Source organism: Salmo salar, chromosome ssa20, assembly GCF_905237065.1.
Source record: "Salmo salar chromosome ssa20, Ssal_v3.1, whole genome shotgun sequence".
In the NCBI taxonomy this organism is placed as follows: domain Eukaryota; kingdom Metazoa; phylum Chordata; class Actinopteri; order Salmoniformes; family Salmonidae; genus Salmo; species Salmo salar.
In genome coordinates this window covers 9,195,683-9,339,861 of record NC_059461.1, presented here as the reverse complement: position 1 = coordinate 9,339,861, position 144,179 = coordinate 9,195,683, and the positions used below count along the sequence as shown (strand labels likewise).

The window sequence follows — 144,179 nt, the reverse complement described above, 5'->3', positions numbered from 1 at the left end:
TTTAGTAAGTGAAAGGAGAATGAAAGCCAAGGCCACGTCGGGCCACTGTAAAGTTCACGTCAGATATCCTCATCATGCTTCTCTTTCGCCCTTCACCTACACGTCTGTTTCACTTTCCTGACCGAACCTCCATCTCTTTGTCACATTGTAAAAGTGATCTGTTCTAGATGTGGTTTCTACGAGCTACGACCTCCGAGTTCCAGAGCACAGAGGAAGTGAGAAGAAGAGAGGGATTGTGATAGATGTCTTTTAAAAGTCTCTGGGCTCTCTCTAAGGGCTGTGTCATGATGCGGCTCTTTAAAGCAAAGCCTAAATGAAAGGCCAGAACACTCCTCAATGACAGGTGGGATTCCTTATCTAACAGAGGAGGAGTTACAGGACAGGGCCGAAGAGGAGAGCCAGAACACACACACACACACACACACACACACACACACACACACACACACACACACACACACACACACACACACACACACACACACACACACACACACACAGAGAGAGAGACACACACACACACACACACACACACACACACACACACAATCGTAAAGAGGGTTTCCTACCTTGTGAAGCAGAAGAGCTGAAATAGAGAAACAGCAGATCCCATAAAGGTGATTTATAGTATTTAAAAAGATGTGCGTTCTGGGCTCGCCATGAAGGATATTAAGTGCTGAAAGGGAGGGCTTGGACACACAACTATCCACAAACCTTTCATCTCTACCGGGGGGGGGGGGGGGAGAAGAGATGGACGGGGGTGGAGGAGTAGGGAGTGCGATGCGTATGTGTGTGTGTGGTGTGTGTGTGTGTGTGTGGTGTGTGTGGTGTGTGTTGAGGTGGGGGTGAGCAGGGGTTGGGGTCCAACGATGTTTTTTCTCTGCCTCTCTTGGCAGGGCTGAAAGTGATTTTTTTTTGAGGGGGGGGGCTCACCTCTTGCCCCATCTCCCAGGAGTACACATTCCTACCATCTGAAAAAAAGGATTGAGAGGGAAAGAAAAGGGGAGGAAGAGCAAAAAAAATAAATGAGTTTATGCACAATTCAAGTGGGCAACAAACACAAGACTGAGGTTAAAATAAGGAAAGAAAAAAAGAGGGGAAGGGGAAATGCTCCTGACAAAAATGGCTCAAGTATCATACATCAAACACTTGTTACCTCTCCTGGTGCTTGTGATTGCACATGACTGCAAACAAGTCAGTGATAAAAATCTGAAGAAAGATGAGAGCCATCGGGCCGGCTTTAAAGATCATCCATCATGCCCAGTAAGCTCTGATATTATTAGTTCAAGTAAAGGTGCACTCTACCATTTTATGTACATCATAAAACGCACGAGGAGGAGAGATCCCTCAGTGTTTTAACTAGCACAGCGATGGATGGATGGATGGATGGATGGATGAATGGATGGATCGATGGATATATTGGTGTGGTTGGAGAAAAACAATGTGGATGGATAGGCCTAAAAAAGTTACAGTTGTGGCCAAATGCACTACCGGTCAAAAGTTTTAGAACACCTACTCATTCAAGGGTTTTTCTTTATTTTTTTAAACGATTTTCTACAATGTAAAATAATAGTGAAGACATCAAAACTATTAAATTACATTTACATTTTTACATTTAAGTCATTTAGCAGACGCTCTTATCCAGAGCGACTTACAAATTACACATATGGAATCACGTAATAAGCAAAAAAGTGTTAAACAAATCAAAATATATTTTATATTTGAGATTATTCCAATAGCCTTGATGACAGCTTTGCACACTCTAAGAATTGTAAATAAGAATTTGTTCTTAACAAAGGTTCAATAATTTTTTAAATAAAAAACATACTCTGGGGTGCCAATAATTTTGAATCTGCCATTTGTCTTTACTTCTAAATAAAATAATAAAATAAAAAATTGGTACTGCAATCCAAAAACAAGGTGCAGTTACCAAATATTTAGTATTTATTTGTTCAACTTATTTTAGAAGAAATCTCGGCTCCCCTGTGTAGTAGTGTGTGACTAGATGCTTTGAAACCTCACTTACAATAGTGTTGGTTATAAGTAAATCCTTGTGGTAAAGTGTTTAAAGACGCATTGTTTAATATCTATTTCAGCAGGTCACTGTGGCACTTCAGGACGTATTCATTGAAAACTGCTGACTGGGAGTAACAAAATGAACTTATTCAAGCTTTGTAAGAATGAATGTGTACAAATGTCTGTTTTTACTGCTTCATTGGTGCTCTGCCTTGATTGAACAGGGCCCTAACACTGTGTGTGTGTGTGTGTGTGTGTGTGTCAGGCCGTGCCTTGAGACCACCTGGGAGCATGGATACGGCATGTTGCTAATAGCCTCCATCTTCGTCTGACAAAGCAGCCTTTAATTACACACTCTGCTCCTAGTGTCAGGTAGTGTTTCAGTCACAGCCCACACAACGAGGCTCTCTCTCCCTCTCTCGCTCTCTCTGTCTTTATCTCTCTCCCTCTCTCTCTCTGTCTTTATCTCTCTCTCTCTCTCTGTCTTTATCTCTCTCTCTCTCTCTCTCTCTCTCTCTCTGTCTTTATCTCTCTCTCTCTCTCTCTCTCTCTCTCTCTGTCTTTATCTCTCTCTCTCTCTCTCTCTCTCTCTCTCTCTCTCTGTCTTTATCTCTCTCTCTCTCTCTCTCTGTCTTTATCTCTCTCTCTCTCTCTCTCTCTCTCTCTCTCTCTCTCTCTTTTTTTTTTTTCTCTCTCTCTCTCTAGCGCTCTCTCTCTCTATCGCTCTCTCTCTCTCTCTATCGCTCTGTGTCTTTATCTCTCTCTCTCTCTATGTCTTTATCTCTCTCTCTCAGTCATTATCCCTCTCTCTGTCTTTATCTCTCTCTCCCTCTCTCTGTCTTTCTCTCTCTCTCTCTCTCTCTGTCGTTATTCCTCTCTTCCTCTCAATTCAATTCAATTCAATTCGCTTTATTGGCATGACGTAACAATGTACATATTGCCAAAGCTTATTTTGGATATTTACAATATAAAAATAAATAAAAATGAGAATCCAAATTGTCAACGGGACAACAGTAACAACAATAACCAAGGGTCAAAATAACCATACATTGAACAATAACAATAGCCATACATTAGAGGACATGTGCAGGTTGATTGGTCTGTCAGACACTGTCCCTCAACTTATGGCAGGCAGCAATGTAGTGCGCTGCCAACCCACAGCTCTCTGCGTCCTCCCCCAACAGAACGGGTAGCCTATCCTCATCAGAGAGGTCTTTGAAACCTTGAATAAGGGTTTCAAATTTGGGGAAATGACACTCTCTAATTGTTTTATATTTTTGACATTTTGTCAGGAAATGCAGCTCCGTCTCAGGTTCTGCTGTGGTGCAGTGGTTGCACAGCCTTTCCTCTACAGGGAGCCAGGTTTTCCTGTGTCCACCCTTCTCAATAGCAAGGCTGTGCTCACTGAGCCTGTACTATGTCAAGGTTTTGATCAGTAACCATGGTCAAATAGTTAGCCACGATGTACTGTCGATTTAGGGCCAGATAGCACTGCATTTTGCTTTGTGTTTGTGCTTGTGTTTCCCAATAAGCAATGTAGTTTTGTTTTGACTTTGACTGTGTTGTAATTTGGTTTAATTCTGATTGATTGGATGTTCTGGTCCTGTGTTAGCAGAACAGGTTTGTGAACTCAGCCCCAGGACCAGCTGGATGAGGGTCCTGTGGCTTCAGTGTGTTAGCAGAACAGGTTTGTGAACTCAGCCCCAGGACCAGCTGGATGAGGGTCCTGTGGCTTCAGTGTGTTAGCAGAACAGGTTTGTGAACTCAGCCCCAGGACCAGCTGGATGAGCCCTTGTGGGAGAGTTTTAAAGCCCCAGGACCAGCTGGATGAGGGTCCTGTGGCTTCAGTGTGTTAGCAGAACAGGTTTGTGAACTCAGCCCCAGGACCAGCTGGATGAGGGTCCTGTTGCTTCAGTGTGTTAGTAGAACAGGTTTGTGAACTCAGCCCCAGGACCAGCTGGATGAGGGTCCTGTTGCTTCAGTGTGTTAGCAGAACAGGTTTGTGAACTCAGCCCCAGGACCAGCTGGATGAGGGGACTCTTTTCTTTGCTCAGCTCTTGGCATTGCAGGGCTTGGTAATGATATGAGAGGGGGGATCACTGTATTTTAGATGTTTCCAAAACTTAATTGCTCTTTTTTGAGTTTTTATTATTAGTGGATATTGGCCTAATTCTGCCCTGCATGCATTGTTTGTAGTTTTCCTCTGGACATGTAGGAGAATCTTACAGAACTCTGCATGCAGGGTTTCAATGGGGTGTTTGTCCCATTTGATGAAATCTTGTTTTGCAAGTGGAACCCACACCTCACTGCCATGAAGTGCAATTGGTTCAATGACATATTCATTTTAGTTAAATTTTAATAGGTATTTCAATTTTAATTTGCTTTTTAATGGCGTAGAATGCCCTGTGTGCTTTCTCTCTCAGTTCATTCACTGCCTCATTAAGGTGTCCAGTTGAGCTTATTTTTAAACCTAAGTAATTGTAGTGTGTACAGTACTCTATATATTTTGTACCAATTGAGAACTTCCCTGAGTTCTGGATCTTCTCTGGAAAATCATTATTTTAGTCTTTTTATGGTTTACTGCCAGGGCCCAGGTCTGGCAGTACTGCTCTAGCAGGTCCAGGCTCTGCTGTAGGCCATGTGCTGTGGGTGACAGCAGGCATAGGTCATCTGCGAAGAGTAGGCATTTAACTTCTGAATTGTGGAGACTAACACCAGGGGCTCAGGATTTTTCTAGAATAGTGGCCAATTCGTTAATGTAAATATTGAAGAGTGCAGGGCTCAGATTGCAACCCCCCCCCCCCCTCTCTCTCTCTCTCTCTCTCTCTCTCTCTCTCTCTCTCTCTCTCTCTCTCAATTAAATTCAAAGGGGCTTTATTGGCATGGGGAAACATATATTTACATTGCCAAAGCAAGTGAAATAGACAATAAACCAAAATTAAATAAACAATTAGAAATGAGCAAAAGAATCGAGACATTTCAAATGTTATATTATTGGCTTCGTACAGTGTTATAACAATGTGCAAATAGTTGAAGTACAATAGGGAATTTAAATAAACCAATAAATATGGGTTGTATTTACAATGGTGTTTGTGCTTCACTAGTTGCCCCTTTCTTGTGGCAACAGGTCACAAATCGTGCTGCTGTGATGGCACACTGTGGTATTTAACCCAGTAGATATGGGAGTTTATGAATAGCAAGGCTATGGTCACTGAGTCTGTACATAGTCAAAGCTTTTCTTAATGTTGTCTAAGTCACAGTGGTCAGGTATTCTGCTACTGTGTACTCTCTGTTTAGGGACAGATAGCATTCAAGTTTGCTCTGTTTTTTGTTTGATTCTTTCCAATTTTTGTCTAATCGTGTTAATGTCCTGGGGCTCTGGGGAGTCTGTTTGAGTTTATGAACAGAGCCCAGAACCAACTGGCTGAGGGGACTCTTCTCTAGGTTCATCTCTCTCAAGGTGATGGCTTTCTTATAAGCTTTGTGAGTCACTTCCTTTTAGGTACCTGTTGAATCTATTTTCAGGATTTTGATAATTAGCCGGTATCGCCCTAATTCTGTACTAAATGCATTATTTGGTGTTTTGCGTTGTACATGGAGGATGTTCTTGCAGATTTCTGCATGCAGAGTCTCAATTTTGGGAGTGGATCCCAGACCTCACAACCACTGATTCAATTATTCTTTGCCAGATCCTAATTGGGATGTCAAATTTAATGATCCATTTTGGTGGCGTAGAAGGCCCTTCTTGCCTTGTCTCTCAGATCATTCACAGCTTTGTGGAAGTTACCTGTGGTGCTGATGTTAAGGCTGAGGTAGGTGTCTAGATGGAATTTTTAAGAACACCATTATTTTTGTCTGATTGAGATTCATGGTCAAGGCCCAGGTCTGACAGAATCTGTGCAGAAGATCTAAGTGCTGCTGTAGGCCCTCCTTGGTTGGTGACAGAGGCACCAGATCATCAGCAAACAGTAGACATTTGACTTCAGAGTCTAGTAGCGTGAGGCCGGGTGCTGCGGACCGTTGTAGTGCCCTCGCCAATTCATTGATATGTGTATGATGAAGAGGGTGGGGCTCAATCTTTCTCTCTCTCCCTCCCTCCCTTTCTCTTAATATTTTTTGGGTATTTTTACTTGGCCTTTCCATTTAATGATGCATTTGCATGGGCTATGCAATCATACTCAACAATGTCCAACAATGTCTGGGGGGAGGTGGGCATGCCCTAATGTCATGCCCTAATGGCTGACTGTGTCCAGCAAGTAGCTGTTTGATCAGAAACCAGGATCCAGGACGGGGAAACCAGACTCCAGCTTCGTTGAAGATATAATTGACATCCCTGTCTTAGAGAGTTGCAGTAAGACGTTGAAAATGTAATAGTCAATCCCAGAGTGAGGGATTGCTGAGACTAGGAAGCTCTTTTCCCCGTGGTCAATAAAATAGAGTAGTTTGCGATGATTATTACTAAGGCAGAAGCTTCAAGTGTTCTGAATGAGAACTGTGTTTGTGTGTGTGTGTGCACACCTGCGTGCGTTCGTGCGTGCGTCCATGCGTATGTGTGTTGGTCGTAGTTTCTAATCTACAATGACACTGAGTAAACATTGCTTTGGTGAGTTCAATCTAATTGCATGCTAACACTGTCAGTGTAAGACCAAAAGCAGACTACACACAGCTAGTGTGTTAAGGTATGCTGGGACCTGCTATGGTGCTTTGACAGAATTCTGTTTTGTGGAGTGAGGCACACAGGGAGGCCAAGGGAGAGCTAAAGGTCACTCCCAGCCACAGGGACTATGCACTGTTACTCCTCCACCATCTTCATTCCCTTCATCACAAACACAACCTTTTTTTAAGCAGCATCGTTCCTTCTCCCATGCTCCATTCGTCTCTCTCTCTCTCTCTCTCTCTCTCTCTCTCTCTCTCTCTCTCTCTCTCTCTCTCTCTTTCCCCTTTTGATGTGACTCCCTTAGTCCCTTACTCTCTAAGCACCTCCTCTTTCCCATTTTCTACCTCCCTCTATTGCTGAGTAGCCCCCCTCTCTCTCCTTCTATCTCCCCCCTCACACTCTCTCTCTCTCTCTCTCTCTCTCTCTCTCTCTCTCTCCGTCTCTCTTTCTCCACCTGTCCTGCCTGCCTGCCAGTTGGGGATATAAAGGACAGTGTGAAGTCCGTCAGTGCTGGTGAATAGCTGCCCTTTGTGCTTCAGAACTTAATTCATGGGCTGAAAGGGCCTAGGCCTCTGCCATAGCACCTCAGCGGGCTGCCTGTTTAAAAGCCCACGGACCCATCTTAGCCTAAATGCTGCCTGCCCACTGCCCCCGACAACACCCACCACTGCAAAACAAGGATTTGTTACAGCCTGCACCAAGTAACAATTTCATCTGGGATAAACATCATTTATTACATCCTTGCTTGCTTTTTCTCCCCCCAGTGTGTGCAGTGGTCAGTGAAAGCTGCTACTGCACTGGGTACTCCTCTCAGAGTGGAGCGGAGTGCTACGTTCGGCTTGTCAGGCCTGACAACGGCGCTTCACTGAACAAAAGGCCGGGGGCGGCTATGTCTGCCCTGGAATGTCAGAGGGTTCACATTTCACATGCAGATGTGTGACCCCTGAGCCCTTTAGCGAGAAGGTGCGCTCCAACCCTGCCGAGTAGGGGGAGGGAGCACTGGGGGGGCACACAATCAGGGGAGTCAGGACTGAAGGTTGGGGGTGAGAAAACATTCCCCCCATGTTTTTTTAGGCTGCATTGGTTTTCCGTCTGTGGAGGACAGGGTAGCAGACATGAGAAGCCCCTCTTCTTTGGATATACTGTAGATACTGTCATGTGTTTGATGTACAGGAAAGTAAAATAACATGCATATAACCTGAGCTGTGTGAGTGTTTATGCGTTTTGTTTATTTTGTGGAGATAGACAGTCGTCCATACTTTTTCCATGAGAGTGTGTTTCAGAGAGCAAGAGAGATGTTGATGATAGGGTTGCTTGTCACAATCTGACAACCCCATTGTAAAAAAATGTACCCCCCTTTTGGCAAATCAGATCAAAACTCTATACTCCTACCTCCAAAAGCTCAAGCAGGAAGTACCTGTGACGTGTGTGATAGAAAAATGGTCCGTTGAAGCAGAGGGTACAAGAGTGCTTTGCTAGCGTGGACTGTAATATCTTCTGGGACTCAGCTGAAAACATTGACGGGCTTAAAATCTCAGTCACTAGCTTCATAACAAAGTGCATCGATGATGTTGTACCCACAGTGAAAAGTGGCTGCTTTCCCAATCCAAAACCCTGGATTAACACTGAGGTACGCGCCAAGCTAAAAGACAAGGCAGACACACATAAGGCTATAATAGCTAACCTTGAGGCTTTATTCAAGACTTTATTCAACGCATACAAGAAGTCTCGCTACAATTTCCGCAGAGCCAACAAACATGTGAAAAGACAATACAGGATTGAGGTGCAATCCTACTTCACCAGCTCCCGTGCTCTTTGCATGTGGCAAGGACTACAGTTTAATACGGTTTATAAACGAGTGCCTAGTCGTGAGCTACCCAACGATGTCTCTCTACCAGACGTTTTGAATCCTTTTTATGCACGCTTGGACCAAAACAACACAGAGCCTTCCATGAGGGCCCCCGCTGATCCGGAAGAATGGGTGATCTCTCTCTCTTCGAGGCTGACTTGAGTAAGGTTTTTAAGTTGGTCAATACTCATTAGGCCGCAAGACCTTAGGCCGCAAGGCAATCATGAAGTGATCTGTAATCATGAAGTGCCTAGAAAGGCTTGTCATGGCACAAATCAACTTCATCATCCCAGACACCATGGACCCACATCAATGTGCGTACCGCCCCAACAGATCCAAAGACAACGCGATCTCATTTGCACTCCACACTGCCCTCTCCCACATAGAAAAGAGGAATACCTATGCGAGAATGTTGATCATTGACTACAGCTCATCATTCAACACCATAGTGCCCTCCAAGATCGTCACCAAGCTCGGGACCCTGGGACTGAACACCTCCCTCTGCAACTGGACCCTGGCCTTCCTGACGGGCTGACCCCAGGTGGTGAGGGTAGGTAACAACACCTCCGCCACACTGACCCTCAACGTGGGGACCCCCAGGGGTGTGTGTTTAGCCCCCTTTTTGTAATCCTATTTACCCATGGCCACGTACAACTCCGACTCCATCATAAAGTTTGCTGATGACACGATGGTGGTTGGCCTAATCGCTGATGTTGAAGAGGCAGCCTACAGGGAGGAAGTCAGAGACCTGGCAGTGTAGTGTCAGAGCAATACTCTCTCCCTTAATGTCAGCAAAACTAAGAAGGTGATCATGGACTACAGGAAACAGGAGTGGGGGGGTTGAGAGTTTCTCAGCGTACACATCACTGAGGACTTAGCATGGCTTAAGAAGGTATGATAGCGCCTCTTCCCCCTCAGGAGAAGGAAGAAATTTGGCATGGCCCCTCAGATCCTTGGGAACTTTTACAGGTGTACCATCGAATGTATCCTGACTGGTTGTATCACCGTCTGGTAAGGCAACTGCTCCGCCCAAACAGCCCTGAAAAATGGCCAAGGACTCCAGCCACCTGAGCCATGGACAGTGTTTAAACAGCCCTGAAAAATGGCCAAGAACTCCAGCCACCTGAGCCATGGACAGTTTTCTCTGCTCCCATCTGGCAGGCGGTACCGGAGCATAGGGTCTAGAACCAACAAGCTCCGAAATAGTTTTTTTCCTCAATGGCATAAGGCTGTTGAATAGCATAAAACGTTTGAATAGCTAACTATCCCTGCCCTCCCTCTCTCCCATGGACTATCCACACTGACTACCTGCACAGACTCTATGCCCATCCTCAGATCTCTATCACTCATCCATACACACCTTCACTGGTGCTCTTCACATTCACGCATACGTACATACACACACACACACACACACACACACGCATGCTCACACACTCACTACTGGCACCTCACACATACACTCACACATTACCATGCACACACCATATACGCTGCTGACATAATTGATTGATTACAGTGATTAATATTAGCATTCAATGTTAATTTATTGCTTATTACGATAATTATGACCATTAGTATTTATCCCGCTACCAGTCACTTTAATTCCAATATACTGTACATGTACATTCCTTCCTCATTCACTCCAGTACCTCTGCACAACGTAATCACGGTAGCTTCATTCTAGTTTATTTTCTTTCTATTCACTTATCTACAGTTGATTGTACCTTCATTGTGCATTGTTTGGAAAGAGCTCGCAAGTTAAGTATTTCACTGTACTGTTTTACACCAGCTGTATCCTGTGCATGTGACAATACAACTTGAAACTGAAAAAAAACTATGTACCCAGTAAGCTAAATTACGTTGAAAAGATGCTTGGAAGACTTGTTTTCCGGATGTTGAAAAGACGTCTGTGTTTTACAAACTTGTCAAACATAGACGTCTATGAGTGGTTCAGATTTGATCCGGACCTGCTTGTCAAAACGGAGTCATGTGACTCTGACTCAGCAACACGTAAGACACGAAAGACACACAAGACAGACACACACACACACACACACACACACACACACACACACACACACACACACACACACACACACACACACACACACACACACACACACACACACACACACACACACACACACACACACACACACACACACACACACACACACACACACGGACACAAGCACACACACACTTGTTCCTATTTAAAAAACATTCCTTGTTTTCAACAAATAAAAATGTATTCAACGCAAATGTATAGAGCTTTACTTTTTTTCGCTTTATCAAAATATTTTATTTTCATCCAAATATCAGATGGCTAAGGTAGCTTGTTTTTAAGTATTGAGTAAGAACTACAATCTCAAAGCAAATATTAAACTATGTTGAATTTATTTTTACTTATTTCATTACGTTAGATAGAAATACTGTTCAATAAATATACTTTTTCTTAAACGTTGTAAATTGAATCAATTGTTGCTGAAAAACAAATGTCCAACACTGTGACAACCAACCTCATACTGTGTGACAACCAACCCCAGGATGGGGCTGGTTGTCACAAGTGGACAGAGTGTGTTTAATGGCTTATACTGTAACTCCATGTTGGAGTAAGATATGAGAATAAAAAGGGTCACATTTCAACCCACGACCTTGGTCTTTCTCCTAATATTGAAAATTGTCTTGTAACATACTGGTGCTGAGAAATACATTAAGTAGTAAAAAGTGTGACAACCAACCCCTGTCTCCCCTAGACAGTCAGTATTCCACATTTCTGCCTTGTTCAACTATGATCACCCCTCTCTCTCTCCATTTCCCCGAGTTTGGAACACATGAAGGCATTAACTTTTAAAGTGAATACTGCATATTTCTCCCCAAATAATTGAAAAGCACAGTAGGGTGTTCTTATTTAAGGCTAGAGTGCTGAGAGCTCCACGCAGAAACCAAAGCTACTGTCATCCACCCCCAGTAGGCCAGCCAAGGCAGAGATTCAACTCAGGGGCTTCTAACTTCTAACTCTCTCTCTCTCTCTCTCTCTCTCTAGTTGTCTCATTCTCTCACTCGCTCTTTCTCTCTCTTAAAAGTCAAAACATAAAAGACAGAGATATTCTGCAAAAGCACAAGAACTTTAAGCGTCTGTTTGTTAGCTTTAACACTGCAGTCCCCTGCCCTAACCTTACTTCAAGTGGAGCAAAATACATTAGGGAGACAAACCAAACCCAGTGATGTTCTGTCCTCCTCCACAAATGTAGAAGCCTGTATTCCTCATTCCCCCTGTTGTGTAACTCCATTGTGGCTACAGCTTCCCTGCCTCCACACGTTAAAGCAGCTGGAAGGCCGGCCTCTCTAACTGTTATGTCAAACTAAGTGAATGTCATTTCAAAGTGACGTTTGTTTGTTTATGATGCTGATGTGTTATTTGATGCCCTTTATACTGAATCTTAATGATTTATTCAAAGAAAAATGTACACAACGTAGAAATGGGTAATTCTCCATCCATATGAATTTAGATTATGAATGTGTGTGCCCTAAGCAAAAATATGTACGTACTGTACATACAGTGGCTTGCGAAAGTATTCACCCCCTAGGCGTTTTTCCTATTTTATTGCCTTACAACCTGGAATTAAAATGGATTTTTTGGGGGTTTGTATCATTTGATTTACACAACATGCCGACCACTTTGAAGATGCAAAATTTTTTTTTTATTGTGAAACAAACAAGAAATAAGATCATCTCCCCCCGGCACAGCCAGAAGAGGACTGGCCACCCCTCATAGCCTGGTTCCTCTCTAGGTTTCTTCCTAGGTCCTGACCTTTCTAGGGAGTTTTTCCTAGCCACCGTGCTTCTACACATGCATTGCTTGCTGTTTGGGGTTTTAGGCTGGGTTTCTGTACAGAACTTTGTGACATCAGCTGATGTAAGAAGGGCTTTATAAATACATTTGATTGATTGAAGACAAAACGTGAGCGTGCGTAGCTATTCACCCCCCCATATTGGATTGAGGTCTGGGCTTTGACTAGGCCATTCTAAGACATATTAAATGTTTCCCCTTAAACCACTCAAGTGTTGCTTTAGCAGTATGCTTAGGGTCATTGTCCTGCTGGAAGGTGAACCTCCGTCCCAGTCTCAAATCTCTGGAAGCCTGAAACAGGTTTCCCACAAGAATTTCCCTGTATTTAGCGCCATTCATCATTCCTTCAATTTTGACCAGTTTCCCAGTCCCTGCCGATGAAAAACATCCCCACAGCATGATGCTGCCACCACCCTGCTTCACTGTGGAGATGGTGTTCTCGGGATGATGAGAGGTGTTGGGTTTGCGCCAGACATAACGTTTTCCTTGATGGTCAAAAAGCATCCATTTTTGTCTCATCTGACCAGAGTACCTTCTTCCACATGTTTGGGAAGTCTCCCACTTGCCTTTTGGCGAAAACCAAACTTGCTTATTTTTTACTTTAAGCTTTTTTTCTGGCCACTCTTCCCAGCTCTGTGGAGTGTACGGCTTAAAGTGGTCCTATGGACAGATACTCCAATCTCTGCTGTGGAGCTTTGCAGCTCCTTCAGGGTTATCTTTGATCTATTTGTTGCCTCTTTGATTAATGCCCTCATTTTTTTATAACCCAACTCTGATCTGTACTTCTCCACAACTTTGTCCCTGACCTGTTTGGAGAGCTCCTTGGTCTTCATGGTGCCCCTTGCTTGGTGGTGCCTTTCAGAACAGGTGTATTTATACTGACATCATGTGACAGATCATGTGACACTTAGATTGCACACAGGTGAACTTTATTTAACAAATTATGTGACTTCTGAAGGTAATTAGTTGCACCAGATCTTATTTAGGGGCTTCATAGCAAAGTTGGTGAATACATATGCACGCACCACTTTTCCGTTTTTCTTTTTTAGAATTTTTTTAAACAAGTTATTTTTTTCATTTCACTTCACCAATTTGGACTATTTTGTGTATGTCCATTACCTGAAATCCAAATAAAAATATATTTAAATGACAGGTTGTAATGCAACAAAATAGGAAAAACGCCAAGAGGGATGAGTACTTTTGCAAGTCACTGTACCCCCCTGCCAAACATACACTCCCTGAACCGTATCATCTGCTTTCTCCAGGTACTCTAGCGCCTACACACATTTCTATTCTCCCATATAGCACTAGCTACATCTTCAGCAGTGCTGGTGCTGTGTGCTCCGATAGAAGGAGGGGAATTATGATTTCTTTTTTTGGGACAACAAAAGCACCTCATTTATCAGAGGGGCTGTCTGCAGCCAGGCCTGCCATTGTCATAACAGAGCCATCCAGGCCATAAACCCAGGTGAAAAATATAGCGCCGCACTATGGACCACAAGAAGTTATTATTTCCCCATCCACTGACAATAAAAACAAAATCAAAAGAGATATAAACAAGGGTTCCTGCTCTTTTTTCTCCTCCAGGAGAATTTCATTCGCTCACGTATCGTTGACCTTGGGAGCACACTGCGTTCTATTACACTGACATGGCTACAGGGAGCACGGAGTGTGGCCTTCATTATACCTCACTGTCGCAGGAAGATGACATCACACCCTACTGTGGAGTTGTATTGTGGAAATCATTATTCAAGGTAATGTTAATAACAATTAGGTTAATATATATTTAACGTCTCACAGCCATATTGATAAAAAATTGGAACCACTTATTTCACATTTTGTTTGTTATGAGATTTTCACTTGTTTCACCGACGTAAATAATGAATAAAACAAAAAAATTTAAACATAAAATTGTTATATAACACTAGCACTATCTTACGCAACACTATCCTAGGTCCGTGCATCAGAATCAGTGCATTTGAGAGGATAATAAAAATGCTCTATTAGTGATAAATAATATATATTCCCCCTCAGAGAGAGATAATGAAATGCATTTGTTTGCCGAGCCAGCATCCAACAGGTGACATCAATGGCATTAGATAGCAAGGCCAGGGAGCAAGGGAGCTATCCTTAGGGCTCTGTATCCATGGCAACAAACAAGGAGTAGGCTAGATGTCAGGGCAGCATCACTAAATTACCCATTAAAGAAGGCAGGAGAGGGAGAGAGGGGATACTGGTCAGGGCACCAGAGGCTAATAGGGAGATATGGCAAACGCACACACACACATACTAATGTACACACGCGTACACTCACGCAAATACACACGCATACATATACGCGCACGCACACACGCATGCTCACAAACATACATAGACGTGCACACACACACACACACACACACACACACACACACACACACACACACACACACACACACACACACACACACACACACACACACACACACACACACAACGGGAAGAGTAAATGGCTTAATAAAGGTGCCCTTTCACAGAGGTTACTCGTGAATGTGAGGAGATGTATTTATAGCATCCCCCCTATGAGATCCTCTCACACATTCATGCCATTTCAGAGCGAGAGAGCGAAAAAGAGAGAGAGAGAAACACACCGAGATCAGGAAGGAGCGAGAGTGACCGAGATAGCTAGCGCGAAATAAAAGAAAGAACAGGTCATGCTATTAGCCGTCACTTTTATCCAGACCCCTCGGCCGTGCTTCTTAGCCTGTGTTAATGAATGAAATAATACATCCACATGTAAATATATGAATAATCCTGCATGGCGTAGGCCTCCTGCCCTCCTCCTGTCTGCCTCTAAGACGGCGGTACATTTGCATTACACATGAGTGTGAGGCACATTGGTCCTGGGGGACGCCTCTGATAACCACTTCGCCTTCTATTAGGCTTTCATTGCAGAGTGTCAGCTATCTACATCACGTCTTCATTCTGGCTGGCCCGCCGATATGCTCCCTGGATCCACCACTGCTGCTGTGTGTTTGAGAGGGAAAGAGAAGGAGAGAGAGAGAGAGAGAGAGAGAGAAAGGGGGAGGAGGAAGAGGGAGAGGGAGGGAAGAGGAAGAGGAAGAGGGAGGGAGGAGGATGCATGCAGCAGACGGACAGAGAGACAGACGAACTGGACAGACACAGAGATGCAGTGAATGCAGTTATTAAATAGTTTCAGCTCCAAAAGAGGCCTATTCTAGTGCCATTATAAAGGGAACAATTTCTCCCCACTGATCGGCCTGTCTCCTTTCTCCTCTCTTACTTTGATCTGGCAGCATATTGCCGTAATGTGTCCTATTCAATAGCAGAATCTGGGGCAATGTTAATGCTTTTGTACCTCACCACTGCTCCACTTCTCCCTCACTGTTTAAAAATAGCTGTTAATTATAAGTGCCGTTTAAATGTCTCCAGTGACCCAGAAAGGCAGGTTGGAGTGAGAGGGACTGTACATCTCCCGTTCAAAAGAGCCGAAACACTTTTTTCCTCCCCTTCAATCTCTCTTTCTCCCTCCCTCTTTGTCTTCGTCTTCCTGCTCTCCTCTCTTTTCTCTCCTTTCTTCGTGTCTTCCCCCATGTCTCTTTCTCCGCGGCAGTTCTTTGCCTCAGTGGGAGAGGAGGGGAGGAGGATTCAAGTGTTTCTCGCTCCAGCGGAGAGAGAGAAGTAGAAGACGTCGGAGACTGGTGTGAAAGGCGCTGCTGGTGTCTGTAGATTGGGTGTGTCATACAATGGCTTTCTATCTACTCCTCTTCTCTCCCAGAGTCAGTGGGGTGTTGAGATGAAGGCTTGTGACGGTAGGTAGAGTGGAGCAGAGCAGGGCAGTACAGTGCATGGTACCTGTGGGGAGGTGTGCTCAGGGACCTGAGGTTTGCACCTGGGGGTGCTGGCTGTGTTATAAAGAAAGCATGCATCAGGCCTGTGATGTGAGGCTTATGTGATCTGGTGTCTCCCTCTCTCTAACTCTGTCTAACTGCTCACCTGGAGGCATGTACAGGCATGCAATTCATCCCTTAGGAGGCACACAAAACACTACTCAGGTGCAACCCGAGAAGCCCCTACTGTCAAAATCTGTGCTCCTGCATATCGAGCATGGCCCCACACTCCCCTAGCACCTCCCTCCTCCCCCCTTCGCCCCATCTACCCCCTAAACCTACTGCATCGCCCTAGGCTCCAGATCCCCCTCCTAGTCCCACTCTTTAATTGTCAGTGAACGACTGGCTCATTTACCCTGTGCCACCAGTGTGTTAACCATGCCATATAAGGATGGGAGGTGTCTTCCAGGGAGAAAAGCTCACTAAAGTACAGAACAGTCAGTATAGCACCAGGGTTGAGCGGAGTAAAGTTAGGGTAGAACAGAATAGAATATAAGACCATAGAGTGGAATAGTATAGAATCGAAGACAATAGAGTAGAATAGTATAGAACCAAAGACAATAAAGTAGAATACAGTATTCGAAAAAAGGGTTCCATAATGGTTCTTTGGCTGTCCCCATAGGAGAACCCTTTTGGCTCCATATAGAACCCTTTTGGGTTCCAGGTAAAACCATTTTGGGTTCTATTTAGAAACCCTCTGTGGAAAGGGTTCTACTTGGAACCAAAAGGGATTTACCTAAAACCAAATAGAGTTCTTCAAAGCGTTCTCCTATGGGGACAGCTGAATATACATTTTAGGATCTAGATAGCACCTTTTTTTATAAGATTGTAGTAGAGAAACAAAGACAATAGAATATGAAAGAGAAGGTGAACTTAGAAGGATGGTCAAGTAGAGACATGAATATGGTTAGTTCACTGGGCAGTCAATCAGACTAGCTAAAGTCAGCGAGGTACAGCTCTAGTGTGACATGGCTGAGCAGCCGGACCTGTTTTCTTGTGTTAATGTGACACGTGCGTCACTGAGCCGAGGCCCACACTGCTGGCCACGGGGTCAGGGCGGCACAGTCAGACGGTATGTCTACATGGCTGCAGAACGAGGCTAACTTAGAAACATCTGAAGTGGTGGTGGCTCGTAAGTAAAGCTGTGCTGTGGCCCTGCACTGCTTATTTAGCCTGGGGGTCAGAGTTGAAGCCCTAACTCAGCCACTGGCCAATAGACAGAGACATCTCAGTTCCTAGGGCATGACGGTACTAATATCGCAACAGAACAGGAAATGTACATACATTATTGATAAGTTAGTTACTTAGTAAGTAAAGTATTATAAGTTATCACACTAATAACTTATCATACTTATGTTATATGTAAACTAAAACACAGCGGAATTCTTCATTGTGCGGGCCAACTGACTCATTGTAGCTCTGCACCATCAGAACCATCCAAGCTCATATTTTAGCTATTCTTCTATTCTCTATCGGTAGCCTTTCTCTCCTTATCACCAACTCTCCAAATCCTGCAAAGAATGACATGTAAATGATTAGCAACACTGGGGAGAGAATATGGAAATATTTAGCATAGCATGATAATTATTCAAAGCCAATTAGCTATTCTGCACCTCACCACTAATACCCTTATCGCCTGCTCTCTCTCTCTCTAAATCTAAAGGTGTACTTTTCTGAACCTGCCTCTATCCATTTGACACGCTTTCCAGCTGTGTACCCTCCATGATAACTGTGAAAGATAAGGTACATCTCACTGCTTTAATATCATTATACTCCTACGCATGGTTGTTAAGTTGATTTAGTCTTTCCATGTATTCTCTCTCTTTCTGCTCTCAGTCCTGATGTGTGCTTGTGGTACTTTTACATTGTGACAAGTGAACACATATATATATATATATATATATATATATATATATATATTTGGGTGTACACACAGTGCCTTCGGAAAGTATTCAGACCCATTGACTTCTTCCACAATTTGTTACGTTACAGCCTTATTCTAAAATTGATTAAATCCCCCAAAAATCCTCAGCAATCTACAAACAATACCCCATAATGAAAAAGCGATAAACAGGTCTTTACATTTTTTTGGGGTTTATTTTTTTTTTTTTTTTAATAAACATATTTACATAAGTATTGAGAACCTTTGCTATGAGACTCCAAATTGAACTCAGGTGCATCCTGTTTCCATTGATCATCCATGAGATGCTTCTACAACTTGATTGGAGTCCACCTGTGGTAAATTAAATTGATTGGACATGATTTGGAAAGGCACACACCTGTCTATATAAGGTCCCACAATTGACAGTGCATGAGAGAGCAAAAACCAAGACATGAGGTTGAAGGAATTGTCCGTAGAGTTCCGAGACAGGATTTTGTTGAGGCACAGATCTGGGGAAGGGTACCAAAAAATTTCTTGAAGGTCCCCAAGAACACAGTGGCCTCCATCATTCTTAAATGGAAGAAGTTTGGAACTACCAAGACAATTCCTAGAGCTGGGCACTTGGCCAAACTGAGCAATCAAGGAAGAAGGGTGTTGGTCAGGGAGGTGACCAAGAACCCAATGATCACTCTGACAGAGCTCCAGAGTTCATCTGTGGAGATGGTAGAAACCTCCAGAAGGACAACCATCTCTGCAGCACTCCACCAATCAGGCCTTGATGGTAGAGTGGCCAGACGGAAGCCACTCCTCAGTAAAAGGCACGTTACAGCCCACTTGGAGTTTGCCAAAAGGTACCGATAGACTCTCAGACCATGAGAAACAATGTCCTTGAGTGGCCCAGCCAGAGCCCGGACTTGAACCCAATCGAACATTTCTGGAGAGACCTGAAAATAGCTGTGCAGCAACACTCCCCGTCCAACCTGATGAAGCTTGAGAAGATCTGCAGAGAGGAATGGAATAAACTCCCCAAATAAAGGTGTGCCAAGCTTGTAGCGTCATACCCAAGAAGACTTGAGGCTGTCATCACTGCCAAAGCTGCTTCAACAAGTACCAATTAAAGGGTCTGAATACTTATGTAAATGTGATATTCCTTTACGAAGATGTAAAAAAAACAGTTTTTCTTTGTCATTATGGGGTATTCTGTGTAGATTGATGAGGGTAAACAATATTTTTTTAGGTTGCTGATAATGGGCCTCTGTACGCCTACGTAGATATTCCATTAAAAATCAGCTGTTTCCAGCTACAATAGTCAGTTACAACATTAACAATCTCTACACTGTATTTCTGATCAATTTATCAATTTGAGGTTATTTTAATGGACAAAAAATGTGATTTTCTTTCAAAAACAAGAACATTTGTAAGTGACCCCAAATTTTTGAATGGTAGTATATATATATATATATATACAATGAACACGTCCTAGTTTCTGCACAGGCCTACAAACTGCATGGAATGAATGGTGACATCTCTTTGGTCAACTAAACCTTGACTGAATATAATGATAAACCCCCCAAAAATATGATACATTTAATTACAAAAACTACTAAAGATAAAAAAAATAACTGAATAAATATATTGACAGAAAAATATTTATTTTAGCGTGCTTGTGGGCCATTGACAAAACAGTCTTTGGTGAGTAGCATAAGCCTTGTCTTGTGTATATGATAAGCACCTTGCAACAAACTCTAGGAGCCAGGTTGTTACTCTAGATTGATGTCCTGTCTGAACCTGTGATCTCTCTATGGTATCTGTGTCTATCGTCTGCCCTCTAATGATATTATGTACAAGGAAGAGGAGAGTCAAGTGTTGATCCAGCTACGTAATGTGGTCCCATTCAATGTGGGACAGGCCTCTCTCTCACTGAGAAATAAGGTGGATGTATTGGTTTGTCCACGGGTGAGGCGGTATTGACAGAAGTGAGAGGCAAGAGTTGTCTTCGGTAGCATAGTCCTGACAGTATATCCAGTGGCTTGCGAAAGTATTCACCCCTCTTGGCATTTTTCCAATTTTGTTGCCTTACAACCTGGAATTAAAATAGATTTTTGAGGGTTTGTATCATTTCATATACACAACATGCCTACCACTTTGAAGATGCAAAATATTTTTTATTGTGAAACAAACAACAAATAAGACAAAAAAACAGAAAACTTGAGTGTGCATAACTATTCACTCCCCCAAAGTCAATACTTTGTAGAGCCACCTTTGCAGCAATTACAGCTGCAAGTATCTTGGGGTATGTCTATACGCTTGGCACATCTAGCCACTGGGATTTTTGCACATTCTTCAAGGCAAAACTTCTCCAGCTCCTTCAAGTTGGATGGGTTCCACTGGTGTACAGCAATCTTTAACCTCTATGGGCTAGGCGGGACGAATTCGTCCCACCTACGTAACAGCCACTTGAAGCCTGTGGCGCGATTTTCAAAACCTTAAAAATCCTATTACTTCAATTTCTCAAACATATGACTATTTTACAGCTATTTAAAGACAAGACTCTCGTTAATCTAACCACACTGTCCGATTTCAAAAAGGCTTTACAACGAAAGCAAAACATTAGATTATGTCAGCAGAGTACCAAGCCAGAAATAATCAGACACCCATTTTTCAAGCCAGCATATAATGTCACCAAAACCCAGAAGACAGCTAAATGCAGCACTCACCTTTGATGATCTTCATCAGATGACAACCCTAGGACATTATGTTATACAATACATGCATGTTTTGTTCAATCAAGTTCATATTTATATCAAAAACCAGCTTTTTACATTAGCATGTGACGTTCAGAACTAGCATACCCCCCGCAAACTTCCGGGGAATTCGCTAACATTTTACTAAATTACTCACGATAAACGTTCACAAAAAGCATAACAATTATTTTAAGAATTATAGATACAGACCTCCTCTATGCACTCGATATGTCCGATTTTAAAATAGCTTTTTGGTGAAAGCACATTTTGCAATATTCTAAGTACATAGCCCAGGCATCACGGGCTAGCTATTTAGACACCCGGCAAGTTTAGCACTCACCATAATCATATTTACTATTATAAAAGTTTGATTACCTTTTGTTGTCTTCGTCAGAATGCACTCCCAGGACTGCTACTTCAATAACAAATGTTGGTTTGGTCCACAATAATCCATCGTTATATCCGAATAGCGTTTTGTTCGTGCGTTCCAGACACTATCCGAAATGGTAAAGAAGGGTCGCGCGCATGGCGCAATTCGTGACAAAAAAATTCTAAATATTCCATTACCGTATTTCGAAGCATGTCAACCGCTGTTTAAAATCAATTTTTATGCAATTTTTCTTGTAGAAAAGCGATAATATTCCGACAGGGAATCTCCTTTTCGGCAAACAGAGGAAAAAATCACAAAGGCGGGGGCGGTCGGGTCACGCGCCTAAGCCCAGTGTCCCTTGATCGGCCACTTGAGAAAGGCGATAATGTGTTTCAGCCTGGGGCTGGGATGACGACATTCTGTTTTTTCCCGGGCTCTGAGCGCCTATGGACGACGTAGGAAGTGTCACGTTAGAGCAGAGATCCTTAGTAAAAGATAGAGATGGAAAAGAAGTTCAAGAAATGGTCAGACAGGCCACTTCCTGTAAAGGAATCTCTCAGGTTTTGACCTGCCATTTGAGTTCTGTTATACTCACAGACACCATTCAAACAGTTTTAGAAACTTTAGGGTGTTTTCTATCCATATGTAATAAGTATATGCATATTCTAGTTACTGGGTAGAAGTGGTAACCAGATTAAATCGGGTATGTTTTTTATCCAGCCGTGTCAATACTGCCCCCTAGCCCCCACAGATTCTCAATTGGATTGAGGTCTGGGCTTTGACTAGGCCATTCCAAGACATTTAAATGTTTCCCCTTAAACCACTCGAGTGTTACTTTAGCAGTATGCTTAGGGTCATTGTCTTGCTGGAAGGTGAACCTCTGTCCCAGTCTCAAATCTCTGGAAGCCTGAAACAGGTTTCCCTCTAGAATTTTCCTGTATTTAGCGCCATTCATCATTCCTTCAATACTGACCAGTTTCCCAGTCCCCGCTGACCACAGCATGATGCTGCCACCACCCTGCTTCACTGTGGGGATGTGGTTCTCGGGATGACGAGAGGTGTTGGGTTTGCGCCAGACCTACCGTTTTCCTTGATGGCCAAAAAGCTCAATTTTAGTCTCACCTGACCAGAGAACCTTCTTCCATATCTTTGGGAAGTCTCCCACATGCCTTTTGGTGAAAACCAAACTTGCTTATTTTTTACTTTAAGCTTTTTTCTGGACACTCTTCCGTAAAGCTCAGCTCTGTAAAGTGTACGGCTTAAAGTGGTCCTATGGACAGATACTCCAATCTCCGCTGTGGAGCTTTGCAGCTCCTTCAGGGTTGTCTTTGGTCTCTTTGTTGCCTCTCTGATTAATGCCCTCCTTGCGTGGTCTGTGAGTTTTGGTGGGCGGCCCTCTATTGGCAGGTTTGTTCTGGTGCCATATTCTTTCCATTTTTTAATAATGGATTTAATGGTTCTCCATGGGATGTTCAAAGTTTCAGATATTTTTTTATAACCCAACCCTGATCTGTACTTCTCCACAACTTTGTCCCTGACCTGTTTGGAGAGCTCTGTGGTCTTCATGGTGCCGCTTGCTTGGTGGTGCCCCTTGCTTAGTGGTGTTGCAGACTCTGGAGCCTTTCAGAACAGGTGTATATATATTGAGATCATGTGACAGATCATGTGACACTTAGATTGCACACACGTGGACTTTATTTAACAAATTATGTGACTTCTGAAGGTAATTAGTTGCACCAGATCTTATTTAAGGGCTTCATAGCAAAGAGGGTGAATACATATGCACAAACCACTTTTCCATTTTTGATTTTTTTGAATTTTTTAAAACAAGTTATTTTTTTCATTTTACTTCACCAATTTGGAGTAGTTTGTGTATGTCCATTACATGAAATCCAAATAAAAATCTATTTAAATTACAGGTTGTAATGCAACAAAATAGGAAAAATACGCCAAACGGGATGAGTACTTTTGTAAGGCACTGTAAAGTCCTAGATGCTTATCTTGGGTCAGTTTTGCCTTTTTCCTACTATTGGTTAAGGTTATGGTTGTGGGGGGCTGATACTAGAGTGGGTCACTTAATGATAATGACAACCCTCCTGGTTCCTCCACACCTCATCCTGTCTGCTGGGAAATTATGAATCAGAGTGTGCACCTTGCTTTGTTCCCCCCTTCCCTGCACCAGTACACCCACCCAGTCATACCCCTTCAACCCTCAGACAGTGGCCTCTCAGGGGGGGGGGACATGAGTCAGCAGACCAGGCGAGCAGACCAGCAGGCTGGGACACAGGGCTGCTCTGTTCTCCTCTAAGACACACATTAGGATGGACTACAGGCAACCAGGGTACCCATGTGTGTGTGTGTGTGTGTGTGTGTGTGTGTGTGTGTGTGTGTGTGTGTGTGTGTGTGTGTGTGTGTGTGTGTGTGTGTGTGTGTGTGTGTGTGTGTGTGTGTGTGTGTGTGTGTGCGTGCGTGTGCTCGCGTGCGCGTGTGTGTGTGTGTGTGTGTGCCTCCATTTTCAACAATACGACATCTGAGGAATCCTGCTTCCCATAAAATACTGTCAGTTATTATGCTATACTGGTCCGGTATCAATATGGATGTGTCATTATTGATTCATCAAATAGACAAACAAATAATAAATCCATTAGGTGGCTAATTGATGCCAGAGAGTTGATGACCAGGGGTTACTGCGTTAGCTATACTATGAATGCCTATGACATTTCCATTGATGGCTAAATATTTTAGTGTGCTATCCACCAGCTGGAAAAAAAGCATGGAACTAAAGTAAATAAATATCATCCCTTGGTCTTCAGGATACATTTCATGGAAGATTGATGGTGTATCTATGCCATTTCCGTGTAATGAGTTCAATATGTGTGACGTCCACCAATACATAAGGTCAGATGGTATCGTATGCATCACATGTCGTCTGCCAATGTACAATCGTCGCCAACGGCACCAGCTCTGTATTAAATGCAGTTCCTCACGAAAGCAATTATGCTTTGACATGATCAGATTTGGTTTAAATGTGATTAGATTATATACTGATCCCCAATGTTTTGGCAACTTGATGATCAGTCCAATACAACCGTCATGGCAGGCCCTTCATCATACAACACAATGGTCATCATACAACACAGCACAGCACAGCGCGATATGGCCCTATTACATATGATTACATTCCTCACATAGAGAAGGTGAATTAATGGGGAGGTTTTGTAACTACCTCTGATAGCGTAACATAACAAAGCATAGCATCAGATACTTGGACAGAGCCAGCCAGCCAGCCAGATATCCATGCAGATAGCAGAGAATTGAATCTATGCCCTGCAACTCCCTTTCTACCGGGATAGACAGATGAGATGAAAGGGTGCAGATGAGATGAAAGAGAGAGATGCTGTTTAATGACCTTGATAAGACCAGGGACATGAACAGCCTTGGGAACAGACCCAGATGATGTGTCGCCGTGACAACAGCAACGACGTGTTGGTGACACGAGCTGAGAAGCCTCAAGTTCTTGACTAGCGAGCTCCTCGCATTAGTGTTGTTGTTTGCCTGTGGCATAAGGGGTGATGGTGTGTGTGTGTGTGTGTGTGTGTGTGTGTGTGTGTGTGTGTGTGTGTGTGTGTGTGTGTGTGTGTGTGTGTGTGTGTGTGTGTGTGTGTGTGTGTGTGTGTGTGTGTGTGTGTGTGTGTGTGTGTGTGTGTGCGGGTGCACAGGGTAAAGTGCGAAGACGTCCCAGTCGAGGCCTTGCTCAGTGACAGAATGTGATATGAATCTAATGAGAGATAACCAACATGCAGATGAGGCAGCATGGCCACAGTGAACTTTAATCAGCTTAACGGTGCTGATAGTTATCAGCTGTTTGAGGCAAACATCAAACACACCCAGACACACACTGAAAACGGAGAGGGATCAATGAGCATGCACAAACACAGGGAGACATATAGGCCTGCACACACTGGCATATGTGCTCATACTCATTCACACACTTACTCACTCATTCCCTCACATCAATACTAGCATAGCCTACTATGCCCAATACAATGGTTCATGCCTCATTCTAGGTGGCATGCTTGAGTGAGATAAACAGCGAGGATAGAAGAAGGAGAGAGAGGTGTGCAGGCCAGGAGGAGCAGTGAAGTTCAGAGGGTAATGTGTCAGCAGGGTAAACACTGTAGTGCTGCGGAGCAGGGTCTTTGGCAGGCAGGGGCGGTCAGTGAGGTAAGGGAGAAGTGGTTGCCTCTCTCGGAGCTCCCCACAGGGCTGCACTTGGACTATTATTATCTCTAGGAATCCAGAGCATTCAAAAGGGCCCAGGAGCCAACTGGTGGGTCACAGTAAAAGGCAGGCCTTGGAATAACACAGCTGCCCTTCAGACATCTTGCGAAGTGCCCTTGTCTCAAACACACACATCAATTCACTGACCTTTCATGGGGGGCTGTACATTTTGTATCCCAAATGACACCCTATTTCCTTAGAAGTGCACTACTTTTGATAGGGCTCTGGTTAAAAGTAGTGCACCATATAGGGAATAGGGTGCAATTTGGGATTTAGACATATCCCCCTATAGGAAGAAGTCAATATTAGGGTGTAACTGTATCTATTGTATAGAATAGAATACAAGTGTGATTTTATGGTAACACTTTACTTTACACCCAGTGTCATAACACAATATGACATGGCCATAACCATGTCATAATATGTCATAATTGCTGACTTAACTTGTCATAACCTGTCATAATATGGTCCTAACACTGTAATGACCCATATATTTGCACCTGTTGTGACATATTTAAGCAATAAGGTACGAGGGTGTGTGGTATATTGCCAATATACCAAACGGCTGTTCTTAGGCACAACGCAACACGGAGTACCTGGATACAGTCCTTAGCCATGGTATATTGGCCATATTCCTCAAATCCCAGAGGTGTCTTATTGCTATTATAAACTGGTTACCAACGTAATTAGAGCAGTAAAAATACATTTTTGTTATATCCGTGATATACGGTCTGATATACCACGGCTTTCAGCAAATCAGCATTCAGGGATCGATATTTTATGTCATAAATAAAAATAAAAACAAACTAAAAATTCCCTGCGAAGAAGTTTCTTCAATCCTTTGATGCTGTTGCAATGAATTATTTACAGTCATGTTACTTTCCTCATATTTTAAATAACTTGTAGAAAATGCACTTCGTGATACCGTCATGAAGTATTCTGAGCATCCTCTGTCACTTTACTTGGACTAAGAAAAGACACTGCATGACACTGTCAAGAAGCATTATGACCATCATTATCATATAAGCAAGATAGGCCTATCACGCACATGTCTTTATGTCAGTCATCAGTCAAAAAGAGGGTGTCTTGTCCTGCTCCTGAAATCTGGTCCTGCATGTCTGACGTCAACGTGTGGGTAATTACAATGAGAATTTAACATGGTCAATAAAACAATTAAATTATAACATAACAATACTGTTCACATGTAGGCTATGGTGTAATGGAATGTTTTGCCTTGTGTGGTAGATTTTGTGGGTTATGACACTTTTATGTATGGGTCATAACCAGCCATAAAATAACACAATATATGTCACAACAGGTCTAAATATGTGTCATGACAGTGTTATGACCATATTATGACAGGTTATGACAAGTTATGTCAGCGGTTATGACATATTATGACATGGTTGTGACCGATTATCGATCTATCCATTCATATTTATTTAGCGACTTATACATTGTTGGTCTTATTTTTATTCTATTTGTATTCTAGCAGAGTAGATCATTCATGTGGACAATAGGAGTTGAACGTCAGTCAGCCTGTGCACTTTTCGTGTCCTCTTCATTGCTCTCTGTCTCTGTCTCTGTCTCTCACTCTGTCTCCCTCCCTGGTATCCCATGACCCTTCACAGACCACATCACACCCTGACATTTAACCACTAAGCCACCTATTTCAGTCGACTTATTCTTAAGCAAAGCTGTGTCAAGCCATCTTTATGGAAATCACCAGTCTGTATGTGTGCTCATTTGAATTAGGGCACGATGGGGGCTGCCAGTCAGGCCTAGTATTAGCCTTATGTCTCCTCTAGGTGAGCTAGAGGCTGGAGCACCCTGTTCTCATATTGGTGGCTCCAGCTTCGGCGCACATATTCCCTGGCCCTCGTCCCAAATTGCGCTCATCCAATGAAAACCTGGTTGTGTGTCTCATCAGGAGCTGTTTTCGGACATTTCCCTGCATCAAAGTCACACTACTTTGATATAGCTATTATCAATGGTAAAATAAATGAGAATAACTGCATGGGGGGGGGGGTGAAAGAGATCTTTGCAAGACATCTGAAGGCAAAACAAGGTATAGATTGGTAAAGAAAGTAAAGCCTTTGAGCAACGAGAAGAGAGAGAGATATAAAACAGATAGAAGCAAAGAGTGCATGTTTAGTAGCACCTTCACTGTCCCCTTTCTGTCCCCTCAGAGAGCTCTCTAGTGTGTCTTGGCTCTAGGTTGGTAATAGTGCCCTGAGGTCTTCCTGACCATGTGACCTGTTCCTGTAAAAATCCCATATAGTCAATGGCTGAAGTGTCTGTCTGTCTGTCTGTCTGTCTGTCTGTCTGTCTGTCTGTCTGTCTGTCTGTCTGTCTGTCTGTCTGTCTGTCTGTCTGTCTGTCTGTCTGTCTGTCTGTCTGTCTGTCTGTCTGTCTGTCTGTCTGTCTGTCTGTCTGTCTGTCTGTCTGTCTGTCTGTCTGTGCCGGTGTCCATGGGAGCACAGCTGACAAGCTCTCTCACTCCAACGATCTGACTCAGCATCCTGATCAAAAGATTGGCCAGCAGGGCACTCACTCCTCTGTCCTCTCATCCCCTTCTCATCTCCCATAGCCCCTGACCGTGAGTGTGACTCTCACCCCTACATCTCCCCTCTCTCGCCTCCCGTTTCTCACTCACCAATCTCTCACCCTTCTCCCTGCCCTCACTCACCCCTCCCTCTCTGGCTGCTTTACAAAGCACAGAGTCACAATTTCCATTACTGGTAAAATATTTGTATTTTTAGAGAGGAACTCAGCTTAAGACTCCCTTGGAGGATGATGAATGCTATGAACAATCACCACAGCAGTTTTTCACATGGGGACCAGCGAGGGGTGGTCTGTCGGGGGCTGTTGGTGACTGCACGGGCCGGGTGTCCCCCCTCCCTCACTCTTAGATCCCCTGACATGAGAACACAGATTGGGAATGGGCCCATGCCAGAACACTCTGGGATGGACTCCAAGAACATATTTGTAGAGGGGAGAAGAGAGAGAGGAAACGGCCTGGTGTTGGTGAGAGGCAGAGGGGGAGAGGTAGGGGGAGTCAAAAGGGGGTGAGGTGAGGTTGAAGCGTAAAGCAGGGGTAATGGAGAGGTAACGCTTGGGGTTCAAAAGCTCTGAGGGTGAGGTGTAAGTGTCTGGACCCCCCACAGGGAGTAAAGAGAGGCAAAGGGTGAGGGTGAGCACTTCTTTGAGTAGAAATGCATAATTAGTAGTATCACTCAATATACCGTAGGACAACCTGGCTGGGTTTACTGAGGATTAGAGTGCAGTAATAGCAGCATATTAACCATCCCTAGGGATATGAATCCTTCCTCTGAAATCTGTTCTGTGGACTACCCTGGAGGCTGGAGACCAGAGGTCGCATCTATAGAAATAGTGCAAGGACCCAACGTGTGCATGTGCACTGTGTTTGACGTGACATATGTGTGTGTGTGTGTGCGCGCGTGTGTGTATGTGTGTGTGTGTGTGTATATACGTTGAGTATACAAAACCTTATTAAGAACACCATGACACAGAGTGTCCAGGTGAGTCCAGGTGAGTCCTGGTGAGTCCAGGTGAAAGCTATGATCCCTTATTGATGTCACTTGTTAAATCCACTTCAAGTCAGTGTAGAAGGGGAGGAGACAGGTTGAAGAAGGATTGTTAAGCCTCGAGACAATTGAGACATGGATTGTGTATGTGTGCCATTCAGAGGGTGAACGGGCAAGACAAAAGGTTGAAGTGCCTTCGAACGGGGTATGGTAGTAGGTGCCAGGTGCACCGGTTTGAATGTGTCAAGCACAGTTTCCCGTGCGAATCAAGAATGGTCCACCACCCAAAGGACATCCAGCTATGTGACACAACTGTTGATAATTGGAGTCACAGTGGGCCAGCATCCCTGTGGAACGCTCGACACCCTGTATTGAGTCTGTTCTGAGGGCAAAAGGGGGTGCAACTCGATATCAGGAAGGTGTTCCTAATGTTTGGCATACTCAGTGTATATGGTGTTCAGGTGTTTGCAGTGAGTAAGGTACATCTCGGTATGTTCGTTCATGCATGTGTGTGTGTTTACCGGGTAATGTAGCTGTTTGTGAGCAACAGTAGCCACCTGTTTTGCTGTTGTCCTGCGGTCCTGTATTTTAGGGCAGGTCTGTGACATGCCATACTGAAGTGCCATGGGTTTCAACGGGTCACTGGTATTTCACGGAAAATGAATGACCTAAGAACATAGTAGGCCAGCAGAGAGGCATTAACTTGCCCCGGTCAGAGACTCTTTAACACAGTCAGTGAATAGTTAGTTACCTTAATGTTTCAATCCATTTTGTTTTGGTTTAGTCTCAGAGTGGTAAAAATGTATGTTTAGTTTGTTTGGCTTAAGCACCTCGTTAAGAATTTAGTTGTGTTGTGTGACACTAGTTTACAGTATCACACACACACACACACACACACACACACACACACACACACACACACACACACACACACACACACACACACACACACACACACACACACGCAAATATCACAGTACTTACTTAAGAATTTAGTTGTGTTGTGTGACACTAGTTTACAGTATCACACACGCACACACACACACACACACACACACACACACACACACACACACACACACACACACACACGCACACACACACACACGCACGCACGCACGCACGCACGCGCGCACGCACACACACACACACACACGCAAATATCACAGTACTTACTTATGTTCAAACATAGAGCAGATTACAGTACTTCATGGATGGTTTTGGATCATTTTGAAAAGGGAAAATAACAGAGCTCAAATGTAAAGCTGTTACCATAATGTTATAAAGGGGTGATGGAGAGAAGCCTACACAGTGACCTCCAAGGATGACAGTGAAATAGCTAGCCTTCTTGACAAAATGCTGTCATGTGAAAGGTAAGTTTAAACTCCTTACACGCTCTCGCCATGCTCTGAACAGGATTCAGTTTCACACACCTCGCAAGGTCAGGAAAGCAACATCAAACGACTTGGAGTCCTTGTGGGATCAGGCTTTCCACGGCTGGCTATTGGTCACACACACATTCTCACTTATATACACACGAATGCACGCAGGCACACACACACATACACACATTCTTGTACAGCTATCGTTGTGGGTACACACAATTCAGTCTCATTCAAAATCCTATTTCCCTAACCCCTACCCCTAAACCTATCTCTAACCCTAACCTGTACTCCTACCCTAACCCTAACCTTAACCCTAACCCTAACCCTAACCTTAGCCCAAAAACCTAACCTTAACCCTAACCTTAAAACTATCCCTAGCTCCTAACCCTGACCCTTAACATAATTCTAACCCTAATTCTAACCTTAATCCTAAACCCCTAGAAATACTGTAGCAATCGACCATGTGAGGACCAACAAAATGTCCCCAGTTGGTCCAATATTTGTTAGTTTACTATTCTTGTGGGAACTTCTGCTCTCCACAAGAATATTTAAACACGTCCACACACACACACACACACACACACACACACACACACACACACACACACACACACACACACACACACACACACACACACACACACACACACACACACACACACACACACACACTTACATATACCTGCTGTGGCTGGCATTTGGGGGTCATACACAGCACATAAACTGCAGGCGGCTGGCTCATGTAAATTCTCTCTCTTGACAACTGAGTTTTCTCATAAGCTCCAGTAGTCAGCTGTCTACTGCATTCCTCAGAGGGCAGCCGTGACTATGGTAATGTGAGTGTCAGTGTTGCTCGGTGTGCGTGTGAGTTCGAAGTGTGTTTTTGAAAGAGAGCTTTTGGTGTGTGTGCTTGCATGTAAGTCTGCTGCTGTATCAATGAACGCAAGTGTATATGCAGTGCATTTATGGTGACGTGCATGTGGTGTGTGTGTGTGTTTATGTGTGTGTGTGTGTGTGTGTGCGAGTATGTGTTTGTGCATGTGCGTGCGTGTGCCTCTATGTGCCTGCACGCCCGTGTGTGTGCGTGCGTGTCAATAACACGTTGGAGAGAAGGGAAGATGAGGCCCCACTGAGTAGCTACAAATAGAAGTGCAAAGTGGCTCAATCCCTGCTGAATGTTTGTCCAGAGAGGTGGGTTTTGGGGAGCCGGCATCTCTGTGCCAGTCTGTTGGGCCCCGATACCCCTTAAGCCTGGCGTTTCCTGCCCCGGGAGAGCCTTAATTAAGAGGGTATTGGGCGACATCGGAGGCCTCTGAATCCCCCAGACCTTTCCAGGGGCTTTTGTGAAGGCGGGAAGAGGGTTAGAGAGGGATAACAGCTTGCAGCTTCTGTCCTTTCCTGTCACGCACGCCACAGCACGGTATGCATACAACCAGGCTCAAAATGATTGGCACCCTTGGTAAAGATGAACAAAAGAGAATACAAAATAAGTTATACAAATACAGGCACCCCTGTTTTCAATACTCGCAATGATAAAGACACAGACCACATTGGGAGGGATCTTAGACCATTCTTACATACAGAATCTTTCCAGATCCTTGATATGCTTTGTCTGCTCTTATGGACTTCCCTCTTGGCCCTTGCATTGGAACCAGTGCTATGGTCAAATTACATGAAAACAGAGCTCTCTGGCCACGCACACAGGTGGTGGATTTGGCATCTCAAAATGGAAGCAGATGCAGAAATATAACATCATACCTACTGTAAAATATGGTGGTGGATCTTTGATGTTATGGGGTTATTTATCTTCCACTGGTCCCGGGGCCCTTGTTAAGGTCAACGGCACCATGAACTTTACCAAAACCTGGTTGATCAAGGGAAATACACCACTGCTCTGTGTCAGGCAACCCCTGGGCCCTCTCCTTCTCAGCCAGCCAGGCAGGCCTTCAGCTCTCAGCCTTGAGTTAGGACATAATAACCCTTCCAGAGGAGAGAGCAGAAGAGAGGAGAGCTACAATGACTCAGTCAGCTAACAAGTCAGGGGACTGAGAGGTGCATATCCCCGCCCCAGTGCTTACAGGACTCCTCCCAACCCAGGAGGGATGCTTTGTTAGCCTGATGTCAGACCACTTGAATGCCACTTGACTGATAGTACAGAGAAAGAGAACCTCTGTGTTCTGTTAAAGCCTCACCTCTCATTATCACAGAGCTGATATGCCCTAACTACTAGTCACGTGTACACTGAGTGTACAAAACATTAGGAACACCTTCCTAATATTGAGTTGCACCCCCTTTTGCCCTCGGAACAGCCTCAATTCGTCGGGGCATGGACTCTACAAGGTGTTAAAAGCGTTCCACTGGGATGCTGGCCCATGTTGACTCCAGAGTATATGACTGGTAAGCAGCTCCTCGTTGAGATGAGGAAACGTGTCTGGCAGGTAGAGAGATGAGGAGAGAGGCAGAAAGGGAGAGGACAAAGGCCATTTCAATCAGCGGACCCCTATGTTTTTCATCTCCTTCTTTTGTGTAGCTGTCATCTTGGCCAGGAGCGGGTGGAGGTGGCGTGGAGGGAGCGGCGGGTGCTTGGGGTAGCGTAAGGTAATCCTTTAAGTGGGAGACTTTAACTCTCTCGCAGAGTAAACAGGAGGGAGGTGGAAGGGGCATTGTTGATGGCTAATGTTACAGAACTGCAGGAGCACCCCAGGGCATTGTGTGGGTGCGTTAGACAAGCAGTGTGTGCATGTGTGTGTGTGAGGGGTGGGTGTGGGGTGGGTGTGGGGGGGGGGGTTCGTGTATGTGTGTGTGTTTATGTGTGTGTGAGGGCCACTAAAGCCTTGTGACAGAATGCTAGTCTAGTGGCACAGAAAGGGGAACAGATGCCTCTCTACTAGGGCGAGTCAGGCCACTGCATTGGAAATATCACTGATCGCCTCCAAATTAAATTATGGACCTCCAACCGTCAATTTAGGGAATGTGTATTTGTGTGTGTGTGTGTGTGTGTGTGTGTGTGTGTGTGTGTGTGTGTGTGTGTGTGTGTGTGTGTGTGTGTGTGTGTGCGTGCGTGCGTGCGTGTGTGTGTGTGTGTGTGTGAGTATCCGGGTTAGGGGCACAGGGGTGAGCCCTCCAGCTGACGGTCAGTGAAGCAGGACAGGACAACACAATAACAGTCTTGTTAACGAGGCCACGCCATACCTCCCACCTGTTACCCAAAAACCTTCCCTGCACCCCCCCCTGCCCTCGACTCTGGAGAGTGGTTCAAACCCCGCACCGACCGGGTGTTTCCCTGTGACGCCTCATTTGAGGCCCTCCTTCCTTCATTTAGCCCAGCGTACATTTATCTCTCTCCCTGTCAGGGAGGTTCACATCGTTTGCAAAGCTTCCTGTCTGCACACTGTAAACAGCACTCTCCCAGGATGATGTTTAGTCTGGTCTAGACTAACTCTGTCTGGAGAGGACAGGAGAGGCTGCCCCACTGCTGCTGCCTGTGCTGGTGGGGCTGAATGACAATAAGGAGACTGAATCCTGTATATACTTGTATTTTTCTTAGATTTCAAATAGAAAGAACAAAAAACACATACTGATACACACACACACACACACACACACACACACACACACACACACACACACACACACACACACACACACACACACACACACACACACACACACACACACACACACACACAATACAACATATTCAGTTATCATCTCAATCATAGCATTAGGTTTTCAGTGATAAAGATATCACAGTGAAATGTACTACATAGCCGAGGGCTTGGGAAAATACTATTTGTCCACCTGTAGAACAAATCTATTCAAATAATCTTGCTACCCTCAGGCCCTTTGAGATGGTTGCTGTCTGTCTTATAAACAGTGAGAAGAGATAGTATTGACAAGAGTTATTGTTTCGATTTTTTAACAATGCTGTACAAAAATACCATTCAAATCTCGAGCCATGTGAATACAAATACAGTATAAAACATTTTGAAGCGCTAACCAGCATTGGCCGACATCCGCATTCTGCATCATTTTACGACTGGAGACTTTGACTGAATCTTTTTTAATACCGCACAAATGATCGAAGTGACAGGCTACTTTGACCAGCCATGTCACCTGTGATACAAGTCAGTATTAGATGCCCATCCATATCTGAGGACGTCGGAAAATGACATGGAAACCGGCCACTAGGGGCAACAGCGAGCACTGTTACCTTCAAATAGGTTTCGGGTTTCGCTAAGGTGTTGTGGACGAGGATGGGCGTAACATCTGCCTCTGGTGCCGAAGGTTGCATGTTGAAATGGAGTGATAGAAAGTTGTTTTCAGCCCAAGCTATGTCTTCCAATGGTGTGACTGCTGTCGGCATCCAAAGATGATCCAACTTGAATAAACACTTGGAGGTAAGGATGACAGTAGTGGTGTAGTCTACGGCGATACAGATATCACTTATTATTGATATCTACGTAGCGCGTTGATGTGAATCACACTGCTGCGCTCTCGTTTAGCTATTTGCACCGTATGGATTGTGGCTGTTGTGGATGGCTGATCACAAATTTAAATGTGTATTTCAAACCAGTAATGGTTGAATTCAAGATGTTTACCCTGCCTATCAATCATTGTTTTTTAACCAGTGGACGGCCAGTGAATGATACATTCTTGCAACAGCTGCATAGTGTGGATCCCAGCCTATGGAATAAAAATGGGGCTTTTATTGCTCAATCTAATTAATGCTGATAAAATAAATCCATAGGCCTAATGGACACATGCACAAACTCGTACACGTTTGGTAGACTTAAAGGGGCAATCTGTAGTTACTACATACATTTGTGGATTTATAAATGATGTACAGTACCAATCAAAAATGTGGACACACATACTCATTCAAGGGCTTTACTTTTTTTGACAGTTTTCTACATTGTAGAATAATAGTGAAGACATCAAAACTATGAAATAACACAAATGGAATCATGTAGCAACCAAAAAAGTGTTAAAGAAATCAAAATATATTTTATATTTTATATTCTTCAAAGCAGCCACCCTTTGCCTTGATGACAGCTTTGCACACTCTTGGCAGTCTCTCAACAAGCTTCACCTGGAATACTTTTCAAACAGTCTTGGAGTTCCCACTGCTGAGCACTTGTTGGCTGCTTTTCCAACTCATCCCAAACCATCTCAATTGGGTTGAGGTCGGGTGATTGTTGATGCCAGGTCATCTGATGCAGCACTCCATCACACTCCTTCTTGGTCAAATAGCCCTTACCCAGCCTGGAGGTATGTTGGGTCATTGTATAGTTGAAAAACAAATTGTAGTCCTGCTAAGCGCAAACTAGATGGGATGGCGTATCACTGCAGAATGCTGTGATTCACGCAGTCTCCTTGAACAGTTGATGTTGAGATGTGTCTGTTACTTGAACTCTGTGAAGCATTTATTTGGGCTTCAAATTCTGAGGCTGGTAACTCTACTGAACTTATCCCCCGTAGCAGAGGTAACTCTGGGTCTTCCTTTCCTGTGGCAGTCCTCATGAGAGCAGTTTCATCATAGCTCTTGATAGCTTTTTGCTTCTTTACTTGAAGAAGTTCTTGAACTATTCCGCATTGACTGACCTTAATGTCTTAAAGTAACGATGGAATGTCGTTTCTCTTTGCTTATTTGAGCTGTTCTTGCCATAATATGTACTTGGTCTTTTACCAAATAGGGCTGTCTTCTGTACACCACCCTTTCCTTATCTAAACACAACTGATTGTCTCATATGCATTAAGAAGGAAAGAAATTCCACAAATTCACTTTGAACAAGTCACACCTGTTAATTGAAATGCATTCCAGGTGACTACTTCATGAAGCTGGTTGAGAGAATTCCAAGCGTGGCAAAGGGTGGCAACTTTGAAAAATCTCAAAAATATATTTGTTTAACAGTTTTTTGGTTGCTACATGATTCCATATGGGTTATTTCATAGTTTTGATGTCTTCACTATTATTCTAAAATGTCGAAAATAGTAAAAATAAAGAAAAACCCTTGAATGAGTAGGTGTGTCCAAACTTTTGACTGGTACTTTATATTAATGTAAATATATAATTTAATGTAGTAGAAAGTGATGGGTTAGAAGAAGCCCACATAACCAACCCATAATGTAAAATGTAACATCCATATATGGCCAGCTATGTAAACTTTAACACTGATTTATCCTGCAATAGATGTCGTTCAATTGGTAACATACATTTTTGTCTTCTTCTAATGCCTCTTAAGGGGAAAGTAATCTAAAAGTAACTGAATGTAATCAGATTAAGTTACTGAGTTTGGGTAATCCAAAAATTATATAACTGATTACAATTTTGGACAGGTAACTAGTAACTGGAACGGATTACATTTAGAAAGTAACCTACCTAATCTTACCCTTAGCTTAACCATTCGGAGTTAATGCCTAACCTTAAGATTTCGGAGTTAATGCCTAAACTTAACCCTAACCTTCAAAATTCGAAGTTAATGCCTCAACCTAACCTTAAACACGTCAACATTTGACGTTTAAGAAACAAGGATGAACGTCTAATTCTGACATGAGACTGTGAGAGCTTTTTGGCTTTGACAGTGACAAACTGAATCTGACATCAATAAAAATTGACCTTGTCTTGAATCCATCAATAGCCTAGGCCTAAGTGTGTGAAGACACACATATTGTAGGCTACAATATGAGGAGGAAATAATAGTCCTAACAATGCTTTCCAGTTTCACTGACTCCCCCAATGATGCACATTTTACTCACAGTGTTGGCTGATGCGTTTGTGCCAAAAGCCTATATCTCTCTCTTGTTTTACTTTGTAATAATATTTGGAAGTTGATCAAATATTTTGGTAGCCTACAGCAGACAGATTAGTCTTCTCTTTTCAGCAGGAGCCATTTGCTTTCTAACCTGTGTTTTCCCGTGATTGTATTTAAAATATTGGGAAAGGCCTGTTTTGTCTGCATTGACAGATTTTGCCAGACTGTAGTCCTTGGTATTGGGCTACACACAATCCACAGCTAGGCATTTTATTTTAGGAAGCTGTTGATCCTCTGTAGCCTTCTCGTGGTTTAGTAGGCTACTGTGAATTATTGAATTTCTTTCTGAACAGACAGAGGTAATTCTATAACTTTGGCAAATTGATTTCAATTCATCAGGGGCGCTGCAGCTCTTTCCGAACACTTCGCGCAGCTACGATTCTATAAGGAAATAAACGATGAAGTGCAACGCTGGTGAGATGAGAGTTGCAGGCTCATGTCTATCAGAGCAGAGAGAAGGAGAGAGATCATAGAAAGTGAATCTCATTCTAGTTCTGTGAGAGATACAGGCGCGCTTCTCACACAGCCACGGCCACGCGTTGGTCTCACACACACAGGCAAAAATGATACGCGAACCATAAGCCCAGGCCAGCCCAACCTCAATCAACTTTTTCATATAACTTTTTATGGGGGGGAATTAACAAAGAGTGAACTCGAATGAACTTTGAACACTTTTATTATAATTTTTACACTGCTAAATAAATGCTCAATTTACCAGAGGTACCAGATCCGGCCAAATAGGTCCCGTAATGAAAAAGTTCAAACTGGAAAGGTGCGGGATCCTGTTCCGGCAGGATCCGGCTCAAATTAAGCACTGAATGAGCTGACATTTCGGTGAGCGGCTTCTCATGTGTGTTACAAACCACACCCTTCCTTATTATCCCTACCGCGCTAGAAGTTCAAAACGTTGCTAGGGACTGTAGGCTCTATCGATGTTCAAAATAATGACTCTCAAATGTCAAACCATTGATGTTGGGCTAATGCACGTTTTCACGGCAATTCGGATGGGGGGATTTATGGCCTATCAATCTAATTAGAGTGTTTGAACTTGTAAAGCGGCTGCGTGGGATTTGTTGGATTATCGTCAGGTGTGGTTTCGTTGCATCCGATGACAGTGTCCGCGATAAGGCAACGCAATGAGCCGCTTGTGGATGTGACGGGTTTAAATGCAGTTCCACCTCCAACACCGCCAAAACAACCGCAATGCGGATGTTAATCCGATTGAATCTAGTCCGAAATATCTATAATTCAAAGATGAACAAATAGATATTTCACGTCTTATCCACTCAGTATTCAAAACATTAAGAGTGTATTTAAACATTTCCGTGACCTAGACTGACCAGTTGAATCCAGGTGAGAGCTATGATCCCTTATTGATGTGACTTGTTAAAATCCACTTCAATCAGTGTAGATGAAGGGGGGCAGACAGTTTTAATAAGGATTTATAAACCTTGAACAATTGAGACATGAATTGTGTCTGTGTGCCATTCAGAGGGTGAATAGGCAAGACAAAAGCTTGATGTGCCTTTGAACGGGGCATGGCAATAGGTGCCAGGGCATCGGTTTGTGTAAAGAACTGCAACGCTGCTGGGTTTTTCCACACTCAACAGTTTCCTGTGTGTATCAAGAATGGTCCACCACCCAAAGGACATCCGGCCAACTTGACACAACTGTAGGAAGCATTGGCGCCAACATGGGCCAGCATCCCTGTGGAACACCTTCGACACCTTGTAGAGTCCATGCCCCGACGAAGTGAGGCTGTTCTGAGGGTAAAAGGGGGTGCAACTCAATATTAGGAAGGTGTTCTTAATGTTTTGTACACTCGTATGTCTTATTACACAAATCACATCATTGGGAGCCCCCTCCGCACCTCTCGGATTCAGACACATTTCCGTTGAATGCATTCAGTTGTGCAATTTACTAGGTACGTATCACTACTCGTGTGTCATTCTGTAGATTATATTCACACAATCTATGTGAATTTATGGCATTGTTTATTGAACAAATGGCTGTTTAGATTAGAGGTCTTTAATGAGAAAACCTCTAACTAGACTGGTAAAACACTGGACGGGGAGTTGAGAGGAAAAGAGTGAATGAGTGAGAGAAAGAAAGAGCAAAACTGAGAAGAAGCAGTGGAGAGAGAGAGAGAGAGAGAGAGAGAGAGAGAGAGAGAGAGAGAGAGAGAGAGGGGAATGGATAAAACAATAGAGAGACAGAGAGAGAAAGAGAAAGCCTTATTTTGAGTGAGAAAGAGAGAGAGACAGAGAGAGATTCATGCGCTTAGCTATGTCTGCTAAGAGAATAGTCTTCCCCATTCATTTTTAAATGTCCTCCACAGTCCCCTGCACACAGTTCATTACAGCCAGCCTGGCCATTCCCCAGCCTATCAGACCCAGGCTCCTCACACATAACAGAACAGAAGAACCGACCCAGACTACAGTCACAGCAGAGCCACCACTGGAATATGCCTCCATCAGGACCAATTATGGCCCTAAAATGGACCTATATCTGTTTACCGAATGAAAGGTTTTGTGGAGAGGTAGGGGGTGTTAGGGGAGTAAGGGGGAAGGCAGTAAAGGGAGGGATATTTTTTGAACTTACTCATAACACCCATTTATCACTATGTGTTTCTCTCCATTTAATTTATATTTATTCTTAGGCAGATTAAGGCGTGCTCCTGTAAGCCAACCCACTTGTTCGGCACGCACACACACAAACACACACACGCGCACACACAGACACACGCACGCACACAGGCACTGAGGTATTTAACCAAAGGGATTTCCTCCCTCTGCCCTCACAACACACAGGGTTGTTTTCTGGGGCAGTGGTGCCGGGAAGGGACACCTCCACCTCCAGCCCACCAGGATCAACAACACAGGATGAGGAGGAGGGAGAAGGGGAGGGGGTGATGGGGCCAGGACCCATATTTTTCACTTTGCTGGCTCTGGGTTTAACCGCTAGGCTACCTGCCACCCAATCTGTCTAGTGTTTCAGATTTATTTATGAAATATTACCTACAACGAATTACAATATGAATGAAAAAAAAAAAAGATTGGACAGCTCAGTCAATGAGACTTGCACATACACTTGGATATTCAAATGAGCTCCTACATGTGGACAGTGGGGCAGACTGCCCGAGCCCATCTGCACCAAGTCAAATAGTATGGATGGATCCAGGATTGGAAACGCACAATGGAACTACTAGGGCACTTTAGTATAACAGAAATAAATGCAGTCATTTCTGTCCTTTGCTTTGTTACTATATTCCTGCTATTTTTGTTGTTAGCTACCTAACAAGCTAGCTAGTTACTGCTGCTACCTATATCAATCAACAACAGCTATTCGTTTTCCTCTTGACGTAAACATTTCAGCTACAAACCACAGAATTTAAAATAGAAGGGAATGGCGAGATGATTGCTTTGTGGAGCATCTGCTTTGGCTTGCTTTCTTGTTGGCTAGCCTGCTAGCTAAGTTAGCCTCGATAGCTAATGCATGCTAACCTTAGCATACTACTTCTAAACAGCCAGCAGGCCAACTCTTACAAACCACAGAATTTGAAATAGAAGTGACTGGCAAAATAGTTTTTGCATAGGCGTTGTCCTTTTTTGCTAACACCAGCTGTGGATTGCTTGACATGCTAGCTAGCTTCCTTGTGTGTATTCCTGAGCTCATATCTCCACTATTCTTTGAGAAGGATCCTCCCCACCGGAGAATTTGGAAGAAATTTAAAAGCTGCTGGACCAATCACAAACGTGTATGTCTCGGCCAAAGAGGATGATGTCATTATCCAAGCAAACACGTTTGAGAGGAGGTTTAACTGAGTTTTTTTCTCTCAAATTTATGCTTTGGCAACAACTACAAGTAAAGGATGAGTCAACAACATTATTTGGGTATGAGCAAACAGAATATGAGCTTTTAAAAGTTCAATGGACAGTTACTTTAAAAAGGCCAGACACAAGGGGACACGTTTCTGTTTCACAAGAGCAGGTGAGAACACAGCCCACCACAAACTTAAATGCATATACACACACTTGTGCATGCTTGCACGCACGCATGCACACAAACGCACTCACTAGCAGGCCCAAGATCAGCCAATTCCCTCAACACATTCAAACACCAACTCAAAGCAGTGCTTCAAAAAGCCATTAGAGTGCTCATATAAGCAGGCGTGCTGATGAAAGCTCATAAAGCCAGCTATGTAAATAAAATAAATGAAAACCCAGTAGACGGAGCTGAGAAGAAAGAGACCCCTTGGGATTTATTGTTTGTGAAGGGCTGCTCCATTAACTTCCAACTCAGAGCTGGCTGCTGCGGGTCCTCTTATTGATGTGTCTCCTATAGCACCTTCCACTGCCTGAAAAAACCCCAACCTGCCAGCACTGTCTTGCAGTTCGCTGACCTGAAATAACTGAGGAAGAAGAAAAGGAGGTGAGAAACACACACACAGAGGCTGACCCTTTCACACACACTACACACACATGCTACTACATAAGAAAGTGCATGACACAAACACAAGTGCACATGTACACAGCAACTAACACTCTGATGTCATAACGGCGACCACACTAATCAAGAGGATTTTCCGCATGAGGCGGCGAATGACAGCGGTAGAAGGTCAAAGGCAGCTCACGTCTTGTCGCCGGGTGGAAGCTGCTGGCTAGTAATGAACAGGTTCAGGGCTAACGGTGGAGAGTGTGACCTCGCTGTAAACAGAACACAACTCTAAACAACCTGCTCAAATTGTCCAATTCTCTCTCCCTGTTACTTTTAACACAAACAAACTACCGCACACACACACGTGCACACACACACACACACACACACATAAGCACACACACAGAAGCACATAAACACACACATACGCATGCAAACACACACACACACACAAACATGCACACACACAGAGGAGTCCTTTGAAGACAGGAGTCTAATGGCAGTTAGACATACGGTGCCTGCGGGAATAGTATTCAGACCCCTTGACTTTTCCACATTTTGTTATGTTACAGCCTTATTCTAAAATGTATTCAATTGTTTTGTTTCCCTCATCAATCTACTCACAATAAACCATAATGACAAAGCACATTTATGAAAAAGGAAAAAAAAAAGAAAGAAATATTACATTACAAGTATTCAGACCCTTTACTTAGTACTCTGTTGAAGCACCTTTGGCAGCGACAACAGCCTTGAGTCCTCTTGGGTATAATGTTACAAGCTTGGCACACCTGTATTTGAAGGAGTTTCTCCCATTCTTCTCTGCAGATTCTCTCAAGCTCTGTCAGGTTGGATGGGGAGCGTAGCTGCACAGCTATTTTCAGATCTATCCAGATATGTTTGATCGGGTTCATTTCCGGGCTCTGGCTGGGCCACTCAAGGACATTCAGAGACTTGTCCCAAGGTGCGTTGTCTTGGCTGTGTGCTTAGGGTTGTTGTTCTGTTGGAGGGGGAACCTTCACCCCAGTCTGAGGTCCTGAGCGCTCTGGAGCAGGTTTTCATCAAGGATCTCTCTGTACTTTGCTCCATTCATCTTTCCCTCAATCGTGACTAGTCTCCCAGTACCTGCCGCTGAAAAACATCCCCACAGTGTGATGCTGCCACCACCATGCTTCACTCTAAGCGGGCTGTCATGTGCCTTTTTAATGAGGAGTGGCTTCTGTCTGGCCACTCTAACATAAAGGCCTGAGTGGTGGAGTGCTGCAGAGATGGTTGTCCTTCTGGAAGGTTCTCCCATCTCCTCAGAGGAACTCTGGAGGTCTGTCAGAATGACCATTGGGTTGTTGGTCACCTCCCTGACCAAGGTCCTTCTCCACCGATTGCTCAGTTTGGACGGGCACCCAACTTTAGGAAGAGTCTTGGTGGTTCCAAACTTCTTCCATTTAAGAATGATGGAGCCCACTGTGTTCTTGGGGATCTTCAATACTGCAGAAATATTTTGGTACCCTTCCCCGGATCTGTGTCTCGACACAATCCTTTCTCGGGGCTCTACGGACAATTCCTTCGACCTCATGGCTTGGTTTTTGCTCTGACATGCACTGTCAACTGTGGGACCTCATATAGACAGGTGTGTGCCTTTCGAAATCATGTCCAATCAATTGAATTTACCACAGGTGGACTCCAATCAAGTTGCAGAAACATCTGAAGAATGATCAATGGAAACAGGATGCACCTGAGCTCACTTTCGAGTCTCATAGCAAAGGGTCTGAATACTTATGTAAATATGATATTTATGTTTTTTTAAAAAGCTGTTTTAGTTTTGTCATTATGGGGTATTGTGTATAGATTAATTTAGAAAATGATTGAATCCATTTTAGAATAAGGCCGTAACGTAACAAAATGTGGAAAAAGTCAAGGGGGTCTGAAATCTTTCCGAATGCACTGTAGTTCCCTGTACATTTACCTGAGATGTCAAAATAGGTGCATTTACTATCTCTCAGGGAGGAAATTGCAGTGAGAATGCAGGGCTGAGTGTAACTGAATTTCCTAATGCTGGGGTGGATTGAAGGCTCTTGTATTGTGTATCCTACTATTTGGCTGATGGAAGTGGTGTGTGTTTGTATGACTAAGAGCCAATTTATGTTTGATCTGAAAATGTGGTCGGTAGGCTCCGTATGGAGGGTGTGACGCAATTGCGGAGCCTCAGGAGGCACGCGGAGGCAAAACTGAGCTCCGTATCGCATCGCCGTGCGCCTCCCACATTTTGTAACAATGCGTAGGGCTCCGCATAAGTGAGGGAGGGAGGTCCTGTATGAACACAAACTCACTTCCTTGACAACTTCCTTCACAACAGATCTGCTCAACAACCCTGTGCAGCTCCGCGAAGAAGTATGAATGCCATGACTTCTGCAGAGGTGATATCACCGTAAATGCTGCACGGCCAATGCAAACATCGGATTAACTGTGTGCTCAAAAGAGTATATCAAACCACAAATCTCAAAGGTTTTTCTTTCCCCAGAATATGTTGGCGTGAATCATTCACAGTATATGTCACAAGGTCAAACCTTACCTAAACATCAGGTAGGACCAAAACCGGACCATATAGCCACACCATACACCACAGTATTACCATAACAGGCACTCGATGGCATGTTATTTATACATTGAGAGGATTACATTTCCCAGAGTCACGACTTTTACCCAATTTGTGTGCATAAAAGCGAGTTAAGGAAAGGGCTAAATGTTTTCTGTAGCGCTGGGTTTTGTGCGTCTATGGTTACCACGCCTGAAAATCAATCAGTCATGTTTAAGTGGGTGCTGAGAGAGAGGACGGCCATTACTTTATGACTTCATGTTAGGATAGGGGCCAGTAGGAGGCCTGGAACATTTCCTTCTCCACAAGTCAACCTCATTTACTATAAATGGACTCACGGGCTTAACCTAAATGGTTAATTTTACCTGGAAAACATTTCCTGATAACATTCAGTTCCAAAGAAATGCATGAGTGCATGTAGAAAAGGGCAACAAAGGATAATCTCCAATCAATCTGCAGTGTATCAGCAGCAGACAATTGGTAGCACTGAATGTCTGATGTCTGTGGCTCTGGTAAAGTGGGACATTCAGCAGGACCAGGTCTTAGTGTATAGGGCTGATATGTGAATTAAATAGACTGTGATAAGAGCGTCCTAGCAGACAGAAAAGGGACCCCACTCCCCCCGTGATACGGGGCTTCCCATGGCGTGGCATTTATTTTAATCTGGGTCCTGGACAACACACCTGCCTCATTCTGCTAAATAAATAAGCCTTGACACCCCCCCAATAAGCCTTGTGCCCCCCCCCCCCATTACCCCCAATCCCATTTCCACCTCACCTTCCGTCCCACAACTCCCAGCCAGTCCCCCATCGCTTCAGTGCCCTGATTTATTTCTTCTCCCCATCAGGCGGAGAGATGGAGAGAGGGAGAACAGGGAGAGAGGGGGGAAAAATAGAAAAGTCTCATATCATCGGTGGGCCAAAGGTGACTACCCTGGGGAGAGAGTGGGAATGAAATTCTCCCAGTCCCATTTTACCAGCCATTCAAACCGCATTACTCCCAAGAAGGGAAACTTATAAAGCCTCTGCACTTGAACACATTTCTGTGTGTTTACGGGAGGGAGAGAGGGCCTGCTGTACTAACGCCTCAGTAATAGATTCCCAATTTCTTTCTCTTTTTCTCTCCCTCTTTTCTACTTCCCTCCTTCCCTCTCTCTCTCTCCCTAGGTCCCTGCCCTCCCCTCTGGCTAGCCTAGCTGCGGAGGAAGTGGTAGTAGGGAAACTGTTTGTTTGTGTCTGGCCCTGACAGCACAAGCGGTTTCACTGATTAGTGCTGATGGAGTTGAAGTTATAACTGTCATCTCCATAACATGATGGTCGCGTATGATGCACACTAATGTGTCTGACTTGGACTACACAGCACTACCATCGCTAGAGCGCCACCTCTGTGACAGATATAAACTTGTACCAGACTGCTCTACCACAACTCTAATAGTGTGTTTTATAAATTGGCTAATCCGTAAAGACTCTCGACGATCAAACTAAAGTTGACATGTCAATGTGAAATTCCTATACGCTATGATGATGCCATTCTAATTGGGTTATTTTGACACCATCCTGGTATGAAAAGGGGTCTGGAACAGTCATATTATGGACCTATGTTTTGATATGTATAATATAATTAAGCAATAAGGCCCGAGGAGGGATGGTATATGGCCAATATACCAAGGCTAACAGCTGTTCTTAGGCACGACACAAATCCCCGAGGAGCCTTACTGCTATTATAAACTGGTTACCAACGTAATTAGGGCAGTAAAACAAAATGTTTTGTCATACCCATAGTACGGTCTGATATACCATGGCTTTCAGCCAAACAGAATTCAGGGCTTGAACCACCCAGTTTATAATACAGTATACAGTTTACATACAGTCGGAAGTTTACATACACTTAGGTTGGAGTCATTAAAACTCGTTTTTCAACCACTCCACAAATTTCTTGTTAAGAAACTATAGTTTTGGCAAGTTGGTTAGGACATCTACTTTGTGCATGGCACAAGTAATATTTCCAACAATTGTTTACAGACAGATTATTTCACATATAATTCACTGTATCACAATTCCAGTGGGTCAGAAGTTTACATACACTAAGTTGACTGTGCCTTTAAACAGCTTGGAAAATTCCAGAAAATGATGTCATGGCTTTAGAAGCTTCTGATAGGCTAATTGACATCATTTGAGTCAATTGGAGGTGTACCTGTGGATGTATTTCAAGGCCTACCAAACTCAGTGCCTCTTTGCTTGACATCATGGGAAAATCAAAAGAAATCAGCCAAGACCTCAAAAAAAAAAATTGTAGACCTCCACAAGTCTGGTTCATCCTTGGGAGCAATTTCCAAACGCCTGAAGGTACCACGTTCATCTGTACAAACAATAGTACGCAAGTACGCAACACCATGGGACCACGCAGCCGTCATACCGTTCAGGAAGGAGACGCGTTCTGTCTCCTAGAGATTAACGTACTTTGGTGCGAAAAGTGCAAATCAATCCCAGAACAACAGCAAAGGACCTTGTGAAGATGCTGGAGGAAACAGGTACAAAAGTATCTATATCCACAGTAAAATGAGTCCTATATCGACATAACCTGAAAGGTCGCTCAGCAAGGAAGAAGCCACTGCTCCAAAACCACCATAAAAAAACAGACTACGGTTTGCAACTGCACATGGGGACAAAGATCATACTTTTTGGAGAAATGTCCTCTGGTCGGAAGAAACAAAAATAGAACTGTTTGGCCATAATGACCATCATTGTGTTTGGAGGAGAAAGGGGGAGGCTTGCAAGCTGAAGAACACCATCCCAACCATGAAACACGGGGGTGGCAGCATCATGTTGTGGGGGTGCTTTGCTGCAGGAGGGACTGGTGCACTTCATAAAATAGATGGCATCATGAGGGGGGGAAATTATGTGGATATATTGAAGCAACATCTCAAGACGTCAGTCAGGAAGTTAAAGCTTGGTCGCAAATGGGTCTTCCAACTGGACAATGACCCCAAGCATACTTCCAAAGTTGTGGCAAAATGGCTTAAGGACAACAAAGTCAAGGTATTGGAGTGGTCATCACAAAGCTCTGACCTCAATCCCATAGAAATGTATGGGCAGAACTGAAAAAGTGTTTGCGAGCAAGGAGGCCTACAAACCTGACTCAGTTACACCAGCTCTTTTTTTCTTCTTTTTTTTAACCTTTATTTAACTAGGCATGTCAGTTAAGAACAAATTCTTATTTTCAATGACAGCCTAGTAACAGTGGGTTAACTGCCTTGTTCAGGGGCAGAATTACAGATTTTTCCTTGTTAGTTCAGGGATTCGATCTTGCAACGCTCTAACCACTTGGCTACTAGGCTACCTGTCAGGAGGAATGGGCCAAAATTCACCCAACTTATTGTGGGAAGGCTACCTGAAACGTTTGACCCAAGTTAAACAATTTAAAGGCAATGCTACCAAATACTAATTAAGTCTATGTAAACTTCTGACCCACTGGGAATGTGATGAAAGAAATAAACGCTGAAATAAATCATTCTCTCTACTATTATTCTGACACATTCTTAAAATAAAGTGGTGATCCAAACTGACCTAAGACAGGGAATTTTTACTAGGTTTAAATGTCAGGAATTGTGAAAAACTGAGTTGAAATGTATTTGGCTAAGGTGGACGTGAACTTCCGACTTCAACTGCATACATTTTGACAAAGCATAGGTCTATAATATGAATTTTCCTGACACCTTTTTATGTATTAGTTGATTAGGCCGACCGTGTGCAATATATTTTTTATCGACACGGATACGTTTGAGTAAAAGTTAACTAATTATAATATTATGAGTAAATTCCACGAGACTGCTCACAGGCTATGATTAACTTGTGGACCTCTCCTATTTTAACGACTAAGTGGTCATTAGATATGATAGAAACTACTTTTAATTAGGTTACTATGTTACCTTTTGCTTGCAGGTCATTGGCTGCTTGAGGATACCAGTATACCGTGCGTGTTTTTTTCGATGGTTATACATTTCACTGTGCCAATTCCATGCATTTGAGTTAAAGATGTCATAACACACTGACCATGATAGCAGAGGCCAACTCATCATCATCACCGCTAGTCTGTATTGTTGTGTGTTTGTTTGCGCGTGTGCGCGCCAGCTTGAAGCTGCGAGTGGTGTAACATGAACGTCAGCTAAATAATGTCCAAGGCCTTACAGAAAGCCACGTCTATGCCAGACTGATGATGTGGCATAGAGGGAATCACTGCAGGAGATTTTCTCTGAATACCTATTGGTCCTCAGAGACAAAGTCGAACACACACAGATAACCTCTACTGTTTCTGTAGTATAATTATAAACCAATCACATTGTCTGTCCGTTGGAATTCAACAGATGAATAATTGTTTTATGTTATGCATTTTTTTTTATTGTTAACAGGTATACACACAGCAAATATACAGTCATTCATATTTATAGCATTCATAATGATAGTATTGTTTTTGTAGCCAGAAATGCCACCGGCTTTGCACGCTTAAATCAATGACTTTGTAACACAGAGGCAGATCTGACTAGGTATCTCAATGTCCATGACCTTTTGTATATGCTAGTAGTGTCAACACAATTTTTGAAATACATGTATTATCCATTGACAGTAAAGTATATGAGTATGCAGTAGATGAATACATGACCGCATTTCAATAAACAGAGTTGTTTTCTCTATGCATCTATTCTCCACTTCAAGCCATTTCTGAACACTCTCAGTAGGTCGGATCCATATAGGTCTCTATAAGCATTTACAGTGAATTCCAACATTAAAAAAACAGAACCCCAAACAAAGTCAAACTCTGAGGTGTGCCATGTCAGATCAGAGAGACCTGGAGGCAGACAGAGGGCTGTTGGTGCTGCTGCTGAGTGTGAATGGCTTTGGAAGCGAGGCGTTTAGAGTGGACCCCAGGCGACCGGCAGGGCCGTACGTACATCAGTGACAATAACAGGCCCCAGGCCAGTGTACAGCGCTCTGTGCCAACAGGAGGTGGCAGGTGAGACCTCGCCTGGAGTCAGAAAACACAGCACAGCTGGGACTAACACACCGTAGCAGCAACACCCAGACAGACCACTGCCACTCAGGTGCTGTGACATAGACACAAATCCAACCTGCCAGTGACGAACACTGAGTGAAGCAGTCAAAATGTGAATTTCTCTTCTGAACAGCCGTGGAGAAAAACTAACAGGAACAAACAATAGGATTTCAGATAAGTTGGGAACTGATTGTGAGTAAGTATGAATAATACAACGTGGGCTGGGCTTTTCGACGAGATCATCCTTTCAATGTACTTTTCACACCTATATGTTTTCAATATAAGCCTACAAAGGAAACACTAGATCTGCCCTTTGCTTTGTCTCATGCCCACAGCTTCAAAGTAAAACCAGGAAAGGCCTCTCCATCATCTTCTCCATCGGCACATCTCACATTCGTTCCTTTTGTTCTTCTTCTGAACAGAGGGTACACGAACGGCCTGTCCCCTCTTTTCTTGAGACCATAAGGGGGTATTTTAATCAGCCTCGTGTGCAAATGAAATGTCACGCCCTTTAATGTGAGAGCACTCAGGGAAATGTCGATTAAAATGTCAAGTGGTTGCGGGGATGTGGGACTGGGAGGGTTAATGTCATCTATGGTACAGTAAGCTGGATCGGGAGCCAGTGGGCATCCCCAACCTTCTACACAGACATACACACACAGTACAGTGGAGACACTGAGACCGGGTCACAAATTCTGCGCTACCCACCGCTCAATGACCTGCCACTTGCCCAGTTTGGTACACACACATTTTCTACTTTTGTACATACACACGTGTATGCACGCACATGCACGTACACAGAAACTCAGAGACTCACACAAAAGCCGAACCCAGAGATGGACATTTAAGCGCTTGTGCTTAAAATATAGTCATTATTTTTAGGAGTGGATTCATTATTCCGTGCAGGTTTCAGGTATGAGCTTGAAGTTGGGCGACTAGCAACTGAGAATGTTCATTTCTTGAAAGGTGATCTTCAGAAGAGAGGGATTATTTTCCTCTCTTCATATAATGGCCCACCTGTCAGGGACAGTTAGGGATGACGCAGCGGGGCGTCCAATCACTGACAGGTACAGTATCACCCAGTGAACAGCCTAGGAAAAACCTAGGAAAATAAGAACACAATAAGAACACAGTGTGCAATGCATCAGGATAAACACTCATAGCCCTATCCATGTCTTAGTGATGACTGATCATGTGACTGACAGAAAGAGAGAAAGGGAGAGAAACAGGCTGGAGGAGAGAGAGGGGGAGACAGGAGGGAAAAAGGGATGGAGAGAGAAATAAAGAACGAGAGAGAGGAGAGAGGAGAGAGAAAAGAGGTGAGAAAGAGAGAGAAAAGAAGAGAGAACAAGAGAGAGGTGAGAGCTTCACAATCAATTTGACATACTTTTGAATCATTTGGACATGATGAATGAAAAATACTAATATCGGTCCCATGACTTGAATGGGATTTATGCCACAAATGCTAAAACATTAGCATGTGGAAAGGAAACATAGACAGCTTACAGTGTAACCAACCATTAAGGAAACCACTCATTTGGGTGAACTATCCCTTTAACTGTATGGCAGACTGGACTGTCAGCTGCAATTATGCGCCTCACACTTCCTGGACCATCTTGGTAACTTATTTCCCCTCTCCCTCTCTCCCTCCTTCTGGTCCCCGCTCCAAATATTCCCGGCGAACGTAAACAGGCCACCGCCATCTCTTTGTCAGCTTAGACATCCATATAATGGGAGTCTTGCCTTCCACATTTGGAGGCTATTTTCGGCAAAGAGATGGGCCAGCCTGAACCTCTCTCCCTTGCTCCCTCTCTTATTCCATCCCCCTCTCCCCGTCTCCTGCCCTCTTGACCACATTACGGGACAATTATCTCAGTCTAGTCGGAGAGGGCAAGGAGGGTTAAATTGAATAGCCATTGGCTGTCACTGATTGCTTTTTTAGATTTATTAGATTACAAATTAGATTGGAGGACTTGGCGGTGGTCTTGTGTACGCTGGTTTCTCCAATGTGAACTGTCCTTCCTCCCAGCAGTGTGCTTTGGGTGACCTTCCCTGACTGGGCCATGTCAGACAGAGTGAGTGGCTCGTTAGGGCTTATCAGAGAGGAGCTTAACGATGGCAGGCCCATTCAGTACTAAACATGGACACACACACACAGACAACCAGACACTGCTGCTGCTCCTCATCAACGTGTCTCGGACTCACACGCACACGTGCACACACACACACGCACACGTGCACACACACACACACACACGCACATCAGTGTCCGCCTTGTTGCGGCATCAGTTTCCTCCTGTATAAGTGGGGACTGATGTAGAGAAACATATTGATTAGCATCATGAGGCCAGGGCAATTGTTCCTCTGTCCCCCTGTTCTCTAGAGTCCAGAAGAATAACAGGGGCACACAAGCGTGTGTTAACCTCTACTGCTATACTGTAGTGAAGGGCCCTCTGCTCCCCCAGCCGCTGCACAGCCAGGAGGGGAGGGGAAGAGAGGAGAGAGGAGCTTTAAGGGCAACACAACCCTTAGGACTCTAATCTAGCCCTGCCTGTAGTGTGGTGGGTAGAATCTGATCCCGTAGCGGCACCCTGGGGGAAAAACAAACATTTAGCCATGATGGAAAAACACATATGGGGAGCCAATCCCAGCTAAAGTGCATTTATGCATATTAGCACAGCCCTAGCCTGGTCTCTCTCCAATTGAATCATATAATCTTCTAACTAGCCAACTGTGGAGGCAGGCAGGCCATCCTCTGGGCCATGGCCAGATGTAACAGGGACTATTATTATCTCCAGGTCCCAGTGTGTCAGCTCTCCTCTCCCACTCCATACGGATGATACCGGGGACAGGATACTGGCTCTCAGCTATATGGGCACTCATATCTGGGCCTGCATGCACTCTCCCCTCGCCTCCCTACATTAGGTTACATTATCAGCTGATTCACAGAGATTTCACGGATGAATGAAGCTGTTTGGCTGCATCGGCAACATTAGACTTTCTCTTTCTCACTCTCTCTCTCTCTCTCCATCTCTCTCTCTCTCTCTCTCTCACTCTCTCCCTCTCCCTCCCTCTCTCTCTCTCTCCAGCTCGCTCTCTCTTCTCTCTCTCTCCATCTCATCCCCCCACTCTCTCTCTCTCCTTTCTCTCTCTCTCTTTCTCCATTTTCATGGATCCAAATTCTGGGCATGGGAGTGGTGAAGGGATAGATTATTCCCCCTCTCCTCTCCTCTGCCCTTCTAATGAAAATATCATTGGGAGCAAGCAGGCCCTCACCTCACAGAACATTCTCCAGGCGATTTAAGAGTGAGAGAGAGAGAGATGGAGGGATTGATGGGGAGAAAAAGAGAGATACAGAAAGGGAAGGGTAACAAGGATAGAGTGAGAGAGTGAAAGATAGAGAGAGAGAGAGAGAGAGAGAGAGAGAGAGAGAGAGAGGGGGAAACCAGACCCGGGTACAGTGTTCGTTCCACTCTATTTTGAGCCTACTGTCAAAATGAATTTCACATCTTAATATGGAGAAAGTGCTTACTCTCTGAAATAACAAAAAAAAGAGGAGGTGGGTATGGGAGGGGGAAGAGGGTGGAAGGGGGTTGGGGTTGGTGAGGGGGATAACAATGTGAGGGTATAATGCTGACAGTAAAATAAAGAGGAGTGAAAACTCAATTAAAGGCTGAGAGCTGACAGGGCTGGTGGTAGCCTGCAGGTGGAGAGAGAGGGGGACAGATAGTGGGGATGTGAACGGGGACTCTCCTGCCTTAATGAGGCTTGCCTCAAGGCCTGACTCACTGCAAGACTGCATGACTGCATGGCTGACGGGATGACTGGCTGACTGACTGACTGACTGCATGGCTGACTGCTGACTGGCTGCGTGGCTGACTGGCTGATGGTAATCCACTGCTAGGGAAACTCTGGACCAGTGTTGGGGGTAGCATGGTACAAAAGTAACACATTAAGTAATCAGATGACTTATTATGAGTAACTGGTAATGTAACCCATAACTTTAAAAAAAATGGGTAATATCATAGTTATTTTGTCAAGTAACGCGTGAATCATATCACTACAGGGTGAGTGTTTTCATGATCCGATCTCGACTTGTTTCCTCATTTAGTTCTCGAGTGATCAGAGAAAGGCTGTTTGGAGAAATGTCATGACAGCTGCTTACCATAAAAATGGATAGAGGGTGCACATCTGATCTTGGCCACTGATCGCTTCTGTGATAGGAAAGCAAATAGAGGGCTTCACTGTCTTCTTGATAGTAACTCAAAGCAATATAACAAGTAATATAACATGTTACTTTCCACGCCAAGTAATATTGTAACTTAAAGCATTACTTTTGTGACGTAACAAGTAATATGTAATACATTACTCTTTCAAGTAACTCTTCCTAACTGCTCTGGACCCACCCTGGCCTACACTTTAGCCATTGAGGAGATCAGATACACTTTAATAGTAGAACTAGAATGATTATATATCACCAAATAAAGCTACAACTATGCCGTTAATATACATATGCCTAATAATTAAATCATTAAAATAATAGTGTGTGTCAAATAAAATAAAATTGTATTGGTCACATACACATATTTAGCAGATGTTATTGTGGGTGTTGTGAAATGCTTGTGTTCCTAGCTCCAACAGTGCAGTAATATCTAATTACACACAACAATACACGCAAATCTAAAAAGTAAAATAATGGAATTAAGAGATATAGAAATATTAGGACAGCAACGTCAGAGTCCGGAGTATAAATATATATAGTGCATTCGGAAAGTATTCAGAACCTTTCACATTTCCACATTTTGTTACGTTACAGCCTTATTCTAAGATGGAAAAAAATGATGTTTTCCTCATCAATCAACACACAATACCCCATAATGGGAAAACAGGTTTTTCAACATTTTTGCAAATTAAAAACAGAAATGCCTTATATACATCACTATTCAGATCTTTTGCTATGAGATTAGAAATTGAGCTCCGGTGATTCCGGCTTCCATTGAGATGTCTCCACAACTTGATTGGAGTCCACCTGTGGTAAATTCAATTGATTGGACATGATTTGGAAAGGCACACACCTTTCTATGTAAGGACCCACAGTTGACAGTGCATGTCAGAGCAAAAACCAATCCGTGAGGTTGAAGGAATTGTCCGTAGAGCTCTGAGACAGGATTATGTTGAGGCACAGATTTGGGGAAGGGTACCAAAACATTTCCCCAGCATTGATGGTCCTCAAGAACACAATGGCCTCAAAGATTCTTAAATGGAAGACATTTGTAACCACCAAGATTCTTCCTAGATCTGGCCGCCCGGCCAAACTGAGCAATCGGGGGAGAGGGGCCTTGGTCAGGGTGATGATCAAGAACCCAATGGTCACTCTGACAGAGCTCCAGAGGTCTTCTATGGAGATGGGAGAACCTTCCAGAAGGACAACCATCTCTGCAGTACTCCACCAATCAGATCTTTATGGTAAAGTGGCCAGATGGAAGCCACTCCTCAGTAAAAGGCACAAGACAGCCTGCTTGGAGTTTGCCAAAAGGCACCTAAAGGACTCTCCGACCATGAGAAACAAGATTCTCTGGTCTGTGAAACCAAGATTGAACTCTATGGCCTGAATGCCAAGCGTCATGTCTGGAGGAAACCAGGCACCGCTCATCACCAGGCCAATACCATCCCTACGGTGAAGCATGGTGGTCGTAGCATCATGCTATGGGGATGTTTTTCAGCGGCAGGGACTGGGAGACCAGTCAGGATCGAGGGAAAGATGAACAGAGGAAAGTACAAAGAGATCCTTGATGAAAACCTGCTCCAGAGCACTCAGGGCCTCAGACTGGGGTGAAGTTTTACTTCCCAACAGGACAACGACCCTAAAAGCACAGCCAAGACAACGCAGGAGTGGCTTCGGGACAAGTCTCTAAATGTCCTTGATTCTGGACTTGAACCTGATTGATCATCTCTGGAGAGACCTGAAAATAGCTGTGCAGCGACACTCCCCATCCAACCTGACAGAGCTTGAGAGGATCTGCAGAGAAGAATGGGAGAAATTCCCTAAATACAGGTGTGCCAAGCTTGTAGTGTCATACCCAAGAAGACTCAAGGCTGTAATCGCTGCCAAAGGTGCTTCAACAAAGTACTGAGTAAAGGGTCCAAATAATTATGTAAATGTTTTTTGTTATATACATTTGCAAACATTTCTAAAAAACTGTTTTTGCTCTGCCATTATGGGGTATTGTGTGTAGATGGATAAGGAAAATAAACAATTTAATCAATTTTAGAATAAGTCTGTAATGTAACAACATTTGAAAAAAGTGAAAGGGTCTGAATGTGTGATGGTGTGATGGGATGTATAGACAATATGGACAGTACATGAATAGAATAAGTAGTATAACTGAAGAATACTATATGTACAGAAATAGTTAAATAGAATAGGCCTTGACTAGAATACAGTATATACATGAAGTGGGTAAAACAGTATGTAAACATTACTAAAGTGACCAGTGTTCCATCGTTAAAGTGACCAGTGTTCAATGTCTATGTACATTGGGCAGCAGCCTTTACGGTTCATGGTAGAGTAACTGGGTGGTAGCCGGCTGGTGACAGTGACTGTTCAGGGAAGGGTACTGGGCGGGGGCCGGCTAGTGATGACTATTTAGCAGGCTGATGGCCTTGAGATAGAAGCTGTTTTTCAGTCTCTCGGTCCCAGTTTTGATGCACCTGTACTGACCTCGCCTTCTGGATGTTAAAGGGGTGAGCAGGCCATGGATCGGGTGGTTGAGGTCCTTGATGATCTTCTTGGCCTTCCTGTGACACCAGGTGCTGTAGATTTCCTGGAGGGCAAGCAGTGTTGTAAGTTTTATGTTTTTTTATGTCACATGTACAAGTACAGTGAAATGCCTTCCTTGTAAACTCAAAACCCAACAATGCAATAATCAATAACAATGTAATACTAGAGCAAAAAACATATGAGAAATAAGAAGAAATATGAAGAACACAATAAGTAAGTAATAAGTAAATAAGTAAGTTAGTAAGCATACTATATACAGGATCAGTTCCAATACCATATGTACGATGTGCAGAGACACTGGAGTGATGAAAGTAGATACAATATGTACAGTATAGGGGTAAGGTGACTAGGCAACAGGATATAAGATAAACAGAGTAGCAGCAGCATGTATGTGTGTGTGTGTGTGTGTGTGTGTGTGTGTGTGTGTGTGTGTGTGTGTGTGTGTGTGTGTGTGTGTGTGTGTGTGTGTGTAGAGTCAGGATAAATGTATGTGCATATTACGTGTGAGTGAGAAGATGGAGTGAGTGTGTGTGTAAGTGTGTAGGGCCCTGTTAGTGTGTATAGAGACAGTGTAAAAAAAAAAAAAAGATAGAAGGTTAAAATCAGATAGTCCGTGTAGCTATTTTGGTCGCTATTTATCAGCCTTATTGCTTGGAGCTGTTCAAGTGCCTGTTGGTGTCAGACTTGATGCACCGGTACCGCTTGCTGTGTAGAAGCAGAGAGAATAGTCTATGGCTTGGGTGGTTGGAGTTTTTAATGATTTTCCGGGCCTTCCTTCCACACCGCCTGATGCCATGGATGGCAAGGAGCTCGGCCCCAGTGACATACTGGGCTGTCCGCACCACCCTCTGTAGCGCCATGCAATCGAGGGTGGTGCTATTGACATACCAGGCAATGATGCAGCCAGTCAAGATGCTCTCAATGGTAAATCTGTATAACTTTTGAGGATTTGAGGGCCCATGCCAAACGTTTTCAACCTCCTGAGGGGGAAAAGGCGTTGTCGCGCCTTCTTCACAACTGTGCCCTTGTGTTTGTACAATTTTAAGTCTTTAGTGATTTAGGGCTCCCGATGACTCTGTGGAGGTCATAACGGGACTTCTTGTACTTATTCCTGTCTTCAGCTGTAGCCTCAGGGTTGTCTACGATAGCTGTGTGCGGTAGCCCTGTCCTTTAGTTTAACGTCAACCTTGGTGTTAATCCATGGTTTTTGATTGGGGAAGAAGCGAACCCTCACTGTGGGGACTACGTTGCTGATGCGTTTTCTAATGAAGACAGTGACGGAAGTGGTTAGCTCGTCAACGTTAATGGCGGAGTCTCAAAACACATTTCAATCAGCGCTAGCAAAGCAGTCCTGCAACACAATCTCTGATTCTGGTGACCATTTCTCAGTGGAGTGAGTCACAGGTCCATCCTGTTTTAGATTGTAAACAGGAAGCCGGAGTATGGAGTCATGAGCTCATTTTACAAATGGCAGATGAGGGAAGGCTTTGTATGCTTACTTGTGGGTACAATAACAGTGGTGCAGGACTTTATCGCCCCTAGTGTCATTTGAGATGTGTTGATGGAAGTTGGGCATCACGTGTCTTAATGATGCAAAATTAAAATGGCAGGCAACCAGAAAAGCAGCCTCTGGATGTAGGTGTTCTTGCTTGTTTATGTTCTTGTACTGTTCATTAAGTGCTAGCTTGTTCTTTTTTTGTCTTGAGGTGGAAAGTATACAACAATCCCGATAACAGCTGAAAACTCCCTTGGGAGGTAGAAGGGTTGGCATTTGACCATCAGGTATTCCAAGACGGGTGAACGGTGGCAAACCCCTCCTCCCCTTGATTTTCCCCTTCTTCACCACACTGTCTGTGTTGGTGGACCATTTCAGATTGTCAATTAAGTGTACGCCAAGGAACTTAAAGCTTTTCACCTTCTCCACTGTGGCCCCGTTGATGTGGATGGGGGCATGCTTTCTCTGCTGTCTTCTGAAGTCCATGACCAGATCCTTTGTTTTGTTGACATTGAGGGAGAGGTTATTTTCCTGGCACCATATTGCCAGGGACTTCACCTCCTCCCTGTAGGCTGTCTCGTAATTGTTGGTAATCAGTCCTACCACTGTTGTGTCATCTGTAAACTTAATGATTGTGTTGGAGAAGGGTAAGGCCACGTAATCATGGGTGAACAGGGAGTACAGGAGAGGGCTGAGCACGCACCCTTGTGGGCCCCCTGTGTTGAGGATCAGCGTAGGGGAGGTGTTTTTGCCTACCTTCACCACCAGGGGATGACCTGTCAGAAGGTCCAGGACCCAGTTGCAAAAAGTGGGATTCAAACCCAGGGACCGATCTTAATAATGAGCTTGGAGGGTACTCTGGTGTTGAAGGCTGAGCTGTAGTCAATGAACAGCATTCTTACATAGGTATTCCTCTTGTCCAGATGGAATAGGGCAGTGTGCAGTGACATGGCAATTGTGTCATCTGTGGATCTGTTGGGACGGTATACAAATTGCAGTGGGTCTAGGGTGTCGGGTAAGGTGGAGGTGTTATGATACTTAACTAGCCACTCAAAGCACTTCATGATGACAGAAGTGAGTGCTACGGGGCAATAGTAATTTAGTTGAGTTACCTTCACTTTCTTGGGTACAGGAACAATGGTGGACATCTTGAAGCAAGTGGATACAACAGACTGGGATAGGGAGAGATAGGGAGAGATTGGGATAGGGAGAGATTGAATATGCCCGTAAACACTCCAGCCAGCAGGTCTGACAATGCTCTGAGGAGGCAGCTAGGGATGCTGTTTGGATAGGCAGCCTTGCAAGGGATAACACGCTTAAATGTCTTACTCACATCAGCCACGGAGAACGAGAACTCACAGTCCATGGGAGCGGTGGTGGGCCAAGTTGGCAGTGCTGTGTTTTCCTCGAAGCGAGATAAAAAGTTTTTTAGCTTGTCCAGGAACAAGACGTCGGTGTCCGCGACGTGGCTGGTTTCCCCTTTATAATCTGTGATTCAAAGTGTCGGGTCTGAGCCGTTGAATTGTAACTCCACTTTGTCTCTGTACTGATGTTTTGTCTGTTTGATTGCCTTATTAAGGAGGGCATAACTGGACTGTTTGTACTCATCCATATTCCCAGTTGTATTGAAATCCGTTTTCAGTTTTGTGCAAATGCTGCCACGGTTTTTGCTTTGGATAGTTTTTAACCTCACTAGGGTAGGGGGCACTATTTTCGCCTCCGGATGAAAAGCGTGCCCAAAGTAAACTGCCTGTTACTCAGGCCCAGAAGCTATGATATGCATATAATAGATGTGGATAGAAAACACTCTAAAGTTTCCAAAACTGTTAAAATAATATCTGAGTATAACAGAACTGATATGGCAGGCGAAAACCTGAGAAAAATCCATCCAGGAAGTGGGATTTTTTTATTTTTGTAGTTTTCTATTGAATGCCATTACAGTATCCATTGACTTAGGACTCAAATTGCACTTCCTATGGCTTCCACTAGATGTCAACACTCTTTAGAAATTGTTTCAGGCTTGTATTCTGAAAAATGAGGGAGTAAGACTAATCTGAATGAGTGGACCGTGCAGTGTCACAGAGGTTTTTCATGCGCACGACCGAGAGCATGCCTTTCTTGTTTTCCTTTTATATTGACAAAGTTTTTGTCCGGTTGAAATGTTATTGATTATTATGACTAAAAACAACCCGAGGATTGATTATAAACATCGTTTGACATGTTTCTACGAACTTTACTGATACTTTTCGGATTTTTCGTCTGTCTGTTGTGACTGCCTTTGAGCCTGTGGATTACTGAACAAAACGAGCGAACAAAACGGAGGTTTTTGGATATAAAGAGGGAATTTATCGAACAAAACAAACATTTATTGAGTAAATGGGAGTCTTGTGAGTGCAACCATATGAAGTTCATCAAAGGTAAGTGATTAAAAGAGGTTCATTTTATCACTATTTCTGACTTGTGTAACTCCTCTACTTGGCTGCTAACTGTTTGTAATGATTTGTCTGCTGGGCGCTGTTCTCAGATAATTGCATGGTATGCTTTCGCCGTAAAGCCTTTTTGAAATCTGACACCGTGGTTGGATTAACAAGACGTTAATATTTAATTCGATGTATAAGACTTGTATGTTTTATGAATTTTTATAATGAGTATTTCTGTTTTTGAATTTGGCGCTCTGCAATTTCACTGGATGTTGGACAGGTGGGACGGTAGCATCCCACACCCCCTAGAGAGGTTAATCGTCACAATGGGAACAACATCCCCTATACACTTCCTGATGAACTCAGTCACTGTGTCAGTGTATACGTCAATGTTATTCTCAGAGGCAACCCGGAACATATTCCATCTTGAAACATGGATTCCGATTGGTCAGACCAGTGTTGAACAGTCCTTACCATGGATACTTCCTGATTGAGTTTCTGCCTATAGGAAGGGAGGTGTAAGATGGAGGCGCAATTTAATTTGCCGAAGGGAGGGCAGGGGAGGGCCATGTAGCTGTCCTGGAAGGGAGAGTAGCAATGGTCAAGAGTTTTTGAAACGTAAGTGACGCAGGCAATGTGTTGATAAAACTTCACTAGCATTTTCCTCAGATTTTCTTTATTTAAGTTCCCAGCTACAATATAGGTGGCATCAGGATATGCGGTTTCCAGTTTGATCAAAGTCCAGTATAGTTCCTTGAGAGTTGTCGTGGTATCGGCTTGAAGGGGAATATACACGGCTGTGACGAAGACCAAAGATAATTCTCTTGGGAGGTAATGCTGTCGGCAATTAATTGTGAGATTTCTTTCAATTTCTGCCAAAATTGTTGCAACCCCTATTACTAGTCTGTTCAACCTCTCTTTCGTCTGAGATTCCCAAAGATTGGAAAGCTGCCGCGGTCATCCCCCTCTTCAAAATTGCTACAGACCTATATCTATCCTACCCTGCCTTTCTAAGGTCTTTGAAAGCCAAGTCTACAAACAGATTACCGACCATTTCAAATCCCACCGTACCTTCTCCGCTATGCAATCTGGTTTCAGAGCTGGACATGGGTGCACCTCAGCCACGCTCAAGGTCCTCAACGATATCATAACCGCCATCGATAAGAGACATTACTGTGCAGCCGTATTCATCGACCTGGCCAAGGCTTTCGACTCTGTCAATCACCACATTCTTATTGGCAGATTCAACAGCCTTAGTTTCTCAAATGATTGCCTCGCCTGGTTCACCAACTACTTCTCTGATAGAGTTCATTGTGTCAAATCGGAGGGCCTGTTGTCCGGACCTCTGGCAGTCTCTATGGGGGTGCCACAGGGTTCAATTCTCAGGCTGACTCTCTTCTCTGTATACATCAATGATCTCGCTCTCGCTGCTGGTGATTCTCTGATCCACCTCTTCGCAGATGACACCATTTTGTATACTTCTGGCCCTTCTTTGGACACTGTGTTAACTAACCTCCAGGTGAGCTTCAATGCCATACAACTCTCCTTCCTTGGCCTCCAACTGCTCTTAAATGCAAGTAAAACTAAATGCATGCTCTTCAAGCGATCACTGCCCGCACCTGCCTGCCCATCCAGCATCACTACCCTGGACGGTTCTGATTTAGAATATGTGGACAACTACAAATACCTAGGTGTCTGGCTAGACTGTAAGCTCTCCTTCCAGACTCACATTAAGCATCTCCAATGCAAAATTAAATCTAGAATCGGCTTCCTATTTCGCAACAAAGCATCCTTCACTCATGCTGCCAAACATACCCTCGTAAAACTGACCATCCTACCGATCCTCGACTTCGGAGATGTCATCTATAAAATAGCCTCCAACACTCTACTCAACAAATTGGATGCAGTCTATCACAGTCCCATCCGTTTTGTCACCAAAACCCCATATATTACCCACCACTGTGACCTGTATGCTCTCGTTGGCTGGCCATCGCTTCATACTCATCGCCAAAACCACTGGCTCCAGGTCATCTATAAGTCTCTGCTAGGTAAAGCCCCGCCTTATCTCAGCTCACTGGTCACCATAGCAGCACCCACCCGTAGCATGCGCTCCTTCAGGTATATCTCACTGGTCACCCCCAAAGCCAATTCCTCCTTTGGCCGCCTTTCCTTCCAGTTCTCTGCTGCCAATGACTGGAACGAACTGCAAAAATCACTGAAGCTGGAGACCCATATCTCCCTCACTAGCTTTAAGCACCAGCTGTCAGAGCATCTCACAGATCACTGCACCTGTACATAGCCCATCTGTAAACAGCCCATCCAACTACCTCATCCCCATACTGTATTTATTTATTTATCTTGCTCCTTTGCACCCCAGTATCTCTACTTGCACATTAATCTTCTGCACATCTACCATTCCAGTGTCTAATTGCTATATTGTAATTACTTCGCCATCATGGCCTATTTATTGCCTTACCTCCCTTATCTTACCTCATTTGCACTCACTGTATATAAATTTTTCTTTTCTCTACTGTATTATTGACTGTATGTTTGTTTATTCCATGTGTAACTCTATGTTGTTGTATTTGTCGAACTGCTGTGCTTTATCTTGGCCAGGTCGCAGTTGTAAATGAGAACTTGTTCTCAATTAGCCTACCTGGTTAAATAAAGGTTAAATATATTTTTTTTAAAGGTCGGGTGAAAAGGACTTGTGTTCCTGTATATTACCACATTCACACCATGAGTTGTTAATCATGAAACATACACCCACGCCTTTCGTTTTCCCAGAGAGTTCTTTATTCCTGTCTGCTCGATGTACTGAGAACCCAACTGGCTGTATGGACGGGGACAGTATATCCGGAGAGAGCCATAATTCTGTGAAACATAGTATGTTACAGTCCCTGATGTCTTTCTGGAAGGAATTGCTCACCCTGAGCTCGTCTACTTGATTGTCCAGGGACTGAACATTAGCGAGTAATACTGTATACTCTGAAGCGGTGGGTGATACGCACGCCTCCTGAGTCGGACTAAAAGTCCACTCCGAATACCTCTTCTTCGCCAGCAGCGTCTTGGAGCAGTCTCTGGGATAAGTGAAATTGCCTTGGGGGTTACAAACAAAGAATCCAATTCAGGAAAGTCATATTTCTGGTCAAAAAATGCTGGTGAGTTACCGCCACTCTAATATCCCAAAGTTATTTCCGGCTGCATGACGTTCTGAGCAAATAATGTGATAAATAACACAGAAAAAATAAATGTTTTGGAGCCATGAACAGGGAGACCACGTTTATCGGCGCCATCTTGTTATGTGAGTCTGTGTGTGTGTGTGTGTGTGTGTGTGTGTGTGTGTGTGTGTGTGTGTGTGTGTGTGTGTGTGTGTGTGTGTGTGTGTGTGTGTGTGTGTGTGTGTGTGTGTGTGTGTGTGTGTGTGTGTGTGTGTGCCTGGCACCTACCCATCTCAATTGGGCATTAAAGGATATTTTAACAAATGTTTCCAAAAGCTCTTGTCCCTCAGCTTACAATCCACTTACATGACCTCACTTACTCCAAACAAAACCAGAATAATATCCCCAAAAGGAAAAATATTCCAGAATAACTCCAGGTTACAGAGGAACAATCATGCAAAAATCACACAATGAGCTCTCAGTTGAAATCTATATTTCCATACTGAAAGACAAGTATCAGATAATTCCATAACTTCCCTTTATGTTTGACTAAACTCATGTTACCCCCCCCTTAGGTTAGAATGACTCCAGTGATTCCCTATTCACTAACCAGTTTATTGGAGGTCTTTCAACACACTTGGTCTTCATTGACTTTGGGAATTTCTACCCGTTCCATTGACACTCGCAGCATTCGATGAAACGTGAACATTTTCTTTCCCGGTAAGGGAAAACTTTCCTTGAAATCTCATATCTGTATGGCCTATTCCGATCATTACCACATTAGGGGGTGTGTGAGCCAGGGAATAAGAGAGAAGTAAAAAACTTCATAGTGGCAAAGTTGAGCTAAAGAAGCTGGAGCGTGGAATCAGACGAACGAAACCCCTCGAGGGAGAGAGAGAGACTCAGAAAGAGCGAGAGAGAAAGAGCGAGAGAGAGAGAGATCGAGAGTTTGAGGGCTGCTGCTCGGCTCTGCGCGCTGCTGGTTGCTCGGTGTTGGGGATGATAAAACAGTGGGGGTGACGCAGGGCCCTGAGCTACAGTCCCAGCACCAGCTCCAGTACAGAGACAGGAACACAGAGACGTTAGCTGGTGTTTGGCTGCTAAAGCACCTGCCTCAATGGATGGGCTGATTGCACAGCCCTGACTCATCTTTGGCTACATGTCTAACCCCGGGGAGTCTCCGATTGGCATGAAGATACTAATGGAGCGGAGCAGCGTTCGCTGCTGGGACTGGCAAATCTCCCACTGCAGGGATGCAGCGCAAGTCTACACGGGATCAGCTCGCTCCAGTCAGCACTGGGTTTTGATCTACACTGCAGAGCTCTTTGATGTCTTAATCAGTTCCCCTATCGGGCTAAGGGAGGGAAGGGCGGTGGGCGGTGGGGGGGGGGTACCCTGGCCAAGCCCCGGGGTGACGAGCTTTGTGTGGTTATACAGTAGGCTCCACCAGCCTTGCTGGTTCTGTCTTGGTCTGTCTGGGTCACACTTCACTATGTTGACCTAAAACTATCTTTTGGCCTCTTTGTCATCTGCATTAAAGCAGTGTTGTGAGCTAACAACTTAACCAACTCTCTAACTTTAGTGTGAGACGACCAGTTACTAATGAACAACCGACCTAATTAACCAACTAGCTTATCAGATGTATTTGAAATGTATTTCTCCTAGCCTATTATGGCAATAGTTCACAATTCACCCGACCCATGTCACACAGGATGGGAGAGTAGACTTTAAGTCTCATAGAGATGATTACTAGACATGGAACAGAGAGACAAGAGTTCAATGTACTATAATTAAACCCGGCAACCGCTGTCTTGAGTGAGGAGCGGAGGCCAAAAAGAGGGAACGAGAGAAAGATAGAGAGGGGAGTGGGAGAAAAAAAGATGGCTGAAGATTAAACAAGGAGATTAAAGAGAAGTGAATCAGAGATGTATTCATTCATCAAAAGTTATGGACCCCCCACCCACGGCTTCTCCTCCAGGCTAAATGTTCTGTTCCAGGGAGCCCCATGATGTACCGAAGAAGAGTGGGTGGCAGGAGAAGAGCCCAGCACAGCACCAGAGCCATCTGAAGAGATATCTCCCAGTGAACGCTGTCATCTCCTCCCTGCTCTCTTAGAAAGACAACCCCGAAATGAATGTCAACAAAACGAGGGCTTTCAAATACCGTATAGCTGCTCTCTGCTTCTCCGCAGAACAAAAACAAGAATCACCCGCGGAAACTGTCATTTCGTCTTCTTGTCACTGAGAACGCAGAGGGGAAATGATCTAATAGCACGTTTGAAGTTAAACGGAGGTCTATAATACAGCAAAATGCTTAATTAAAATGAAAGTAGCAGTGTGGAGATGATACCCAGCAGGCTTTAATAGGCACCTGCAGGTTAATTACAACAAGGAATGTCTATGGTGCTTTGTGTACCAATCAAAGATGTGACTAGCATCGCTGCCATGCCTATCAATCACCGTGGGCTCTATGGGATATGTGTGTTTGTTTGCGTGCGTACGTAAGTGCGTGCGTGTATGCCATCAACTTGGAGGATCATAAGACCAGCCGGTTTGACCTCACTGATAAAACATGATTAGAAAGATGCAATGTACTGTGTATCTGAAGGCCCTTACGAGCATTGTCATACATCAAATAACTTTCGTCTGCAGTTGACGGACTAGCGTTGCATAAGACTGACGCCATTTACATGACCAAATCAGATCTGTAATAATCTAACTTTCACTGTCATGATGGGAGAGGCAAAGGCACTACAGCTCCTGAAAGAGATATCCACTAGTAGAATCAATATCTACTTCTATAACACAGGCCCCTCTGCTATGCTACAGAAATCTGGTTCATTGTACAGTGTGGAAATCTGCCATGTGGAAAGTGTTAGTCTGAGGTGTGGTATCATCCAGACCCTGGATTATAATTCATATAGATGAAGGATCCAGACAGGAAGTGAATGTTGTGTCTCAGAACTGGCTAAAGGAACACCATCTTAGTAGCCAGCCATCTGATTGGACAATTAGCTGCTTAATAGACGACTACCTCCTAGAAGATTTGGCTGACTGGAGGAACCCTGCTACTTTCTTGGTGAAGGGAGGGGATCAGCGTGTGGACCATGGAAATAAGGAGCTAGCAGATCTTTAGGAAACAGGCACAAGGAATTTGTCTAGTCCAGGCTCAGTGAAATAATATTACGCATATACTTAAACTTCAAAGGGACTGTGCAGGGCGAAAAATCCACCCGGCACCCGGGCTAAACTGCTCTCATTTAGTGGTAATAAAGTCAATAAACAGATAGATAAACACTCTGATATAGATCCACACTTTACTACTCGACTACTGTACCATACCACCTAATGCTTCCCGCCCCCGAAATGAGGTGCTCAAACGTTGCCAAAACACATTTCCTTAAATAACCCACCATTTGATTGAGCTTTCTTTTGCCTAAATTATAGTGCACATTAACTCCCTCCGTAGCCATGGAATTTAATCCATCAATTACCGAAAGAGCTATTGCAAATTCTCCCCGTCGCTCGCAAATTGCGGCTCCACACACGGTCTCATGGTAGATTTGCTCGCTCTCTATATTTATCTCCTTCCGATGAATATTTATTTCTAATACTTATATGTCTGCAGGCTGTGCCGTGATTCGCCATCCTGCACCAGCATTAGTAGCCCAATAATAGAGCTTAGAATTACATGTGGAACCCTGTTGGAGCCTCATGGTGGGATTTAAGGTGGGACTTATCCTGTTCCCAATTATTCACTCCAGAAGCGCCTTTCGCGACTCCATGAAGACAGGGCTGCGAGATTTGACACGGGCCAGTTTGGATCGAGGGGAATAGAGCCGAGGGGACAGAAGAGGGTGATGCGAGGGTGGGGGAGGTACTGGCAGAACTTAGGTTCAGCCGAGTTGACAAAATACCCATGTGACAAAAGACGTGCTAACACACTGAAGACGTTTCTTATCCTAGGCAAGATGAAATAATCATTTTACCTCGTTCGTGAAAAAGACTGTAACGATGACGGGCCCTCTTTGCCGTAACGTCATTCTGCAGATCCTGAGAGGAGAGAGAGAAATTGGTCATTTTAAAAAGTGCGTATTGATGTGGACAGTAAAAGAAATGTTTTGTCCGTCTCACCCACTGACCTTTGGCCTAAAATGGTGAGCGAGACAGCTGTGGCAAACCTGGTCACATGTTCTGCCTGGAGCTTTGTTGACAGCCAATCCCAAATTCTTTATACATATCCTCCCCCTCCCACCCCACCCGTTCCTGCCCCACTGGCCTACGCATCGGAGGAACTTGATGGAAAATGAAAGTCATGAGTACAAAACCTGGGGGGCTTAAACCTATCAGTCCATCTTGTTGACAGATGTCAGTTTTGGGAAGCTAAGCATCATCAGAGAACACTGGGAGGATGAAACACACCCCCTAGCACCCCTGTGGTTACAATAACACCCTGGAGACAGGACACAGCACTGTGACTGGCAACAAAATATACACCAGAACATACAGCGAACCAAAAAAAAACAAAGTCCACTCGCAAATCACGCAAAATCAATGATGGGACCAACACGAGTGCGTTACAGTGTCAAGTTCATTGTGAAGCTCCAGGCGTGGAAAGAGAGAAAAGGGACAGAAAGAAAGCAGAAGAAACATGTGAATCTCAGCCCACTGTTTCCATGTTGAGCCTTGATAATGAATCGTAGGTTGAGGAGGGTAAGTAGAAATAAAACTGGCAATAGGAAGAAAACCCAGAGCGGTTTGACCTTCTACTTCCATTGTCAGCAAACCAATCTCTAGCAGCACCCGAATCTTAACATATGCCTGGGGCCAAACTCACTCTACTGAGTAGAGGTCCTCTTTAGCAGTACTAGGGGAGTGAAGACCTCCAGCCACGTCCATACCATAATCATTCTCCCCATTCTCCTCTATTCTCTCTTCTATTCATCCCTTGAGTGTCCCTGTTTTTGTATAGTTGCACTCCCCTCAGTGTTCAGTCAAATCTTTTCATTTAGTTTTTTTTGCAAAGACACTCCGGCATTGAATAGGAGCGATGGTATGGTGAGAGGTGGGGGGTAGAGGGTGGATTGGCAGACAGTTGTGATCTTTGGGTGGTGGTGGTTGGGGCTGGCTGACTGGGGGAGCCAGGGCTGTGGATCAGGTTCCTGGGCCAGCTGTCTCAAGTGCACTGAGACCCTGACAGACAGAGGAGGATAATAGGAACAGGAGCTCTGTAACACGAGCCTCATCTTTACAAAATCAACTCCACGGTCACTCCTTTCTGCTTTGAGTCCCCAACGCACACATGTCCCCAACACACACATGCACACACACACACACACACACACACACACACACACACACACACACACACACACACACACACACACACACACACACACACACACACACACACACAAATGCATGCACACGCACACACACACACACACACACACACACACACACACACACACACACACACACACACACACACACACACACACACACACACACACACACACACACACACACACACACACACACACACACACACACACACACACACACACAAATGCATGCACACGCACGCACACACACACACACACGCATGCACGCGCACACAGACACACACGCAGAGTGTCCACACACTCTCTGGAATCGCGTGTGGACAAACAAGCCCCCTCCTCACCTCCCTCCCCCATGCCACCATACCTCAGTGCAAAAGGACCAGGGTGAGGTTAAGGTTGGAATTGAGGTGAACCCCCCCGCCCCCACGCGTCTGGACTGTGGTCACCATGTGGTCACCATGTGGTCATCACGCCCAATAAACTGTATTTGTATGTGTCAGCTATGGGTCTGCCGGGGTGAAGGGGACAACAAGGTGTCAGTGGATTCTCTCAGGGTTCCACTGTGATCTGGTGACTCTCCGGTTCGACACACTGGATGAATGGGAGTGAATGTGAAGTGGATATGCTCAACAGCCGTCTGTCACTAGTAGTCCTAAAGCCAAGACATCATTCATCAGTACACTTGTTGTTCAGCCAGCCAGTCAGGCAGGCAGCTCTGGGATTCTCCCTCTCTGTGTGGATCTTTAATCATTTATGAAACATGACACGGAACATAGGTCTACATGTCTTTCTATCGTGCTCTTCCTACTTCTCTTTCTCTCTGCCTCTTTTTTCCCCCTGTGCATTGAAGTATTCAGTTTAGCGTGACATGCTGTTTTCTGTGGTTTTGCCGAATTCCTTGTCAACATTCAATTAATTTGCACAATACACACAGGCAAAGATTCAAGACATGTATATTGGATTAATCAGCCAGACGGTGAGGTTGAGTCATAAAAAATCCAAGCAATTACAGTGGATTACTAAAGTTGTTTGGCTCATGCTATGCTGTTATATCTATGTTACTAACGCATATATTACCAACTGTGTCACGACTTCTGCCGAAGTCGATGCCCCTCCTTGTTCGGGTGGTGCTCGGCGGTCGACGTCACCGGTCTTCTAGCCATCATTGATTCATTTTTCATTTTCCATTGGTTTTGTCTTGTCTTCCTACACATCTACACACCCATTTATTACATGCTGTGTATTTAACCGCCTGTTTGCCCTCATGTCCTTGTCAAAGATTGTTTGTGGTTATGTGTTCGTGTATTTTGTATAGGTGTGCGACGGGTATGTTTACCCATGTTTATTTTTATGTACGTTGGTTTCTTGGAGTTTGTTTTATATAAATTAAACTACTCCAGTTACACCAAGTTGGTTTCTCCTGTGCCTGACTTCCCTGCCACCTATACACACGACAATGACAAACTGACTATGAGACTAAGGATTTCCATAGAAAACACCATTGGTATGTCAAATATAGGCCTGTATTAAGTTTTGTGAAAAATATAGCCAGTGTTAAATAGCTCGCTAATCCATCAAAATCCAATATAAAGTGGAACAAAAAAGATAAATGAGAGAAACAATAGGATTGAAGGCAAAAATATGTAAAGATGAAATCGAGACATACAGGAATCCCATTAGTAAAAACACAAAACCAGTATAGCACCATGGGTTTTCTCCTGAAGGGTAGCTTCGCCCCTAACTCAGAAGGTTCTACAGTTTCAAAATATATTCCCTGTCTGTAACATGACAACAATTTCAAATAACACACTAATATTTCAAATATTTCTCTGAAATGAATTAGAGCACCAGATACTACACAATAAAACCCCATACTATTTGATTAGAAGGGGCCTGAGGACAACTGAATATTGTGTGTGTTTAGTTTCTACTGTGGATACAGATCGGGCAGGGAGGCTGGATGTAAGTGGCGGTTGTGCTTGCCTGCATTAGACCTCACACTTTGGGAGTGTGACTCTTTCACCTACCCTTAACCCACAGCCTGATATGGGACCCCCAACCTGTACCCTCAGGGTCTGTTTTTCTCCCCTCTGTCTTCAGTCTGTCCCTGTCCTCCTTTGCCCTCTGCTGTCTCTCGTCATCTCTCCCTTCTCCCTCCTTCCATTCCCCTCTTCGCTCCACGCTCTCTGCTATTTGCTCTCTCCTCTCTCTCCACTCACATGTAACTCTATATCCCTCTTTCCCCTCTCTCACCTCTAGGTATGACACACATCTCTCTCTTCCACCGTCCCTCCCTCACCCCGTCTTTACCCCGTTTTCACTCTTTCTCCTATCTGCTCCCTTTCTCCACTTTCTCCTCTCATCCTCCTGTTCCCATCCCTGTGATCTGAGAGACATGGCACAGCACACATGAGGTGACCCCAGAACACTAGGGTACACCCAATTACTGGGACTTTTTTACTCGGCTTCCGTCTCTTCCAATTTTCCAAATCCGCTGGACAAACCATGAAGGTGTACACCGGCAATTGGGGACATATTTTGTAGCTCCATTAAAGTTAACCAAGGAGAAACCAAGTGTACGCTTATGCTGGCATTGGCTCAAACTAGACCTATTAAAGTGTGATTGGAGGTGGGGGGAGGAGGGCTAGCGGGTAGCGCTGGTGGTGTGGCTGGGGTGTGGAGGATTGTGTGTAAACAGCCTGCACAAGGGTATTATTCTATAAATCCCGCTTACTGAAGGCTTAAATATAACATTGAACAGCATTACAGCAAAGTAGTGATTCTGTTATTATGAGAAAGGTTCAAAAGTTCACATCCAGGTCTCGCCACACCGTACCCCGCTGTCCAATGGAAACAGTGCTGCCTCGATTAGTCCATTGACCTTCCTCACCCAGCAATAAGAGCTAGAATAGTGAGCATGCTTTCAGAGAGGGGACTGGCTTAGCTGCTAGAGGGCTGGTACACTGAACACTGATGGTCTGATGCCTTCTGCGGCGACTGGGGTCAGGGACCGTTCACACGTTACTGTACAAGGACAGATACAGCATGTCTTTGATTAAACATGATTAAACGTTCTAATTGGGAGAGTATTAGCAGTCAGACAGGACATGTTCACATTTGTGTGTCAGTTTAAACATAGAGTTAGTGCTAGTTTTTAGGGCATACAATACTCCATTTTGCAACAATCTGCACTTCCTCAGATAACAGGCAGCGTTTCTACCTTCAGTCTGTTGCTTGGTAAGAAAGAGGCTGATGGAGGGGGGGGATCAGGTTTTCGTGGTGATTCTATTTTGGCCCAGGAGCCCCGCTGGACGTGGTCGAGAGGTCAGAGAAGAGGGACAAACTACGCGGAGTGGTGGACCGAGGGAAAGCAAGAGGGAGAGAGGGAAGAAGAGGGAGAAAGAGAGAGAGAGAGAGATGGTATCCTTACACGGTGACAAAACTGTTGTGTTGTCCGACCCTAGCCTGAAGCCTGCAGCTCTAGCAGCTTTATTTGCAGCCCTAATTAGGGAGACGGCATTGTGTCACGAAACGGCACTCAGCTGCAACACGGTTGATGAAGTGAGCGCTTTAATTTGGAGTTGGGCGACTCAAATCACTGAGCGAGGGAGAACGAGAGGGAGAAAAAAAAACAAGGGCAAGAGCCATAAAAAAAAAAAAAAGACAAACAAATGTAATCTCTGAAGAGATGTTTAATTGTCACAAAAAACATATCGGGCAATTTGCGTAGCATCCGCGGAGGGCGCGCGATTTCCTTGTTCATGCTAAAACGCTCTCTGTCTGGCTGCCAAGACAACCCAACAGTGGTGAATGAAGTGGTCCACTAACCTAGCTCTGAGTAGGCAGCAGCGCTAATAGCTTTTCAGAAAGGAAACAACAACAACAACAATAAACTACAACAACAACATCATCCGTGACCGGAGTCCCTTGGGATGGTGTCTCGGAGAAAACAGAGCGAGAGCTCAAGGAGCTACCAAGAGGAAGTAAGGTCATGGACTGATTGACTCGTCTATATACTTATTGTGTTGCACGTCCATTTTTTTGGTAGTATTTACTCACACACGCCAGCACCCAGATACAGACAAATGGCCGATCAGTCACGCAAATGTGACTGGCTGCTCTGCTACTGACCTGGGTCACACAGCGGTCACGTGGCCACCTGAGGACACTCACTTATTATACTGAGCCTCTCTCTCTCTCTTGCGCTCTCTCTCTCTTTCTCTCTCTCTCTCTTTTTCTCGCTCTGTCTCATTATTTATATTATTTGTAAACTTATATAAACATCATCTTCATTGCTGTTGCCTTGGACACATTGTGGTGTAACAGGTGAAGTGAGGTACGTGTGACTGAGAGAGAGAGAGCGAGAGCAAGAGAGAGCGAATGAGAGACAGGGAGAGGGAGAGGGAGAATAAAAAGAGAGTGAGAGAGTGTGTGTTTGATACTGAGAGTGCACCTCATACACTTGTGGTCTGTCATTACCGCAGCATAACAAGTCCACTTGTGCTTTGAGCTGCTGCCAAAACTCCCTGCCTAGCCTGCCTCCCCCTGTGTGGTGGAGCATAGCAGAGCTGAACAGCAACAGACCATCACCAAGTGAATAGGCTACACAGCACTGCCACAGACCCATGAAATACCAGAAGTACAATGGGGCTAATGTTGTTGATTGTAGTGTTACATATTGAATCTACACTGAGTGTACAAACATTAGGAACACCTTCCTAATAGGAGTTACACCCCCTTTGCCCTCAGAACAGCCTCAATTGGCCAGGCATGGATTCTACTAGGTGTCGAAAGCTTTCAACAAGGATGCTGGCCCATGTTGACTCCAATGCTTCCCACAGTTGTGTCAAGTTGGCTGGATGTCCTTTGGGTGGTGGGCCATTCTTGATTACACTCGGGAAACTGTTGAGTGTGAAAAGCCCAGCAGCATTACAGTTCTTGACACACTCAAACCGGTGCGCCTGGCACCTACTACCATACCCTGTTCAAAGGTACTTAAATCTTTTGTCTTGCCCGTTCACCCTCTGAATGGCACACATACACAATCCATGGCTCAAGGCTTATGAATCCTTCTTTAACCTGTCTCCTCCACTTCATCGACACAGATGGAAGTGGATTTAACAAATTACATCAATAAGGGATCATAGGTTTCGCCCGGATTCACCTGGTCAGTCTACGTCACGGAAAGAGCAGGTGTTTCCAATGTTTTGTACACTCGGTGTTTAAAGAGTCTGGAAGAGTTTTACAGTATCTAGTCCAGATAAGGATATTTATGAGTTTGTTTCAGAAGGGGGCATGAGTAGCCTATATGCTAGCAGTATTTGTGTGAATGCAGTTTTGCAATGTAAAACATCCCTTGCCAGTAAATCATCCCTGCAGTCTCATCCCCCCATAGCTGGTCTGCGGTCAGTACTGATCTTTTCCGGGCTACCATGGATTGTGTATGTGACTGTCTGAGGGGCTACTGCCTTTCAGAGAATGTTAGGAGGGGAAGGGGGAGGGAAAGAGGGGGGAAAGGGGAAGAGAGGGGATGATAACTTGGAGAGAAAGACTGACTTGCCTAGTTAAATAAAGGTTAAAGAAATAAAAAGAAAAAAAGAAAGAAAGAGAGAGTTGTCTGTGATGTATTGGCGGCCCCACAGCGTTGGCATGACAGGGAGAGTTACTCACCTGGCGCGGGGCACATTCTGGAGCAGACCTGTCAATCAAACATGCCCCTCACGAGAGAGAGAGAGACAAAGAGAGCTAGAGAGAGAGAGCGAGAGAGAGAGAAGCCAGATGTTTGCCTGGCCTTGCCTCTCCTTGCTCGGCTTGGCCTGGCGGAGTAGAGGAGGTGGGTGGATGAGGGATGGGTGGATGAGGAGGGCTGTGGTGGACATGTGCACTCTGTTGTGACTAGTACCAGATGTGCTCCATTGACCCACATCACCCAGGCAGTAGACATACCACATAGGCCTGGATCTCCCAGACCCACCGCACAATCAGACACACACCTGTTTCCATTCACAGGCCACGCAGGGAGAAGTGCATCCTGGGAAACACTGTCATGTTCTTTCTATCGTTCACGTCTCGTTCTATATTTCCCCCACCTATTAGAGTTGTCTCTTTTTTTCCCTCTTGTCAAACTCATCTTTGATACGTTTACTCTAGGGGCTAATGAGGAACTCGAACAGATTTCAAGGTTTAGAAAAAACACGCTAATGACCTGGTGGAAATATTAATTGAATTTCCCATCCAAACACAAAGAGCTGGTTCAGGGTAACAAGATATTCCAAGGAGATGGCTGTTTGATTTGGGCCCTTGTTTCATGTTACAAATTCTGAATTAGCTTAAGTAAGTGCACCTGCATGACCCCCAAGTGCTCCAGAGGTCAAAGTCATTCAAACATTTAAAGAATGGTAATTAAATTACCCTTGGTGGTGAATAACTTTAATTTGGTAGCCACACAAATTGCTTCCAGCTTTTGTCTTCCACAAAGTTCCCCCTTTCAGCTGTGCTTTCATATTTCTTCGGTTAGGACTTGGAGCAACAAACAACCGCTCATTTTATAAATCTTAAGTAATCACAGCTAATTCTGACCATTTAAACGTGCACTCGGTTTCGGTTGTTTTCGCTGAGGTTCACAGAGGGAGAAGGGCAGGAACTTTACAGCGAGCAAAAGCTAATACAAGCACTTCTACGGCAAATTAACTTCTATATCCCGCTGTCTTGATTTATGAAGTGAAATAAAAAGGGGTCCCAGTGTGGTATTAGTGGGTTTTTCGGTGGGGCCGGGGTGGGACTTAGGGCCCATATTTCAGTGGCCTTGTGGGAAGCTTTGAGTCCAGGTGGGGCCTCTTAATATGGCTCCAGTGAGGTCCACATGAAGTGTAGCCATCGCAGCACAGTAACTCTTCATCAGGACCTGGCCCCTAGCCAGCCCAGCTACTACCTGAGTCTCTTTGAAGAGCGACACATTGGCCCCGGTATTTAACCATGCTCTTTGAGGTCCCGGTGCTGGGAGCAAGGGGATAAAGAGCAACAGAGAGAGAGAGCGAGAGAGAGAGCGAGAGAGAGAGAGAGAGAGAGCGAGAGAGCGAGAGAGGTGCAGTGGCAAAGGCAATTTAGGTTTGAACTGTGATGAAATAATCCACCTTATGAAGTGACAGGGATGGCAGCAGCGAGCAGCAGCAACCCCCTGGCGACCCGCCGGCTTGTTTCGTAACCAAGCACTCTTCATCAGACTGTTGATCATCAAACAACCCTCTCTCTGCTCATTGTTTACCAGCTATAAATCGTTATGCCCCCACCCATCAACTTGTGTTTCCTAGGGATACTTAGAGCACTTCATCAACAACGTTAGCCTAGTTTCTATTACCGTACCGTCTCTCTGCTAGCCATATTCTAAGCTGTGCTAGCGAGCACAAGGGAGGTTTGAAACCGAGAGACACGACTATCGATTACGCTGATAACACCCGTGATTCAGATTCATTGGTAGAGTAGAACATTTCGTCCACAAGAGTTTCTCAATTTACTTGCGTGCAGATGGCACAGTACTCAAAAATAGGCTGTTGCATGGCATGAGAAAACTCACCCAAAGAAGCGGGAAAGGTAGCTTAGCGGTTAAGAGCATTGGCCAGTAACCGAAAGGTCACTGGTTTGAATCCCTGAGCTGACTAGGTGGAAAAATTGGTCAAGGCACTTAACTGTAAATTACAAAAATGTTGAAAGAATTTAAAAAGCAACTTTGCATCCAAGTAATCAGAACCATTAATTGAATCTGAGCAGTTGGATTTGTTTTGGTCTAAATTGCCAATACAAATACTAATAGTTATATCGTCAAATTAGGTAAAATACAATGTTTAAAGACAATTTTCTGAGAGAACATTCTCCAACTATTGCCACAGTAAATAAGGGAGACAGAGATGACACTACTGGATGCTGTTCTGGCCTTTCATATAGTTCAGCGCTAGAACTTTTGCAGCGTGTTAAATATTTATAGCGATTAACCCAGTTCAAGCTCTGCTGAAGTCTAGAGTTCAAAGAGCCTGCTGCTCGGTGCCGGGCCTGTGTGCTCTCCAGCAGTTTAGCTCTATCAGGGGCTACTGCAATGCACCATGGCCTAGACTGGCCTCGCACTGGCACACACACACATGAACACACACACACTCTCACATACACACATGCAAATGTGCACACACATGCGCATGCACACACAGCCTCACATACACAGTGAGAGATGATTAGTTAAATACGAGGGGGCGGCCCGGCTGCTCTCTCTCTCTCTCTCTCTCTCTCTCTCTCTCTCTCTCTCTCTCTCTCTCTCTCTCTCTCTCTCTCTCACTCTCTCACTCTCTCACTCTCTCTCTCTCTCTCTCTCTGTTTCTGCCCTTATCTCTCAAATTCAAATTCAAATGGCTTTATTGGCATGGAAAGTGTTGCCACATACATTGCCAAAGCAAACATATCAACACATCAAATTTTGACAGATGCACAATTGAGAGCATCCTGTCGGGCTGCATCACCGCCTGGTATGGCAACTGCACCGCCCGCAACCGCAAGGCTCTGCAGAGGGTGGTGGGTCTGCACAATACATCACCGGGGTCAAACTACCTGCCCTCCAGGACACCTACAGCACCCGATGTCACAGGAAGGCCAAAAAGATCATCAAGGACAACAACCACCCGAGCCACTGCCTGTTCACCCCGCGGTCAATACAAGGTCAATACAAGTGAGGTCAATACAAGTGCATCAAAGCTGGGACCGAGAGACTGAAAAAGCTTCTATCTCAAGGCCATCAGACTGTTAAACAGCCATCACTAAACACAGAGAGGCTGCTGCCTACATTCAGACTCAAAATCATTGGCCACTTTAGTAAATATATCACTAGTCACTTTAATAATGCCACTTTAATAATGTTTACATATTTTGCATTATTCATCTCATATGTATATACTGTATTCTATACCATCTATTGCATCTTGCCTATGCCGCTCAGTCATCGCTCATTCATATATTTACATGTTTTTATTCCATCCCTTTACTTAGATTTGTGTGTGTTAGGTAGTTGTTGTGGAATTGTTAGATTACTTGTTAGATATTACTGCATGGTCGGAACTAGAAGCACAAGCATTTCGCTACACCCACATTCACATCTGCTAACCATGTGTATGTGACCAACAAAATTGGATTTGCTTTGATTTTATTTGAAATCAATGTTGACCCAGATAGATAATAATAGGAAAAATAATACTACTCAATGACTTGCAACAATTAACAGGACACTACAGTAAGCAATAATGAAAACATTTGAAAGACACAGGTAGCAATGTTATTGCTCAGTTTGGTTGTTCCACTGGCTGTTCCTACAGGTGTGGCAGGAAGCTACATATTTTGCAGCTAATATGGCACAAAGGGGGTTTTATCCCAATAGATACTAGATTTTCTCCTTTTCTGTTGTTGGTTTCAAAATTGTTGTATTTGTTTTCAATTCTGGGAACGAAAACTGCCCGTAAGTCTGTGTAGTTCTCGCAGTCTCGACCTCTCTCTAAGGGCAGTGAGCACACATCTCTCTCACACACTGTCGGTTTCTGCCACATTGCTTTATCTCTCCCTCTCTCTCTGAACTCTAGATCAACTACGTAGCTGCAGCATTCCTTAGCGTGGCATATTCACTCTGTAAATAGGTCCGGACACCTCAGAGATCAAACGCAACCTCCATCGAGGTGCAATTACCCCGACCCCAATCTCTCCATTCCTACCTCCCTTACCCCCTACCTCCCTGGACCCTCTATTCCCCCCTCTACCCTACCTGCACCCTCTCTCCATGGCCTGGCCCCTGGAGCCGGTGGCTCTGACACGATGGCCTCAACAAAAGCAATCTTTATTTACAGAGAATGACCGTGGAGAGTTCGAGCGAGAGCGGCCAAGTGCTGTCAGAGGACGTGTCGGCTGGATGCTTCGCAGATGGCCGAAAATGTGCATGTGTACATTCGTTTAACACGTGACCCCGTGACCCTTTCTGCTCAATTGCACCACTTTAGAGTGTTAACTCTTTGTTGGATGTGTCAACAGTATCGTGGCAAAGAGCCGCTTTGATGCGCTCGAGGTGTACATTGGATCGACCCACCCGGCTTTACTTGAATAAAGTTTGTTTATTTTGTTGGCCTGTTGGGGCGGTAGACAGGAGAAATGTAGCCCCACCAGATCTCATAGACTCTCAGAGACAATAGTACATTACCATGTAAAGGGTCAGGACATTGTTCTTATGTAGGCTGTTTGACAGCAGCGGTTTACATCATTAATGAACAATGCTGTCTGCTCTTTGCTTTCTTTGTGTCTTGACTCTTTGTCATCTACTTTGTGATTGCTGTTCTTAATAAGAAAACAGAAAACATACGCAGGGAAATATAATTCACGGTGCTCAAGCTGTCAGTGGTGGTTGAGAACATCACGACATCTGCGCAGAGCGTCTCGGAGCCTCTGATTCCAAAGAATGCTTCAGTTGTTCAACTCTGTAACAGCGGAACCCCCCGTTCAAATACAAGTTGACTTTCCAAGCCATTAATTGATACTCTCTGTCGAAGCTAAAGGAGGGACTGGGTTGAACTCAGCAGCAAAGTAGCGCGGCCCAATCAAGTGGACCCCGTTCGGGGTAATCCCGAGGAGAAGGAGGGGTACCAGTACATTCCTGGTGTCTCGCTCGCTCTGCCTGATAGGTCTAAAGAGGTGAGAGCTGTGGTGGGATTGCGAGGTCACGCTGTCTGCGTTTCGTCGCCTGATGATGCATCTGCGAGAGCGCAGCCCCACTGTTAGCCATTATGTACCTATTAGTGCTGATTATCTTCTGATAGCCGTGCGCCAGTTGGTTTCACTCAGGCTGACAGTCGCTGCGCTTTGTTTAACCTTTCAACTACCAGGGCAGCACCCCTCCGCCGGCCCGAACGGGAGGAATAATGAGGGGGAATCCAGCCAGGGCGATGGGAAAACAAAGGCAACATGGAAGCATTTAAGCACTCTGGAGGAGTGCCCCAGAGAGGCCCTAAATCCTAGCCATGTCACACAAGGCCCAAACTCCACCACTGTGATTGTGAGCTAACCTCTCCATAGCTGAATTCTTTCTCTTCTACATCCTAATATCCCAAATGTCAAATAGCTCACAGTAAAAATCAAACGATCAAACACAGCAAAGAGCCCGAAAAAAAAAAGTGTCCTTCACAGGTATCTGTTCTTTGATGTTATACTCCTCTTATTGCTGGGCTACAATTCCATTCTGCATTTTGCCTCCGTGTTGCAGCTTGGACATTTACAGCTATTTCTCCTGTGAACGTTCCCTCCCGCCAAGTCTTCACAGATCTACCTTCCAGACATATTCAATTTGCAGTTATTGCAGTCCCCAATGTAGATGTGTTTGTGTGTGTGTGTGTGCGTGCCTGTGTGTGCGTACCTGTGTGTGTGTGTGTGTGTGTGTGTGCATGGCGTTTTCTGAGGCGTTTTCTGGGACTCTATGTCCTTGCCTCTTGTTTACCTCTCTGGAGAGCCAGAGGTGGTTGTGTTGGGTCACACACTCTACATCAGGAGGCACAGGCCTGGACAGCTGACCCTGGCCAGACACGGGAGGTGACAAGAGCCGTGTGGGAGAGTGTGTGTGTTTGTGTTAGAGAGAGAGAGTTTGTTTACGTGTGTTGCAGTGGACCCCCTGCGGCAGGGATCTCTGGCATAGCGCTGTAGCGTTATGCTAAGCAGTGTCCTGTGGCTGTGTGTGTGTGTGTGTCCTTGCAGAACACCGACCTGTGATAAGCAGAGCAGAGAGGCCCAGACCCCCGCTCGGTATCAGCCAACAAGGCCACTCAGAAGTCAGTGGGCCCCTCTAGAACATGAGCCATGGGCTGAGGCAAGGAGGAGGCACATTGGTTGGGGTTTAGGCTAGAAAACCTCCCTTTCCCTCCTCATATTGTTATCTTTCTCCTGTTTATTCATGAGTGTAACAAGGTGTGAGGAATCCCTCGGCTGACTGAGAGATGAACCCTGGGAAAGAAAACACCAGCTAGAGCCAGTGTCCGGTCAACTGTTTCACAGCAGCCAAACAAGAGGTAAAGGTGAGAAAATCGAACCAGCGCTTGCCACAACCCTCTCCCTCCGACAGAGTCGACCCTAACTCTACAGGGGGACTCTCATAGGAATACACTGTATGAGGGCCAATGCAATTTATCAAATGGTAGAAGTGACTGTGCAGGAGAGTGCTATTACATTTTGCACGTTACATTTAATCCAAAACATTTTCATGTAGCCTATTATAGACTCTATAGTTTCAGTAATCTCTCATCAAGTTGACTCCCGAGTGGCGCGGCGGTCTAAGGCACTGCATCCCATGCATCCCACAGGGCGGAGCACAATTGGCCCAGCGTCGTCATTGTAAATAAGAATTTGTTCTTAACCGACTTGCCTAGTTAAATAAAGGTTACATAAAAAAAAAATAACAATACAATATCTGGGAGAGTGGTCAGAGACAACACCAATCAGTTGTAAGTGAAAGGGATTCAAGAGTTGGAGGAGGAAGAGCAGGCACAAAGTAGGAACACTAATCCCCCTGCTCTTACTCCACAGGTGGCCAGCCAAACCAACCACAACAAGGGCTAAGGGCCAGGGGACAGATAACCTGCAATCAGAGATAAAGGCTAGTTTTGACATGAGGTGACCCCTGACCTCTGGCAGCCTGGATGTCTGGTGCACAGAAAGGCCAGCTGGACTGGACTGGACTGGACTCGACTTGACCTCCATAAGGACACACAGCCTGGGACCACAAAGGGTCACTCCAACCTGAGAGCGTGAATGAATGAAATAATGCATCCGTTAATGAATGAATCCGTGAATCCATGAGAAGAATATGAAACTACAAAATGGAGTTGAGCTTCATGATCTCAGGACAGTCTGAATAGAGCTTCATGATAGGACAACAACAACAACGACAATAACAAGCAAACAAAAAAAAGATAAGGATCACACTGTGGGCTCGGTAAGTACCTTTGTGGCCCTTCAGACTTTGGCTGTCACCTATGTCCCTAGCTGTCCTTACCCAATCCTCCTCCTCCACCCCCACTCTTGATGACCGTAGGGTCAGTGAGATCATCCATTTGGGGAGAGAACACTGGGTGAATACAGGTTTCTATTAATACTGGCTGGGTTGATGAGAGGAATGTGCAAGTGGCCAACCAGCTGCTAGGTCGGCGTATCTCCGCTAATCCCCCCCACCCCCCCGTGCCTATGTTTAAACGCTTTAGGACTTAATCTGTGGGCAAGAAGGCCAGGTCACCCAGCAGACAGAGCAGGATCACTGTCTGCCCTCACAAGACCTTTCACTGTGACACTCAGACTGGGGTCGTGAACCCTGTACCAGGGCCAAAGCCACTCAGGGGAGATCCCGGCACGATTTATTTACAGGCTTTTTAAGAATGCAATGCTCTTACAGACAAGCACGGCCATACCAGGCTCTCTCTTAATCCCTGCTCGTTTAGTCAGCGGAAGAGTGTGTGTCAGGGTTGTGGCCTCCGTATTGATCGCTGTATTGAACATGTGGAGGGCCTCATCAGAGCAGAGGGGGAGTCCTCAGAGAGGCTGCACGGAGATGGAGCATCACAGCCCAATAAAGAGGGGATTGATTAGACTGGACACAGCACTGAGATTACCAAGGACAACAGCCTAGACTGAGTGCAATTACAGTTTTCTGCTTTTGGAAAGAAACCTAGGGAAGAGGTGTGTGTCAGCATGCGTATGCACGTGTACGTGCACATATCTTATCTACTAGATTTATAAGTACATTAAAAACATAACAAGTAACCATAGAAATACAAATACTGTAATATATGCCATTTAGCAGACTCTTTTATCCAAAGCAACTTACAGTCATGTGCGCATAAATGTTTTAGGTACAGTTGGTCCCGGGAATCGAACTGACTATCCTAGCATTGCAAATGCCAAGCTCTTAGCCATGCAAAGGGCCAGTCATTGACTTGTCCTCTTCCTGATCACCCCAGGTGACCAGAGCTGTGGTCGGTATCCTCTTACATCGTGGTTAGTAATCTGATCCCCCCTGAGCTGAAGAGGTAACAACCACAGTTTCCTAGGATAACCTCTGAACTTTGGGGGTAGGTAGTGCAGCGTTTAAAAGCATTGGGCCAGTAACTGAAATGTTGCTGGGGAATACCCGAGTTGACCGGGTGAGAAATCTGTTGATGTTCCCTTGAGCAAAGCCCTTAACCCTTGTTGCTCTGGATAAATCAGGGTTTCTCAAACTTGATCCTGGGTCCCCACCTGGGTCCAGGTTTTGTTTTTTTGCCCTAGCACTACGCAGCTGATTCAAATACTCGAAGCTTGATGACGAGTTGGTTATTTGAATCAGCTGTGTAGTACTAGGGCAAAAACCAAAACGTGCACCCAGGACTGAGCTTGGGGAACTCTTCGCTAAATGACTAAGAAGAAGGACAGGGAAGTAGAATGGAGAAGCGAATATCCTGTCATCAGCGAAATCCAATGGATAGATAGGAGAGAGAGAAGCACTGACACAACACACACATCCCTCCCCATCATAATGCTACAGACGTGGGTCATGTGTGTCATTGTGTGTTTATAACCTACTGTCTCCGGTCTGTAGTCAGTTGAATATCCAGTTGTATAACGGTACAATTATGGTGTATAATGTTCTGTTGTGCTGGAGCTAGAGCACCTACATTTATAACCAAACATGTACAATAACCGGGAGATTTATGCCAGTTATATCAGTTGTCGCCTCCCGTGAGGATTTCTTCTCCTAAAAAATGGGACGCTAGCTATAACCCATCTAGCCTAAAAGAAAGCGAACAACTCAACATAAATCTACAGTAAAACCACAGCAATAAAAGAAAACAACAGAACAACATAATGTGCTTATTTAACGCTGACTGTTCCATAGGTATGAATAGATCCACAGGTGACTATGAGGCCACGGTAATTATGAAGCATTACTGTAACTAGTTCTCTGTCTCCGTCTTGACATAGACAATGTTCCTTCTGCAGATGTTTCAACGGATTCGTTATCATTGTCAGATATGTCCATCTCTGCCACCCATTAACTAAGGTTATCTCTCCTAACCCCAATTACGTGTCAATTATTGCATTCATCTTTCGAGTTAATTGGAGCAAACAACGGCATTGGAAAGAAATAAAGAAATTGGCCTATTTTTCCATTGTACTCACTAGGGGCAATTAAAGGTGGTGAACGTATGACCGAATACTCCTCCATGTGTATTTCCTCCCAGAAACACAGATTAAATGGATGAACAAAGATACAATTATGAAGGTATGGCGGTGAGCTGGAGGTGAAAGAAACAAGGGGGAAAAAGAAACACTTAAAGGTCCAATACAGACATTTTTATCTCAATATCAAATCCTTTATACTGTAGTAACCAGTAAATACGTTACTGTGATTGTATTCAATTAAAATGGTCAACACATTTACAAAAATAGATTCTTAGAAAGGGAAATATTCAAAGCAAGAATTGCTAGGACTGTCTGGGAGTGGTCTGAGTGGGGAGGGCAAAATAGAAAATTAGATTTTATAGGCAGATAGGTTTGGAACTCTCTTTTCTTATTGGTCTATTAACTCATTCAAAATCAGGAAGAGAGGGCATCAACATTAGAGCAGCAAGGTTAGTCAGGCAGCCCATTCAACGACATCTCTCCCTTTTGTGTGTGCCAGAATGTGTTGAGGAATGTGTCACGAGAGAGAGAGAGAGAGAGAGAGAGAGAGAGAGAGAGAGAGAGAGAGAGAGAGAGAGAGAGAGAGAGAGAGAGATAATGACAGAGAGAGAGAGAGAGAGATAACGACAGAGAGAGAGAGATAACGACAGAGAGAGAGAGATATAATGAGAGAGAGAGAGAGAGAGAGAGAGAGAGAGAGAGAGAGAGAGAGAGAGAGAGAGAGAATTGAATTGAGGGAGAAATAACGAGAGATCTTTCTCTATCCATATAGTTTATTTTAATTAATCAGATTAAGGGTAACACCCTCTGCAGCCTACCTTATGCTTTCGAGTGGCAGCATCTTACGGGTCCATGCATTCCGTTAAACACTTAAGGCCGAACAGCGTCCTGGGAGGTCGATAAGCAGATTAGGTCTGATTAAAGTTGTATCATTGGAATTTGAGCAAGAGACCTGCCAGGACAGCCACACTCTGTGTTGTACCACCACCGCCCCTCTACCTCGCCCAACTAGCTCTCACAGTCTCACTTCAGGAATTAGACGTTCGTCCATGTTTCTCAAAAATAACATTTTTAAGTTGTTGCTAACATCAAATTTACGCATGAACTCCAAGTTTTTAAGGTGAAGGTTAAGTTTAGGTATTGACTCCAAAATCTTAAGGTTAGGCATTAACTCAGAATGGTTGATTTAAGAGTTAAGGACTGGGATAGGCTTAAAAGAAAAATCTAAAAAACAGAGTTTCATCAGACACTTAACCCACGCACTGTACACACACACCCATACGCACGCATGCACACAAACACACACACACAGCGAGTGTTTGCTTTGACCTCTGGGACTGTGCAGCTGAACTGTTTGGTCTCTGAGTCCCCTCATGAAGGGCAGAACAAGCCGTACTCTTACTCTGTTTATCGTTTTGGGAGCGGTGGGTGCCAAGGTCAACTGAGGTTTACTTCACCAGTCTGGATATGCATGAGGAGCCCTCCTCTATACACACACACTCACACTCTCTTCAGCACTTCTAGTTCCTTTCAGGTTTAACCAGGTATCAATGAGAGAGAGAGAGAGAGAGAGAGAGAGAGAGAGAGAGAGAGAGAGAGAGAGAGAGAGAGAGAGATAAGTGGAGGGGCGAGAGTGGGAGGTGAACTGAACTGAATGAGAGCAATAAACAAATTAGCGAGTGTTGTGCTGTGCCTTGCTCCCTCATTGAGGGTAAACGTCTGGTCTGTTGAACTGGAGGCAGAGAGGGATTCCCAGTGCCTCGGCCAGCCCGGGGCTGTAAATGACTGCCACGGCTGTTAAAGTTCCACTAGCAGGTCTGAGTGAGAGTCCAGTGAGCCAGAGGAGACTATTACTGTAGTGCAATGGGCCAAATTAAAGCAAGGCCTCCCTCCCCTCAGCCACTACACCCAGGCCAACGGGTGCAACCGGTGGCAATTGTGGACAATTTTGGAGGTGAGTGAATGGGCCATTTCTGTCTGACATAACCTTAAGAATCATTTCAAGGTATTAACTCAATATTTCAAAATGATTTAGTTTTGTGAGGCCGGTTCTTATCAAAACAGGTTAACTGAACTATACAAGTTGATGGTGGAGATGATCAGATATTCTGCTGACACAATTGAATGATGTACAAGGTTTCCAAGTGAGAAAGCATCCTTCTATATTTGCCAGTGGTTCTAAACAAGGTGTAGCCTACCCCGTGAAAGTGGACATTTGTGGTGTCCGCATGCTTTCCATCCAAAACAGTTAGTAACAGTTTGTGCATATATTCTGACAACATTTTGTGTTGTTTTTTTTGGTTGTTTTGGTCTTTCGGCAAGGGGTTTTTCATCTGTTCGTGCACACAAAAACATGTCTTGAGGCAAGCCGAATTTCGGTAGCCGTTATTGGTCAACAGTAGGGATTCTTCAATGAAGTGTTTGCTGTCTTGCAATGATAGATGACTCATTTTCATGAGAAAAAAAAAAGAACTAAAAACCAACGACAGATTTGTTGCCTTATCTTAGACTCATTCTGATTATTCTGAGGAAGTGTATACTAGCTACGGTGTCTCAAGATGGACAAGCAGTACTATTGCCGTTTTTTTACAATTTTTCAAGCAAAGTTATTTTAAGGGAGTATGCAAGCACAGTCGTTTGGTTTACCTAGTCGAGTTGGGCTGGGTGCCAGCCGAACCAAAGCTTCCCTTTATCAGTGTGCAGGGCCGGGGAGTGGAGTGGTGGGGACGTGTATTGTGTGAGAGGGATCCTGACGTGAGCGAGACTGGATGCTGTTCCCATATCTAAAACACATGCTCCCTGAACTCCACTAAACAAACAAGCAGTAAAAATCTGGGAGAGAGAAAGAGAGAGAGAGAGAGCGAGAGTTCCCGGTGCTAGGCCATCTGTAGAGATAGAACCAGCTCTGACACATCTCCACCACTCATTGGAAGCACAAATACCCCCCCCCCCCCATCCCCCCTTGTGTTATTGTAACCTCCCTGCCCCCTGTAACAGGCCGCTCACACATGCGTACGCATATTCACCAAACGTATGTGGTGTATTTCTTGTTTGGTTAATCAGGCCAGCTACCTAATATCTGTCCTAAGTGTAGGTGGTATGGTGAAGCTAGGGGGTCAGAGAAGGTGTTACTGATGGACCAGGACGTTTGCTTGTGTGGACACAGACCCACATGACTGTTTGAACCAGGGACGTGTGTTAGGGTTGGTGGAGACTGGGTTAGACTTTTTTTGTGTTTGTAAGGAAGAGGGAGGTGGGAATTTACCAGTTGTGAAGTCGTAAATACCAGTTGGATACATTTACTTGCTTTGAACTTGTTGAGAAACGCTGATTGGCTAATGGCCAACAAGCTACGTGTCGTGCTTGGTAACATTATAGTGTTCAAAAACCATATTAATAGATGTTTTTTATAAATAATGTTTTGTTGTTGCATTTTAACTGCTGAAAATGCTGTTATCGAGATAATCTCCTTAGTAGGTGTTATCAGAGGTCAGCATGTGGGAGAAGTGAGAGCACAGGATGATAGATGAGTTTCCCACCAGCAATTACCAGTTAGAGGGCCGTTCAAGTGGATTTTTCCCAGTCGTATGTGGTAAAGTCCCACTTCCCACTTGGTTATGAATGCAGCATTATTCAGGGGAGGGGACGGAATGACAGAAGGACCAGGGGCGTGCCTAACATTCACCAAGGGATCCAGGGCCTCCAGTGCTATAAATCTAGCCTTTGACCAAGGTTATTAACAGAGGCCTTAAGACAAAGCAGGGAAAAATCCGAATGGATACCTCTCACAGTTGTTATGACTCTCTTCTTTTTAATTTATCGCTCTCCTTCTGTCTTTCTTCATCCCTTATGCCGTTCTCTTCATCTTTCCCATTCTCATTCTCCATTACCATCCCCCCTCTCTTTCTCTTGCTCTCACACACACAACTCACTGATTTCTCTATATCTCCCTCTCTCTCTCCCTCTACTATGTCTTTGCAGCAGTTTACTGCATTTGGGTGTGTTGTTTACCCCACATCCAGAGCAGAGTGCAAGTAATGGCCCATGGAGGAATGTTTGACAACTGTTTAAACCTGTCTATGGTGCTCATTAGACAGATAGATGGCCAACCTGGTGACTGGGACAGGAGAGGGGGGGATGAACAGCGAGAGAGAGACAGAGAGGAGAAAGAGAGAGAGACAGAGAGAGAGCGATTGCGAGAGGGAGAGAGAGCGAGAGAGAGAGAAAGCGAGAGAGAGAAAGAGAGAGCTAGATGGTGAGAGGGAGAGCGAGAGAGAGAGAGAGCGCAGCTGGGTTTGGGATGGGGGGGGGTTATGGTGGGAGCGTGTGTAACCTCATCCTCATCAGCTGGCATGTGCAGTTGGCTCATGTTGGAAATAATTTTTGGGAGAGGGGGTGCTAGTGGGGACATGGAGAATGAGAAAATACCAAGGGATGGCAAGGGCTAGTTTGTAGGTCATTTATTCTAAGCATCCATTAGATGAGGATCAACTGCCACCCCCCCCCCACACACACACACACACAGCCTAAACACCCCTTGCTCTGCTAGTGACCTGCAATTGACTGTTTGAACCTACGAGTGGAGGTCAGGGGGTGTCCCACACAAAGAGGTCAAAAAGTGGTCAGTTGCACTTCCAGCAGTGGTGGGTGAATGCAAAGGCTCTGTTATTGCTGTGATTTATTTAATTGCAGGTTGAGAGGAACCCAAGTGCAAAAAAAACTGCATAACATGGCATCAATTTCCCTCTTTTCTCAGTCTCGTCCCTCCCTCCCTCCCCAAACATACACACAGCAACACAATCCACCTCGGAAAATAAATTCTGGTAGTCCAGCGGCCCTCCAATCTCCCCTGTGGTTTCAGGCATGAAGTAATTTAGCTTTAGAGCTGAAGAAAATAAAACACGCACAAAGATTCATTCTCCCACTCGACTCCGCACCTCTTCAGCTCCTTTAGAAGAAAACAGAAAGGCCATCTGATTCATTGTTTAGGCAAAAGTTCATTGGTAATGAATTATTTTAATGACAACAAAGGCCTTAAATCAGCAGCCTCGTCAAGGCATTGTGGAAGGCAATTTTCATCCGTTGCTTCTCACCAGCAGCCTCGTCAAGGCAGTGTGGAAGGCAATTTTCATGCCTTGCTTCTCACCCTTTGGCTCCCATGAACCATGATAGAGCATTAAATGGGAAATGTTTTCAACATTGGGAAAACCCTTTCCTTTAGTGACGCTAGTTCTCGGTTCATAGCTTATTTGTGCTCGCCTACACAGAGTAAATAGATGTTCGGTCAGACGGACACCTTTTTGGTAAATCCAAGTGAGAATATAGTCTGAAGAGGTCAGCTAATGTCTAACGTAATGACAAGCCCCAGGCTTTGAGAACGACCTTCATCTCTCGTTCAATGTGACGCAATAGCTTTAAATCACCACAGAATCCACAGCCCGACACTTACATCCAACAACGTAGGAACTCTGCGCACGTAGCAGACTAACGTTAACCGCGTCAGACACAAGGGAGAAGGAATCAAGTTCCAAATGTTTCAGTTGTATTCCCATTGTTATTTCAGAACAAGAAACCAAAATAAGGAAAAAAAAGGTGTGTGTTTCTGTGTCTGTGTGTGAGCGTGCCTGTGCGTTTGTGGGTACACGCACACTCCATACACTTGTGTGAGGTATCCTATCTGTCAGTGATCCCTCATAGCCAGCAGACAGGCAGGAGCTGAGTTCCCCACACAGAGGAGAAAAGAGGAGAGGCCTGACCCACTCACATCCGCTAATCCACAGGCCACAGCCAGTCCAGATAGCATCTCATTGCCTGCTGTGGACAGCCTCTCCTTATTACCTGGGATCTAATAGAGTCCGATCTCCCACTCCCTCTCCCTCCGGCTAATCACAGGAGCAGCTGTCAATCAGCCCACGCAGCTAATGCCCTCCATATGAGGCTAACAAGCGAGGAATTCTGCAATTCCCAATCTCCGACTTTTATTTACTGTCCTGAAACGCATGTCCTGTCCTTATTGACATGTGTCACATGGGCTTCATGAGGAAGGAGGTTGTTAACGTGTTTGATCCGATGGGAGATGTGTATTGTGATGACTGCAGGAGAGGTAGGAGAGCAGAGCGGCCATTGCTGTGAGTATGGTACTATGGCATGGCCCTTAAAGGCATGACCCTTGTTATGAAGTAATTAAAGACACTGTGGTTCCCTTGATCCTGGGGGTAAAGGAACACCAGCAGGTGAAATGAAGCACATAATTGCAATCCAAAACTAAGTGGCCTGGCGAAACAATATCGTGGCACAACAAATTTAATAAATAACTTCTGGGCATGCCGTCAAAGGGGCCCAATGTTTCCAGGGGTCCTGCATTGGGAGTGGAGGTGACACTGAGTGTGTTGTCAAGCGTAAATCCCAATGAAGAAGGGCCGGCGAGATGGGTGTCCGTATATCAAAGGCCTCAGTGACTACGGGTGCCATTTGATCTCTGCTCAGGAAATTCAAAATTCCAGGCAGATGAGGGGTGAAATGGAGAGGCCCTTAAGCCCGGCTTGTGCAAGTGATTAGAGGCAGCTGTTTCGATTCACATTTCGGAGGACTTGAACTCTGCAACCTGCCACATTTTTACGTGGCTTGGGCCAGGGCAGACGGGGCAGGAGAAAGGGCAGTCAGTGGTTGTGGCAATGGTGGTGGTGGTCTATTGTAAGGGCAGGGATGGAGATGGGAGGAGGGAGGAAGGGGGAGTTAGGGGTCAGTGTTAATAGTTTGTGGGGGAGAGTGGTTCAGATGGACCATAAAGGAATATCTATCTTAATGTCTCCTCCAGAAGTCGTCTTTCCCCCCCCAAAAAACGTTTGTTTGTACGCATGAGCGTACGAGCGTGTGTCAATGAGTAAATTGCACATGTATCACTTTCCCTCACAATTAGTTAAAATACATTCACACATAATCTGATGCTGTCCGTCATGCAGCCCAATAGTAGATGGATCTCACAGTCGATTGCTAACTATAGCATGCTACTCAGTGAACAGCTATGAGTCCCAATGAGAGCAGCCTGCCAGCCTGGAGGGATGTCATTTGTAATGTGAAAGATCAGCGATGGCAGACCAAGGTCAAAGCTCTCCTATTTCTAAACACTTCTCTCCGTTAGCAGGCCTCGTTATGAATGAGATGACAGGAGTGGTCAGTTGGGGACATGCACGGTAGACATGAACTGTTTCGGAGGGATGATAGAGAGGCAGCGGAGAAAGGTGTGGAAACCAGCAGGTATTGAGAAAATGAAGGGTAGATGGAGGGAAAATAAAGAAAGGGGAAGGAGAGGTGGTTGAGTTAAAGTGAGAGGGAGAGGTGTGTGTGGCAGATGCTGAGAGAGTGAAGGGAACGGAGGGAGAGTGGCCCGGGCATATAAACGATTAGTCCCAAACGTGAGCTGACAGCTGGATGCCTGACCTTGCCTGAGTGTGAGCAACAGCCCCAAGCTTCATCAACATCATTTCCATGCCAAGTCATTTAGACACAATTCTTATTCCGGCTAGGCGGGGGGAGCTCAACCCCCCTCCAAAGACCTCCACCCTCAACCAAGTTTAGAGTAATGGCTTAGGATGAGGTGCTAGCTATCCACATTACAGGCAACCTTCACACCACCAAGGGTCCTTAGGAACGGGCTGGCAGAGTCCTATTACATGGGCCTGCACTCCAAATGATACGCTATTCCCCACATAGTGCACTTCTTTTGATCAGAGCCTACAAAATCTGGTCAAAAACTCGTGCCCTATATAGGGAAGAGGGTGCCATTTGGGGGCGCACAGCCCAAAGTGTCCGTGATAGCATGCTTAGAGGAGTTGACAAAGGGAGGGGGTTTTGACCTCAGCCCTATTTTCACTGCTTAGTTAGTGGAGATATCCTGGTTATTAGACAATGATCTTTCCCCCGTGTTTCAGAAAGGCACAGGATCATTCTGGTCAGGGTTGAACAGCTGCCGTGTCAATCTGAAGAGGGTGCGTCCACTAACATTCCCACGAGGAGGTGCAGACGAGCGCGCACACACGCAGTAACACACATAGAAATGCACACGCTAACAGGCACGGTACGTAAAGGACAGCAATGGTTGTTTTCACATGTACAGTACTTTTACTTAATTCTAGATATTTTTGTCATTTCAGCAGACACTCTTATCCAGAGCAACTTACAGGAGCGATTGGGGTTAAGTGCCTTGCTCAAGGGCACATCAACATGACCTTTCAATTACTGCCACAATTCTCTTTTAACCACTAGGCCGCCTGCTGCCATGCACTGTGTATATAGGCCAAGATTAGGAATCTTTTTATCTGCAGAAAATAACACGATGCAATACCATTTATACGATACAACAACAAACTGACAGCAAAACCAGATCTACTGTGAACCAAAGATTTGACCTTCCCTAGAACATGCCCTTTCCCCTCCAGTTGACCATAAATTGACCCTTTGTGAACTGTAACCTAAAAAGAGCCCAGACCCTCCACCTCCCTCCAGATAATCTCAAACGAATGATTATCTTATCAGTAAGCAAATAGGAGAGCGATGACCCTCTGACCTGGGCTGATCTGCACCGTTTACCTGAGAAGTGTTTGTTTGCCAAAGCCAGGACCCATAGGTCTTCATGCACTGGTTGGTACAACAGACTGTGATCCTAGGCTCAGGCCTTGGGGCTTTAGTTCTTCCCTGCCTAGTAACCTGACTAGGAAAAACTCTGGGCACTAGTCGAGACATTGGGACGATAAGGTTCTATCTGATAATCCAATCACACAATGCTGAGTTGTCAATCAAAAATAACTGTATGTAAGGTGATGTACTTATTGAGTCATGAAAGAGGAAGGCATCACAAAACAGTTCTGAGATCCCAAGTCCTTGGTTCTGGTCCTCTTTTGTAATTACTTATATTTTTCACCACTTTTTAGAAGAATGGCCATAACTTAAAAGGTCTTTATGATAAAAATAAATAAAAGACAAATACAAGTACAGGGGCATCAGAGCTTTTTTTAAAGGCCTATTAGAGACGCGTTGTTGTTTTTGTCTCGTTCTATAGCAACACAAAACATCTCCATGGTAGGGTTATTTCACAAAGATGACAAACTTAACACATTTTATTGATAACTAGCGAGCGGTTTACTGACTTTTGGTGTCAGAGACCAGAAAAATATATCAGTTTACTTATCCAGAAGTAAGCTTTAGTAATGTTGCTAGTTCCATAGGATATAGTGTATTTGTCGTTTTAGTGAACTATCACTTTAACAAATGTGTGATGAACATGAATTGACATGTTTGATGATGTGATTAGAAATAATGAAGGGTATTATCTTTATTTAATCATACTATACTTTTTTAATTTTTTTATTGACCTTTAAATAATTATAACATTCTGTGCCAGCTACTGTAGGACGACATGGCTGAAACCAGATTGACATTTCAGAACTATAAGGTTCTATCTGCGATTGCACCACTCTAAGAAAACAGATTTACAAATGTCTCAGGATTTTGATACTCTGCACTTTAGGTACCTTTAAGGTGAGGACCTTAATGGGTTATGAACGTAGGATTCACTACAAAACTGTTCTGATATCTGGGATGTGAAAACTTTGATACTCAATATTTAAGAACTATGCTTTGCACAGATATGACATTTACATTTTACATTTACGTCATTTAGCAGACGCTCTTATCCAGAGCGACTTACAAATTGGACCTTACAGTCACTTAGTTATAGACTGTCCTTACAGGGCACATAGTCACCCCCTAGTCAGAACACATGGTCAGCGGGGTTGGAGTCCACATTCTACTTCAATCCAGTCATTTCAGTGAACTGAAATTATAATTCCAATTTCAATTTTACCCAATGCTTCTTCAAAAGAACGATCTCAGTTTACTTCCTGAACTGACAGAATTGAAATGAAATTGACCCCAAGATTGATTATCATCTTGGCCATGTTCTGTTATAATCTCCACCCGGCACAGCCAGAAGAGGACTGGCCACCCTTCATAGCCTGGTTCCTCTCTAGGTTTCTTCCTAGGTTCTGGCCTTTCTAGGGAGTTTTTCCTAGCCACCGTGCTTCTACACCTGCATTGCTTGCTGTTTGGGGGTTTTAGGCTGAGTTTCTGTACAGCACTTTGAGATATCAGCTGATGTAAGAAGGGCTTTATAAATACATTTGATTGATTGATGATTAACAGGAAAAACAAGCCTTAGTCTTGGTGGTTGTGAAGTAGCCATAAGTACCAGGTCCTACCCCCCCCAGTCACTGTGAGCCTGTTCCAGCCTCCACACCTCCCTGAGAGGAGCGCCCTGCCACCCCTGCTCCCCTGCGCCAGATTTATGGTACATTTCACACTTTGCCACAATCGGTGGAGGGAGCCATTGATCTGCAACCAGCACTGCAATGTTAATTGGGCAGCATCTTCGAATAAGCAAGATAAATGTGCCCCGGTTTTCCAGAGGTGGATGACGTGTGTGTTTGTCAGTGTGTGTGTGTGTGTGTGTATTTATATGTGCGTGTGTGTGTGTGAGTGAGTTTGCTTGTGTGGGAATTTGAGGGGATGGGGTGTTCTTCAGCCGCCAGGAAATGAGAATTTGAATGTTTTCAGTATTGGGGCCGGGTTACATGAGATTGAGGGGAGCAGGAAGGGGTATGGGGTATAGTCTAGTCCAGCACCTTCACATGCTTAAAACCCTGGATAGGAGGGCCATGATTTCAGGATTTCTTCCGACGGCCTCCTGTGGTTTTGTTGATTGAGTCTTAAATTAAAAATCAACCGGCAGGCAATCTATATGTGTACAAAGTGCCACCTCCCCCGTCAAGCTGATAGACTGTCAGTTCCACTCCAGGGGCTGGGGTGGCTGGTCATGGTCACTGATTGTATCTGGGTGTGTTTAGCAGGGTGAGAGCCCTGTGCTGTTTAATCTAGGTGGGTCCATTGTAATTATCACCAACACAAACAGGGAAGAGTCATTTCACGCCTGTGACCAGGTGAGGTGGTGTGACCTTGCTGATAATGCTGACCACGGGCCACGGATACGTCTGTGTGTGTGTCCGTGCGTGTGTGCTTACAGGCGTGCAGTTTCACCGCCCTATTCATTAACCTGCGTGATACCAGTAGTATATCTTTCTGTAAACCTTTTTCACATTGCCTTTGCCTCTTCTCTATAGTCTGCGGCACACAAAAAGCCTGTCGGTAGTCTGTAGTTCTACAAAAGAGGACAGGATGAGGTCACAAGAATAGCTCCCCATTCTCAACTTCTTTACCTGTCAATTACCTCCTCATTTTAGCAGATTCTTTTATCGAAAGTGACTTACAGTCATGCATTTTACGTATGGGTGGGAACGGGAGTCACCGTGACCTACCAATTGAGCTATCATTTGGGACCCAGTCTAGATATTCTTTAAACCAGGAACACGCTAACCATGCAAACCGCTAGCAGCTCGTGAGCTTCAGAGTGAGAGAGGGCTTGCTTTAGCTTTAACTCAACCCAGTCTTGTGGCTCCCCAACTTTATTGGGTTAGGGCTAATTATTTTTAATGCGTACTGTTGTAAACTATTATTTCAGGAAGACCCCAAGTGTAATCAGCCACGGCCTTGTTTATATAAACTGGAAAATTGGCTCACGACACTGGGGCTAAAGTGCAATTTTTTTGGTTGTTGCCTTGGCCTAGTCAAAGAGTGTTTGTTCGGTTGCAGATGGGCTGTAAATCAAACTCACTGTAGACAGAGACTCAGCCTTTTGTTTCACATTGAGACTGGGAGCTCTTGACCCCGAACGAATGAACCACAAAACATGTGCCACTGAAATTGACTTTACAATCGAACAAAATGTACATAATTTGATCCTCTGGCACCGCGACAACACATCTAATATCTGTTTACGCAGATGTACCATTCTGTCCCCTCGACTAAAATGGTCTCTGTCAGTGTCACTACTCTGTTGACACCAATGCAGCAGTGAAAAAGAGTCATTGATATAATCTTGACCATGAAAGGCATTACGGGGTCTATTTCTGCCCGCCTCTGTATTAGGCAGCTCTAAAGCTCATGTCAATTGCCAGTTTTCCAGTGGGGGGAGCAGGGAGGATCTCAGTGGCGCTGGCAGGCAGTGCACCCACCCTCAGCCCTGGGCCTGTAATCTCCGATTAGGGGGTGGATCAAAGCCTGGATTTAATCTGGGCCACTGGGCAAGGGCGGGTATTATGGCACCATGGCACAGTGTGTTGTGTTTGCCCTCGCCGCGCACACACACACGCACACACACACACACACACAGACACACACACACACACACACAAAAAGCCACTTTGTCTACCTGTCGCCAGTGCCAATGTAGCGATCTGAGCGTGAATGCACCACGTCTGTCTGGCTGCAGTGTGGCCACAGGCGAAGTTGAGCAGACAGAGACACTGACACTGAAAGAGGAAGGAGTCTAAATGACTAAATGCAGAGCTGGGATTAGAGATGGGTGAGGGCTGACAAAGGCAAAAGCTCCCATAACCTCCGCTCTCCTCCCCCGATTCTCTCTCTCTCTCTCTTTCTCTCACATACACACGCAGACACACACGCAGGCACACATGCAAACACACACGCAGACACCCACAAAGTGCATCCTACCATAATGATAGGAATATGAGAGGAGAACATCTTTGCACAGCTCTAGCCAGCGATTTCCCCCGCTGGCTCGGCATTAAGTTTAACCGGCGTGTAATCCTACCCCCGTACACACTCGCCTCCAGTGCAGCTTCATCATAAACAATTAACCTACCGTAAAGTTCCCTCTATGCCACTAAAGGCATTCACCCTGGGTTTTTTCAGACATTTTTGTCAAACTTGCTAATCAGCTTTTGCAACCCATTAACTCGATTGTAACGCTCTGAACTGGATAATTTGCCTTTGTAGGCTTGCCGTGATGCTCCTGATATACTGTGTAATTATTAATTGCCCCTGTAGTAGAAGTAAATATAGACAGATAAAAATACTCATATTTCTCATACAGTACAGTGAGACGAACAATTAAATTGCAGGTGGATCACAATAACAATTCTTTAGTTCAGCTGGCCGATGGCCTCACTACTTGAGGGTAAATTCGGCTCGTTGTTCTTGCAGCAGGCAATTTGAAAGATGCCTCAAGTGTGAGTATGAACACTACTCCAAATTCCAGTTGGCCCCTGTTCTCCAAACCCCAGCCCAAGGCTAAGTTCTGAATGACTATGAAGGAGTAAAGGAAAGTAGACCTCTCTGATTCTCTTTCTGTCTTTTTCTCACCCACACTTTCTTTCTGTGTCACGCACACGTGCAGGCACACACACACACACACACACACACGCACGCACGCACACACATGCTTTGGTGGTTGATTAAAGTCAGAGCGGTCAGGTCTTGGCTCGGGCCAGTCTGGGACAAAGAGCGATGTTTGTGAGGTCCGCTCGCCCTCAAAGGCTCTCTTGTCAAGGGAGGCTCAGAGAGAGCACTGGGGGAGCATAGCCCAGCAAAAGGCCAGCCATTTATCATAGTCCCCCCAAATGAAAGAGCCCAAATGTCTGTTTTTCCCCCTTCCCTCCCCCCTTTCTCTCTCTCTCTCTCTCTCTCTCTCTCTCTCTCTCTCTCTCTCTTCTTCTCTTGCACCTCCCTCTTTTTTTCCCTCCTTCCCTCATCTTCTTTCCTCCCCTTTGTCCACATTCAGCGGGGCTGGGATAGCAGCGCGGGCCGTAACGGCGCAACGCGAGGCCATTTGGACTGCTCTCTCACGCTAAGGCCCTGCCGCTCCTTTGTTTTGCGCTGGGTGATTTGTCAGGCAGCGGTGGCAGAAGTCGAGCCCCTGAGGTTGAAAGGCTATGACCCCAGGAGTGCTGAGTATGAGGCCATAATAGCCCCAGGGCCAGAAGAATGGCCGTCCACCCGGGACAGGACACCACAAAGGCCTGATCTGCATACTTCAGGTAGGGCCCCGTTATAGGAACTGACAGGGGTGTGACGGCCTGAATGGCGTAGGAGGGGGGCTGGGGGGGGGGTTGTGGGTTACTAGTGGGAACCTCGACCACTGCCTCCACTCTACCAGGCTCTCTGAAAAAATCAATAACAACTAATCTCTCCCAACATAATAAACAAAATAGTAAACAATGGTATTGTTTACACGTTTGTGTGTGTGTCTCCTCTGGGCCTTTGTGTGGGCTGCTGGGCTGAATACAGGCAGGCCAGAGGGTTCAACCACACACACATAGGAGGCTGACAGCTGACACACTGGGCCCAACTCCTTGCCCTGCCTTCTCCAGGCCTCTCTATCTCTCTCTCTCTATCTCTCACTTTGTCATTAAAGAAAGAAACACTTTCTCTCACTCTGTTTGTTTGTTTTACTTGTTCCCACCTCCCTGGAGGGAGTAGGAACAGCAACAGAGCCCATTATCAACTGGCCGCCTGCCTTTTCCCCAAAACACACTGCAGCTCCTCTCTCCCTCTCTCTCTCTCTCTCTCTCTCTCTCTTCCCCCTCTCTCTCTCCCCCTCTCTCTCTCTCTCTCTCTCTCTCTCTCTCTCTCTCTCTCCCTCTCTCTCTCTCTCTCTCTCTCTCTCTCTCTCCCCCTCTCTCTCTCCCTCCCTCTCACTCTCTCTCTCTCTCTTCCCCCTCTCTCTCTCCCCCCTCTCTCTCTCCCCCCACCCCCCCTCTCTCCCTCTCCTCTTTCTCTCCCCCTTCTCTCACTCCCCCTTCCCCACCTCTCTGTCTCAGGCCAGATGAGCAAACATTTACAAATGTTTCCTTTCTGAATGACTTCCCTCATAAATGATGTATGTTTGTATTGTGTTTGTATCATTCACAAGGGATTTTTTTGTGCTGCTGTTCATTTTTGTCTCTGTGCACGTGTTAGAATGGGAACATGTGAACCCAGGGATAAGGGGTGTGTCAAATGAAATCACAAGAGTGTGGGTGTCTGTGTGTGTGTCTGTGTGTGTACGTGCGCATGTGCGTGCCACAGAAAGAGAGCGAGAGAGACTCATGAGATGACCAATGACACACGCTGACACACAGAGTTGACACGCAGAACCTCATTAGTAATACAAATTGTTTGTCGTTTAATCTTTTTAACAGGATTTCTGTGTTCAAATATCGAACACAGCTACTCCAGAATTTCAAGATGCACACATGGATTTTACATATCAACTCTTTTCCATGATTGAAACCTATAAACATGTTGTAATGCCCATAGGAGTACCATCCATAGATGACTTGGGTTGAGTCATCAACCTTTGCTCACAACTCAACAAAAATTGGCAGGCATTGGAAGCAGACAAAGTGTTCTAAAAATACAAGGGGGAGATGTTGCAGGGTGAGGGCCTTTCAGCGATAGCTGCCGTGTCCTTGCTCTGTGTCTGGAAGCATTTATGAAGCATTTATGATCCACCAACGCTTCCCATAAGATGAGAGAGAAAAAACACCCGGCTTCAGGAATGTAGCATGGCCTCCAGGCTGGGTCGAGCCTACTGACACACACGCATTCCTCCTTCCATCCATTGTCACACACTGCTTATCATCACAACACAACATAGCCGTGCACACAGTGACTAAGCTAGCTGGGATGTGTTCACAGAGTGGGACCCTGCCAAGGCTACAGTCACTGCAATTATTAAGCAATTACAGTAATGATCGCCAATTCAATCTGCTTCGGCCTTGTTAGCAGCAGGGTTGCATCACCATTGTTCCGAGAGGAACGGAACCTCTCAAATGGCACTAGGTGAACACTTTGAAAGAGAGAGGGAAATCGTAGTCTTGGAGGATTTGTAAGGCGGAGGTGAAGTTGTAAACAGTGCTCAGCTATATCCTTGCTCTTGCGCTGTGTGTGTGTGTGTGTGTGTGTGTGTGTGTGTGTGTGTGTGTGTGTGTGTGTGTGTGTGTGTGTGTGTGTGTGTGTGTGTGTGTGTGTGTGTGTGTGTGTGTGTGTGTGTGTGTGAGTGTGTGAGTGTGTGTGTGTGAGTGTGTGCCTACGTGTGTAGGCAGAGGAATGCCCTGGACTGAGTGGCTAGCAATTTCATACAGTGTTTGGTGTAAAGAAAGAGAGAGAGAGAGAGAGAGAGAGAGAGAGAGAGAGAGAGAGAGAGAGAGAGAGAGAGAGAGAGAGAGAGAGAGAGAGAGAGGGGGAAGATGAATGGTCTCTAAGATGAATGCATGCAGGTCAGGCCGGGACGACCCCCACTCTATGCCGCCCCACTACCATGACATCAGAACAGAAGGGGAAAACATCCCCTCTTTTGTGGTGGGGCTAATTTAATTTGTACCTTCCAATGAGGGGTAAACATGTTTGAACTGTCTGTCTGGGCCCTCTGTTGCCCGTTTGGGGTTCTCACGGGAAACTTCCACCAAGCAGGATATTGCAAACTGCATCGCAACTTTTCTAAACTAATCTAATTGTTGTCCTCTTTTCTTTCACTCCCTCGCTCCCCTCCATCTGTTCTCCTGTGGTCTGGCTGTGCTGTTGCTCCCTGCCGTCCGGGCTGTGCGCTACTCCGACTCCTCTCATCCCACTGGGATGGTCCCTGTGACCTTCTCTGTGTCGGTCTGGAATTTGACGTCAAAGGTCTTGTTGCTAGGAATGGGGTTTTGTTTGGTAACAAATATGACCCCTTCCCCTTCTCTCTCGCTTTCTCTCTCTCTCCCTCTTTCTGCTTTTCTGTCTCTCCATCTCTCGTTCCTCTCTTCTGCCCCCTGCTCTCCTCTCTGTTCTCTCACTGGTTATCTCATGTATTATTTCAGTCTACAGGGGCTTTAGTGGAAATGAAATATGTCTGCCAAGCCTCACCGGGCATGCTCATATTCAGTGTAATTACTAGACAGAGAATCCAGGCTGCAATGGGTATCTATAAATCTGGGATCTCTCACCATTGGCTTTTGAAACCCTACTCTGCATTCTGACACCTAACCTTTCACACCGCCGGGGCTGCTGGGAGTAACCTCTGACCCCCTCTCCGAGTCTGCCAGCCCTGCTCAGTCTGACCTCGCCGAGACACATGACCCCCCGAGTCACAGCTGTGCCTGATCTGTCCTCAGGGGCCGGAAAGGAACACGTCAAATGTATATGTGTGTGTGTGTGTGTGTGTGTGTGTGTTTACTTGTCTTTTTGTTGAGCAAAACTTTTTGTGGAAGGTACTACGCAGCGCACAGACCCCCCGCGCGCAATCAATTTCGTTGAGATACTTTGAGTTTCCTTGTAGGCCTATTTGGCGGGGGAACATGTGAAGCCAGCTGTATAGCCTCTTGCCTGTTTCTGTTTAGGAGTATTTTAATAAAGAATATGAAACAATGTTGTGTCTGTTTGATGCATTTCATTAAATCATGCATAGGTGTTGCTTATATGGGCTAAAATACATTTGTTCATATGGGCTATAGCATACCAAATGTTCATCTGTTATGAAAATAAAATATTTAATGTGTCAATTTTTTTGGGGGTAAAAGGCTGACATTTCAGTTAAAACAGACTCTTTGTCACATGACTATAGAGATGGAAACGTTGTGGTTTTAGAGAGACAAAGTAACAACAGCCTATGATTAATAAAGGTTTAGGATATACTGGGCTCTCACCTTCATCATCATTATTCATATTATTCCAATTCAAGTCACAATTATCCGTTTTGGTATTGTCATCGGTGAGAAGGCTTTCCAACACATGGTAGACCTACCAACGGAAAATGTTTATGTAAAATGTCTGCCTTTTCCCCTACATTTTACCAGTCTAATAAGTCAATTTAATATAGGACCTCACAAAATCCATATTTCCTATGTCGTTTCATTTAGGAAAATGTAGAACATTTCAAAATTACAGAACTGTAATATCTTATGTTTCACAGAGTCGTGGCTGAACGACGACATGAATAACATACAGCTGGTGGGTTATTCACTGCACCGGCAGGATAGAACAGCAGCCTCTAGTAAGACAAGGGGTGGAGGTCTATGTATATTTGTAAACAACAGCTGGTACATGATATCTAAGGTTTTGCTCGCCTGAGGTAAGCTGATAAGCATGATACAGCATGATAAGCTGTAGACCACACTATCTACCTAGAGCGTTTTCATCTATATTCTTCGTAGCTGTCTATTTACCACCACCGATGCTGGCACTAAGACCGCACTTAATGAGCTGTATATGCCCTTAAGAACACAGGAAAACGCTCATCCAGAGGTGGCGCTCCTATTGGCCAGGGACTTGAATGCAGGGAAACTTAAATCCGTTTTACCTCATTTCTACCAGCGTGTTAACCTGTTAGGGCTAGGGGGCAGTATTTGCACGGCTGGATAAAAAAATTTACCCGATTTAATCTGGTTACTAATCCTACCCAGTAACTAGAATATGCATATACTTATTATATATGGATAGAAAACACCCTAAAGTTTCTAAAACTGTTTGAATGGTGTCTGTGAGTATAACAGAACTCATTTGGCAGGCAAAACCCTGAGACAGATTCTGACAGGAAGTGGATACCTGATGTGTTGTATTACCTTTAAACCTATGCCATTGAAAAACACAGGGGCTGAGGAATATTTTGGCACTTCCTATTGCTTCCACTAGATGTCACCAGCCTTTACAAAGTGTTTTGAGTCTTCTGGAGGGAGATCTGACCGAACAAGAGCCATGGAACGATGATGGCCCATTAGACACCTGGCGCGCGAGTTCATGTTGGGTACCCTCGTTCCAATACGTTATAAAAGAGAATGCATTCGTCCACCTTGAATATTATTCATGTTCTGGTTAAAAAGGCCCTAATGATTTATGCTATACAACGTTTGACATGTTTGAACGAACGTAAATATATTTTTTCCCCTCGTTCATGAAGTGAAGTCCGGCGGGCTTAGATCATGTGCTAACAAGACGGAGATTTTTGGACATAAATGATGAGCTTTTTTGAACAAAACTACATTCGTTATGGACCTGTGATACCTGGAAGTGACATCTGATGAAGAGAATCAAAGGTAATGGATTATTTACATAGTATTTTCGATTTTAGATCTCCCCAACATGGCGGCTAGTCTGTATCGCAACGCGTATTTTTCTGGGCGCAGTGCTCAGATTATTGCAAAGTGTGATTTCCCAGTAAGGTTATTTTTAAATCTGGCAAGTTGATTGCGTTCAAGAGATGTAAATCTATAATTCTTTAAATGACAATATAATATTTTACCAATGTTTTCTAATTTTAATTATTTAATTTGTGGTGCTGACTTGAATGCCGGTTATTGGAGGGAAACGATTTCCTGAACATCAACGCCACAGTAAAACGCTGTTTTTGGATATAAATATGAACTTGATAGAACTAAAAATGCATGCATTGTCTAACATAATGTCCTAGGAGTGTCATCTGTTGGAGATTGTAAAAGGTTAGTGCATAATTTTAGCTGATTTTATGGTTTTGGTGACGCCTGTCTTTGAATTGGCACAACATTACACACAACTCTTGTAAATGTACTGTCCTAACATACTCTAAATGTATGCTTTCGCCGTAAAACCTTTTTGAAATCGGAAAACGTGGTTAGATTAAGGAGATGTTTATCTTTCAAAGGGTGTAAAATAGTTGTATGTTTGAAAAATTTGAATTTTGACATTTATTTGGATTCAAATTTGCCGCTCTTGAAATGCACCTGCTGTTGATGGAGTGCACCACGGGTGGGACGCTTGCTCTCCCTCGCCCTCCATTTCACCATAATTCTATCCTCCTGATTCCTGCTTACTGGCAAATATGGAAGCAGGAAGCACCAGTGTCTCGGTCAATAAAAAAGTGGTCAGATGAAGCAAATGCTAAGCTACAGGACTGTTTTGCTAGCACAGACTGGAATATGTTCCCGAATTCTTCCGATGGCATTGAGGAGTACACCACATCAGTCACTGGCTTCATCAATAAGTGCATCGATGACGTCGTCCCCACAGTGACTGTACGTACATACCCCAACGAGAAGCCATGGATTGCAGTCAACATCCACACTGAGCGAAAGGGTAGAGCTGCCGTTTTCAAGGAGTGGGTCTCTCACCAGGAAGCTTATAAGAAATCACGCTATGCCATCCGACGAACCATCAAACAAGCAAAGCGTCAATACAGGACTGCGACCAAATCAAACTACACTGGTTCCGACGCTCGCCGGATGTGGCAGGGCTTGCAAACTATTACGGACTACAAAGGGAAGCACATCCAAGAGCTGCCCAGTGACATGAGCTTACCATACGAGCTAAATTACTTCTATGCTCGCTTCGAGGCAAGTAACACTGAAACATGTATGAGAGCATCAGCTGTTCCAGATGACTGTGTGATCACGCTCTCCGCAGCCAAGTAAGACCTTTAAACAGGTCAACACTCACAAGGTGAGGGCCAGACGAATTACCAGGACATGTACTCCGAGCATGCGCTGACCAGCTGTCAAGTCTTCGCTGACATTTTCATGCTCTCCTTGTCTGAGTCTGTAATACCAACATGTTTAAAGCAGACCAACATAGTCCCTGTGTCAAAGTCTATAGCCACGTCTGCAGCCATGAAGTTCTTTGAAAGGCTGGTCATGGCTCACATCAACACTAGTATCCCAGAAACCATAGATCCAATCCAATTTTCATACAGCCCCAACAGATCCACAGATGATGCAATCTCTTTTGCACTCCACACTGCCCTTTTACACCTGGACAAAAGGAACACCCATGTGAGAATGCTATTCATTGACTACAGCTCAGGGTTCAACACCATAGTGCCCACAAAGCTCATCACTAAGCTAAGGACCCTGGGACTAAACACCTCCCTCTGCAACTGGATCCTGGACTTCCTGACGGGCCACCCCCAGGTGGTTAGGGTAGGTAACAACACATCCGCCACACTGATCCTCAACACGGGGGCCCCTCATTGGTGCATGCTCAGTCCCCTCCTTCACTCCCTGTTCACTCATGACTGCACGGCCAGGCACGACTCCAACACCATCATTAAGTTTGCCGATGACACAACAGTGGTAGGCCTGATCACCGACAACGATGAGATAGCCCATAATGGGGAGAGCAGAGACCTGACCGTGTGGTGCAAGGACAACAACATCTCCCTCAACGTGATCAAGACAGATGATTGTGGACTACAGGAAAAGGAGGACCGAGCACGCCCCCCATTCTCATCGAAGCTTCAAGTTCCTTGGTGTCCACATCACCAACAAACTAACATGGTCCAAGCACACCAAGACAGTCGTGAAGAGGGAAAGATACAACCTATTCCCCCTCAGGAGACTGAAAAGATTTGGCATGGGTCCACAGATCCTCAAAAGGTTCTACAGCTGCACTATCGAGAGCATCCTGACTGGTTACATCACTGCCTGGTATGGCAACTGCTCGGCCTCCGACCGCAATGCACTACAGAGGGTAGTGCGTACGGCCCAGTACATCACTGGGGCCAAGCTTCCTGCCATCCAGGACCTCTATACAGCGCGGTGTCAGAGGAAGGCCCTAAAAATTGTCAAAGACTCCAGCCACACTATTCATAGACTGTTCTCTCTGCTACGGCACGGCAAGCGGTACCGGAGTGCCAAGTGTAGGTCCAAGAGGTTTCTAAACAGCTTCTACCCCCAAGGCATAAGACTCTTGAACACCTAATCAAATGGCTACCCAGACTATTTACATTGACTGTCCCCCCCCCCTTTTTACGCTGCTGATACTCTCTGTTATTATCTATGCATAGTCACTTTAATAACTTAATTACCTCGACAAACCGGTGCCCCCACAAATTGACTCTGTACCGGTATCCCTGTATATAGCCTCGCGATTGTTATTTTACTGCTGCTCTTTAAATATTTGTTACTTTATTTTTTAAATTTTTTTAAGGTATTTTTCTTAAAACTGCATTGTTGGTTAAGGGCTTGTAAGTATGCATTTCACTGTAAGGTCTACTACACATGTTGTATTCGGCGCATGTGACAAAAAAACATTTGATTTGATTTGTAGTCTGCTTTTAGCCTTCAGCCTTTATATAACCATATGAATTAATGTATATTCAATATTCTGCTCATATGAACAGATGTACATGTACATAGGCCTAGGCTAAAATATTTTGGGGCCATAACTGAAAATTTCTGTAGGCTATGTATACAATATTCTACCCCCTTGAATGGATGTATATAAAATATTTGTAGCCATATGTGATTGAATGAAAAGCAATTAACATACACATTGCGAGTGTGCGTGAGTGTCTGTGTGTTGGCCCTGCACGGACACTCACAGGGGATACACAAAGAGATAGGTGGGTTACAACAACAAGGTCTCTCTGACACGGAGGCCATGACACCGAGAGAATCAAGGTCAGACAGTCTATCAATCAACCCAGAGGTCAGCCACCCCATAATGGGACTGTGTCTGTTCTGGATGCTAATGTCATCTGTTAAAAACATACTCATGGATGATAAATCACAATATTGATCCTGAATGCTACATTCCCTTTACAATCACGAGGAGTAGGGTCTAAAATGCATGTGTTGGATAGCATAGAGCTTTAACATCCACAACAGCGACCACTCTCTGGATTTATTTATCTAGGCGAGTCAGTAAAGAACAAACTCTTATTTACAATGATGGCCAAACCGGGGCGACGCTGGGCCAATTGTGCGGAACCCTATGGGACTCCCAATCACGGCCGGTTGGGATACAGCCTGGAATCGAACCACGGTCTGTGGTGACGCCTCTAACACTGAGATGCAGTGCCTTTGACCGCTGCGCCACTCGGGAGCAAAGGTCACTTGGAGCTGTGTGTTGTTGTTATTGTTGTGTTATGGTGGTAACCTCCAAGAGCCAAGGGGACCAAAGGGGCCAAAGGCGCCATGGTCTGTGGCCCGAGGTGTTTTGGGCTTGGTGTGGAGAAAAGGTGCTGGGATGTGTGTTGCACCGTTGCCCCCCTCCACCGGTGCTCCTAGCCCATGTCTGACCAGCCCAGAGCCCAGGGCCTCTCTGACCTGCAGCTGTGTTGACTGTCAACACAGAGCTGTGTTAGGACAGCTGGGAGAACAAGAGCGCTAGGGCGGAGGAGTAGACCACATCCACACACACACACACACGCGTGCGCGCACACGCACACACACACGCACATGCACACTCACAGGCACAGGCACAAGCACGCTCCCACACACGCATGCGTATACAGCCTCTACACATATGCACGGCACGCATGCGTGCGCACACACACACACACACACACACACACACATTATAGCATTGCTACACTTAGACTTGTGTGTTTTCGACCAATGTTGAACCCTTGTAATCGCGGGGGCTAACGACATACCTCATGAAGGTCACACACTGCTCCATTACTCTCGCCTTAACAGTGTGGGCTGCATGCGTGTGTGTGTGTGTGTGCATGTGAATGAGAGAGAAAGACCATACAATCTGTGCACATCTAAGACCCCACTCCTCGCCACCACACACTCAACCTTTTAAAAAACGTGACCTCTAACCATCTACTTATCCCTGACTCACCATCCCACCTTCCCTGTAGCTTAGTTGGTAGAGCATGGTGTTTGCAACACCAGGGTTGTGGGTTCGATTCCCACGGGGGGCCAGCACAGAAAAAAATGTATGAAATGTATGCATTCACTACTGTAAGTTGCTTTGGATAAGAGTGTCTGCTAAATGACGTAAATGTAAATGACCAGTGGTTTTACAGCCCAATTTCAGCCCTCCCTCCTCCAGCTGGTACTTTGGGACTGGCCCTGATTCACACAGCCTATATCCTGTCCATGTGCATCCCCTCCCCTGCATGGGAACCTGCTTCATGGGAGCCAACAAACACCCTGCATACTTGTGGTGGGACTCTCAGCATGGGCTCTACTGTTAAGGCTGCCTGGGGGAACTCCACTTGCATCATAGGGCAAATCTCCACCACATAGCTTTCAATGGACATTAGGTGAGTAAAATAGTTATGGAATATCTATTGGTGCCTTATATGGTGTGGGATTTGAACAGTTTCTTCGCATAAGCCAATGTATTCAAAGCAAAAGGTGGCATTCTTCCAGTGTCTGGGATCTTCCCCTTTGTCTTTAAAGCTGAAATCCTTAACGATTAAACTGCCACAACGGTTTGCAATATCACAACAGCAAAGAAGTTACTGCAAGCAACAAACACTGTTTTTTTTCCCCCCATCGGACATCATTGCACGTGCGATAAAACAGCAGAATATGTACTGTCATTTATCATCTCCGCTATGTCAACGGAGCAAAAACAACAACATAGGCTGTGGGGCGGACAGTGGCGCTGTTTCCCCTTACTGCGGATTCCATCTTTTTATCAGGGATCTGTCTAACCGGTCTCCTTGGATACCAGCGTGGCTAACTCAATCAGAGTGAGACCTTTATTCTGACGCAGGCATTGACACCTCATAATTGGTATTGACACAACATACCTGGGCCTCAAGGGCATCGTCGTAAGACGATATTGGCATCCTGCTTTGGCCATTGACGCCATGTCGCATCTGCTGAGGGCTTTCCCCACTCTGGGTGCTCGTACCCGAAGAGACACGCTACACCAGCAGAACAGCTACAACCTTTTACATGCTCCTTTCTCACCAATGGGATTTGTTTCCATAGCTCCTCACTATCTGCTCCAGATATGGTATGGTTGCCATGGAAACACACATTTAAGAGAGAAAAAAAAGACAGTAGGAAAGCTATCGTGAGTGAGAGGCCCTGGTTTGTTTCCTCCCCCCCTCTTCGCAACCACTGTGTGCGATCAATATCATTCATCCACACAACTCAACACCACTGGAGCCTACAGGGAAGGATGAAGAGACATGGGGGAATGTCAACATGTCGAGCCTGGAGTAGTCCTAAGCAATGATACATGTCACACATCATATGGATGAGAGCGGAGACAAGGAGGGAGGAGAGAGGGAGGCAGGAAAGATAGATAACTCAGGAATGAGGTAGAGAGAGGGGAGGGAGGCAGGGAGAGAGCGAGAGACAGAAAGAGAGAGAAAAAGAGAGCGGGAGAGAAAGTGTTATTACTTTGGCAGGTCAGTGATGACTACAGGGTATTGTTCATTGGTCAGCTTCATACCAAACCATGAGTTGAATAGATCCAGCTTATATCATCATAACATTATTGTCTGTCTGCTACTGTCTGCACAAAACTGTACTACCAGGCTATAGGTTTTCGGTTCCCAAAGGCCTCTCGTGAGATGGGAATAGTGATGGCCGGTTATGGGGTAGCAAAAGGACCCCCAGCATGTTAGCAGTCTAGCCTTTAAGGTATTATCAATACACCCAGGACAGGGTGAGAGGTGACAACAGGGAAATAATCCTGTCATTTGATCCTCGGTAATACTCCACAAAGACTTCTATAAATCCCTCACCTCCCGTTGGCTTTTTAAAATCATATAAAACACTTACTTTTCCTTTCCTGTACTTTTTCCCTGGGAAGTCAATATGTTGAACATTATCCATTTGGTTGAGGAGTGATGAGCTGACAATGAGGTCACAGCACCTGCTGGTGACCTTTTCCTGAAGACAGGGGCCTGCCTATTTTGACAGCCCCAGCTCCAGCTGCAGAGCCACAGCCTCATGTGGGATATCCATAATCACAGTGATCCCGCATCAGAGAGAGAGAGAGAGAGAGAGAGAGAGAGAGAGAGAGAGAGAGAGAGAGAGAGAGAGAGAGAGAGAGAGAGAGAGAGAGAGAGAGAGAGCACGGAGGTGTGTTGTGCACCAGAGAGAGGCTGCCATGCCCCGGGGCAGATAATGCCAAAGAGCACTTTGGAAATGGAATGATTAATTAACAATATCAATAACATCATAAAAAATAATAATCAAGATTGTCACAAACAGGACAGTCAGTAACAACAATAATCAAGGGTGGTTCTATTAGAAATGGAAATCAATAAGAAAATAAATAAGGAAATAACACAAACACACTATATAGTGTATACAATAGTATGTGGACACCCCTTTAAATTAGTGTATTTGGCTATTTCAGCCACACCGTTGTTGACATGTGTATAAGATCGAGAACACAGCCACACACTGGCAGTAGAATGGCCTTACTGAAGACCTCAGTGACTTTCAACGTGGCATAGCATGCCATAGCATGCCGCCATAGCATGCCACCTTTCCAACAAGTCAGTTTGTCAAATTTCTGCCCTGCTTGAGCTGCCATGGTTGACTGTAAGTGCTGTTATTGTGAAGTGGAAACGTCTAGGAGTAACAACGGCTCAGCTGAGTAGTGGTAGGCCACACAAGCTCATAGAACGGGACCGCCGGGTGCTGAAGCACGTAGAGCGTAAAAATTTAAACACTCACTACCGAGTTCCAAACTGCCTCTGGACGCAACATCAGCACAGGAACTGTTCATCGGGAGCTTCATGAAATGGTCTAACATGGCAAAGCAGCCGCGCACTAGCCTAAGATTACCATGTACAATGCCAAGCGTCGGCTGGAGTGGTGTAAAGCTTGCCGCCATTGGACTCGGGAGCAGTGGAAATGTGTTCTCTGGAGAGATTAATCACACTTCACCATCTGGCAGTCTGAACGACGAATCTGGGTTTGGCGGACACCTGCCCAATGCATATTTCCAACTGTAAAGTTTGGTGTCGTCATTTTAGACTTCCCAAACTCAATAGCAACAGATACAAGAACTATTTTATCCCACAGGCCTTCAGACTTTCTGAATCTGCACATGAAATGAAACGTCTATCTATTGCTGCAGTTTTGATCTATGACTGTTCCTTTTAATCCATCTCATTGTTTCATGTTGTGTATATCAGTGTTATGGTTGTCACTGTTTTTAATATTGTGTTTTATTTACTGTTCAACCCTGACTCCACAACACATTTCCCAATTGGGACAATAAAGATAGTTTGAACTTGAATTTGAATAATGGTCTGGGGCTGTTTTTCATGGTTCGGGCTAGGCCCCGTAGTTCCAGTGAAGGGACATTCTAGACAATTCTGTGCTTCCAACTTTGGGGCAACAGTTTGGGGAAGGCTCGTTCCTGTTGCAGCATTACAATGCCCATGTGCACAAAGCGAGGTCCATACAGAAATGTGTCGAGATCGGTGTGGAAGAACTGGCCTGCACAGAGCCCTGACCTCAGAGGTGTGTGTGGGAGGGTTGGTGTTGCATGTCAGACAGACATTTCTCACCTACTTCCCTGAGTATTTTCTTACCTCCACAACAAAGACAATTACCTTTAATAGTCCATACACTAACGTTTCTCACACCTGTCATACTGATCTGGGCCCGTATCCACAAAGCATCTCAGAGTCAGAGCAGGATCCGTTTAGCCTTTTAGATCGTAATGACAAATGATATGGGCAGATCAGCACTCTTACTCAGAGATACTTTGTGGATACAGGCCCAGCTTTCTCGGAGATACATGTGGAAAATCTGATAACCCTGAAAATTAGCGAGAAAAATCTAGAAGGACAAGATGATGACAAATAACCGCTCTGTTTCTCTGCTATGTCCCGTTAGGCAGCTAAAGGCCCTACATTGTGATTCATGAACTGCTTCCTCAACACAGCTATGCTGTTTGGATCTAAAGCCTATAGAGCACTGGGATCTCTGAGTTGGATTGGGGCGCACAGCAAGGTAGCAACACCCAGGCAGATTTAGGAATTGTTTGTTTGTTTCCCTTATACGCGTCTCCCCGTATGCCTCTCGCATTAATATTCGCCCGTCGACATGCAAGCAGGCCTCCTCTCTCTCGCAGATTATTTAAAGACTGATTGAGATGCCAACGTCAGCCGGTTTGGAAGCGTGAAGGCAATCAGCAGGCAGATAAGGAGCTGTTACCTGAAGACGCTGCAGCCTTCCTGGTCTGTGAGTCTCTCCCTGCGCTGCCTGATAACGGGCTGCTTTTAATGACCAGTGAAAGCTGGCAGGAGACGGACACTAAACAGATCAACCTCTCCTCCCCTCAGCCGGATAGCTAGGCTCCAGTGATCCAGCTAGCTACCCTCCCCTGCCTGCAGCACCGCCACAAGCACCATACTGCCAACACTTACAGCCCCGAAGCTCAGCTCCAACACACAAACACATTTACACACGCACACGCACGCATGCACACACACTTGCATACACAGTTATACAAAGAGGTGCACACAAACACACATACACACACACACACAAAAGGATGTAAACAGTCACCCACAAAAGATACACATGCGCCGCCATTTACGTCAGCACATTCCTATAGACGCACAAATATACAATCTTGTACGTGTATACGGGAACAGACACACACCGTGTACACACCACCTCACAAAAGCACTTACACACATGTGAAGATTGTACATTTGTTCAGTAAATGCACATGAATTGACTCACAGACAATGCATAGCTATATTCCTCTGAGACACCAGTCTTTCTACTTGTTCTCTACCCCTCTCTCACACACACACATGCACACACGCAAACACGCACACACACACACGCAAACACACACACTATATGCATGCACACTCTCTCTCTCTCCCTCTCCCCTGTCTTTCTCTAACTCTAAACCTCTATACAATATAGGTAGGCACTACCAGAGCCTGCTCCTTCTTGGCAGATTACAATTAACCAGGGATTCTCCTTGAGGGCAAAAATGTGTTGCTGTCAGATACTGTGATCCACTTGACTCTAATGTAATTATTGTAAGGAGGCTCCCCATGCCCTCGTCAGGCAAAGATTAAGGGCGCTCTCGCCCACCATACGTTCTCACCTTTGGCACCTCCACTGAAACCAGGCTAACCAGCCCCACTCTGAGCCTCTTGCTCTCACGCACGTACACACGCACAGAATATGCAAGCGCACAGATGCACAAACACAGTATGCTCTCTCTCTCTCTCTCTCTCTCTCTCTCTCTCTCTCTCTCTCTCTCTCTCTCTCTCTCTCTCTCTCTCTCTCTCTCTCTCTCTCTCTCTCTCTCTCTATCCTCTCATATGGTCCAATCACATGCCTTCCTCGCCGCCTCTGCCTTTGTCTGTTTGCTCTTCCCCTCTGCTGATTGGCTGTCAAGGGTCAGCAAGGTGTGAGTGATTGGCTTAATGGACGAGGCCAGTGCCTCTGCCCGGGAGCCAATAAAGAGCAGCGCTAGGGCCGGCACTCCCTCGTTGACCCTCGCTCCCCCCGTAGCCACGACGACACGCCTCTGCAAACACAGCTGGACCCACACACACACAAGCACACACAAGCGCGCACACACACACACACACACACACACACACACACACACACACACACACACACACACACACACACACACACACACACACACACACACACACACACACACACACACACACACACACACACACTCACACTCAACTGGGTGAGCTTATACATCTAGCCTCACTGCCAAGCCATGATCCCTCACATCTCTGCCACCTTTTCTATCCTCTTCTTTTCTTTTTCTTTATCCCCCTCTGTCTTTCATTCCCTCTGTCTTTCTCTCTCGGCCCGCCGCCCCCTCATCCTTACCCTCCTCCTGCTTTGTGATACTTGGTTTTGACATCAAAGTGTCAGGAATATTAATCCTGCCTGAACTATCTGCTCAGAAAGCAGGGATCAAGAGCAAGGGCTGAGAGAGAGGGAGAGAATGGAGAGAGAGGGAGAGAGGTGGGGTGAGAGAGAGAGATGGAGACAGATGGAGAGAGAGAGTCGAGAGCGAGGGAGAGAGGTGGGGTGAAAAACTGAGAAGGTATGGTGACATATTACATTACCTGTAGAGGAAACCATTAGCTGTACAAAAGTGAAGATGTCACCTGTCAAAATCTACTGGTGTTGCGTTCCACCCTAAATGAGGATAGGGCTAACAGTCAAGTAGGCCTCTATGCATTGTTAAGCCTCAGACATACCAGAGATACGTAGCACCTCTGCCCAGAGTGTCGACAGTCTTTTTGCTGTTCACATAGTACAGATCAACCGCCGATCAGCCTCTTGCCCTTGTTGATACTAGCCAAATGTCCACAGCTACAGTGTAGATACCTAGCGTAGCTAGCAACATTATAGTTAAATCACAATGGATTTGTTTTTGAATGAAGCAGCTGTCTGCTAGCTGCCAAGAGTCAGTGGAGTAGCAAACTAGCTAGCTATGTTGGGTTAACTGGCAAATGGCGATACTAACCATTTCTCTAATGTTAGCTAGTTAGCTATCTATTTATTTGTCTTTGTATTTAACTAGGCAAGTCAGTTAAGAACAAATTCTTATTTACAATGACAACCTACACTGGGCAAACCCTAACCAGGACGACGCTGGGCCAATTGTGCGCCACACTATGGGACTCCCAATCACGGCCGGTTGTGATACACCCTGGAATCGAACCAGGGGCTGTAGTGACAGCTCTAGCACTGTGATGCAGTGCGTTAGACAGCTGCGCCAGGAGCTAGTGCACACGATCAAACCTTTAAAAAAATATCTATCTTTAAGCACAAAACTCCTTAGCTGGAGGTAAAGACTTGCTCAAAAAATATCTATTTATTATGCAACTTTATTGTTTTGGTTATAACAACTGAAAAGGAGGTGGATAACACTGGGCAAAGAGCCCTCTTTTCCTTTTTCTTGTCACTCCTGACAGGAGTGGAGGGTCGTGCTCTCTGATTGGCTCAAAGTCAAGATGTCGGTCATTGACGAGCCGGGCAATTCTACAAGTAGAAACGGCAGGTTCGTCGGTACCAGGTCGGTATGCAGCGGGTATGTATTTTTTTCTAGAAAGATAAAAAATAGCCTCCTACTGTGCTAAGTACCTATCAGACGTCAGTTTTCCTGGTGTCTGAATTCTTAGGTTCTATATTTTCGCACCTATTCAACAAATGGAAGGATCTTGGGGGAAAAAATGATGTGGCCAAATGGATGCCACACTTCAATACTCTGTAATATCAGCCCCTAACAATAATTAGCTGAATTTACTGGGCCTGCTGAGCGTCGTGCGCCCCCGTGTAGTGTGATTGTGTGATGGTGTGATAGTGGGCCCGAGCCATGCCAGTGCCAGCCTGCCTTTTCACAAGCACATCATGATCATTAACAGGAGCCAAGGAGCCCCCCTCCCCGTCTCTATTAACAACCACCCAGACCCTCAACCACCCCACCCCGCTCTACCCATCCTAACCCATCCTATTCTTCTACCTCAGAACCCCATCCCACCCTTTCACTCCCATCCCATCCCAACCCTCCACCCCAAACCCTCGCTCATCCCATCATACACCCCAACCGTACACCCCCATCCCATCCTACCCCTCCACCCCAGATCCCATCCCATTCCACCCCACCCTCTCTCTCTCTCTCTCTCTCTCTCGCTCTCTCTTCCTCTTCTCATTATAAAATACAGGTCAGTAATTCCACAGGAGAAAATAAGAACATGAATATCATTTTCCTGCCTGAAAACACAGCATGTCTTTGAAAGGGTGTCCTCGGCCGCCCATGAGAGATAATGAAGGAGACAGACAGACGGGGAATGGGATGCCAACACCTGTGTCTTTACAATTACAATTAGCATTTCATGAATAGCATCCATTTAATGTTAAGGACAAAGACTATGTGGGTTTCAGGCATTCCACCACTTCAATGTGCTCATTAAGATATATGTACATATGGAATTAGCATGCTAACCTATACACAAAAGCACACTATCCTCGGTATCCATGGGCCGCAAAATGAACACGCGCTTTCCCACACCAAACTCCACTGAAACCTGCCACTGAACTCCAACTCTCATCCAACGTTGCCAACCGCAATTGGACCGAGCAGTCGGCGTCCTTTCACCTGAACCTCAAGTCAGAGCACACTGAAGCTCCCTGGTTAAAGCCCAGTGTGGAGGAAGACATTACGGTGGGTGTCAGAACAACACGGGTCCCTCCCCTCTCCCCGGCCAGGCCTGGCTCAGTCCCTAATGGCCCCCTACGTAGGTAATAGGGCGCAACTTTGGGACACGTGCTCTGTGTTAAAACAGCAGCATGGCCTAATGCTCCTCAGATGGAGGCTAATTACGGTGTGTGAGGGGTGAGCTCCTCTGGCTGGAGGAGAGCAGGGCTCGACGTGCTCTTAAGGGCACTAATGTGTACACACGGAGGAGGAGGGTGATGAGGGGAGGGCCTAGCCAGGGCACACAGGAAACCTGGAGGGTAAGTGTGTGTGTGTGGGGGGGGGCAACATTGCGATGTGTCAGCAACATTGCGATGCATTAAAACCCAAACAATAAACCAAGACAAACCAGGAGAAATAAATCCCTGTGCATGATAAATAAAGGATCATGATAGGAGGGTCTAAACACAGCGAATACTAATAAACAAAGGCAGCAGCAAGAATGCTCAGCTCACCAGCCTTGAAGATGTTCACATCAAGTGCCCAGAGTAGTGTGTGGGCCTTACATGTGCTTTAAAATCTATGCAAGGAGAGTTTAAAGGCCCATGTAATAATCACTATTTCCTGCCCTTCTGATGCCCCGCACGCACACACACACACACACACACACACACACACACACACACACACACACACACACACACACACACACACACACACACACACACACACACACACACACACACACACACACACACACACACCTTTAGCGGTGACGGTGTAGGTTAGGAGGGGAGTGTCTGCTTAGTGTTTTACTGCTTTCAGCAGGGTGAAACTGTCCAGATTCTTGGTGACCTCCGGCCAATAAAAAGAGGAGAGGAGGAGAAGTAAATCACAGCGGGTGGAGAGAGGAGAAGAGAGGCGAGAGGAGAAGGGGATGTGGTGACAAAGTAAGACATCTACCATGTGGTGCCTGCACTGACACCTGGACACTGTCTGTACACTGCTACAACCCTACTGGCATGTGGATAGTTACGTGGAATAGGCTACATCTATATGTGGGAGAATATGTGGGAAGTTTAGGAGTGTTTGTGGAGGCTTGGAGGTTATCATGAGTGGCAATGGAAAGATGCCTTTATTGTGTACAGTCCTCTCTCAGCCTCAGTCACTCACTGGGACCACAGGACAACCTCATGCTTCCCTTTTTAGCTATTTTCTATAAAATGGGGGATAAAAGCCCTACCAGAAGCCTTGTAAAAGGTACTGCAAATGTGCAGGATGCAGAGCTGGGACAGGCTAATGGTAGGCTGGACTGGACTGGTGGACTGTGGTTCAGGCCAGGCCAGACTGAGTGTAACAGCTGGGCTGAACTAGGCTGGACAGTGGAGGAGTGGAGAAGTGGGCAGAGTTGAAGGATCTCTTGAGTTATGGAGCTTAGATGTGGAACACTCCCCCTGAGAATCACCAGACACCCTGACAACTCAACACACACACGTGCACACACACACACACACACGCACACGCACACACACAAATAACACGCACACACACACACACACACACACTGAACCAATCACATAAATCAAATCTGTTGAATTGGCATGACCAGGAGGAGAGGTAATAGTCTGAAATGATACATCTGGTTATACAAATAGAAAGCAGATAGGAAACTTTTGTCATTCTGTGCTGTAAACATGTCCTAATATAATCTGCTGTGGAAATGGCAGTGGAAACGTATTGTATGTCAGTCATGCTACATTCATTTTTTTGTGTATTGGGTAAAGAAAGCTTCATTGGGGGTAAACGAAGGACATAAACATTAGAGGGGACAGCACAGCTCTTTGGGGTTTGTGTTGCGGTTTATGATGTGTCATGACTAGGGACGGAAAACATGGTGGAGCAGTATAAAAAGCTGGTACACATAGACAGAGCATCTTATAATATAGCACTGTGCTGTAAATTTCATCCGGGAAAGAGTTATGGACTGGGCTCAAGAGTGCACGGTTAATATGGCCGTATCAAATGCATTGGAATACACTCCTACTGAGAAATGGGACAAAACAGGAAATAGCTTTACAATTTCTTCTGGACTAGAGGGGCCAATAACTGTCACTTCAGTTTAGGCGCGGGGGCCTCTCAGGACCCGGTCGTCTGCTCAACAGTTTGGAGCGGGGGGGGCCACAATTGAAGAGCACCCGCTACGGAGATGCTCTTCGCAGATCTGGAGCCTTCTTCGCCCCTTGGTCCCCAAAACGCTCCCCAAAAAGGTTCCCCAAAATGAGTGTGAGTGTGAGGTAAGGGGTGTGTGTGGGATTGTAGGGGCCTGCACCCCGTCTCTTCCCTGCTCTCTTTTACAGGATGTGACATTTACTGCCCTGGCCGCACACCACGGACTCAAGCCTAACGGCAACCGTAGGACGCCTACTCACTGTTACACTCTCTCTTTCTTTTTCCCTCTCTCCCTCTCCCTCACTGCCACCTACATGATTTCTCTCCGCCTCTCTGTCCTTATTTCCTGATGTGTGGCTGTCTCCCTGCTCGCGGATGGATGGATGGATGTGTGAAAAGGGCTGACGAAAAAAGAGGAGCAGCACAGGAAAATAAAGAAACAGAGGGGATGAGAAACAGGAGGAATCTCCTAAAGCCCGACAACCGAGGTCAACTCTCTCAGATACACATCGCTAAGAGGAGCTATAAAAGAGATGTGCCTCTTTATCCAAAGAAAATAAACCCCAGGCTGACTATACAAGGCCATCTGCATGCAAACACACTCAGGCTGGGCCATGGTAAGACCAACCAGCCAAGAGAACAGAATTGAATATGGGAATAGGAGGTTTCTACTGCTTTCCAACCTGGAGACCAAAGCACACACACACATGCACAAACATAGACACACAGTCTTGTACAACTAACCTTGTGGGGAAGCACAATTCAGACCCATTCAAAATACTATTTTCCCTAACACCTAACCCTAAATCTAAGCCTTACTCTTACCCTTACCCTAACCCGAACCTTAACCCTTAACCTGAAAACCTAACCTTAACCTTAACCCTAAACCTAGAGATTGCTCCAACCCTAAAACTAATCCTAGCTCCTAACCCTGACCCTAATTCTAACCCTAACACTAATTCTAACCTTAACCCTAAACCCCCTAGAGATAGCATTTGACCTTGTGGGGGCCAAAAAATGTCCCCAGTTGGTAAACTTTTTGTTAATTTACTATTCTTGTGGGAACTTTAAGTCCTCACAAGTGATGTGCAACATGTCCACACGCGTGCACGCACATACATACCCACACACTCGCACGCACGCACGCACGCACGCACGCACGCACGCACACGCACGCACGCACGCACGCACGCACACACGCACGCACACACACACACACACACACACACACACACACACACACACACACACACACAAAGCAATAGGGATATTTGAGAATTTGGATTTCATGGTATGACAGTCCCAGTCCGTGTCCCTCAGATGTGTGTCTGAGAGATTTCCAACCCCTTACAGTAGAGACCTGGGAATGGACCAGACCAGCCCAGATCAGACCAGACCAGCTAAGCCTAGCTCAGTAAGTCAGGCTCCACCGTCGAGGCGGCCCCCATGGTCGGGCATAAATAACGGCGTCGCAAGCTGTTCATCATCACTTATTGGTGTATGTACATGCTGGGGTTTTGCGGGAACATGATTGGTCGGTGCATTCATCAATCCGATAGGGATCAGTCCCATATAGAGGATGTAAATCATCAGGCTTGCTGGGCCAAATGCATGGCGCTGGAGATAGTGGTTATTAATGGTTCCACATGTTTGTATTCACAGAACCGTCACTAGGTTAATCATTCATGTTATTATTAGCATTATTATTATTATTATTATTACTATTATTGTAGTAGTAGCAGTACTCGTATTGTAGTAATAGTAGTATTGTAGTAGTAGTAGTAGTAGTAGCAGTGTTAAAACCATAATTTGTTATTTTATTTTACGCTCTAGGATAATTTCTGAAAGATAGACTGGTAGTCATGAACATTTAAAAATGTGTTGAAATATTAAGCTAATCATAATGTTGGAAATAATTTAACACTAGCATGCAAGAACCACATTCACATCATAATGTTCTTGGCGTGTTTCTCTCTCCCCGTCTCTCTCTGTGGTGATGTTTTACAGAAATGCTTTTAAAAGCCCCAGTGGCTAAATATTCTTATAAAAGTAAACAGAAATGGAGTGACCTTGCCAGAGCTGGTTTAAGACTGTTTAAAGACATCAAGCATCAAGGGTCAGGGCTATAAACACGTCCATTCCAATGCCAGGAATACATGCATATACTTTTAAAAAAACAGCGCTTTGGTATTGGCCGTATTTAATGAAGTTGGGAGTGAGGGATGTGCTGTGAGTTGCAGGGAGAAGACAGGAGTAACGAGAGAGTGGAGGAGGAGAAGAAATAACAGAGTGGAGGACAGGGTGAAAAATTCCTCACCAGCTTATTTAGGGCCGGATATGAGTCACCTCGGCAGCATCTGTTTTCGTTTTAACAAAGAGGTCAGGGGCCATCGCTCCTTGGTTTGAAGCGGGCTGGTCAGTTCTTCAGGCGTGCAACATGATCAGCTTCGAAATACCTCTGAGGGTCTCCCATCTCTCCACTGGAATAGAACCACCCCCCAACCACCATCCTAGGGCTAAAACCTCCTCTCTCCCCCACAGAGGGGCTAGAACCTCCTCTCTCCCCCAGAGAGGGACTAAAAACACCATCTCTACCCTACAGAAGAACTACAACACCCTCTCTCCCCTACAGAAGGACTAGAACACCCTCTCTCCCCTACAGAAGGAGTAAAACAGCCCCTATTTTCCCCACAGAGGGACTAGAAACCCCACTCTCCCTCAAAGGGACTAAAACACCCTCTCTCCCCCTACAGAAGGACTAGAACACCCTCTCTCCCCTACAGAAGGACTAGAACCGCCCCTCTCTTCCCCACAGAGGGACTAGTAACCCCACTTTCCCCCGCAGAGGGACTAGAACCCACTCTCTCCCCTACAGAGGGACAAGTAACCCCACTTTCCCCCACAGAGGGACTAGAACCCTCTCTCTCCCCTACAGAGGGACAAGTAACCCCACTTTCCCCCACAGAGGGACTAGAACCACCTCTCTCCCCTACTAGAACACCCACTCTCTCCCACAGAAGGACTAGATTCCTCTCTAACCCCAACAGGGTGACTAGATTCCTCTCTAACCCAAACAGAGGGACCAAAATCCCCTCTCTCCCCCACAGAGTGGCTAGAACCACATCTCTCCCCCGTCATAGGGTTAGAACCCCTTCTCTCCACCACAGAGGGACTAGAACACCATATCTCCCCTACAGAAAGACTAAAACCCTCTCTCTCTATCATACATATGGACTAGAACTGATCTCTGTTCCCTACAGAAAGACTAAAACCCCCTCTCTCTCCCCTACAGAGGTGAATAGACACCCCTCTCTCTCCCCTACAGAGGGACTAGAACCCCCTCTCTTCCCGACAGAGGGACTAGTAACGCCTCTCTCTCCCCTACAGAGGGACTAGAACCCCCTCTCTTCCCGACAAAGGGACTAGAATCCCCTCTCTTCCCGACAAAGGGACTAGTAACTCCTCTCTCTCCCCTACAGAGGGACTAGAAACCCCCTCTCTCTCTGCTGCAGGACTAGAACCCTGTCTCTGCCCTACAGAGGGACTAGATCCCCCTTTCTACCCCTGCTATAACCCCCCCTGTCCCCTACAGAGATGATAAGAAACCCCTCTCTCTCCCCTGCAGAAGGACTAGAAACCCCACTCTCCCCCACAGTGGGAACAGAATCCCCTTTCTCTCCCCTGCAGAGGGACTAGAAACCCCACTCTCCCCCACAGTGGGACCAGAATCCCCTCTCTCTTCCCCACAGAGGGACTAGTAACCCCTCTCTCTCCCCTACAGAGAGACTAGTAACCCCACTCTCCACTACAGAGGGACTAGAACCCCCTCTCTCTCCACCACAGAGGGACTAGAACCCCTCTCTCTCCACCACAGAGGGACTAGAACCCCTCTCTCTCCACCACAGAGGGACTAGAACCCCTTTCTCCCCATAGAGGGACTAGAACATTACTTATAAATAGAACCTAATTCCTGTTTATGCTCTTTTTAATCTACACGTATTCTGACCTTGAATTTAGGCATGAGGTAATGGATGTTTCATCCAGCTATTCCTTCAGGCTGGAGATCACAGAAATAGAGATGTGGCAGAGGTGTGCAAACAGATACACCGTATTCTGACTTTGACTTAATTCCCTCAATTACGCCACGTTTACGCGCGACGAAACAATGAATAAGGTCGAGCAACCTGTCGGTTCCAAGTGGAACAACATCTACATTCTTTCCCCCCGATAGAAAAAAACACCATTCTCCATGCACTGTCATTTACAAATTGATAAAAGCTATTGATAAGAGCCAGGTAAATGATTAAACCGTTTGGACACAGGGATTGTAAGCAAATTGAAGCATATCAACACATCAACTTTCCCACAGTGAAGTTGATGAAATTCTGGCTTTATAACTTGCAGGGAATACATTCGGAGACGCTAGCTTCAGCGTAGGCTTCTGTAGCCATGCACACATGACAGTGTAGCGCCAAATCTACCGAGTTGATTTATGACATTAATAACTGTCACTTTAGTGTTCGTTTCCTTACATTTTGCGTCCTTCCATTACGTAGTTACTTTACCTTTCTTTCCTTTACCTTTCTGTCACGTTCGTGTGGTTGTTCCTGAGGATCGCTAGCAATATTGGATTATATTAGGCTAAATTGTACAATAATTTGGGAAATGTAGCCTGTTTGAATCATTACGGAACGCAGACCATAGGTAGAGGTTTAAACCTGGAGCCTGGCACACGTTTCATGACGAGTGGACACTTGTCATCACAGTTGCACGATTAGTGAGGATTAAGAGGGTAGATTTATAGGACTACTGTTCAACCCCTATTGTACACCTTTATCACCTTCCAATATTTCATGGGTTGATCAATTTAATATGGAAACTTTCAGGATGAATCAAACCACAGTATTTTTTCGGGGGGGCTGGGGGGTTCCGGGTGCCTGGGGAACCCCCTCTCTCCCCTACAGAAGGACAAGAACCCCCTGTCTCTTCCCTACTACAACCTCATCTCTCTTCCCCACAGATGGAGGTCTAGAGAGAAGCTGTGGACCAGTGAGGCTGGCTAACGACACCAGGTGGCTGGCTGGTTCCTCAGGGTGGCGTTTGTCATGTTGGGGGAATCTTGTTATATACTCCGTGATCCTCACATGGGTGATAAGTCATCGTTATAGCTCGCCTACCTGGCAACTCCGTGATAAGAGAGCCATGTTCAATCACAGCACCAACTAATATTTCAAATTCCATATTGTTTGCTGCCCCGAACCCCCACCCCTTCTCCTCACCCTTTGCCATGGGGGAGTGCAGTGCAGGGATGAGGAGTATGTCTGACCCCTCATAGAGAGGAGTTAACGTTAACAATCCACAGCGCTGGTGTCATACCGGCAGACGGATGTCCCCTTTCGTGTTGTTACTAGCGCAAGAGCGATTAACAGAAGGGGAAAGATAACACGTCGCTTCACTTTCTCACAAAGAATCGTAAGACAAGACAACACATTGTTGTCTCTTTCATATTGTGTAAAGTAAAACAACAAGGCATCAAATCAAATCAAATCAAATTGAATTGGTCACATACACATGGCTAGCAGATGTTAATGCGAGTGTAGCGAAATGCTTGTGCTTTTAGTTCCGACCGTGCAGTAATATCTAACAAGTAATCTAACAATTTCATAACAACTACCTTATACACACAAGTGTAAAGGAATGAATAAGAATATGTACATATAACGATGGCCGTGCGGCATAGACACGATGCAGTAGATGGTATAGAGTACAGTTTTTACATATGAGATGAGTAATGTAGGGTCTGTAAACATTATGTAAAGTGGCATTGTTTAAAGGGACTAGTGATACATTTATTACATCCAATTTTGTATTATTAAAGTGGCTAGAGATTTGAGTCAGTATGTTGGCAGCAGCCACTCAATGTTAGTGATGGCTGTTTAACAGTCTGACGGCCCTTCTGGATGATAGCGGAGTGAATAGGCAGTGGCTCGGGTGGTTGTTGTCCTTGATGATCTTTTTGGCCTTCCTGTGACATCGGGTGGTGTAGGTGTCCTGGAGGGCAGGTAGATTTCCCCCGGTGATGCGTTGTGCGGACCTCACTAACCTCTCGAGAGCCTTACGGCTGTGGGCGGAGCAGTTGCCGTACCAGGCGGTGATACAGCCCGACAGGATGCTCTCGATTGTGCATCTGTAAAAGTTTTCGGTGGCAAGCCAAATTTCTTCAGCCTCCTGAGTTTGAAGAGGCGCTGTTGCGCCTTCTTCACTACGCTGTCTGTGTGGGTGGACCATTTCAGCTTGTCCGTGATGTGTACGCCGACGATCTTAAAACTTTCCACCTGCTCCCTACAATCTCTTTTGTTTTGTTGACGTTGAGTGTGAGGTTATTTTCCTGACACCGCACTCCGAGGGCCCTCACCTCCTCCCTGTAAGCCTCCCTCTACCAAGATTTTCCAGCACACAGCTTTACCTACTACAGTAGCTATGTTGGTATTATACTTCAGACTATGTGTAGGCAGGTTGCTTAGGATTCAAACCTTCTCAAACAGCCTAATTAATACTCTTCAGAAGGGTAATGGACTTTACAGTGTCCTGCTATAAAAATGATGTATATTGTATATATCATTAGGCTGTATGTATTTTTAGATATATGCCTATTGTAGGCCTAAATGTGTTTTATTGTGGTGTCACCATCTTTACTGCAAAATGAAATACAAATACAAAAATAACTTTAAGCTACGTATTCATTTGACAGAGGTAATGAACTGTCCTTTGATGAGCCCAGAAATTGATAAAACAAGACCATATTTGCAAAACAAGTGGTTTTGAGTTTATGGCAATATTATACAGATTAGCTAATGATTCCAGAAATCAGGAATGCAGACAGGTTCTAAAGACGTCTATCTATATGAGTGACTGTGTCCAACACACCCCCACCTGTTGTTATGTTGCCAACCTACAGACCTAAAAAAAGGATGTGATTATTAAAAATATATTTTTCTCAGTGACATACAGTGTATTCGGAAAGTATTCAGACCCCATCCCCTTTCACACATTTTGATACGTTACAGCCTTATTGTAAAATGGATGAAATCATTTTTAGCCCACTTCAGTCTACACACAATACCCCATAATGACAAAGTCAAAACAGGTTTTTAGAATTTTTTTCAAATGTATTAAACAGAAAAACAGAAATACCTGATTTTCGGGCTTCAGATTTTTGCCTACGTCTCACTTACAATGTAGTTTTTTCCTTTTAATTTCCATGTTTTTTACACTGGAAGGTGATTATCTTCTCTAGGGTAGGGGGCAGTATTTTGACGTCCGGATGAAAGGCGTGCCCAAATTAAACTGCCTGCTACTCAGGCTCAGAAGGTAGGGTATGCATGTTATTAGTAGATTTGGATAGAAAACACTCTGATGTTTCTAAAACTGTTTGAATGATGTCTGTGAGTGTAACAGAACTCATATGGCAGGCAAAAACCTGAGAGAAATCCAACCAGGAAGTGGGAAATCTGAGGGTTGTAGTTATTTCAAGTGATTGCCTATTGCCTACACAGTGACTTAGGGTTCATTTGTACTTCCTAAGGCTTCCACTAGATGTCAACAGTCTTTAGAACGTTGTTTGAGGCTTCTACTGTGAATTTGAAGCGAACAAGAGGGCCTGGAGTCAGATGAGTGAGGAAATGTAAAATGTAAAATGTAATGTAAATGAAATGACATGAGCTCAGAGACGCGAGTTCATGTGAGTGTGAGCTGTGTTCCTTTTCTTTTCTGAAGACATTGGAACTGTCCGGTTGGAATATTACTGAAGATTTATGTTAAAAACATCCTAAAGATTGATGCTATACATCGTTTGACATATTTCTACGAATGTAAATATAACTTTTTTTAACTTTTCGTCGTGACATTTTTGCACACTTCCTGCATTTGGAGTAGTGGACTGAACGCATGAACAAAAATTTGGTATTTGGACATAAATGGAATAATCGAACAAAATAAACATTTATTGTGAACCTGGGATTCCTGGGAGTGCATTCTGATGAAGAGCATCAAAGAAAGGTAAGTGAATATTTATAATATTATTTCTGAGTTTAATTGACTCCACAAAATGGCGGGTTTGGTTTCTTGTCTGAACGCTGTACTCAGATTATTGCAAAGTGTGCTTTCGCTGTAAAGTGTTTTTGAAATCTGACACAGTAGTAGCATTAAGGAGAGGTGTATCTATAATTCTTTGAATTACAGTTTAATATTTTATCAACGTTTATGATGAGTATTTCTGTCAATTGATGTGCTCATTCACCGGAAGTTTTGGGAGGCAAAACATTTCTGAACATTACACGCCAATGTAAAATGGGGTTTTTGGATATAAATATGAACTTTATCGAGCAAAACATACATGTAATGTGTAACATGAAGTCCTATGAGTGCCATCTGATGAAGATCATCAAAGGTTAGTGATTCATTTTAGCTGTATTTCTGGTTTTTGTGACGCCTCTCCCTGCTTGGAAAATGGCTGTGTGGTTTTTCTTGTCAAGGTGAGGTGCTAACATAATCTAATGCTATGCTTTCGCCGTAAAGCCTTTTTGAAATCGGACAATGTGGTTGGATTAAGGAGAAGTGTATCTTTAAAATGGGATATAATAGTTGTATGTTTGAGAAATTTGAATTATGAGATTTTTGTTGTTTTGAATTTGGCGCCCTGCTATTTCACTGGCTGTTGAATAGTGTGTCCCGCAGGTTGGACGGTCACGTCCCACATACCCAAGAGAGGTTAAACAAAATTATAACATAATTCAGCAATAAAAGGAACAAGTACCAGTATACAGTACTAGTCAAAAGTTTGGACACACCTACTCATTCGAGGGTTTTTCTATATTTTTTTTAATTTTCTACATTGTAGAATAAGAGTGAAGACATCGGAACTATGAAATAACACACATGGAATCATGTAGTAACCAGAAAAGTGTTAAACAAGTAAAAATATATTTTATATTTGAGATTCTTCAAAGTAGCCACCCTTTGCCTTGATGACAGCTTTGCACACTCTTGGCATTCTCTCAACCAGCTTCATGAGGTAGTCACATGGAATACATTTCAATTAACAGGGGTGCATTCTTTCACTCTTAATATGTTTGAGCCAATCAGTACTGTTGTGGCAAGGAAGGGGTGGCATACAGAAGATAGCTCTAACTGGTAAAAGACCAAGTCCATATTATGGCAGGAACAGCTCAAATAAGCAAAGAGAAGCGACAGTCCATCATTACTTTAAGAAATAAAGGTCAGTCAATACGGACAATTACAAGAATTTTGAAAGTTTCTTCAACTGAAGTCGCAAAATCCGTGAAGCGCTATGATGACTGCCACAGGTAAGGAAGATCCAGAGGTACCTCTGCTACAGAGGATAAGTTCATTAGAGTTACCAGCCCAAATAAATGCTTCACAGAGTTCAAGTAACAGACACATCTCAACATCAACTGTTCAGAGGAGACTGCGTGAATCTGGCCTTCATGGTCGAATTGCTGCAAAGAAACCACTACTAAAGGACACCAATAAGAAGAAGAGACTTGCTTGGGACAAGAAAAATGAGCAATGGACATTAGACAAGTGGAAATTTGTCCTTTGGTCTGATGAGTACAAATTTGAGATTTTTGGTTCCAACCGCCATGTCGTTGTTAGACGCAGAGTAGGTGAACGGATGATCTCTGCATGTATGGTTCTAACTGTGAAGTATGGAGGAGGAGGTGTGATGGTGTGGGGGTGCTTTGCTGGTGACACTATCAGTGATTTATTTAGAATTCAAGGCACACTTAACCAGCATGGCTACCACAGCATTCTGCAGCGACACGCCATCCCATCTGGTTTGCGCATATTAGGACTATCATTTGCTTTTCAACAGGACAATGATTCAACACACCTCCAGGCGTTGTAAGGGCTATTTGCCCAAAAAGGAGAGAGATGGAGTGCTTCATCAGATGACCTGGCCTCCACAATCACCTTACCTCAACCCAATTGAGATGGTATGGGATGAGTTGGACCGCAGAGTGTAGGAAAAGCATTCAACGAATGCTCAGCATATGTGGGAACTCCTTCAAGACTGTTGGAAAAGCATTCCAGGTGAAGCTGGTTGAGAGAATGCCAAGAATGTGCAAAGCTGTCATCATGGCAAAGGGTGGCCACTTTCAAGAATCTAAAATCTAAAATATATTTTGATTTGCTTAACACTTTTTTTGGTTACTACATGATTCCATATGTGTCATTTCATAGTTTGATGTCTTCAATATTATTCTACAATGTAGAAATAGTAAAAGAAAGAAAGACCCTTCAATGAGTAGGTTTGTCCAAACTTTTGACTGGTATTGTATATCAACATAGACGTTGGAATGAAGACTGTGTGGCTTGTTGGGCATTCATGGATCCACTGGTTAGAGAAGCGTGCCAGGGCGGTCGGAAAGCATCACAACCTATCCCTTGACTACTGTCACGTTAGGTGGCTTGGAGAGCGAGAAATGAAGCCCAAACTGTTCCATGTTGTGAGCTTGCATACTGCCTGTGCTGCTGCTCCCCCTAACATCATAGTCATCCACCTCGGTCTAAACAACTTTGGACACACAAAGGGGACAGTCCTGGTGCATCAGATGTGACATGATTTTGAGGTAGTTATCCGAATGTACCCCGGGACGGTGCGTCTACCCTGACATCACAGAGCGGAGGAGATGGACGTTCCAGTTGAGGGAGGACATCAACATGCGCAGAGAGAAGGCCCGGCGCTCTGTCAACCAGCTGGTGTTTGCATTTCACTGTGACAAGGGCATGCCCACAATCCGCCCTCTGCCATAAAGCACTCTGTCCCTGGGCAGTAGGGGTGGCATGCATCTCACGGATGAGTGGGGTAACACATAGGTAGCACATCATTGGTTCTTAATGGACAGAAATTAGTATGTGAGAGCGATAAATTATAAACTGTATTAAAACTGTTGCCTCTACAAAATTATTCAGTCCGGAAGGTGCAAGTTTTATGGTTACTTCCTGGATGCTGTAGCCTCGTTCTTATCCAACACCTAGATATTGAGCTAGGTCTGAGCAAGACATTTTATTTTTTTCCTAATGCTAACGACCTTGTTAAAAATCCGGTATGTGGTTCTTGGTAACGGCCTGAAGGCTCATGAGGAGAAGTGGGAAGTGGGTTATGTATCTCCAATCAAGTTGATGCTCGAATTTTCATTTACATTGGTGTCATATTGGCTCAGATTTGATTTGATGGTAAAGACATTTTAATGTATCATTGCGTTTCAATCAATCCCTACTGTAGTCGCGCCGACCGGCATGACTATAATATATATTCTTATAATTCAGAGCACCTTGGGCACCATTCCTCAAAATGCTATTAAAGTAATGAAAAAAACACACACAAAAACACACAAAAAACTAACAGTTTAATAAGGTTTAATAAACCTTATGAGGGTTAAATGAGAGCAAGGATGCCAACAGCCAGTCACACGTAATCCAGTCCAGGAAGGGCATTGATGGGGAAGACCTTGATGTGCACTTCCTGTTGCTAGTGACCATGCTGAGAGCTGGTAGCTATTTGAGACCGCTAAACAGTCCAACACATGAGCCATTCTGTGGCTCCTGGTGTGGGGCCCTCGCTCCTGGGCCCCTCGCTATAAGACACACCAGGGACTCTTGTCTCCACAGTGTTTTTGGAGTGCATCCGGAAAGCGGGAGAGAGAGGCACCCCGATAAGGTATCCTCTAAACTTCCTGTTGAGCTAGCTGCTTTTGTATGTAGTGTGGTGATGAGATGCGGCCTGGGAAGCTAGCGTGGGTCCTCCGGCTGTGTTTATACAGCTTTAAGAGGAGCCCGTTTAGCAGGTGCATGGTGCTGTAAGTACAACCCCAATCCACCGCTAAGAGGATTAAAGCTAGGATGATATCTCTCTAGTAAATAATGTTTTTGAAAAAAATACAAAATATAATAACCGCTTTCATCCTCTTTGCATTAGTAGACAAAAAAGCAGAATTTATATGGAGTAAAAAACACAGGTGTTAAGCCTCTCCAAACTGGGGTCTGTTTACCGGGGTTTTGTTTTGTGTATGTGTAGCGGAGGATAAACAATGTGCTGGTCTGAAATGCCCCTCTGTCTAATCCCAGCATCGCTACTGAATAAGCAAGCAAAAGAAGAGCTGTGATTTCCCCCACACATTCAGTACTGCGCTAGAAGCTGCTGCTCAGTTGCATTTTCTCAACTGGCAAGTGAGTTCACAAGTAATTAGAGAAAATAATATTAGGTACCATATTTCCCTTCTCTCTGCGGCGTTTAGTGGCGCAGCACAACATGGCTTTCACTACAGAACATGAGAAGTGGTTTGTTGTCTTTTGTCCTGTGAAGCGGTCAATAGAGAGATTCTCACTCTCAGGGATATGGCTGCTCATATTATATAGCAGAACACCTGGTCCATACCCTATTCTCAGTCAGCCTGGGATTCCCCTGTTCTTCTTCCTCCTCCTCTTCTCCCTTTTAATTTTGTAATTCATCCAAGGCAGTGTTAGTGACTACCTGGGGTCTGCTGCCCACTCATGGGGAGAGAAGTGCTGGATGTTTACACCTGCTAGGCCCAACTCAATGCCTGGGGGTGGAGTTTGAGCCGCCCCACTCACTCTACCTCTCTCCTAATGGGAACAATCGGCCTGTTACGGGGGAATCAATGACCCTCCCAGCTGGGTGCCCTGCTCATTGAGTGGAGAGGCGCTTGTGTGAGAGGAGTGTTTTGATGAGCACTGTTCACCGAGTCTCTAAAACACACTCCAGGGCCCAAGTGGCTGGGTGGGGCAGTGGTCCTTTTCCATCGCCCATCACACAATGAGGCTAATTCTCCTGGTCGTGAAGTGGAGAGGCACAGGGAAGGCCTTGAGTGAATCTCTACACTTGTGACCACAGGAGACAAAAGAAGCTCACACAGACCCCACCACTAAGTCTCCAACTCTCTTTGGATAATCTCCTGCACCCTCAGTCTGTAGGAAAGCCTACCCTTTATGTCCTGGTATTAATGATTTCATTATCAACAAATAGTGATGCATAATTCAAAGTGTTAGCCAACCGTGCAACAAAGGATAGACTCCTACATTGAGGTGCTGAGTTTGGGGATCAGTCAAACTGCACTTACCACTAAGCCTACTAAGGTAGCATACAACATAGCATTTACATTATACATTCAGCTACCGAATCCTACAAAAGGAGCCCATGTGGAGCTTTATCGTAATAAGCAAGGGAATATTTGCTGTATGAGTAAAAAAGCATTGTGCCAAAGATAAAAAGAATAGCAGTGTCTTATCAAACGCCCATAGAGGACCATTACTAAAGCTTCAACTGCAGTGCATCCTCTTTCAGGAGTACATTCACTATTCCCCAAGCTAGATGGAGCAATTCAACAAAATGCTAATGCGATTTTTCATATAACAGACACACTGAGCCACAATAATAATACACTTCGAAATAGTATTTCAAGTTCCAATGCAGCTGTTTTTATCTCAATATCACATACTTTCTGTGTAGGGTTGTGAAATTCCAAGAACTTTCAATAAATTCCAGGAATTGGGACGGAATAAGCAGGAAATCCGGATCCTCCAACATGGATTTCTGGAAAACCACCCCTTCAAATTAGTGTATTTGGCTATTTCAGCCACACCGTTGCTGATAGGTGTATAAAGTCGAGTACATAGCCATGCAATCCCCATAGACAAACATTGGCAATAGAATGGCCTTACTGAAGAGCTCAGTAACATTCAATGTGGCAACGTCATACGATGGCACGTTTCCAATAAGTCAGTTCAGCAAATTTCTGCCCTCTTAGAGCTTCCCCGGTCAACTGTAAGTGCTGTTATTGTGAAGTGGAAATGTCTAGGAGCAACAACGGCTCAGCCACAAAGTGGTAGGCCACACAAGCTAACAGAACGAGACTGCCAAGTGCAGAAGCACGTAGTAGAAGTCGACCGATTATGATTTTTCAACGCCGATACCAATACCGATTATTGGGGGACCAAAAATGCCGGTGCCGATTAATCTGACAATTTTTTACATTTTATGTATTTATTTGTAATAATGACAATTACAACAATACTGAATGAACACTTATTTTAAGTTAATATAATACATCAATAAAATCAATTTAGCCTCAAATAAATAATGAAACATGTTCAATTTGGTTTAAATAATGCAAAAACAAAGTGTTGGAGAAGAAAGTAAAAGTGCAATATGTGCCATGTAAAAAAGCTAACGTTTATTAAGTTCCTTGCTCAGAACATGAGAACATATGAAAGCTGGTGTTTCCTTTTAACATGAGTCTTCAATATTCCCAGGTAAGATGTTTTAGGTTGTAGTTATTATAGGACTATTTCTCTCTATACGATTTGTATTTCATATACCTTTGACTATTGCATGTTCTTATAGACACTTTAGTATTGCCAGTGTAACAATATAGCTTCCGTCCTCGCTCCTACCTGGTCTCGAACCAGGAACACATCGACAACAGCCACCCTCGAAGCAGCGTTACCCATGCAGAGCAAGGGGAACAACCACTCCAAGTCTCAGAGCGAGTGACGTTTGAAACGCTATTAGCGCGCACCCGGCCAACTAGCTAGCCATTTCATATCGGTTACACCAGCCTAATCTTGGGAGTTGACAGGCTTGAAGTCATAAACAGCGCAATGCATTGCGAAGGGCTGCTGGCAAAACGCACGAAAGTGCTATTTTGAATGAATGCTTACGAGCCTGCTGCTGCCTACCATCACTCAGTCAGACTGCTCTATCAAATCATAGACTTAATTATAACATAATAACACACAGAAACACGAGCCTTAGGTCATTAATATGGTCGAATCCGGAAACTATCATCTCGAAAACAAAACGTTATTCCTGTTACATTGCACAACCTTCAGTGTTATGTCATAATTACGTAAAATTCTGGCAAATTAGTTCGCAACGAGCCAGGCGGCCCAAACTGTTGCATATACCCTGACTGCGTGCAATGAACGCAAAAAGACACCATTTCACCTGGTTAATATTGCCTGCTAACCTGGATTTCTTTTAGCTAAATATGCAGATTTAAAAATATATACTTCTGTGTATTGATTTTAAGAACGGCATTGATGTTTATGGTTAGGTACAGTCGTGCAACGAATGTGCATTTTTCGCAAATGCGCTTTTGTTAAATCATCCCCGTTTGGCGAAGTCGGCTGTCTTTGTTAGGAAGAAATAGTCTTCACAGTTCGCAACGAGCCAGGCGGCCCAAACTGCTGCATATACCCTGACTCTGTTTGCAAGAGAAGTGACACATTTTCCCTAGTTAAAAGAAATTCATGTTAGCAGGCAATATTAACTAAATATGCAGGTTTAAAAATATATACTTGTGTATTGATCTTAAGAAAGGCATTGATGTTTATGGTTGGAGCAACGTGTACCTAAGCGATTATATGCAACGTAGGACAGGCTAGATAAACTAGTAATATCATCAACCACGTGTAGTTAACTAGTGATTATGATTGATTGATTGATTTTTATAAGATAAGTTTAATGCTAGCTAGCAACTTACCTTGGCTTCTTACTGCATTCACGTAACCTCGTGGAGTGCAATGTAAAGCAGGTGGTTAGAGCGTTGGACTAGTTAACCGTAAGGTTGCAAGATTGAATCCCTGAGCTGACAAGGTAAAAATCTGTCTTTCTGCCCCTGAACAAGGCAGTTAACCCACCGTCCCTAGGCCGTTACTGAAAATAAGAATGTGTACTTAACTGACTTGCCTAGTTAAATAAAGGTCTAAAAATTAAAAATTAAAAATTAAAATTAAAAAACGGCCAAATTGACATCCAAAAATACCGATTTCCGATTGTTATGAAAACTTGAAATCGGCCCTAATTAATCGTCCATTCCGATTAATCGGTCGACCTCTAGCACGTAGAGCGTAAAAATTGTCTGTCCTCGGTTGCAACACTCAGTACCGAGTTCCAAACTGCTTCTGGAAGCAAAATCAGCACAAGAACTGTTCGTCAGGAGCTTCATGCATTAAAATCATTAAAATCCAGACCGAAAAAATTTACAAAAGAAGCAACCTAATGTCACACAGTCAACCTCTCATTTCATTTAGTTAGTTCACCATTCTGCCATTCTCAGTTTCCATGGCTGAGCAGCCGCACACAAGCCTAAGATCACCATGTGCAATGCCAAGCGTCGGCTGGAGTGGTGTAAAGCTCGCTGCCATTGGACTCTGGAGCAGTGGAAACACGTTCTCTGGAGTGATGAATCACCCTTCAGTATCTGGCAGTCCGGCAGACCGGCAGACTAATCTGGGTTCGGCGGATGTCAGGAGAATATTACTTTCCCCACTGCATAGTGCCAACTGTTAAGTTTGGTGGAGGAGGAATAATGGTCTGGGGCTGTTTTTCATGGTTTGGGTTAGGCCCCTTAGTTCCAGTGAAGGGAAATCTTAACTCTACAGCATACAGTACAAATATATTCTAGACGATTCTGTGCTTCCAACTTTGGGGCAACAGTGCGGAGTGCCTGGATACAGCCCTTAGCCGTGGTATATAGACCATATACAGTACCATTAACCCATGAGGTGCCTTATTACTTTTATAAACCGGTTGCCAACACAGTAAGGCAAGGAAATACACATCTAGATTGAAAATGTTGCTTTAATAAGTAAATTCATAATAAATACATTCTGCCTTAAGAAGTAGTCCGGACAAAAGTCTTATTGCTAGACTGGTTGCTATGAAACATAATCACAGGCTAGCTAGCAAGCTTACATTAAATGTATGCAAAAACCAAAGGTTATCGCCACTTCTAGAGTGACTAACACATGCCAGTTATTTATTAATGTTGATATGAGTGTTGCCATTTAATTGGGCACGAATGAAAAAAATTGTCCCATGTTATCGTTTGTTGTTGGCTTTCCCATGTTGTCTTGTTAGCTTTCCCATGTTGTCGTGTTGGCTTTCCCATGTTGTCGTGTTGGCTTTCCCATGTTGTCGTGTTGGATTTCCCGTGTTGTCGTGTTGGCTTTCCCATGTTGTCTTGTTGGCTTTCCCATGTTGTCGTGTTGGATTTCCCGTGTTGTCTTGTTGGCTTTCCCATGTTGTCGTGTTGGCTTTCCCATGTTGTCGTGTTGGCTTTCCCATGTTGTCGTGTTGGCTTTCCCGTGTTGTCTTGTTGGCTTTCCCATGTTGTCTTGTTAGCTTTCCCGTGTTGTCGTGTTGGCTTTCCCATGTTGTCGTGTTGGCTTTCCCATGTTGTCTTGTTGGCTTTCCCATGTTGTCGTGTTGGCTTTCCCATGTTGTCGTGTTGGCTTTCCCATGTTGTCGTGTTGGCTTTCCCATGTTGTCTTGTTGGCTTTCCCATGTTGTCTTGTTGGCTTTCCCATGTTGTCTTGTTGGCTTTCCCATGTTGTCGTGTTGGCTTTCCCATGTTGTCTTGTTGGCTTTCCCATGTTGTCGTGTTGGCTTTCCCATGTTGTCTTGTTGGCTTTCCCATGTTGTCGTGTTGGCTTTCCCATGTTGTCGTGTTGGCTTTCCCATGTTGTCGTGTTGGCTTTCCCATGTTGTCGTGTTGGCTTTCCCATGTTGTCGTGTTGGCTTTCCCATGTTGTCTTGTTGGCTTTCCCATGTTGTCTTGTTGGCTTTCCCATGTTGTCGTGTTGGCTTTCCCATGTTGTCGTGTTGGCTTTCCCATGTTGTCTTGTTGGCTTTCCCATGTTGTCGTGTTGGCTTTCCCATGTTGTCTTGTTGGCTTTCCCATGTTGTCGTGTTGGCTTTCCCATGTTGTCGTGTTGGCTTTCCCATGTTGTCGTGTTGGCTTTCCCATGTTGTCGTGTTGGCTCCACGCTGCTGGAAATGGATGTCGTTCTTTTAGCTGGGGGGAGCTGCTGTGTTGTTAAAGAACAGTGCTTCCTCGCTTCCAGATTTGGCCTCCAGTAACTTTGAAGAGAGGTTGCAAATCTGTGTCCTCTGATAGACAGTATTTCTCATGCCTCTAGTCAAGCATCCAACAGTTTCTGGATCATGGTGGTTCGGAGGCAGTGGTTTGTGTAAATCTGCGACAGGCCAGCTATTTTGCAGGACTTTAGCAGCATTGTTGCGAGGCTGTTCACTCCCATCGGCTCTTTTGTGTACCTGAAACATATAAGACAAAATAACGTCAGCTAATAGTTAGGCCTACAAAACTACAGGTTATATTGTCTGGGTACATTAGAATTATTTAACTAGCTAGCTGACAGTTAAGTACCATATGTATCTATTAACTGGTGGGCAGCTCTGTCACACCCCTCTTTCCTCAACTTTTTCATCACGATGAAAGACACATTGTATTGTTACTCGTTGCGAATTCGGTGTCCTTCTGTATACTCCATGCCAGACTGAGAGGGGGCCGTTGATATGTCGGTTCAAACCTGTCCAGTGTAACTGCTAATCCCATATTCTTCACCATTCATGTTCCTCACTGAACCATAAAAGTCCCGTAGAATGACGTTCAGCCCCGTTTTTGTTGTATTCCCAAACTCACATGGTATCACTTTTGCTGCACACCAGTCAGTGAAGCAGGTAAGTGCCCACTTTGTTTCACGATGTTCTTTTCATTTCGGTTTCTCTCAAATTGTTGATGTAGCTATTTTATCGAGGTTGAAAAGGCTAAACATCATAATCATGGTATACGGTCTCAAATACACACGGCTAAATGCTGTTCTAGCCAAGTCAGCATCCAGTATCCAAACTACCCGTTTTTTAATAATTAATTCATCACATGGTGGTCACCATGGAAGGAAAAAACTATGTAGTGAGATTTGTTTCTTTATTCTGTAAATGTGTCTCCCACGATCCGTGCGTGTATTTAACATAACTCACAAATACAACTAGGATCTGTGAATATATTCAAATATTTAGTAAATAAAACTATAATCCGTAAATATGTAAACCATATTTCACAAATATTCACCATAACCCACAAAAATGTATGATCTGTAAAAAAAGTGCTTGTGGATCGGTATTCCATGCTTACAGATGTTAATAAATGTTTTTCCGACGCCTATCTCCATTCATTGTGATAATTTGTGACACGTAGAGTGAAGCAAAGCATCTCATTCTTCTTCGGAGAAGACTTTCTAGCTCGAAAAATGAAGAACAACTATTTTATTTATTTAACAAATGATGTTAAAATGTTCAACAAATGACTTTCATATATATGTTAAATTCAACCATTGGGGCATGCAACGCCAAGTGTGTCCTTTCAACATCAGCCCCCTAGCCAAGTTAGCTGGCGGGCAATCTCATCAGCTTTGTTGATTCAGGAATGTGTCAATTATGAAGAAACGCTCAGTTCTAAAATCCAGAATTGGTGATCTGGCTAGCCAGCTAATGAGAAATGTTGGAAATCATGTTTTTCAATCTGTTTTCTTTCAGGGAATTAACACAGCAATTGATTCTTTGGCAGGACAAAGCACTATTTCCTGGCTGTTGTGGAGGTAAGAAATTATAACATTATCTGATAAAAAAAACAAAAACATAACAAACTCAGATAACTGTTTTGTGTTTCATCTATGCTTGCTCGCTAGCTAGCCAAATCATTTGTTGTGCATCCTTAGCCACATTTATCAAAATGTTGTTTCCTAGTCAATACATGCGCTCAGTGTCTGATTACTGTCAGTTCCTTCCCTCTAGTCTCTGTATTGCGATAAATAAAAGGCACATATATTCTCCTCATACCGTAAACCCAATGTGCAGGTTCAAGATAATCTGATAATTGTTACGAAGAAAATGTTTTGAAGTATGAAATTACCAATTAAAAAGCAAACCTGTGACAACTTGATCAAGTTCATGAATATGTAAAACTGCATAATGATGGCACGTTGAAATGCGGAAAGAATACATGCACCGATTCACACACATTGACACACCAGGTCATCCATTCCCAAATACACACGCTGCGAACCTATTTCAAATACACAGCTGATTCAAAATCATTTTTGGAAACGCTGACCTAAAGAATATGGTAAGATGTCAGAAGTGTGGTTCAGCGTATAACCTTAAGGGATGTTTTGCTCCTTGTCTAAAATAATAATCAAATCGTTATTATGAGTTGATTATTTTAATCAGCTGTGTGGTTGTGCTTGGGCAAAAACCCCAAAGCGTCCACCCGTTGGAGTCCCCAGGACCGAGGTTGGGAAAAGCTGGTATAGTTCCTTGGCCAAGTCAGCAGTCAGATCAAACAATTCAGGAAGGGCCTGAAAAAAAATGGGAGGTTGAATAGTGGGAAGTTGCAATCAAGTCCAAAAGCAGCTGGTCAAAAGTAGAACAGGCTAAGCGAGGTCATGGTTCTAGGTTGACTCAGAATGGACAGCTCTGTGAGAACAGTAGGAATACAATAACAATATTGAGTTAGATGTCAACTGGGTGGCACGCACCACTTGTTACACAGAACAAGACATTTGAAACAGGAGTCACTCAGTTAAAGGAGGCAAGAGGACCACATGCTGGAACCCAAGCCAAGAGCACACGGTTGCTGTTCCTGATCACTTGTTACCTCCTTTCCAGTGTGTGTGTGAGTGAATGATGGCATGGTGTGTCAATGTGTGTGAATCAGAGCATGTACTGTTTATGCATTTCAATGTGCAATTTTACATATTCATAAGCCTGATCAAGTTGTCACAGGTGTATGTTTAATTGGTAATTTCACACTTCAAAACATTTTCTTCATAACAATTATCAGATTACCTTGAAATATCATCATAACATGGCCTGTGCATTGTTACACAATTAAACCCTCTTGTTACTATTGTTAGGTTAATCATTTTTACTGATAAAAGGCTTTACAGTATGAATAAAATAACTTTGCCTTTGATTTAACTGGTAACATTGCCCAGCCCCTCAATCCAATCGTGCAACACAAACAGAGACTAGAGGGAAGGAACTGACAGTAATCAGCCGTAGAGAACATGTATTGACTAGGAAACAACCTAATGATAAATATGGCTAAGGATGCACAACAAATGATTTGGCTAGCTAGCAAGCTGAATTTCTAAGGTTTTTCATCAGACAATGTTACATTTTCTTATAACCACACCAATTTCTTATAGCCACACCAAGTGGGAAAGTGTGTGTTGTCCTGCCAAAGCATCAATTGCTCTGTATTGTCCCTGAAAGACAAGAGATAGACAAAATACTATTTGCAACATTTCTCATTAGCTGGCAAGCCAGATCCCTAATGCAGGATTTTAAAACTGAGCGGTTCTTCATCATTTGCACATTCTGAAATTAACAAAGCTGACGAGATCGCCTGCTAGCTAACTGTAGTGTCCAATATCGGCCCACTAGACAAGCTCGTTAGTTACAGTAGCCCCAACGGTGGAATTTAACATTCGTTTGAATGTCATTTATTTAATATTTTAACATCATTTGTTGAATGAATAAATGTCCGACGCTCATCTGAAGACACATTTGTGGATTGTAATGAGTTGACAGGCGGAATAAAAAAATATATAATCTGTAAACACAGAATACAGACGCACAAGCACTTTTTAAATATGCAAATGCACATCCCACAGTAGTAAATGTTAGTGATTTTTGAACATTTGCTCACAAATCATTCCACATTTGTTCAAATTTCTGTTTCATTTGTGAGCTATGAAGAATATATTTACAGATCATCAATTTATTTGTGATTTATGGTGAATGTTAGTGAAATATTTGTTTACATATTCACAGTTTTAATTTGGGAAGTATTTTTACATATTTACTGATTATGTTTTAATTTACTAAATATTGTTATGTTTTCACAGATCATAGTTTTATTTGTGAATTATTTGTGAGTTATGAGTGTACAAAATATTAGGAACAGCTGCTCTTTCAACGACATAGGTTGACCAGGTGAATCCAGGTGAAATCTATGATCCCTTAATGATGTCACCTGTTAAATCCACTTCAATCAGTGTAGATGAATGGCAGGAGACAGCTTAAATAAGGATGTTTAAGCCGTGAGACAATTCAGATATGGATTGTGTATGTGTGCCATTCTCAGGGTGAATGGACAAGACAAAATATTTAAGTGCCTTTGAATGGGGTATGGTAGTAGGTGCCAGGCGCGCTGGTTTGAGTGTGTCAAGAACTGCAACGCTGCTGGGTTTTTCATGCTCCACAGTTTTCTGTGTGAATCAAGAATGCTCCACCACCGAAAGGACGTCAGCCAACTTGACACAATTGTGTAAAGCATTGGAGTCAACATGGGCTAGCATCCCTGGGGAATGCCTGTCGACACCTTGTAGAGTCCATGCCCTGACGAATTGAGGCTGTTTTGAGGGCAAAAGGGGATACAACACAATAGTAGGAAGGTGTTCCTAATGTTTTTGGGTAGCCACACTCAAAACAGGCTTAACTTTCAGGCGGTCTTTTCAAACAGCTCTTACACTAAAATGGCATTATCATCATTTTCACAAATTCACAGTATTATACCAACCTCATTGCGTGGAAATATAAAGTACCAGTCAAAAGGTTGCACACACCTACTCATTCAAGGGTTTTTCTTTATTTTTTAAAACTATTTTCTACATTGTACACTAATAGTGAAGACATCAAAACTTTAACACATATGGATGACACATTTGTTTACTACATCATGTAGTAACCAAAAAAGTGTTAATCAATTCAAAATATATTTTAGATTTTAGATTCTTCAAAGTACCCACCCTTTGCCATGATGACAGCTTTTCACACTCTGGCATTCTCTCAACCAGCTTCACGAGGAATGCTTTTCCAACAGTCTTGAAGGAGTTCCCACATATGCTGAGCACTTGTTGGCTGCTTTTCCTTCACTCTGCGGTACAACTCATCCCATACTATCTCAATATGGTTGAGGTCGGATGATTGTGGAGGCCAGGTCATCTGATGCAGCACTCCATCACTCTCCTTCTTGGTCAAATAGCCCTTACACAACCTGGAGGTGTGTTGGGTCATTGTCCTGTTGCAAAACAAATGATAGTCCCACTAAACGCGAACCAGATGGGATGGCGTATCGCTGCATAATGTCGTAGTCATGCTGGTTAAGTGTGAAATTCTAAATAAATCACAGACAGTGTCACCAGCAAAGCACCCCCACACCATCACATCTCCTCGTCTAAGCTTCACGGTGGGAACCACACATGCGGAGATCATCTGTTAACCTACTCTGCGTCTCACAAAGACAAGGCGGTTGGAACCAAAATTCTCAAATTTGGACTCATCAGACCAAAGGATAGATTTCCACCAGTCTAATGTCCATTGCTCGTGTTTCTTGGCCCAAACAAGTCTCTTCTTCTTATTGGTGTCCTTAAGTAGTGGTTTATTTGCATTAATTTGACCATGAAGGCCTGATTCACGCAGTCTCCTCTGAACAGTTGATGTTGAGATGTGTCTGTTAATTGAACTCTGTGAAGCATTTATTCGGGCTGCAATCTGGGGTGCTGTTAACTCTAATGAACATATTGTCACATTCTTCTTCGTCAGATGATAAAGAAAAATCATTGTCGGACCAAAACGCAGCGGGGTTATGTGCACTCATCTTCTTTTATTAAATTGGCAAAGAAGGAAAAACCAACACGTACACAAAACACAATGACGAATAACAGGCCGGTAAGTCATAAAAGCTATACCTAGCACATAATCTCCCACAAAATACCAAAACAAACACATACCTATTTATAGGACCCTCAAAATCAGAGGCAACAAGAAAACACCTGCATCCAATTGAGAGTCCAACCCCCAATTACCTAAACATAGAAATACAAATGACTAGACTAAACATAGAAATACATAAACATAGAACATTGCCCAAAACCCGGAATAATAAATCAAACACCCCACTAAACACACAACCACCCTCGAACCACATAAAACAAATACCCTCTGCCACGTCCTGACCAAACTACAATAACAAATAAGCCCTATTACCGGTCAGGATGTGACACATATCCCCTGCAGCTGAGGTAACAGTGGGTCTTCCTTTCCTGTGGCGGTCCTCATCAGAGCCAGTTTCATCATAGAGCTTGATGGTTTTTGCGACTGCACTTGAAGAATTCATTGACCTTCATGTCTTAAAGTAATGATGGACTGTCGTTTCTCTTTGTTTATTTGAGCTGTTCTTGCCATAATATGGACTTGGTCTTTTACCAAATAGGGCTATCTTCTGTATACCACCCCTACCTTGTCACAACACGACTGATTGGCTCAAACGCATTAAGAAGGAAAGAAATTCCACAAGTTAACTTTTAACAAGGCACACCTGTTCATTTAAATACATTTCATGTGACTACCTCATGAAGTAGGTTGAGAGAATGCCACAATTTTGCAAAGCTGTTATCAAGGCGAAGGGTTTCTACTTTCAAGAATCTCAAATAACACTTTTTTTTTTTACATGATTCCATGTGTTATTTCATAGTTTTGATGTCTTCACTATTATTTTACAATGTAGAAAATAGTAAAATAGAGACAAACCCTTGAATGAGTAGGTGTGTCCAAGCTTTTGACTCATACTGTATATAAAACACATTTTTGACTGCACAGGGCCTTTAAAGTGGTTTATATTGTAATCTGAATGCATTTTGCAATTGTGGTAGAAAATGGAACAATAATGTTTTGCTAAAGAAATCTTTTAAAAAAAGTTAAAGAAAGTTCTGAAAGGTGTTCATTTACACAAACTCTCTGATTACAAAGTTGAACTAATCGAGATATTCCTCTTGTCATCATTATATCAGTCACCACTTTAGGCTTTTCCCAAAAGAATTATAGGACATGGGAGTAAGACATGGGCAGACAATCACAACACAACGTATGGAAACACACAGTATTAGCTCAATCAGCAGCTAGTCCAAGTGAATGGTTCCCTGCTAAACTCATTGGCATCCCAGACACTTCTCTGGGCCTTCAGTATCTGACAACGTGGAGGGTTATACAGTATCACTGTGTCCCAAATGATACCCTATCCCCTATATAGTGTCCTACGGGCACTATAGCCCACATCGCTCTGATCAAAAGTAGTGCGCTATGTAGGGAATATGGTACCATTTGGGAGGAAGATTTATAAGCCACCCCAATGCAAACTTGTACAGCTAGACCTACCTGTAACACATTCATCCATGAAAACAAACATGACCAGATGAAGTATGCACTTTCTGACCCATTGCTGTCCAATTTGCCTTTCCCTTCCGCAAAAGGAAGCCTTCACTTTTCAAGTTATTCCTGAAGAAGTGTGCCCTTTTGACCACACCTGTTGGCCCCAACAATTAAGCCCCCCTATAGAAGTGTATACTTTCATCCTTTTCTTCCTCTTCCTGTATACCCTGTACCCTAGTAGCCCTCCTCCTCCTCCCTTTCCTTTACCTTTAAGATTGACACTGTGCGCCTCTTTCATCCAGAGGGTTTCAAAGGTTCTCTCCTCCGTGAATACAAAACACCCTGCCTCTTGAACTTTTGATGGTGGCTGGAAGAAAAAGAAACACCTCTCGATAAAGCCATCACAGACAGGGTTCAGGTTTAGTTCACCTGAGTCTCTCCTTATTCAAAGGGATTATTCTTCCTTTAGCTTTTCTATGGAGAGATAAATTGAAATTCAAAGAGAGAAGCCATAAACACCAAACAGAGTTCTCTCAAGGTCCTACCTGACAGGCAGCTATAATACAGAAGACACACACAGTACAAGCCAACGGTCAAAACCTTCAAGGCTGAGTAGAGTCAGTGTCTCCCAAAATAGCTTTATTTTCTGGTCTCCTTCAACTCTTAGTCACTGATCTCAGATGATTGGAAAGGTGTAAACAACTTGGAAACCTATCCAGTCCTTCTACCTATGAATGGTTAACCATTGATTTTTGCTGCCGTTGTCTTCTAATCAGCACAAGCCTCAGGAAAGCTTACTGTACATTTACACATAGTCAAAAGAGGGAGAACGCACAGTCTTGCAGATTTGAAACACAGTGTTGGAGTCCATATGCTCGGCAAATTTTTGAAATTATTATTATTATTTAATTTTTTTCTATACTTTTTTTCTCCTCTACCCTACCATCCCTTCCCTAATCAAACTAATGGACAACAATACTTCTACTTTAACTTACAGCTATTTTGCTCACAGCTATGGAACCTGTAATTATAATAATTATATATACAGTATTTTTCACATTTCCTCTTTCTTCAACTGCAGAATTCTCACCTACAGTGGCAAATCCACCACTCATTCTGATCTGAACTACAAACCCACAGGTTGACCAATTTTTCCCAGAATAATTCAATTTTGCTACTGTATTTCCTTTTTGCAATACATCTGTCACGTCCTGGCCAGTATAAGGGTTAATTGTCATTTTAGTTTGGTCAGGACGTGGCAGAGGGTATTTGTTTTATGTGGTTCAGGGTGGTGTGTTAGTTAGGAGGGCGTTTGATTTATTATTCCGGAGTTTTTG

General features: G+C 44.5%; 2 long non-coding RNA genes across 2 annotated transcripts; one reads left to right on the top strand and one right to left on the bottom strand.

Moving 5' to 3' along the window:
- Positions 1 to 48,726: 48,726 nt before the first annotated feature.
- LOC123729308 (uncharacterized) lies at positions 48,727 to 84,883 on the bottom strand. Its single transcript, XR_006761085.1, has 4 exons — positions 84,602 to 84,883; positions 67,215 to 67,278; positions 56,091 to 56,193; positions 48,727 to 50,471 (listed from the first exon to the last, which is right to left on the bottom strand). It is a non-coding gene; the product is annotated as an uncharacterized lncRNA (long non-coding RNA).
- Positions 84,884 to 85,484: 601 nt separating this feature from the next.
- LOC106580152 (uncharacterized) lies at positions 85,485 to 101,221 on the top strand. The gene is made up of 3 exons (XR_001322816.2): positions 85,485 to 85,737; positions 97,477 to 97,732; positions 100,359 to 101,221. It is a non-coding gene; the product is annotated as an uncharacterized lncRNA (long non-coding RNA).
- The last annotated feature ends 42,958 nt before the right edge of the window (positions 101,222 to 144,179 follow it).